This window comes from Diplotaxodon limnothrissa, linkage group LG17, assembly GCF_057381915.1.
Source record: "Diplotaxodon limnothrissa isolate DT_005_m linkage group LG17, D_limnothrissa_male_GT1.1, whole genome shotgun sequence".
In the NCBI taxonomy this organism is placed as follows: Eukaryota; Metazoa; Chordata; class Actinopteri; order Cichliformes; family Cichlidae; genus Diplotaxodon; species Diplotaxodon limnothrissa.
In genome coordinates, this window is record NC_140612.1 from 5,386,789 (window position 1) to 5,506,846 (window position 120,058).

Here is a 120,058-nt window from a genome sequence, read left to right on the forward strand (position 1 = left end):
TTTGCACTTTATCTATATTTATCGGCATTTCTACAATTCCATTTTGCCTGTGCATTTCTCTAATATTGATTTATTTTCTCTTAGAAGGAAGGTGTAACCTATGACGGTAATAAAAGAATATACTAATAAAATGAAAGAAACAATAGATAAAAGAAACATTAATAGACAGATTGAATTTAATTATAAGGGATCTGTCATTAGAAATAAACAAAAAAACTTCATGCTGACCAGTGTCAGGTACAGACATGGAGACTTTCTTACCACTATCCCCTAATTCCAACTATCCATCCATTCTCTTCCACTTATCCTTTCAGGGTCGCAGGGGAGTTGGAGCCTGTCCCAGCTGTCTTAGGGCGAGAGGCAGGGCATACCCTGACAGGTCACCAGTGTGTCGCAGGGCTAACACAGACAACCATTCACACCTATGGGCAATTTAGAGTTTCCAATTAGCCTTACCCCACTAACTGCATGTCTTTGGACTGTGGGAGGAAGCCAAAGTACCCAGAGAGGCCATGCAAACTCCACACAGAAAGACCCCGGCCTGATGGATTTGAACTCAGGACCTTCTTACTGTGATGCAACAGTGCTAACCACCGTGCCACCCCTAATTCCAACTAATGCTTTAAATGATGATTAAAAATAAAATAATAATGTATTGTTATAAATGATGCAGGGTTTTGTTTGTTGTTCACTTATAAAGGGTCCCTTAGAAGCAGAAGGGTACCTTTTTCTCTCATCTGGTAGCCTTGTCTGCTGTGCATGCTAACATAACAAAAGGGACACTTTCAGGTGTTTCATCATCGCTTGTCGGGCAGAGTAAGAATTTTCTTCATAATAAGTGATTGAAAGGGAAAAGACTTTAGACCAGAGGTCTTTTAGATTAAATGTAATTTCATTAGATTGTTCTGTTTTGAAAAATGATCTTATAAATAATGATTTTTGAATTTGTGGTAAATGAAAGTATTAGCATGATCAGCAGACCTACTCTTTTCTCCTCGTAATCTCAAATGTGCGCTCGTGTGATTTATTTTCTCTTTCATGCGCATTTTTGTGTGGATGTCTACATGAGCGACTCCAGGCTTTCTGCGATGTTGGTCTGGCCCAGCGGTACAGATCCGTTGGTCTCTGGATTCTGCAGAGCTCTCTGGTCCTCCTGACTGCTCACCAGGCTCAACACCGCTCTGTACAGATACTGGTACTGCTCCTGTAGGGAGTAAAGAGGCAGAACACTGGTAAAAGCTTGTACTTGTTACCTGTCTCATCCATTTATTACTTCTAGGCTGGACAGTTGTGATTCATTATTATCAGATTGTCCTAAATAAACAAAACAACCCCCCCGAAACCTTCAGTTGATCCAAAATGCTGCAGTAAGAGTACTGACAGGGACGGGAAAGAGAGAGCACACTTCCTGTTAACTCCAGAATCAAATTTGAATTCCTTCCCATCATATACAAACTCTTGAATAATTAGGTCCTCTCTTATTTTAAAGACCCCATAGCATCACATCACCCTAATAGAGCACTTAGCTCTCAGACTGTGGGCTTACTTGGGTATTTAAAAGTAGAATGGGAGGCAGAGTCTTCAGCTTTCAGGCCCCTGTTTCTGTGAACCAGCTTCCAGTTTGGCCAGACGAACACCCTCCCTACTTTTTTATTAGGCTTAAAACGTTCCTTTTTGATAATGCATATAGTTACGGCCTGGTCCGGTGACCGCAAGTTTCTTCCTGTTAAAAGTGTGTTTTTCCTTCCTGCTTTTGCCAAAGTGCTTACTCATAAGAGGTTCTCTGATTGTTGGAGTTTTCTCTGTATTACGGTAGAGTCTTTACCTCACAATATAAAGCACCTTGACAGGACTGTTGTTGTGATTTGGTGCAATGTATTTGATTTTATTTATTTTTTCTAAATTATGCTGGTAGATGAGAATTAAAAGGAAACATTCCAGTACTTACTATATCATTAAATACCCCAGGCCTCATGAGGTTGGTCATCCGTGCCACTTGGTAGACATCTACTGATCCCTCCTCCTCTAGCTGATTGGACAGGGTCGTGAGGGCACAAAACAGTCCTGACGTAGCACCTCCCAAACTACACATCCACAAAAAAACCATTAAGAACATTAGACGGATTTAAACAGTTTTATGTCCTTAAAAGGAGTCTGACTCATACTCACGGATCATGTACGATCACCGGTCCCTGTGTGTGCGTGCTCTGTTCTCTGACTCTGTTAATGAGATCAAAGCTGTTTCGGATCGGACTGTCTGGGTTGGGCCAGCAGGTGGTGCTGTACTGACGCACTTCCAGCACATAATTGTTCTAGATGCAAAAACAGTTTTAAAGTCTCAGACTGTATTAAAACATTTTGATTGATGTAAAATATTCTCTTTTATCGCGTGTTACCTGTGGAGACTGGACTGTGAAGTCCTGCACTAAAAGTCTCTCATCATTAGACAGACACATGTGCTCCTCCCTGGAGTATGACACAGTGAAGCCATCAATGCTCAGGGGCTGGTCTTTACTGGGCCAGTACGCACGACACTCTTCGTCTCTCTGAGATAAACAGGAAACATGTTTATGTGTGTGTAGTTTTATATAGATATATCTATATGTATAGGTATCTATAAGTTCTACATGGAGTATGTGTGTGTTTTATACCTGGCTGTTTGAGTCTGGCAGACAGACTACAATCTGTGCATTGTGTTCCCAGATCATTCTCCAGAAATCTGCCACCGTGCTGCTCAGAGGAGTCTGGCTCACTATGAACTCCTTAGTGTAGTGATGTCCCTGTGAAAATACGAGCAGCAATATTTATCCACCAGCTGATTTCGAGGTTTTCGAGACTGGAAAACATTTGCAATTTCCAGTGGTCTTACCATCACGTAGGATGCATTGATGTAGCCTGTGGAGTTTGATTCTGAAGCAGTCAGAGTGACTCTTGATCTCTCCACTTCACAGAGACATGAAGAACCAGGTTAGAGAGAAAATGCCCCCAAAATAAGACAAAAAACAATAATCCTGCATTTAAGTTCATCATTATAGTTAATTAAAGTAACCATAAGGGATTATTGAGCAAGCTGTGGAAGAAATGATGAGGCATCAGGTAACTTGTCGTCATAATCTTGAACCGAAATATCACATTTAACCTCTGACCTCTTCTTCTAGGTCAACGCATTGATCTAAAGGTCAAAGTCATAACTTTGTATAGAGCTATTCAAAACTCTTTCTTAATGCCACTGTTTGCACTGACAATACAGGCATACAGTGATTAACTATGGGGATTCTAAACATCACGTTATAATTTGCATCGAAATATCATGTCATATTTGAACTCTGAACTCTGCCTTTCTTTCTGGTTTATTGTGTGCTATGTATGGACTGAAATTTCCAGAAATTATCTGCAACATATTGCTGGGAGTTGCCGGTTTTGCCCAGTGAGTAATCCAGATCTGCTTACCAGGCATTAGAGCTCTGGCTCTGTTCCTCTCAGCGTTGCCATCTTTCAGGGCAGTGCTGTAGTCTGCGTGCTTCGCCTGACGCTGACTAATTAACTGAAACACAAAAATAAAAACATTTGGTTACATTCACATGGCAGGAACATCACAAATGATTCATTACAAGTTGGTGGGCGAAAAAGGAAGCATGCTGTACCTTGAATTGTTTATCCATACGTGTCCTGCCTGTGGCACCAGGGGTCAGCAGGTCAGAGACGTAATTGTGAAGGAGGTCAGAGGTCACCAAGGTGTCCCGGCTCAAAATAGCTTCAACCAGGGCATCGTGGATGAATATGTACTGCTCCTAGAAGACAGCAAAAAAATGACTTCCTGGTTTTAGTAAGGTATGTCTTTGTGAACACTAGTGAAACACTTTTAAATTCCACAAGTTACATTTTTACAAGAAAGAAATCTGATATGAATGTGTTTCCTCTGGCCCTTGCTGCTGTTTAGTCATCTAGACTGTCTTTATATAAGTGGCCTAGTTTGCCTGTGCTTGAATAAAATGGAACTAGTAATGACTTTGAGGCTTCGAGGCGCGAAAAGTACAAAAATTATACTGAAAAAGCTCAGCAGCAGAAATCAAGTCCCAGTTTGTCAAAAAATGTGCTGTAAGAGAATACGGCGTATTAATATAATAATAATAATAATGTGTGGGGCTATATTTTTCTCGTTCCGTCTTCATCCTCCAAAAGAAAAAGGAGCATGCAGTGAGCTTACACACAGATCGACAAATGCCTCCATCTGCACAGTGACGTGGTTGTTGAGTAAGTCCGTACAGACCTCATTACACCGGCTAAAATTACCCTTAATCTAGCCACTATTTCCTTCTTTGCAAATGTTTAAATTGATATTACATTTCTGGGATTGCCCCCACAAAAGGAAAGGTGAATTCCCACAGCTGTATCACCCTCTTACCTCTGTCTGAACAAGGAAATTCCTCTGTGTGCGGACATGTTTCAGGAAGCCAAGAACGTTCACTGTCCCTTGATCCTGGATCTGCTGCAGCATGCTGTCTATCACAATGTAGGTTCCTGTCCTTCCCACACCGGCGCTGTGACAGACACATGCATCACATGTTAGCAGTACACACACCATCAAATTGTGGTAAGTCTTAAAGAGCAATAAATCATTCCACACACACTCTACCTGCAATGTACCAACACAGGTCCCATCTCCTGCGTGCGGGCCCTGGAGGACGCTCTGATGAAGGAGAGGACGGGCAGAGTGTATTCTGGGACGCCCATGTCCGGCCACTGGGTGTAATGGTAATGGAGGACTGTGTGTTCAACTCTCCTTTGAGATACCTAGAGGATCGAAGTGGGTATGAGAAACCTAACCACAAAGCCACTTTGGACTATCGCTGCATAGAGAGAAGGGCTTACCTTATTTGCAGTATCCCTGACAGTGAACGTCCGGAGTGTGTAGTAAGCAAGTGTCTTGGTGTTTTTCAGTGTCACCTGATAAGACCCATACTCTTCCTGGTTCTCCTCTGGCCAGTACTGATCACATTTTGTCTGTAGAAAGGGAGAAAAATTCTGTGGATGTAGTTTAATTTTAGGCCTAATACATCTGAAACCGCAAGGAAAACATGTCAAAAGGAAAGTCCTCAAGTGTATAACAAAGCCAGATTGCACTAGTGTCCATTCTGCAGTTTTTCAGCTGTCAGACTGCAGTGAAACTAAATGAAATACCTGAAGTGAATCAGCTGGTGTCTGCTCATGACAAGAGATGGAAGACACAAACTAAAAAGAAATCAGCTGCCTGGGGTCAGTGTGAATGATATCAGATAAAACTGCACTTATGTCTGCGGTGAGGCTTGTGTTTGAGCTCCTACCCGTCCCTTCTCCTTCAGATTGGTGATCATGACAATAACTCCAATATTCTGCTGCCAGATCATCCTCCAAAAGTCCTCCCTGCCTGATTTTAGAGGCCCCTGAGCTGCAATGTATGCCCTCGTCCGCTCATAACCCTGCAAAAGGAAACATCAGTTGGTTTGCGGCAGCCTGGATGTAAGGTGTGTACACGTAAAAGGACCTTTACTTACATCAACAAAGTTAGCGTTGATGTAGTCCCCGCATGTCCCATCTCTGTCCAAACTGTTAGAGAGCTTAACTCTACTGTGGTCGTCTGAGACAAGTAAAAAGAGTCATTAGCAACATTCCTGCTGGCTTACACAGTTAAAAGTTGAACAGCAATGCAGTGAACAGTGAAGGATGACATACAGGCCAGTATGTTGATGTATCGGTTCTTGTTTTTGTTGTCAGGGTGGTTAGAGCTGTCTGTAGTAATGCCCATGTCCACTGTGCATGCCTGCACCTCCTGAAACACACAATCCAATACTAATAAGAATGACAGTAATTACTCAGATGAACACAATGAGGCTGTTTTTCTTACAAGCAGGGAGGTTTGCGTTCTCTTCATTTGCCACATTACAATGTGAAGGTCAGGTATATAGAGAAGCTACTATAGGAAATAACAAGAAATAAGCACAACTGAATCATATCAAATCAATTTCTGTCTCTCTACAGTGTGCCTTTTGTCCCGTCTCCCTCCCATCGCACCCAATAGCAGATGGCCGCCCCTCCCTGAGCCTGGTGTTGCTGGAGATTTCTTCTTATTAAAAGGGAGTTTTTCCTTCTCACTGCTTCCAAGTGCTTGCGCATACAGGGTCTTCTGATTGTTGGGGTTGCTGTAGGGTCTTATAATACAAAGCACCTTGAGCACCTCTTGTTGTGACTTGCTGCCATACAAATAAAATGTAATCAAATGAGAGGAGGAGCTGTGTATAGATTTAAGAGAACAAGAAATAAAATCACCCCATGGGATTGGACAAGTCGCCATAATACAAATGTTTTCATTCTGTGATGATGACCCCATATTTAAGCCTCATATTGCAAGCTCTGGGAGAGAAAGGCGACTATTAACAGCCAGTCCCAACAAGCAGCAACCTCGAAGAGCTTCCTGGAGTGGCCACTTAAAATTAAGCATGTTTACATCTTGGCAGACAAAATAATTTTGGTCTCTATAGCTGCTACACCTTTTATGACTTTATGAATTGTACTTTTACTTTATTTTTATTTATATAGCACATTTAATAAAAAAAAACAAAATGTTGGCCAAAGTAATTTACAATGATAAAAAAATATTACACAGTAACACATAACATCAATAACAAATAAAAAATACCTGGTAACCGATGAGTAAGTAGATAAACAGGTAACTCTCATGCGGTGTTAAAAGTGAGTAAAAACGTGTTGAAGATGGGATTTGTAAAGATTGACGGTCGGGGCCTCTCTAATGTGGAGAGGTAAATCATTCCACATTTTCGGCGCTACAACCACAAACGCCCGGTCACCTGTATTGAATTGTATGAAACTCTTGTATGAATTGTACCAGAATTAATTTGCAGTTCACCTTGTTAAACTTTTTCAAGGTTTAAACATAGGTGGCTATAGCCATTAGCCAACTGCTAGGCCACACCTTAGCTAGCTTGAGACATGGATGTAGCATTCCTTTCTGTGTTTGTGCCTTTGGAGTGATTGAATGCAGCCATCTAACAAACAACATGGATTACTGTCTGGTTAAGTGTGCTAGTAGTCCTTCGAACAAGTCTATCCTTCAGTTTTTGGTGAATATATTTTATTTGCCTGTTTCTTTCTCTGTGCATTGTACCCATACAGTCAAAGGACACAGGTTGCTAGAACTGGCGGATGGGTAATCAAAGTTACTCTTATATTTCTCTGTATTTCTGCCATTTTTACTGACTTCCATTGCTTTTATTAGAAGTGTGTTTAACTCGCACAGGCGACCATATTATTGTGTGTAAAACATGGCGAGTGCAGTAAAAGAAAAATACATTTTCTTCCCAATTAAAACATCAATATGGAACGCTAAATTTTAAAATGTAAATTTTAGATTTTTTACAGTTGCAGTTACACTTGTAAAAATCAGGCCAAGAAAACAACAACAGCTCTGCAACAGGAGAGGGATGGTTGGTGTCTTACCTCATAGGACTCTTTGACAATCTAATGGAGGGTGGTGAGGATGCAGAAAGCACGGCGATGGTGGAGATGAGAGGAGAGTGGGATAGGGGACCAAGATGATGGACAGACAGACAGACAGACAGGGAGTCAGTGCAGGTACAGGATATAGGGGTTCAGATACACACAGAGAGGTGTGTTTAAAGTCCACAGCTCCCATCTGAGCTGTGGACTTTAAACCTGCTACTATGTAAACCATGTTTTGTTATTTTACAAGTATAATTATAAATCAGGCTAGTTTTAATGTAATGATATAGAGAAAGTAAGCAAATGTAAGTCCCCCTGGCAGTAATAAGGGAGAAGTAAACTTTATCTAATCCTATCTGTGTGTGTTTCTTAGGAGGTTCATGCTAGGAAACAGGGGTGACTAATGCCATGCAAATGTACCTGTTGAAATTAATCCATGTGTTTCTCTCAAACCATTAACCAACATTCAGATATGTCAATACTCCACATAAGACTAATATCTCTTTCTTCACATTCTAAACAAGCTAAAATGGAGATTTTAAAAGCCTGAAAGTCAACAGGTAGTTTGCAAGTAGCTGGCCTAGCATTGACAACCTGTCTTTCAGTTGTAAAGTCCAGTTTTCAGGTCAACAGGTTTAAATTTAGAGTCTGGTGTGAGAAGAAAGCTGCACGGTCATGGTTAGTACCAAAACCTTCCTGCATGTTGATGTTGCACATGGGCGTTACACATCAACGCCATGCTAAATGATCTGCCTAAAGAACGTGATGTTAATAGAGATATGGAAGAGCATTAAGGGGCTATGACAAATGAAATACTTATACACATGGACCAGAGCTAGGTGATCTATTTATATGCTGGTTACGTTTTTGTACAAATCCAAAAACAAGAAAATTTTTGTAAGTCTCCTAAAAGCGCAAACATACTGTAACTCACTAGGTTTTTTTTAAAAACAAAAATATCTTCTTCTGAACTCAAACACTGTGACTGGAAATGTCACCGACCTCAAATTCCTTGGAGAAAGTGTTGGTGGTCTGGAGCTCCATGACATGCTTCACAAACTGCTTCACTGTCAGCGGCTCGTGACCATCTGGAACACAAGACTGAATATTAACTACATCCTGGTCACCTCAGCCTAACAGTTACAATAAGACTACTAGGGGATCCTTTGAGCATGTCACCTGTGGCCAACAGCAGGGGTGTAGATGGAGCAGATACAACTTTAGGCGATGTGTCATCTGGGTAGAAATTAGCTGCCTGGAAACAGTTTCTGTGACATACACACAGACATAAAATCTGAAGTAAAGTGCAAGGGTGCAAACTATACAGACAGGCACAGTATGTTTAAGTTGGCACGTACCTCCAGTAGATGAGTATTCCCACTAGTACCAGCAGACAAAGGATGGTGAGAGTGGATACGACAGCCAGAGGAATGACTGTCCTCTTCTCTCTGTCCACACCCTCAACAAGTCCGACCCGAGACTCGTGGCTGCTGTTGCTTCGCTCTGTAAGAGAGTAGAAGACAAGTTTGAAAGTCAAGAATGAACTATGAATTTAAATTGCTATTATTTACAACACAGAGCAACAGTTAAGAGCACAAAAAAACTTTACATAAGAATTTCAAACTGTTCCCCAAAGGTTCCTGTGAAAAACAACTGGTCTGGAATTAAGTGTGGATCTAATGCCCACTTTTGGACATAAGTAATCATACTTATAAAGGTGGGATTGACTATATTCCATTTAAGAGGAGCTGTTAACAAAGCTTGTCTCAAATCACCAGTGCTTTTCCTACCATCAGAAGTCTGTTATCATCTTCTAAGATGACATATCTAGCATGTTTTCAAACTGTTTCCTACCATGGATGTATTAAGAGAGCTGAATATACTATCAATCAGATTTCCTGTCTTGCCACAGAGAAGTGCAATTTTCTCCTCGAACTCCTGAGAAAAAGCTCTGGATCTTCACCTGCTAAAGATTCAGACCAAGCCAGAACCAGTTGTCAAACATTGTAATGTGCTGTCTGCAATCTTACCACATAACGCATAGTCAGTTGATCCAGATTTAACTGTCCGTGTCTCCACCAGTAATATTGCTTCTGTATTCTACTTGATTATTGACTCTGATCAAGGTTAAATTAAGAGAAGTCCACCACCTCAAACCTCAAACAATGGGCTGACCTCCCAGCCCATCGTTCCTTCAGTGGGCTGGTTTCAGTCATTATGCAAATATACTGTTTATAAGGTTGGGGAAACCTGCAGTCAGCTGAGACTGAAGAAGTTACTTGGATGAGTGACGAAACGTTTCTCCCACTGAAAACGCTACGTCCAGATGAATCAACTTTTGGAGACCTCAAACCTAGTTAGCTGAAATTGGACTTGTATGCATGTCACATTCCATAACAAACAGCCAGGGCTGTGTCAAATACTACAGTATTTACCTTCCAGTTGCTCCTCCGTTGCCTTGTCGGTGTCCGTCAGTCTGACCAGAGGAACAAGAGGTCCCAACTCAGGGTTACTTGCACCATCAAACAATAACCCATCTACACTGGAGAACTCGTGCACACTGTCTTCAGCTATGCCTTCTTTGTCCTCTTTAGTACCTCCTTTTAAGTATTCTTTATTCTCAAAAGTAGATTCAACCCCTAAAAATGGACCTATAAGGCTTTTGTTTTGATTGTGTTTATAAATTCTGTCACCATGGCCTTGTTCTTCACTGTGGTCAAATAGTATGGACTCTGCTTTTTCACTTTTTGAAAAATTGCCTTTAAGACCTTTGGCATTATTGTCACCTACAGTTCTAAAACCCTTTTTACTGTTATTAAGTACCTTTAGATTTTCTCTAAAGTCAAGCCCATCATGCTCCCCAGAGCCACTGACATCCTCAGCTCCACTTCCGCTATCACCATATATTGTCGTTCCTAATACACTTACCACTATCTTTTTTTCTTTCAGCATCTCCTCAATATTTCTTAAACTCTCATTTCTTACTCCCCTTTCTCTTATATTTTCTCCTTCCTTTCTGTTTAGCTCGCTTTCATTCTCCCGTATCTCATTCTTTGACTCTTTTTCATTCTCATAGTTTTTGCTTTTTGTTACATCTCTTTCATTGATCACTGATCTGTCATTATCAGTGACCATCTTAGTTACTGCTGATCTACTTTTGTCCTCGAAGCTAATAGTTGAAATGTCAAACACTGAAAATTCAGTTTTTACTGCAGCAGCTTCATTGATTTCCTCATTGAAGCCATTGCTGCCAAGGCCAGAGCCTGATCCACTGTCTTCTGCTGAACTTTCTGACAAATCCAGACTTTTGGAATTAAAGAAAAATGTTATTGCACTGACATTGTAGTTATCAATTTGTTTATCCGCCCTGGCTTCCATTTCTCCTATCTTGCTATCACTTTGAGAATGAGGAGACTTGTTTTTTTCTCCATCAGCAGTGTTTGTTTTTGATGGGTTTATGGTACTCCAACCAGAATTAGGAAGGGAATAAGTGGCAAATAATTGATCATGTGAAGACGTGGTAGAGAATTGAGGGTTTTCTACATCAGTCTGCAAAGGAACAAAAGTGGGCTCTTCAGAGGACTTGTCATTATGATGAACGATAACACCACTTTTCCTGTTTTCATGGAGGGCAGGAAAAAGATGGAAGATGGCAGGGTCTTTGCTGAAGGGTGTCTGTAATGGAGGGATTACACTGGATAAATCTCCTTCAGCAGAAAATGCCCATTCAGAGACTGTTGCAAGTGCAGGGTTGATGATAATTCCCTTTTGAGTGTTTTTGAAGCCAGACGAGGCATCAATGGTCGAGTCTTCAACCGTCGACGTGGCTGTATTTGCTGCAAAATATTGCAAAGTCAAAAAAAAAAAAAATCCAAGACAGAAAGCTTACAGAAATATCTCCTTTCATTTTGTGTTTCTCAAGCCAGCAAAGATGGAAGCAAAGGAAAGAACTGTTCTTCATTGAGTGTGCGAAAATTCTCCATAAAGGGTACTAGCAGATGAGGCACCCTGGAGATGAAGCAAAGCCTTCATTCTTTAAAGAGGACAGAGGAAAAGAACAACCACCAGAGTGCGCTGTTGAGGCGCAGAAAGAATTCAGACACAGAGAAGGAGTCCCAAAGCAGACGATAATCACCAAGCTCGAGTGGATTCAAGTAGATTACATTGAGCAAGGAAAAAACTTGACCTTCTTGAGGTATGTGCTGAAAGATTTGCAAGAGTCAAACATATTTAATTTCCGGACCAAAAACCAAAGCAAGAAAGGAAGCTGCTGATCATCACTCTAATCATCAAAGCCAACATAATTTTCCTGGCCATCATAATTACCACCACCACATTATCCACATCATGTCACTAAACAACTGATCAGAGAGCGCAGCAGTGATTAGCTACACAGCCACAGGCCATTAGAGGAGAAAAGCAAACAACCACCACACTTAAATCCAGCTTTCCACCACAGAAGAACTTAATCATGTTCCTATGCATTAAAATTCATCAATATGACAATTCACAACTGCTTTTATTAAGACCTGGAGATCAGTTTTGGTGTTTTATTTTGTCTAATGGTGTGTTTGATTGATTCCTAGAGAAGTTGTTACATCTCACCATTGAACATGGGCTGAGTCGTATGCATCAGCACTCTGAGGAGAGAGGAGGTAGTGAAGGACTTGTAAACTGAATCGGCAAGTGTGTTGCTGGGGGTCGCCGTCTTTTCTGTGATCCAGAGAGATGAGGAGGGTAGCGTTTTTGGCAGGGGCTCATTTACAGGGGCATCGTCATCTTCAGAGGGCGGCGGGAAGGCTTCGTCCACTATATAACGGACAAAATGATAAATAAGAAAAGATGGTGTAAACTGAACCTGTCTCATTCTCAATATGTCTCATAAGACACGTTGTGCCGAAACGATGTTCCAGAAGGTCTAAATGTTCTACAGTGATTATAATTTCAGGTTTAGTTCATTTTAAATGTAGACAAACAGTTTCAAACTGAAACTAAACAGTAAAAGATTTACACCACTTGGCAAGTGCCCAGCGGACTTCATCTTCTGTTTGTACCTGTTAGATTAAACTCCCTCCTCGCTCTGCGTGACAAGCTGCAATAGCAGAAACAAACAGAAAGAAACAAGAAAAGCACTTATTCTCTGATCTGACCTGGCACTGCAGAGGCAGGCGTCGTTGGAGGGGAGGTGATGATTTCCTGTGGAGAGTTGTTGACTGTGTCTTCATAGAAGACATCTGTGATGTGGATATCCTCCATAGGAGTTGTGTAGAGCTCTGGTGAAGCAGAAGGGAGGCTATTTCCACTGGCTTGCTGTGGTGGGCCTTGATCTCTTGTCTGCGAGCAAAAGATACAATGGATAAAAGAACAGATGAAGAACTGAATTAGGTTGAATGAAAAAAATTGTTGCTGCAAGTAACAGTGAGTCTTTATGTTTGTTCAAATTAAAAGTTTTAAAGTGAAAAAATCAAAGTAAATTGCGGTATGAGCAACTACCTCATGTGGCAGCACTGACAGCGATGCCTCTTCTGTGATTTGCCGGCGAATTGCTGGCAGAGAGGTTGTCCGAACAACTGGAAATAGGAAGCCTGGTTGTTCAGTTAGCTCAGTGGTAACCCATATTGCGCTATTGCCCTCAAAGCCTGCATTAGTGAAAGGCTGGTTCATCATCTGGTCACCTTCAATCCAGTTCTGATCCACATCATGTGATTTTTTACCCTGTTTCTTTCTGACATTCTGAGAAACTGGGGCCTCGGTGGGTGTCTTCGGGGTTGGAGTGGTGCCTTCTTGGACTGGAATGTTCTGGCTGGCTTGGGTTCGGTCTGTGGGCTGGTTCTCATGATATGAAGGTTGGTTCTGGTAAACTCTGGTCTGCTCCAGTGGAATCGCCTCCACTGGGCTGTTGTCCTCTGAAGCTAAATGCATCGGATTCTGCTTCACTGGCTTCTCCCATCTGACTATGGACGAAAGCTTAAAAGAGGAATAAAAAACAGGTATGTCATGTGTATACTGTGTTTATAGGAAATTAGAAACAAAAAAATGAAGGAGTTTTACAATTTCACCTCTTCCTCCTGAAAAGAGTGAAAAATTACAGTAGGATTACTGTTTTTTCTGGTAATCCCAACTCAACATGTCCCTCAAAAAGTCCCTCACAACCTTTTATAAAGCTCTCACAGCCTCTACAAACATAATTACATTAATCTGCATAATAATTAGATGCACTGATTTTATTGCCGACAGGTCAAAAGTCAGCACTGCAAAATAATTGCACAAAATTCAGCTCAATTATGTGGTCAAGTGAAAACACAGATAGCTCAGACAAGCTTACCTCCCTGTTTCCATCCAAATCCTTTGTGACAGCTTCAGGGTCAGAATCGCTTTCTAAAACAAGAAGGAAGGAAGGAAGAAAGGAAGGAAGGAAGGAAGGAAGGAAGGAGGGAAGGAGGAAAGAAAGAAAGAAAGAAAGAAAGAAAGAAAGAAAGAAAGAAAGAAAGAGTTAGCATGTAAAAATGTGCTCTCACCAGGAGCATGCTTGTGTGTCTTTGTACCTGGGTCTTCCAATGGCATGTCCACGATTATCTGGTCGCTCCATCGTCCTCTGAGTCCATTGGTGCAAACAGCCACCACCTGGACCACATAGCTGCTGTTGGCCAGCAGGTTGGAGATGATGGCACCCTGCAAATTTACATGTTAGACTTATGTTAGATCCTTTCAAATGGACCCTCATTACCAGGCCTCTGGAGAACTTCAAGACATGTTGGCTGTGTCCAAATTCAGGGGTAGCATGCTTCGAAGGACCCTACCCTACGTGGAGTGGATAGGTTGGGTCCTTCGAAGCATGCTACCCCTGAATTTGGACACAGCCTTTGAGGAGGTAATTTAGCCATTTAAATCAGCTGTATTGGATCAAGGACACATCTAATACCTGACACCGGCCCTTGAGGCCTGGAGTTCCCCCACCCCTGCTCTAAGTGAATTCAATGCGAATCCTCTTGAGTCGAACCGAATGTCTTTTTACAATGAATCTGCAGTCACAATGACACTTTTAGTATCTTAAAGATATACTTAACCCTCTTAACAGTTACTAAGTATCTATTTGCATTTATCTGCCTGTTCACTTGCTTCTTTCTACACACAGTCACTCATCTTTTTTCATGTACTCTCTCTCAGAATTACCCACATGGATGACACATGACTCCTGGATGTCTTTAAGTATAAGGAAGTTAAATTCACCACCACTATCACACTAAAACAAATATGAAACTACAAGTCGACAATAAAAAAAATAATAAAATAAAGACTGGAAATGAAAATCTCCGAAATCTGAAAATCTTGTACTCTGAAATACAAATACATGGATATTGTTAGTCACAATAAGGGATGTTCAGTGACTCACTGACAGGCAAAAACTGACTGTCACCACCAACAGCAGCAGCTGAACTATGTGAGAGATACATGGAGAGGAAGAGCAGATGGTAGGAATGCTTGATTTTCACCAAAAGTACAGGAAATTACTGTAATTTCTATCGGTTACCTATTTATCAGTTTAATATTGCTGTGTGGACAGTAGATAATAGTACAAAACAACATGAAATTACACATCCAGGCGCTGTTTTTCAGCATTTTGTGGAGAGATATAAAAAGATCTTGCATACCACATCCTGGTCTCCGTCGGTCCTGTACTCCTGCTTGCGCTGGTCTTGGCCCTGCAGCTTCTGGTATGTGACAGTGTACCAGTCGATGGTTGTGTCATACACTGCACGGGGACGCTCCCAGGTCACCATGATGGTGGTGTCGTTCTGAGCATCAGCCTGAACATTCTGTGGCTCAGAGCTGCAAGCTGGAGGCAGTGCACAGAAAGACAGGTTACTAACAATTTTTATGAATAGCATGCAAGAAACTTTTTTAAAAAAAGAATGAGAAATAAAGAGATGATAGCAGCAACTGCAAGTAAACATCAAGTATGAGCACACATAAACGTTCCCCACATTGAGTTCTGAGTTTCTGAGGCAACTTGATATTAATCAGCTGCTGAAACTGGGAGGCTGAGTGTATGCGTGTGTGCATGGGTGGATGAATTTGTTACAGGGACAAAAAAAAGCCTTTCTGAATTTCTGAAAACGTTATTTCAATTTCAAAAAGAGCTGCAAAATAAATTGCCTGCACTGAGAGAAGCAGGGCCACTGAATTACAAAGTCGAGCTGCTTGGCAACCCAAAAGACCCACTTTATTTCAAGGTCCCCTTTATGAAAATGGAGAGTGCGGTGAATTGTATCTTTTGATGATCATAATCAGGCTAGCCTTGAAGGACCACATTACAACCATAGTGGATGCAGAAGATGGGCAATATTTTTAGTGGAGTGAAAAAACATAAGATTAATAATGCAATACTTATACTGATCCCTGAGCGGTGATCCAATTTTCTCCTCCACGCACGCAAAATTTGGTATAAATTAGATTGGTGAAAAGCTTCAGAGACTCTGAGTCAAACTCTTTAAAACCTAATAAGGATGTTTTTTTTCACAATTTAAAATTATAGCATGCTGTATTGGGATGGGGGTGAATAGCATTGTATCTCAATGTCTTACTTTTGGAGACGCTGGTAAATGCGACTATTAGTGTGCACAGTAAATAATCATAAAAAAAACTTGTAAAAAGGTCAGTAAAAACACATATGATGGATAAATGGATGGCAAACTTTTCCTTTAGACTGTGATGACATACTGGGTGTGAGCACCTCCTCGACTCCAGTGTAAGAGGCAAACACCTGACCCATAAACTGCTGCTGCTGCTCTCTGAAGTTGTTCTGCAGGTAATCCGTCAGCATCACATAACCAGCCTGCTCCATAGTCATCACTTCACAAAACACCTCAAGCTGGTGGCAGACAGAAAACACACAGAGGTAAACAAAGAGAAAATGTTGCACATCTTCCTGCTAATCTCTATCAGGCTGCTGAAATAAACCAAAAGTGATGCTTCTGAGTGTTTCTCTGTGTGTGTTAAAGTGGCTTGTGTTGGTGCCAGGCTGAGGCAGAGAGGCAGCGCTGCTCTATTTTTGGTTAGCATGAATATGCCTGTGTCATGCCTTGCCACACTGTTTCAATCATGCATGCACTCACAAAACACACACAAATATTCATGTACAATACACACGCAACCATTCGCAAGGCCTCATTCCCTCTCCATTACTCTGCTGCAAAAGTGATGATTATTACACGGATCAATTCGTCAAGTCAGGGGTCCTTAAGCGTCGTCAGTCCAGAATCAAAATGTAGTAATGCTGCTGCGTCAGCCCGTGATGCCATGTTTACCGGATTACCCTGCTACAAAACCCTGCTCTGTGCAGTTTGACTTAATGTGTCACACTGCATCGCTTCAATGCAGCATTTTGTTTTATTTTGTGCAGAGATGTCAAAGACAATTGACCTGATGCCAACCTCACACAACAACCAGACACAACTGCAGGCAGTTCTGCTGTTTTGTTCATGCACATCATGTGCTGTGCATAGGGCACCAAGTGCTGGAGGGGACGCCAATACAAGATAATGAGATATATATATAAATGACAGGCTGACACAGACCTGTCTCTGTATGCGAATCTCAAACCTGATCAGGTGATAAAATAAATAACAGTAGCTGAATTTCTTGCTTGTAGCTGTTTGTAGGAGTCTTTACTTCTGACTTAATTAAATACCAAAGGTCCCGAAATTTAAACACGTAGAAGCATCAGCATTTTCATGATTATATAAATAATGCTGTAATGTATATTTGAATGGTTTTATTCTATGTAGTATTTTTTTTTCTTCTTTTGAATAAATAATTCAGTGTTACATTTGGCCAGTTTTGGGGGTAAGCGTGTGTGTGATTCAGTGTACTTACCTGTGTTTCCGATATGGGCACAACATGCTTAAAGACAATCCATTCCACCATTTCAGTGCATGGGGGGGAAGTCAGTGAGCCGTTGTAGATGTAGTATTTGTCTGTGTTATTTGGCAGCAAGGACCTCAAGGTGAATGCCTCCACTGACCCACTCTTACCTTGCAAAAAACAACAAATAGCAAATCTTTTCTACAAGCTGCAAGAACATCTTTAACATTTTAAAAATATCCCTAAATGTTGTTCTCTGGTCATTTATAGCACTCCTTCATAATTTTTCTCAGATTCATTCTGGTTGTCGTGCACTGTTTACCTCAGCTGTATGTATGACTGCAGTCATTCTGAGGCTGTGAAGGTTTGCAAAAGAAGTCCCATACGAGTCGATGAGTCAATGAAGCTCACTTCTGTTTAATAACAGCTGCACTAAGGTGAGTTGTTGATATTCTGAACTTTTCTGTTGGTAAGCACTGTTGTTTTTGCTGCTGTTAGCTGCTGTTAGCCTCGGTCAGTTGCTGTTATCAGTGAAACTTTCTTTAAAGCGGATCCAACATTGTTAGATTTGGACACTTAACAAATAAACTCTTATACAGTTTGAGAATGTAATTTACCTGGGGTTAATGTTTATCAGAGGGGAAGTGTGATTTTTATTATGCTCGAGCCTAATGCATAACTTTAGCTAATAACTAGTTGTTGTTACTGCTTATCTGGCTTGTTTTGAGTTGGTCTGGAGACGGAATGGAGTCTAAGCAGTCTCATAATTAATAGCAATAATACTGGGAGTAAATGAGCATTTCTATGCATGTTTTCATGTATTAGAGCCCTGACTTCAGCCTAGGAGGTGATGCTTCTGGTGAGGAGAAAGAAGATTGAGGTAGAAATTAAGAAATAAGAGGGGAAAAACAGCAGTGGTGGAGTAGGCAGATAAAGAAAGACATGATGAGAAAAAGATGATGAAAATATTGTAGGGTCTACCTTACAATATAAAGCGCCTTGAGGCGACTGTTGTTGTAATTTGGCGCTGTATAAATAAAATTTAATTGATTTGAAAATATGTTAAATGGTCACAAGAGTTTTGTGATCTTTAAATTTAATTTATAAGACATACTACATATGTGGACAGTCTCTAGTCACACATATAAAACATGATAAGGCAGAACAGTGATGTCTAGCAGCGCTGCTTCCTATGTACTTTTAATGGATTAATTCTTTTTGAGAACACAAAACTTGCTGTAAGAAGTAATTTCACACTATTTGATGTATATTGAGTACAACATTCTATCTGAGCTCAAAAGAAAATATTTACTGTACCTTTAAGTGAAAAATTGAAATTAGGCCTGCTTTCCCTGATTACGTGTTTTGGGTTATATTTGCTAAAACATACGCTTTTGTTTATCTCTCGATTTGATAGCTTGATATTTAATGTTCATTGTTCACAAGCTGCAATGCACTGTCCTGTAGCTTCAACCTACCAAACCTGCTGACAGTGTTAATGGCTTCCACAACAGGAATTAAGTTCTCATTATCATCCAAGCTAATCTGCAGACAAAAGCACAAGCTATTATTGAGGATCACATAGACAAACAATGACAATATTACATTTACAGTATCTGAGGAGAAACCGATTGGACCCTAATAATGACACTTTAGTTATCAGGTGATCAGGTCAGTTATCAGATCAGCCTACCTCAAATAGCACAGCTAAGGCAGCCACCCTTCCTTCTTTCTCTATAGCTTCATCCAGACTTTGGAACTCCTCTGAATTGTAACAATAGATCTGCATCTGATCCATAAGAGACACAAAAGTTATCACGGTGTAAGGTTATTGGTTAAAAAAGCCAAACTGATGCTGTGCACCACTGTCCTTTACCTCCAGAGGGTATTTCATTCCATTCAGACTGTGTTCAGACCCATCTGATGTTGCATTGCAGCGACCCCAGTGGAAGGTGATTCTGCCAACACGAAACCTGGACCTCAGCCCTCCGCCACTCACAAAGAACTCCCCATCCACATCGATTGCCACTAAAATGCACAATAGAACACAAGTTTAAAAGAGTTTCACAGAAGCCAAAAAGGCCGATCATCAATCTTGTTTAGGCAGGACTCATTACTTATATGTATTCAGTCTCTCCTAACTTCAAAGTATGTCTTTAATGTTTGACAGCCTAAGCAACAGATTAGACAGTAGTAACTTTTAATTCTGAAACATACTTCTCACCTCATAAAAATTAAAAACTTCATGTGATCAAATTTGGCACAATCACCCCTTCAAAATTATCTTCTAAAAAAATTAATTAATTAAAGAAACACTTTTTAATCCGAGTTTAGCATCAAGCCAGTTAAACCTCTAGCATATTGATCTGGTTAGTTAAGTGGGAGAGGGAATTGTTAATCAGTTTCAGCTGCGCTAGAGCAGCAACAATTTAAAAAAACAATAAAAAAATTTTTGTCATAAGCACCACAAGGCTGGGCTCGAACCTACTTAGTTACAGTGTTAGCATTAGCATTACGGTCTCAGAGAAGAATCAATATGCCAGTGTTATACTGGTTTAGGTGCTCACAAAGCATACTGCTACCAAGCAGAACAATCACAAGCACGGGCTTATGAGATCAAAATCTGATACATCTGAGGCTGATTGGTTAGGTTCCTGTCATGGCCCATCAGCTGAATACTGGTGATCACCAGATCAATTGGTATATCACTTTCTACTTTGCTGAAAAATATCTCACAACATAATAAAACATTTTAATGAGACTCTGTAGGCTATACATTTCTCTCATGAAAATCCTGCCAGCAATGGAATATCTGTTTAATATGCAATTTCCTCTCAGACAGAGCAAGAAAGGATTAATTTTGGAACCATTAACATATACAGAGCGCACACAGAAGCACACACTCCCACAGCCCAGGCAGTATTGGAAAGAGGGTGATGATAGCTCAGCCAGCTTTCATTTGTTTATCAGACCAGACATCACTCCACATGTTGCCTCTCCTGCCTGTCTCTTCACATCGTCCTCATTTCATGCCTTCCCTCTCTATACGTTTTCCCTTTGCTCTTTTGTCGCCTCTTTTCTTTTGCTCAGTTTCATCTCTGCCTCTTGGCATCGATCTTTCTTTCTCCACACGGTCTCCCTCTGCTGCTGTCCCTCTAGTTGCATCGCTCTCAATTACTAAGTCTCTTTCTCTTCATCTTCCTTTGACTTGTTCTCCTTTAAATCCTAGCTGCGCTCTCCTTCATTAACCTCAGAACTGTGAATCATTTTTTTTGTGGTATTTAGAAAGTTAAGCTTATTTCCACAGCCAGAGATTAAGATGTTGTAATTTCGAGCTCCACGAGTATGTCAAAATCATTGCCGTAAATTGAACTGACCATATATTGTATCTCTACCTCATGTGCTCGCTACTTTAATACTTTAATAAGCTGGTGAAATAGTTCAGTAGAGATGAACTGGCTTGTCGTTGGACAGGACAGAATATTTTTTTAAAGAAAATTAAGAAACAGCACTGGTTAAGGTAAAAAGATAGATGCTGGAAATTATACGTATTAGGGTCAAACACAAACAAAAGCACACAAGGGACAGTAGAGGGCTATCAACATACCAGTCTTCCCGTTGTTGTGAATGGTGGTAGACTCTGCTGTCAAGCTGTTCCAGCCCTCTAGCTGTAGATTCTGGTACTGCAGCCTAACCTGGGTAAATGTCTCGTCGATGTCCACAGGAGACTGTCTGGGACTGTTACAGGATGGATACTTCTTACCCCACTTGCGCTGGTTTAGGGTACCTGTATACAGTATGGAGAAAGTGGATTAGTGCTCATAAAAGCTATTAAAGTACAACTGTTACCACCAGACAATATTCACACGAAAGGCAAGGATTACACCTGTACATTGTGGTGTCACAAAACTAAAAGGTAAAAATACTCAACAAGGTCTCATATATCATAAAGGTAAAAAGTAATACTAAAAAAAGACAAAAAACAAATCATCTGATATCACCAACACGTTCTTATCCCATAACGTAACATACGACGCCATGTGACAAATGTCGATATGTTACACTTTCGGCCATCCAACCTGTCTGTATGTTACGTGTTCGGAAACACGAGAACCATTTGGAATGAATCTACAGATGTATATTTATTTTCTCATCAATAATCGCTTTGGAAAACACTATCTAATACGATTAAGATTGTGGTTAAGGTTAGGGATAAGGTTATGGTTGGGTTAGGGCTGGAATAAACAGCTGGAACATGTGTTACCGCCAGAAGTGTCATTCTGTTGGATTCCATCCACAATCCGGTGCTCCTCATAGGGATGCGACAGGTTACCTTTCACGTTTCTATGGGATGCCTCGAGACGTGACAAATCGTTGGTAATGTTATGCGTTGAGAATGAGAACGGTCTCATACCACTGTTAAAGGTATTATTTTTCATTTTTGGCTGATCATTACAATTTAAATGAGTGCTAGAATAACAACTGTACAAAAACAGTAGTTAATAACAGTTGTTACTAAATGTAACTCCTGTTCTGTGAGTAGGCACAAGGCCACTTACAAGTTTAATCACTGAATGTGTGGACCCAGAAGAAAGAAACCACTTCTGCTTTGTGCTAAAAAGAAATCTTCCCTTTAATGTACAGTTCAGTATATTGCACAGTAATGTAATGTGTACAGTACAGTTTAGTGGTCCATTCAATTAGAATGTATTGTGTCAGTTTCAATTTTTAGTCAGTTCAGAGCAGACGGTCAAACTCAACAGTAACCAATTGGCATCAGTCAAACTTTATGCTAGCATTTTAATTACTCTATATTTTAATATTGATGTGCTGTGGTTGAAGAGATGTCTTTTTTTAAACAAGACTGTATTTTTCACATATAAAGATTAAAAATAAAAACTAAACAAAAACACATTTGTAGTGAAAAATGCAACATGAATAATCCCAATGAGGTAAACCAAAAGCAGCATTCCTCTTTTTTGAGGGAAGGAGTTTTATGCTAATTTTCACCAGCTCAAATGTCTTTGTGCTGTGAATTATTATTTATGAGACCCTGTCAGAATGTACGTATATGATGATTTTCTGAATTTATCTACTGCATGACACATACTCCGCATTTAAATCCACCTGTATAATGACTGTTTTCTGCTTTGGCTACATTTGCTTCATATTCAACATTTATTTAATTTTGTTCATGTCTGAACTGCACCTTTGTATTTATTAACAAGATATATGTGCAAGTGGTTAAAACATTACTTGTTATGTGCAACTTATATATTACTAGTCATGCATTCAGGCACACACAAGTACATGTTTCTGCATAAATAAATGTTTTAATTTATTGTGCATCCAAATCCATGACATTTACTCAGTTCCTCCAGGCATATCTAGGGAAACGCTCGTTAAATGCATTTATTATGCTGACTAAACTTACTGAGCTTTCTGCAACGCTGATAAATACCATAAAAGATAGTACTGTAAATATCATATTTTACATAGGTTTTACAATAACAACTGGGACTTTACTTCATTCTTTTCAATCTGATCCATTTAAAAAAAAAAAAGATGAATGCATCAAATATGCATCTTTACCAATAACAATTGAGCAAAGACCTATTGTGAGAATTAACATTTCTGCATAATGAAATTGCATAACTAGACGCTTCTTTTCTAAAATATAATCATTAGCATGTGTATACTTAGTATAGTATAGTATACAGTAAAGACAATAAGTCTAACGAGGTCAGAGCAGATGGTTTAACTGTAACTTGTCACACATGACCAAACAGCTATTGGCTTTACATTCCTGCTTGCGTGTGTGAGCATGTGTGTGACGGAGAGAGCGTTGATCGAAATCGATCGCTGTGATCCTTGTTTCGCTGTGCCCTCTTTCAACAGCTGAATACGGAGGGTGAAGGCAGGTGCTTTTTTTCTATCCAAAGATGCCACATGTACGATAAGCAGTTGTGTTACTTTTTCCTCTAATGCTGTCGCCCGGGGACACAGCTGAAGCGACATTCACTCTGCTGTTTTCCAATATAATACAAAATTGAATTTTTCAAACCACTGAAGGGGATTCAGTCACCAATCAACAACCCATTTTTTACAAGCTGAGATTTGTGACCCAATTTGTTTGTGCACTGACCACTCAGAAACCCAACACACAACAGCATCTATCTCTGCATCAAGTATAGATTGACATATGACCTTCAGTATCCGAGTATAATGCTACACCAAGAGACTGTGGAGACTGAAAACCTCAGAGCTACCTCCAGCTCCACTGAGGAATTATCGCATTCTCCAGCCATTCTACCAGTGTATTAAAATCAGCTAAAGGGAGCGCACTTAGTGGCTGCCAGTGGTGTCACCTTATAACCTGGTTCACAGTCTTGGTGTGTGTGCTAATGGGTGTATGACAATCAAATTGTAAAGTGCTTGAATAACAAGCACAATATAAATGTATAGCTGTTTGCCAAGTTTAAACAAGCAGTAAATGGGATGATTTTTCAGTGTTTGCTGGTGAAGCTAAGATAAAACAGTGGTATCATTCTTTCCAAAAGAAATATTGGACTGTCCCTTAAAGACTCTTTAAAGTGCAACTGTGATTTAAGCATATTTTAAGCCTTTACATTGGCTAAGATTTGAACACACAGTATCTGTCACCAAAACCTCAAATCCTACTTTACTTCACTGACTGCAGGCAATCAAAGTGGAGTGCTCTAGTTAAAAGGTCAAAGCAGAGTGGCACAAGTCCTTATATTCCATTTAAATTGAAGCTCTAATAAGTTTCCTGTGCTCAGTAATACAGTGTTTTTATTATTTCTTACCGAGGTGTTGTAGAGCAAAAATATTTGACCTAAGTATTTATTCACTGATGGATTTTTTAAACAGGAATAAATATGACTAAACACGACTGAAAGCCAACAGTTTGTTTGACATGGACAGATCCTTGATCTTATATAAAAAAAAAAAAACTTTAGTTACCCATATTTTAAACCTCTGGGGCCTCATTCATATCGCCGGCATACACACATAACCAGGTCTGAAATATGTATAAAACAGTAGTGTTCTGTCAGGGTCTTTCTCCTTTCATCTCAGTATTGTGTCAGAAGTCTTCTCACACATCTATTTCCATCACAGGTGATGGATGGGAGACTAGCATAGTAGACAAGCTTACATTGCTTTCACTGCACTTGAGTTGAATGGAGTTTCTCCTGTTGACCATCACAGCCAACATGTGTAACATATGTAACTTGTTTACCATGTTAGTAAAGAAAGCTTCAATGAAGGAGAAGGTAACTCCTCCTGTGTCAAACAGATTCCACAAACGCTTTCAGATTAGCATCAAGTTTAACCAGCTGTTTTTCTAATACAAATCCTACTGTAGATATTGAAAGTCAAAGGCTCAAGCCTTTAATTCACCTGTTTTTAAATAAATATATTTAATATACTTCGGTAAATCAAAATGTAGGCCTGTGTTTCTGAGCTGATTGTAAGCAGAATGTAAAGTGTTTAAAATGAGCTCACAATAATGCTAATCCATGTAACGCTGAGGAGGAATATTTATTTTTGCTGCTTTGTCTGGAATTTGCCAATAATACAGTTTTATTTGTAGTGAAGTGTTTTACATCCAACCATTTTATTGCTTCTTCTACTAAAGCAATGTTTCCATCACCTCACACTATTTTCAGCTAATAGTAAATGGCAACACACACACACACACACACACACACACACACACACACACACACACACACACACACACACACACACACACAGTAGTGAACATGCTCCAGGTACAAAACATGTCCCAAATTCTAGCATCTTTAAAAACCAACCTGATGGATGCACAGCTGGTTGAAAACTCATGACCCATGACAAAACACAAAAATTATAATACTGTATAACTGTTGTTTTGCATTGTGTGGTACATTTTCCTTTTTAGTTTGTCGTTGTTGTTCATAAAGAGAACAACAGGTTTTAAGCTGCTAAAACTGATTCATTTGCTTCGAAATAAGCAATTTGTAATTAATTATTAGAATTGTCATTTAGTCATCTCTGAACTAAAGCACCACAAAAGACAGATAGAAAGGAAAGAAATCATAAATAAAAGTTATTTTTCAGCCAAAAGAGCAGTCAGCTGTTAAAGTGGTCAAGACAGAAACCATTTACACCTGATGCTGCTGCTCCTTTTTATCCCCAGTCATTTGAGCTCACCTTTCACTCAGGGGAGGAGAGAAAACACAGGAGAGGAGGAGAGTGGATAGATGGCAGAAAGAAGAAAAGGAGATACAGCAGCAGAGGGCAAGGAAGCTAAAGTAAGAACAGAAAGAGGAGCAGAGAGAGGATGATATGCAAGACAAGTGGGAGGAACAGAGAAGCACAGAATGAGACAAAATGAGGACAGCAGTGTGCACATAGACGTATGGCATGTTTGTGTAGTGTGTGTGTGTCTGTCTCCCCTCGCCCACGCTTACACCAATTAAGCTCCCATGGACAGCATAAACACACAGAGAGCTGATTTCACTGTCTGTCAAAGGTTCTGCACTGCCGAGTGAGCGAAGTGTTCGGAAAACATGCGGGATTATTACTCTGAATAATGTAGGGCTTGACTTTTTTAGTGAGTGTCTGCTCCTGTTTGCATCACTGGCGGCAAAGATAACTGGATATGTATCAAATATTAAATACCGAAAAACGGCCTCTGGTTTAGTTTAACTCGCACTGCCTATTTCGAATCTGCATTATCGTCTGGCTGACATAGATAAAACACCAGTTAAACAGCTTAACCTCATTTCATGCACTGAGAGCCCACTATTTCTCAAAGGCCCTGGATGTAACATTTTATGTACTTAAACACGTTCTTATTGCTTTCATTACCCGCTGGGTTGTTTATCTTTTTTGGCAGGGTTTTTTTTAATCATTCTCTCTAGAAAATGACAGAGATGAATGAGCAATTTTAACAAAAGCTGTAAAGCTGTGAAATCGATCTATTGTACTGTCAGTTTACTGTTTATTACCTCATATCAAACATGCCCAAAGTTTCTAACAATGAGGTCAGCATATGTGTTTTTTCTCTATGACCCCCATCCACCCTGCTGTTAAAATCTTCTGTTTGTAAGAGGCAACCAATGAGAAGAAAGTCGGATTAGATTAGTATGGGGGCAGGGAGTAGATAAAATGACTAAACCGAGGCCAAATAAAGATTATTTTGGACTGAGACTAATGTAAAACTATAACATGAAGCTGGAAATCAGCATAATTTTGGCAATGAAACTTCCCTACTTGATTAACTTACATTAATATTACTACGTTGTAGTCATCTGAGTTTTCCGTAACCCTCCCAATTCAATGCAAAATCCTAGCTACGTTAGCCACTGTAGGAAAAACAACTATGGTTGTTGTTTGTCTGTAGTGAGTGTAGGAAGTCTGTTGCTGTTTAGATGCTAGAGAAGATTAAAACTTGAAAGTAACCCAATGTGTTAAGTGATGTTCACTTATGTCAGATGACAACAATACTGAGGTCCGATGTTGAGGATGTCCTGAACTGTTTTTAACCTCCTAAGGCCCGAACTCTTCCACAGCATGCATTTTTAATTTCTCTTTGATATTTGAGCTAAGACCCTTATGAAAAGGACACCGAGGGAACAGTTTACCCTGCCCGGGACAGGGTTACCGGGGCCCCGCCCTGGAGCCAGGCCCGGGGAGGGTGCCCGAGGGCGAGCGTCTGGTGGCCGGGCCTTAGTCCATGGGGCCCGGCCGGGCACAGCCCGAAGAGGAGACATGGGCCCATCCTCCCGCAGGCCCACCACCCGCAGGAGGCGCCATAGGGGTCGGGTGCATTGTGTGCCGGGTGGCGGCCAGGAGCGGAGGCCCTGGCGGACTGACCCCCGGCTGCCAAGACTGGCAATAGGGACATGGAATGTCACCTCTCTGGTGGGGAAGGAGCCTGAGTTAGTGCGTGAGGTTGAGAGGTACCGGCTAGATATAGTCGGGCTCACCTCTACACATGGCTTGGGCTCTGGAACCAGTCTCCTGGAGAGGGGCTGGACTCTGTCTCAGTCTGGAGTTGCCCCTGGTGAGAGGCGGCGGGCTGGGGTGGGTATCCTAATATCCCCTCGGCTTGCTGCCGGTACGTTGGGGTTTTTCCCGGTGGACGAGAGGGTTTGTTCCCTGCGCCTTAGGGTCGGGGAACGGGTCCTGACTGTCATCTGCGCTTATGCGCCGAGTGGCAGTTCAGAGTACCCAGCCTTCTTAGAGTCCCTGGGGGGGGGGGGGGGGGGGGGGGGGGGGGGGGGTGCTGGAGGGTGCTCCACCTGGAGACTCTGTTGTCCTGCTGGGAGACTTCAATGCTCACGTGGGTAACGACAGCGAGACCTGGAGGGGCGTGATTGGGAGGAACGGCCTCCCTGATCTGAACCCGAGCGGTGCTCTGTTATTGGACTTCTGTGCTAATCACAGTTTGGCCATAACGAACACCCTGTTCGAACATAAGAGTGTCCATAAGTGCACGTGGCACCAGGACGCTCTAGGCCGTAGGTCGATGATCGATTTTGTAATCGTATCAGCAGACCTGCGACCATATGTTCTGGACACTCGGGTAAAGAGAGGGGCTGAGCTGTCAACTGATCACCACCTGGTGGTGAGTTGGATCAGGTGGCGGGGGAGGACGCTGGACAGACCTGGTGCACCTAAACGCGTAGTGAGGGTGTGCTGGGAACGTCTAGCAGAGGCCCCAGTCCGTGAGATCTTCAACGCACACCTCCGGCAGAGCTTCAACAGCATTCCGAGGGAGACTGGGGACATTGAGTCCGAATGGACCATGTTCAGCGTCTCCATTGCCAAAGCTGCTGCATTGAGCTGCGGCCGCAAGGTGGTTGGTGCCTGCCATGGTGGTAATCCCCGAACCAAATGGTGGACACCAGAGGTGAAGGGAGCCACCAGGCTGAAGAAGGAGTCCTATCGGGCTTGGTTAGCCTGTGGGACTCCGGAGGCAGCCGACAGGTATCGACAGGCCAAGCGGAATGCGGCTCGGGCAGTGGCTGAAGCAAAAACTCGGGTGTGGGAGGAGTTCGGAGAGGCCATTGAAAAAGACTTTCAGACTGCCTCGAAGAGATTCTGGCAAACCATCAGACGTCTCAGGAGGGGAAAGCGGTGCTCTACCTGCACTGTGTATAGTGCTGGCGGAGCGCTGCTGACGTCGACTGAGAAAATTGTCAGGCGGTGGAAGGAATACTTCGAGGACCTCCTTAATCCCACTGACACGTCTTCCGAGGAGGAAGCAGAGTCTGGGGATGAGGGGAATGACCCGCCAATTTCCGGGGGCGAGGTCACTAAGGCAGTTAAACAACTCCTTGGTGGCAGAGCCCCTGGTGTTGATGAGGTCCGCCCCGAGTTCCTGAAGGCTCTGGACGTTGTAGGGCTGTCCTGGTTGACACGCCTCTGCAATGTTGCGTGGAGATCAGGGGCAGTACCTGTGGACTGGCAGACCGGGGTGGTGGTCCCCATCTTTAAGAAAGGGGACCGGAGGGTGTGTTCCAACTACAGGGGGCTCACACTCCTCAGCCTCCCTGGGAAAGTCTATGCCAGGGTGCTGGAAAGGAGAGTTCGTCCATTAGTCGAACCTCGGATACAGGAGGAACAATGCGGTTTTCGTCCTGGTCGCGGAACACTGGACCAGCTCTTTATCCTCTCCAGGATACTTGAGGGTGCATGGGAGTTTGCCCAACCAGTCTACATGTGTTTTGTGGACTTGGAGAAGGCATTCGACCGTGTCCCTCGGGGTGTCCTGTGGGAGGTGTTGCGGGAATATGGGGTGTCTGGCCCATTGCTACGGGCCATTCGATCCCTATACAACCGTTGCAAGAGCTTGGTTCGCATTGCCGGCAATAAGTCGGACTCGTTCCCGGTGGGTGATGGGCTCCGCCAGGGCTGCCCTTTGTCTCCGGTTCTGTTCATAATTTTTATGGACAGGATTTCTAGGCACAGCCAAGTGGCGGAGGGCTTTCGCTTTGGTGGCCTCAGAATCTCATCTCTGATTTTTGCAGATGATGTGGTTCTGTTGGCTTCATCGGGTGAGGGCCTCCAGCTCGCACTGGAACGGTTCGCAGCCGAGTGTGAAGCAGCGGGAATGAGGATCAGCACCTCCAAATCTGAGGCCATGGTTCTCAGCCGGAAAAGGGTGGAGTGCCCACTCCGGGTCGGGGATGAGTTCCTGCCCCAAGTGGAGGAGTTCAAGTATCTCGGGGTCTTGTTCGCGAGTGATGGGAGAAGGGAGCCGGAGATCGACAGACGGATTGGGGCTGCAGCTGCAGTAATGCGGACGCTGCACCGGTCCGTCGTGGTGAAGAGGGAGCTGAGTGTAAAAGCGAAGCTCTCAATTTACCGGTCGATCTACGTCCCTACCCTCACCTATGGCCACGAGCTGTGGGTAGTGACCGAAAGAACGAGATCGCGGATACAAGCGGCAGAAATGAGCTTCCTCCGAAGGGTGGCTGGCCTCTCCCTTAGAGATAGGGTGAGAAGTTTGGCCATCCGGGAGGGGCTCAGAGTAGAGCAGCTGCTGCTCCACATCGAAAGGAGCCAGCTGAGGTGGTTCGGGCATCTGACAAGGATGCCCCCTGGGCGCCTCCTGGGTGAGGTGTTCCAGGCATGTCCCACCGGGAGGAGGCCCCGGGGCAGACCCAGGACACGCTGGAGAGATTATATCTCTCGGCTGGCCTGGGAACGCCTTGGTATTCCCCCGGATAAGCTGGAGGAGGTGGCTGGGGAGAGGGAGGTCTGGGCCTCTTTGCTTAGGCTGCTGCCCCCGCGACCCGGCCCCGGACAAAGCGGATGAAGATGGATGGATGGATGGATATTTGAGCTGATTGGGACCTGATGAATGTAAAAACAAAGAATTACCAGATTTTGTTTTTATCTAATTTTTGTTTCTAAGAAAAATAAGAGCCACATATGAGGATATTCATTTAAAATTTTGATAGAACAGTAGCAGTATTATGTCCTCGTAAGTGGATATCAGGCCCTTGTAGAGCAAAATTGAGTATTTTGGTCTAAATAACCCAAAATGTGATGTCCACATATGTGGACGCCAGGTCGTAGGAGGTTAAGGTAAGAACTTCTGTTTTTGCTGCTGTTAGCTGTTGTTAGTCAAACTTTCTTTGAAGTGGCAAATAGACTCTCATACACAAGAATGTATGCAAATTGTTTATCACATGTAAAGTCTATTTCTTTAGGACAAATGAGCCTAACAATACATGTCTGTATCTAGAAGTCATCAGAATCATCATCATTAGCTCAGGTCAGGTCATTATCAACCATCCTAGGGGGCGTGTCCCATTTAAAGCTTGGAACTGAATCGACACACTGGAATCTGGGAAATTCCTAATTATCATAAATGATTCCTACTGGGGACAAATAAGGTGAGTGTACGCTACCAGTAGTACCGTTGCCAGTATCCTAGCCAGCTAAATGTATCTATTTGTCCTGTGAGAGACTAATTAGTGATGAAGCTCCACACTCCACACATCTCTCTCTTTGATTAAGAGGTAAAACCTGTGAAGCTGGTTAATGACCTGCTGCATTTTTTATGTTTTTGGCCTTTTGTTTTGACAGAGCAGGCCCTTATCACAGGGATGCTAATGTAATCAAGCCACACACAAACGACAGAGGCTACTATTCCCGTTAATTAACCCTTCAATATGACATAGGTTATTCTGTATTACACTTTTTCTTTTCTTTTTTTCACTTAAATGACCTCGGACAAGAAAGCCAATTTTTTCTGTTGTTCAATACTGAAGAAATTTAAACTTTATATGCAGAACATTGTAGAATATTTTTAAGGTTATCTGCTATAAAAAGCCAGACCAGGGAAAATCTCCTTCATGTTTTTCTGTGTTTTATTCTCAGTTACTTTCACACAAAGGCATCTGCTGTGATTTTCACAATTCTGAAGAAGTCTCATGTGTATCAGTACTGATAAATGATCAGAATCATAATATTTCTGACTGTCTGAGGCTAAGTTGAATCGAATCGGGACTTTGAAAACCGGAATCGAATGGATTATAGAAATCAGTGATGATACCCAGCCCTAGTGAGCAGCCTAGGCACGACAGAAGTGGATGTAGCTGTAATAGGAAAAGAACTATTGCTAACTTTTCTGTTAAGTTAAGGCCTGATCCTTCTGAAATTCATAGCCAGTGCTCTGACACGGTGTCATCAATCTTTGAATGCTGAAAAAGCACAGTGTATCCAGAAAAACACATTAAATTATATAAATTATTAGAAAATAATTACGCCTAACTTTTTAAAGTTAGGCGTACCGGTACGCCCATGGCAAAAAGTTAGTCTAGAGCCCTGTATAAAGAGCAGATAACAGCGAGCACAGATCACTGCTATCGCACTGCAACTGTTATGTAGGGTTAACAGTTAAGCACTTTTATGCACTACAAATAAATAACCTTGTTCTCGTAAACCTCAATATTCAGTGGTGGATTTTACAATTAGAGAGCCATTCTTCTGTCTCAGCTGGAGTCAGGTGTTTCGATTAGCATCTCAGCTAGCAGTATCACTGATTAAAAGCTGAGCACACAAATAAGAATCATACCTTTGTGTGAGAGTAATTTTTATTCATTTGCGAGCACATACAGACTCACACAGACTGACTGACACAAAGAAGCGAGTCTGTAGCTGACAAGATCTGAGCCACTAAATGAATCCTTTCTGAATGACAGAGAATAGACTACACACACACACACACACACACACACACACACACAATCGCACATCACTCATTCAACAAGATCGACTACAAAGACAGATTGTCACACACATGAGCAGCCAGCATATCTGACAAACAGACCCGTCAGAAAATTCAAAAAGAAAGCAAGCGGGTGGGGGGAGTGAATCAGAGTTCCCATATGAACTTTACGTTATCTCGATGACTCGATAAAGTGGTGAACGTGAGAAAGTCTTCAAACCGCCGCTTGCATAAATATTAAACACCAACTGGTAGACTGGCTCTCTGAATGAATTTACTATTTATCTGAAGTTTTCAAATAAAAATATCTGTATTTCTTACAGAAAACGAGATTCACTTTGACCACTAAAATTATTCCTACTGCCGACACGAGCTTGTATCTTTTAGAATCCCACCTGTTGACCTGTGACTGCTAGGCAAAAAAGACTAGACTGGCCATGCGGGTACACATAAGCGTGAAGTGTGGCGTTTGAACATTTTTAAATGCTGAAGTCACCTCATAACATCTCCCGTCAAGGCTGTGTAGTGCTGCCAGTGCGCAGGGGGGGAAAACCCAAGCAAAGAACTCATTAACCCAACCACATACTGGTGAGAGCAAGTGAAAAGGAGAGAAAATAGGGAGTGCATATTGTGTATTTGTGAATAAAGAAGCACACCTCTGCATCATTACCTCATGTCTCCCACAAGGCTCCAAGAGCAGCCACACAGGCTGAGCAACAACTGGAGCAGAAGAGCAGCCGGCGTAAAGTATTTGGTGACTAAGAGAGCTGTTGAGAACATAGTGGGTGGTGAACACAAGCATGTAAAGGGAAAAAGAAACAACAAACGCATGAAGGAAGGGTGCAATGCACTGCTAGCTGCCTGAGAGATACTTAAATAACAAGGATTTAATGTTTTCTTCATGTCACAGTGGAAATGGCACAATGAGAGCTTTTAAACCGGGATCTGAAAGCTTGTTTCTAAAATTTTCACTCATCAGAAATAAAAGCGGTAAATAAGATGGCTGAGAATAATTAAAGCGACAAATCAGATCTCAGTGAGGAAACAAAATCATGCCTGATGTCTATACTGATGTGAACTGGGTCATGTGCTAGGAATGAAAGGATGCCACACCTTTTACTAGAAATATAAATGACCAACCTACAGAGGGCAGAATTCAAAGACACCTCAAAAATTAAAATGAAAAAATGATGTTCTGTGAAAAGCACAAGGTGCCAATGAGGAACCTGCCAGTTCTGATATTCTATGGCAGATGCCAATCGGGTTCCACGGTGCCAGGCAGCAAGCACACTAGAGGACCATCAGGCCTCCCTCATGAAGTGGCCAGGGGCCTGTTGAAGGTAATTTTGTAGCTCTGACGGGGCTCATTGTCTTCCTCCTTGAAAAAAATGAGCAGATATCAGTCCTGCAGATAGGTTGAGGACCTTCTATGGGTCTGTCTAGCTTTCCTAGAGTAGTGGTCTATTTCCTGGGAGACACAACAAACCTTCTGGCAATGACATATATTGATGTGCCACTCTGGAAGAGCTGGACTACCTGTACAACCTCTGTATGGTCCAGGTATCTCCTCATGCTACCAGTGCTACACTTACCCTAGCAGTCAGTGTCACTAGTGTCAGTGTAATAAGCAACAAATGATAAATAACTAATTAAAGACAATGTCGTTCAAAATAATTGCAAACGCAAAAGGAAGATAACTGGCACTTCTCACATTTAAATAACTACCACTGAAAGTATGGGATTAAAAAGTGTGTTCACAAATCACAAATACAGCAGTGGCCGTTTTAATCCCGAACAGTTTCAGTGTTGATTTGTCATCAGACAGTCAAAACGACTGAGTCTGGTGTGTCACAGAGTTACTTTTCTCCACTCTTACTAAGCACCTTGGGGAATAGGTTTCGCTCTACAATGCTAAAACATCTTCACCCCATTATGTAAGATACAAAGGAAAGACCTATGCTAGGTCTGGCACTTACGGAGCCCCTCTGATGACATGGTCCAAAAAATAAATAAATTGTGGCCACAAAATACTACTTTGTGCCCTCGAAATAGTATAACGTGCCCACAAAATACTTATTTGTGGCCGCGAAATACTATTTCGAGGGCAACGAATGTGGCAACGAATTACGCATTTGTGGCAACGAAATAGATAACGTGCACACATCATATTGATACAATTCCTGGACAGCTGCGTAGAGACATAAGCATAAGAGTAGGCTAAACCTATACACCATGGACAGAGACAGTATGATTGAGTTTTATTTTAGGCTGGGAAAGAGCTACAAATGCATTTTGAAAAGCCTGGCAATGCAAAGAACCATTTTTACGGAGAGACATTTAAACAGGATATTGAGAGCCCAGTTACTTTACAAACTAAAGCACGACCTGGATGCCAGGATAGATTTTATTGTCAACCAACTGCAAGGGCCTGGGAAGGATCACGGTTATCGGTCAAGTGTTTCATGCCCACTAATTAGCATTACACGTTATGCCTATTTCGTGCCCTCAAAATAGTATTTCGTGGGCACAAATAAGTATTTCGCGGGCACGTTATATCCATTTGGTGCCCACGAAGTAGTATTTTGTGGCCACAATTTATTTATTTTTTGGACCATGTCATCAGAGGGGCTCTGTAGTCACTATACAAGTCAAATAAATATGAAAACTGTCTAGCCCGTAGATTTAAAAACAAGATTTGTCTTAATTTGTGTTCCATTTAAAGAAGGCAGAAATAAGCAGAAGAAAACAATTACTAAACTATTTTCTGCTTAATATATTTATTTTATCTCTTTATAAGCTTAATGGAACAGCCTTGAAAATGAAATGATTTGCCCACCACTGCTTAAGGTCAATGGATCATGCAGATGACACAACAGTGACTATATCCAGGTAAGGTGGGGCCGAATAAGTCATCAAACATCCGATTAACACATCCAGCAGACACAGAGTCCAACATTCCCCTCTCTGCTTTAGTGGCCAAGAAATCCTGTAGCTGATAAACACTCACTGTTCTGGAAACAGCAGCAGAATCAGGCTGAGACATTGCACACAGCAGGGGATAGTTTGCATCAGGTACTAGTGGAAATCATGCTGCCTGACTAGAGCATTCGAGAGGGAGAGCACAGAGCAGTCGCTCACAAGCTGTGAGAGGACATGCGCTATCACATCAGCACAAATCGGTGCAATCGGACTTCAAACAGGCTTTGTGGCAGGGAGTTTGACGATTATGGGCAGAGTCTCACGTGCACCTCAGGTGATGTCGACAAAAGTTTAGAACTGCCTGCTGTTTACTGCAGACAGAGCGATGTAAAGTGTGATCCAGCTTTTGGTTTGCTTGTTTGCTTGTCATAGACTGCATCTGGAAACAGCATTGCAAAAAAGGACAAGTGTGAACTATGAAGGTAAAGCTTCAAGTTGTAAAACTAAAAGAATGACACAATAAAGTCCACATAAAACAAATTTCTGTCATTTCACATCCAGTAAACAGAAGAATAACGAATGCTGTCAAGATCTGCCGAGCTCTTATTCCTTCCTTTGTTTATTTGTTACATACCTGTGCTTGCTTCTCCTACTAAATACTGAACATGTATACACATACACACATGGACCAATCAGGCATGACTACCTGCCAAATGACTACCTCCCCCTTTTCCTGCCAAAACAGCAAACAACAACAACTGTGATGCACGGTGGATTCTGACACCTTTCTATCACAATGAGGCTGTAGTAAAAAAAAAATAATAATAAAATAGCACTTTGAGTGCTCTATAGCGACCAGTCGATTTATTTTCTCTAATGTGAACAACTAAGAACTCTGTTTGCATGATATGACTGGAAATGCAAAAATTTTGTTGGTGCCTCCTTTGTCTGAATTAACATTATGTGATATCATTGAAATGAATGAGTGATTGCATTTTTATTCATACTGTGCTCCTGTTCCTACATGAAGAACATTGTATAGCTGAACTACGTTGCCTTCCCATTATGCACCTCTCTATTTCATTGGTTGAAATAAATACTTTAGCTTCAATGCAACTTTCTTCGGATTGGCTGCCCCTCATAAACAAAAGATTGTAACAGCGGGTGGGTGGATTTTCCGTGCTCTCATCATAAAATGAGTGTTTAGCGCAGTCTGAAGCCTGAGCCTTTGGCTAAGAGGAATTAATGGTGACCTCATTACTTGGAAATTTTGGCCATGCGTAATATGAGAATCAAATATGATCATTTTCTTTATTCTGTAGAATGTTTTCGACCAATTCTTCTAAAGAGATTTGGGTTAGGTTTTTGTTTATATAAAAGAAGATAATTCAACAAGCACGGATGCTCTCAGGCATTCTCTACCATTATAAAATACACGTACAGAGTCCTAAATTTTCTCATAAATTATTCACTGCTTTTCTCATTTAATATTCTCCCAACTGAATCAACCTGCAGTCATGATTTACTCTTTGGTCCTGGTTTTAGATGAGTGTAACCAGACAGTTCAACATGATATCAAGTCACTTTTGCATCTTTTGTTTCGGGATGTAACCTCTTTAGATGTGCATGTGTTAACTGCAAACTTCTAAGATGAAAATGAGTTAGCTTAATTTGTTTCAACTTGTCGGATTGAAAAATGTCAGACCTCGTCTTTCTTTTTCCTTCTGCCTCATCCATGGATATCAATCAGCCTGTGTGTACAATGGATCAGAGGAGAAGCTGTGCAGCTGCTAACTGAGATCACAATACTGTGACTGTCCACAAAATAGTGCTATGGTTAAAATTAAGATTTCTGAGTCAGAGACATTCCTCACTTCCTCACTCGCCTAATAGTACAAGTGCAATATTTCCCCTCCATCCATGCCGAAATCCACACTGTCTGAATATTCACAGACTATAAACCCACACACAGAGCAAATCACAAACTCCTCTGAGATTTGCCAAAATTAAGCTATTACGCAGTCTCTCTTTTTAGTCCTAATGATTCTGCTGCATGAAGAGCAGCGCTCTGTTCAACTGCAGCGTAGATACAGGATGTTTTCTTGGAAACCACTGCACAGTTTAACCAAATGTGTGATCTGAATCTAAATGTGAAAATATATGGGTTGATTCATAGTCTGCTTCTCCTTCCAATCAGATAAAATGAAAACTTTAGGGGGGAATTTTACAAATGCATAAGGACAGAGGTATTCATATTTAAAATCTGCAAATGCATGCATGTACATGTGTGTGCGTTTGTGTGTGTCTTCCCCAGACAATGAGGGGAGTATTGAAGCCTGCATTGCCTTCGGCTATGACTTAGTTGGATCAAGAAGAGGGAAGAGGCAGAGAGACACACAGAGAAGCTCAGATACAGATACTGGGGGGGGGAGGACAAAAAACATTCAGCATTTCCATTCAATTAAATTCTTTTTGTCTTTGTCATAAGGCCAAAGCATCATGTTGTTACTGCTTCAGTGAAAATACTGTCTTATATAACAGTGATCACATCTATTACGAGGGCTCATTTTTATGTGGTTCTGAGGTAAGTAACTTAAAGCAAATAGAAACCACTGACTTATTTTTGATATCCATTAATAAATAGTGCTATTGTATGTCTATTTCCTCTATAAGGATATGAATATAACAGGCAAAAGCAGGGGAAACTCTGGGTTATCAGGCCACTCTTACATCCACACATACACATAACAGATGGGGCCCTAAGGGGTGTCTTCCAGGCAGAAGGATCCAATGGACACCCTGAAGGCAAAGCACAGTAATGATGAGGACAACACAGAGGAGAAGGCGATGAGGAGGAAGAGGAGGAAGGACTAACACTGATACACTTTGCACACAAATATGGCCTCATGTATGAGTATGCCAGAGTGTGCAGGCAGTTTCTGGAGGACGAAGGAACTGATACCACTAAATGGCCCCACAGTTACCTGATCCAATGAAATCCATCAAAAGTGTGACATCGTTCCATTCCTCACACATTACCGAGTCTATATCAGTATACATATCCACATGTTTTTTTCTTATTGAGATTCGATGTGTTTTTAAAGTGTTCCTTTAACTCTTTTGAGCAGTCTAATTTATTTCTCAAGTAGATGAATCAGCAACTTAAAAAAAACAAACAAAAAAACAAACTGTGAATGGTGCAGCCACATGCTGTATGTAATACATTTAATCAAATCAAATCAAATCAAATCACTTTTATTGTCACATCACATGTGCAGGTACATTGGTACAGCACATGTGAGTGAAATTCTTGTGTGCGAGCTTCACAAGCAACAGAGTTGTGCAAAATACAATAATGTAAACAAGCAAAATACAAGAATGGCTACATCTGAAACTAATAAATATATGTACAATATATAATAGTATATGCATTTCTGGATGTGTATACTAAATATTTTTCTACGTGTGTGTGTGTGTGTGTGTGTGTGTGTGTGTGTGTGTGTGTGTGTGTGTGTGTGTGTGTGTGTGTACACATACAGTGGGGCAAAAAAGTATTTAGTCAGCCACCGGTTGTGCAAGTTCCCCCACTTAAAATGATGACAGAGGTCAGTAATTTGCACCAGAGGTACACTGCAACTGTGAGAGACAGAATGTGAAAAAAAAATTCTTGACTTCACATGGTAGGATTTGTAAAGAATTTATTCGTAAATCAGGGTGGAAAATAAGTATTTGGTCACCTCAAACAAGGAAAATCTCTGGCTCTCACAGACCTGTAACGTCTTCTGTAAGAAGCTTTTCTGTCCCCCACTCGTTACCTGTATGAATGGCACCTGTTTGAACTCATCATCTGTATAAAAGACACCTGTCCACAGCCTCAAACAGTCAGACTCCAAACTCCGCCATGGCCAAGACCAAAGAGCTTTCGAAGGACACCAGGAAAAGTATTGTAGACCTGCACCAGACTGGGAAGAGTGAATCTACAATAGGCAAGCAGCTTGGTGTGAAAAAATCAACTGTGGGAGCAATCATCAGAAAATGGAAGACATACAAGACCACTGATAATCTCCCTCGATCTGGGGCTCCACGCAAGATCTCATCCCGTGGGGTCAAAATGATCATGAGAACGGTGAGCAAAGATCCCAGAACCACACGGGGGGACCTGGTGAATGACCTGCAGAGAGCTGGGACCAAAGTAACAAAGGTCACCATCAGTAACACACTACAACGGCAGGGAATCAAATCCCGCAGTGCCAGACGTGTTCCGCTGCTGAAGCCAGTGCATGTCCAGGCCCGTCTGAAGTTTGCCAGAGAGCACATGGATGATACAGCAGAGGATTGGGAGAATGTCATGTGGTCAGATGAAACCAAAGTAGAACTTTTTGGTATAAACTCAACTCGTCGTGTTTGGAGGAAGAAGAATACTGAGTTGCATCCCAAGAACACCATACCTACTGTGAAGCATGGGGGTGGAAACATCATGCTATAGGGCTGTTTTTCTGCCAAGGGGACAGGACGACTGATCCGTGTTAAGGACAGAATGAATGGGGCCATGTATCGTGAGATTTTGAGCCAAAACCTCCTTCCATCAGTGAGAACTTTGAAGATGAAACGAGGCTGGGTCTTCCAACATGACAATGATCCAAAACACAACGCCCGGGCAACAAAGGAGTGGCTCCGTAAGAAGCATTTGAAAGTCCTGGAGTGGCCTAGCCAGTCTCCAGACCTCAACCCCATAGAAAATCTGTGGCGGGAGTTGAAAGTCCATGTTGCTCGGCGACAGCCCCAAAACATCACTGCTCTCGAGAAGATCTGCATGGAGGAATGGGCCAAAATACCAGCTACTGTGTGTGCAAACCTGGTAAAGACCTATAGTAAACGTTTGACCTCTGTTATTGCCAACAAAGGTTATGTTACAAAGTATTGAGTTGTATTTTTGTTATTGACCAAATACTTGTTTTCCACCCTGATTTACGAATAAATTCTTTACAAATCCTACCATGTGGATTCATGGATTTTTTTTTTCACATTCTGTCTCTCACAGTTGAAGTGTACCTCTGGTGCAAATTACTGACCTCTGTCATCATTTTAAGTGGGGGAACTTGCACAATCGGTGGCTGACTAAATACTTTTTTGCCCCACTGTATTTTACAAATTAAATAGAGTAAACAATAAATAAAATATATAAAAATATACAGAGTTGAGACATGTGCAAAACAGTGGCATTACTGTACAGTATGGAGTGCATAATGTTAAAGTTCCAGTAGTGAAGCTGAGGTGTCTATGACGTGTTCATCAGTCTGATGGCCTGATGGAAAAAGCTGTCTCTCAGTCTGCTGGTTCGGGACCGGATGCTGCAGAACCTCCTTCCTGATGGAAGTAGTCTGAACAGTTTATGGCTGGGGTGACTGGAGTCCTATCCAGGTGTCTTAGTGACAGTAACAAGAGGCCCAATAATATGCCTGTCCAGCCATAAACTAAACAGATAACAACATGACAAGGGATTTATACTGACTTCATATTATAGCTCACTATCTGATATACAGTATCAAATCAAATCAAATCAAATCACTTTTTATTGTCACATCACATGTGCAGGCACACTGGCACAGCACATGCGAGTGAAATTCTTGTGTGCGAGCCCCACAAGCAACAGAGATGTGCAAACACAACAACACAAACGAGCAAAATACAAGAATGGCCAACCTGAAACTAATAAATATATGTACAATATATAATAGTGTATGCATTTCTGGATGTGTATACTAAATATTTTCCTACGTGTGTGTGTGTGTGTGTGTGTGTGTGTGTGTGTGTGTGTGTGTGTGTGTATACACATTTTTACAAATTAAATAGTAAAAAAATAAAATAAAATAATAATAATAATAATAATAATAATAATAAAATATATAAAATATACAGAGTTGAATATGTGCAAAACAAGTGGCATTTATATACAGTGTGGAGTGCATAATGTTGAAGTTCCAGTAGTGAAGCTGAGGTGTCTATGACGTGTTCAGCAGTCTGATGGCCTGATGGAAAAAGCTGTCTCTCAGTCTGCTGGTTCGGGACCGGATGCTGCAGAACCTCCTTCCTGATGGAAGCAGTCTGAACAGTTTATGGCTGGGGTGACTGGAGTCCTTGATGATCCTCCCCGCTTTCCTCAGGCACCGCTTCCTGTAGATGTCTTGGAGGGAGGGAAGCTCACCTCCAATTATCCGTTCAGAGCACCGCACTACTCGCTGGAGAGCTTTGCAGTTGTAGGCGGTGCTGTTGCCATACCAGGTGGTGATGCATCCAGTGAGGATGCTCTCAATGGCACAGCGATAGAAGGTCCTGAGGATGCGGGGGCTCATGCCGAATCTTTTCAGTCTCCTGAGTATCTCTCACTATTTACTTTCTCAAGCTTTTCCGAGCTTTTGCCAACGATGATGACGATGATTTGAAAAACTATCCCTTGTACAGACGACAAAACACAGACCAACCACTCTTGCTTTGGACTAAAACGTATAAACTATCACTTCTTTAAAAAGGCAGGCCGCCACAAATTCCTAAGCAGGAATTGTGTTTCAGTTCTTTACTTTTAAACATTATTAGGACTCAAACCATAGTACGTCTGAGGTAAGCATCTCAAAAAGGGTATTGTGATCTGGATGTAACCTAATTTGAAACCTTCTCCAACTCTCTAACACCCCCCCCCCCACACACACACACACACACACACACTTTCTTTTATTTCCTTTTGAGCCCGCACCCCCCACCCCCACTCCTGACCTAACTAAAACACAGTGCACAGTGCTTCACAATGAAGTGTATTTCTTTCACATGTTAATGCTTTTACTCATGGCTCAGTGCACAGCACAAGGCAAGAAACAGAGCTGGTCAGGAAAACAAGACTGCGCGCACACACACAGATAGAATGAATCTAAATGAACTGCCACTGACTTACCTTTATTTGTGATAATGACATTTGAATGAATGAAAGAATGAAAGAAAGAACCATGTCTATTGTAGACATTTGTCATTGTTTCTAACCATTTACACAAAAAACCCTTTTCCACATTGACAAAGAGGGCGTATGTGTGTGTCTGTCGAGGAATTGATTGTACAGATTTGACAAGGGGGAGGAAGAAAAAAACAGAGATGAAAATACATATGAATATGTTGACATTCATGCTGTTTGACAAATAGAACTACAGCGAGTCTCGGAAACAAAAAATAACATAGCTGTATGCGAATTTTGTGTGTGTGCGCATGTATGTAACTCCTCCTTCAAAAATGCACGAGAAGTGATTTATCGGTTCATTAATTAATTAAATTCTTCTGTGACGGCCGATTCGATCCCGTTTTATCCTTTTTGCTTCATTGTTTTTAACATGTTTCATATTTCACCCAGTTAGCAAGGACGTGGATGAATTGTACTTTGGAACAAAGAGCCGCGACATTTCATTTTCACAGGCTAACGATATCTGTTTCGGGAATACGGTGACAATTCATCCACCGGTAAAGCAGATTGCGAATGATTACTTTCACATGCTAAATTGTGTGAGAGCTGGAGACACTGTCATGGTAATTTGCAGAAATTCAGGTAAAGGAATGAAGACCAAGAGGAACATTAATCTTTTGCTTTGCGGTGACGTTAACTGCGAATCTCTGCAATGGTAAGCTTCCCTTTTAAGGAGCTGAAACACAGGGATTCAAAGAACAGAAACCCAAACAGTGGATTTGGTGTGCAGGAGAACAGCATTGCCATCTGTCTTCTACAGAAAAAATGTTTCTGTCTGCTCAGTATGCCCATCAATAAACATTTCTAACAAATACTCATAGCTGCACATTATATTCTGTGTACTCATCAGGAGTCGGATCAATAAACCAGACAGAATATGTTGCTGATTTGCCAGTTATTGATTTATACTGTCTATGATCCCTGTAAGCCTAAAACTAACCATTTCTCTTGTATGAGCTTCAAATGACGTGCTTATTATCACCAACATGCTACTTAGAAGTGCAGGTTAATAAGTCTAATAGCTCTGCATTTAACCCCCTGATGGCCTGCTAAGCCTGTTCGCTCCTCCCGGTTCCCCTTGAACAGCTAATCTCTCCCTCTGGGACCATCGCTGTCTGTCTGCGTCCACTCTTCGTTTCTGTTAGACCCACGGCTTAGCTCGGGAGGAGCTTCGTGCTGAGTTAGCCTTTATCATCCAACCATATGGTCTGAGGTAGATCAAGGCTCTCTCGTGGGAGATAGTAACACATAATTCCTTTGCTTGATGTGATGTTCAGACGGTCCAGACTGACATTGACCAGTCTGGTGTAGCTGTCTGTTTCAGGAAGCGTCTGAGTGATTTTGAAATCCTCTGGGATTTCTGGCTGAAACCTTCTGTCACTGTTTGCAAGTTTGCAGTGCGCTCTCCTTCTTTTCCTGCTTGTCTTTCACTTCTCCTTTATCGTTCTTCATATTAGCGATGTAAAATATATTTCAAAGATATTACAACACTGCCTTAAAAATAGACCAGAGATTTGATTTGCCATTTATTGCGCCGTGTAACTGACAGCAGATCAGATTTCTGATGATTCTCATCTGAAATTTCCTCTTAATGCCAAAAAAGGTCAGAAAAGGAAATAAGAAAAGCCACAAAAAGCTCACACAGACCTGAGTATGACCAGTCGACATCTTCGGTGAGCCTCCTCAAGCCTTGGGCCAATGGTTCAGCTTCCACAACTATCAGGGACAGAGAGAGATTATTAAGTATGACGTGATCAATGACTTTTTCTTGGGTTCACTTCAGTTCATTCACCAAGCTGCCTATTAGAAAAAAACTAGTTTCATTTAAGCACACGGCAAAGGTAAGATTCTCTAAGTAACACTGAAACAGCCACAACTTTGAATTATTCCATTTTTCCAACTGGTGTTATATACTGATTTATTCAGTGGCCCTATACATTTATAGGGCCACTGAAAAAAATTGGGGTGTGTTTTGGATTTTATTTTCCCAGAATTCTGACACTGACAGAAATGTTTTCTCTTCCGCAGAGCTATGTCAATATATGAAATGACTATTTTTCACTTTTGAAGGGCAAAATAAAATCTTGGTCAAGGTGTTTGAAATGCCACTCACACCAGAAACTACCTTTTAAGGCCCACACGTGACAGATTTCATCATTACAAATTTGCAATGTATTGAACGTAATGTAATATATAGTTCTGGGGCGATCGTGGCTCAAGAGTTGGGAGTTTGCCTTGTAATCGGAAGGTTGCCGGTTCGAGCCCCGGCTTGGACAGTCTCGGTTGTTGTGTCCTTGGGCAAGACACTTCACCCGTTGCCTACTGGTGGTGGTCAGAGGGCCCGGTGGCGCCAGTGTCCGGCAGCCTCGCCTCTGTCAGTGCGCCCCAGGGTGGCTGTGGCTATAATGTAGCTGCCATCACCAGTGTGTGAATGGGTGGATGACTGGTTGTGTAAAGGACTTTGGGGTCCTTAGGGACTAGAAAAGCGCTATACAGATCATTTACCATTTTTTCCAAAGTGACAACATCCCACCTCACACTGTACTTCCCATGAAATACAATAGTTTCAAAGTTACAATTCATAACCAGGAATATAAATAGACATGTTTTTAATTTATGTTTGCAATGAATGCAGGTTAGGTGGTTTACAATAAACATATTCTATATCCTGGGTAGTCCAGTCCAGAGCCTTTTGATGTCTTAATTAAACAAACCAACAAATGAATTCTATACTGAATCAAAACATCTCTATTTTTCATCAAAATGACCTGTGTGTAGCCTTGAGTAACAATCTGTCTTTGCTGGATGGGTTTAATTAATGAAATAATTCCTTCTTCCCATTTTCTGCCACTTGAGCTCATCATGCTCCTCTGACTGTTAAACTATTCTCTGACACAGGGATCAGCAACCTGACAACAATAATTTATGATAATTTGGATGTTTATTATGATTATGATACGATTGCACAATAACACCATGCTTTGGTAGTATTTATGAAATTATTAAACTAAAATAATAAAATTCAATCACTTCTTTTATAATTTTTGTTAAAATCTAAACAGAATAATCATGGCACGGTGAGAAATATATATTCGCATGTACAGGCCGACTTTAGTTACCTGTGTTTTTGCAAATGAATCCGTGTAAATTTGCCTGCTTTGATGATGAATGAAACATTGTAAGTTGTAATAACTGAAAATTAAACAGTTCAGTTTCCGCACCAGCTAAAATTGAATTGTCGCCGTAAAGAAACAGTCTTGGCAGTAAAAGTAAATCTGTCTTTCTTAACAGCCGTTCTTCATTTGGACTCTGTTGGTTGCCATTTATGTGTATACACCCATGTTAAACACAGCTTTACAAGTCCAACAAAGATAAAAGAAAAGGGTGCAGGTGATAAATTGCAACAATGTACATATTACAACTTTTCTTGGCAAATGTAACGAATGATAGCAAATCTAAATAACATTTTCCATCTTTTTAACTAAGTATGTGATGCAAATGAAATAAAAGAGTATCACTAAACAAGAGATGACTTTGTAGAGCGCAGGAAGTAACTGTAATTCTGTTAGCATACACGCACACACAAACACACATTCATAGAGCTATCTATCACGGCAGTAACTTTCACTCTGGGACAGATGAGGACACGATGATGAATGGTGTCGCAGCTTCAGTGTATCTGTGGAAGTGCTGCTTGCATAGCTAATAATTCCACTAGCTGTACATTTGCTAACAGCTTTGTGCCCTTCCATAACCACCCTCTCTTCTATTATCACAGTGTAACAACATAAAAACGCACAACGCTCTCTTCCTTGTGCTAAATCTAGTTCAGACTCTTGCTTTCTATTTTCACATTCTGCATACCAATCTTTTTCTCTGCTTTAGTTTTCCTTCCTACTTCAAACAGGGTTCGGTAATGAAAGGTATTTAATGAAAGAATCGACTGCATGTGAATTTATTTTCTTAACTTGGTTGGTTGGTTTTTAGGAGAGCTGAGTGAGTACTATCAAGTGTATTTCCTAATCATTTCTATTCATGGCACAAGGGTAATCTCAGCTGGATAATAATGTCAACAACATTATAAAAAAAAATCTTCGCATTTCTGTTAATCAAAACTGCAAAGATGTCTATCTTTACGTGTGGTCCAACAAGCCTGTTGCTACACTGAACCCCACAAAGAGAGCAGCAGGGGGCTCCATGACAGTCCAGACTGCAACATAGAATCTGAAAGGTTTGTGTCAAAAACAACATGAATAAATAAAAAATAAGAGGACTATAAGAAACCATCTTCTCTTTCTTTGATCTTTTACTGTGTGCAAAAATACAGAAAACCTGTCCTCCAGGAAGATGAAAGCCCTGCGCAGAGTCAGATTTAGGTCACGGACAACAACCATCATATCCACAACGTTAAATCTGTCCGTGCGGCTCAAGAATAATCCCATTGTTTACTGCATAAAGCAGCAGGATAGAAACACTGGGTAAATTACTGCACATGTGACATATGCACTTGTGTTGTTCAAACACCAAATATATTTAATGCAACGCTGCCACAAATCCTTTCTGTATCATCTGTTAAAACTCCTTCCTAATGAATATTCAACAAATGCTGACAGAGAATCAGCCACAGGGGGATGTAATGTATTTTACACTTGTCTGACTCATTGTTGCTTCTTCCGCGTTTTTACCCCATAAGTGAATTAAGGGGAAAAAATAAAAGAATCGTTGCTTTCTTCTCTCTCTTTTTGGAGTTTACAGACAGCTCACTGCTAACTAGCTGGCTGAAGAGTTAAAAACAGAAAACATTTTGAGGGAAAAAGGGTTCTGGAAATATCTGAACAGTGACTTATGCTTCAATCCACAAAAACAAACAAAAAAACATGAATCCGCACTTCCTTTACTGTGCTTCATCGCTTTTACATGAATCCAGTCCCACAGTCACCGATGAATCCACTACATTTGGAAATGTATGTAGTTAATGCGTGTATTACCCTGCATATTGCCTGTACTGCAAGAATGAGAAATGATGTGTATTTAGGTGTATGGTCAAGTGAAGAAAACTACAACCAGATCTGTATCTGTGAATTATTATGGTCCATGTAGTCACAATAACTTTAGATGTGTATTATGTGTCTACAAGGAGCGAAGAAAAGCACTGAGGAGAAATGAATGGAGTCAGCTGGAGCTTTAATAATGACTTCATTAACGTCACACTATGCGCAATCTAATTTGGTAATGCTCTTTGGTAAACTTGGATTTTCAAGGTTTTTTTTTCTAGAATTAAATTTCCATCTGAAAAGGGATTTGAAGTATTTCTTTGGAGAAAAACAGGAGAACCGGAGAACTGCCATGGGCAATGCGTGGAAAACAAATATTCAGAATTGAATGAAAATGCAGAATAAATGCATCTCAGCAGTATTTCCTTCCCATGTGATCACTGAGACGACACTTGATTAGACATCCATGACCCGCTGTGCAGTTATGAATTCATGTCCTTTCTCACAATAAAAACGGTTTTCTGCTTAATCAAAAGACAAAACCTTAGTTTACTATGGGACAGAAAATACAGCAACTTTCAGGAGAAACTTAATAATAACTGTATCAAGTCTTCTCTAACTCAAGTGACAGGAATTCACGAATGAACACAGCAAACTTAGCACGTTTTTCACTTCATAATACAGCCTGTGACTAAGAGTGTAATTCCCAAGTAATTAAAGGAAATTTCTGTATGTATTTTATTTAAAATTACAGTATCTACTAATACTTAAAGGTAGGCATACTGGAATAATGGGTAACAAATCAAGTTTTTTAAAGAAACCAAAAAAATAACTTGATTGTAACAAATTTTGAATAATGCCTAAGTAGTTTAGGTAGATTATGAGTACGTTTAAGTACTGCAAAAGTTCAGGTATTTTCCATAAAGGGATCCACAAATTATATTTGCGTAAGTACTGTGAGTGCTGAGTACTTTCTTGGTAATTTGATGAAAAATCACAATCTTACAATGTAAGTGCACTGTACTTTTCTGGACACTGGCTGTATTGTGGAGCGGCTTAATCTTGGCTAAATTCATATATTTTGCAGGAAAAGAGACACTGATGGAGCTTTAGAGGTTCTGCAAAGACAAAAGGGAGAAGCTGCCCGAAAATAGGTGTGCCAAGCTTGTGGTACCATACTCAAAATGTCTCGAGGCAGTGATTGCTGCCAAGAGTGCTTCAACAAAGTCTAAAGCAAAGACTGTGAATGCTTACGTTACATTTTTGTTTTGTTTTTTGTTTTTTTTATATATAGTTGTAAGAATTTCAAGCAAACTTTTTTTATTTTGACATTATGGGGTATTGTATGTAGAATTTTGAGGTGAAATTTTCATATAAAATTCATTTTGGAATAAGACTGAAAAAATGACAAAATGTGGAACAAGTGAAGCGCTGTGATTACTTTGTGGATGCACGTTATGCTGGCAGTGCCCTGCATGTGAAATGATGCTGGTAAAGCAGGAAAAGATTTCTCAAAATTAGACAATGAAAAGGTTCTCACAGGTGCTTTTCCAGAGTGCTGCCCTTTAAGAGAATACTGCTCAGCAGGACAAATGTAGATGGAAGACCAGAAGGAGGAAACCAAGACAAGCATTCTCTTAAAAGAGCTGGCAGAGAAAGAGACAAAACTCTCCATGAACAGGAACCAGCAGCTTCAGGTATATTGCCTGAGCTCATGATGTTCCTTTACAACAGTGGCTTGTTGAATCCTAAGAGATTTTTTCAAAAGTGTTTCTCAGTTTAGTGAAGAATCCTTAAAAATAAACTTTTTTTCTGTTCAGCAACTCCAACTTTTACGTCCTTAAATACTTGAAAAAACTAACTGTCTAAACCTACCTACCTAAAAATGTTCTTAGTTTCCTTAGAAGAGATAATGGTATAATAAATAGTTTTAAAGTGTTTTGCTGATATTTTATTGACTCCTTTTACATATAGAGGATTTTCATACTTACTTACTTCACTGAAGAGGTATGTGCCACCCTGCCTAGACCTCTTGCCCCTCCTTTCCCCCCTCATGTAAAGTTTACAAAACACCATTTACACACAAGTCCCAACTCTCTGCACAACATGCACATATTGTCCAGGGTTACTACTGTCTTCACTGCAAGTTATAAGTACACATGCAGCACTGCTAACGAAAATACCTTTTGTTATCAGTAATGAATACGTTATGCTGAAATGCACACATGTGGAAACTTTTGGGGGTTTTTCCAGTGCAAAAACTGTAAAGTTGAAGCTTTTAGCAGATAAGATAAGGCATATATTGGGGGGTTTGTGGACATTTTGGATCACACAGATAGGTTTCATAGCTACAGCAGGAGCTAGCCACAAGAGCCACAAAGCCACATTTGGTCTGTGGCTGTCAGTCAGTTTTTAGACACTACTTGAGGGAAGAGATGACGAGACAGTGAAAAGCCAGGAGCAAAAAGACACTGGTGCTCTCTGCTTTAAGAGCATAGCGGAGACTGATGGGCTTTCACTGCTACAGGCTGGCCATGCATAAAGCTCACAGCTGAATCACTGTATTATTCCACCCATCTGCACTTTATCTGCTTTATCAGATTTCCTGATATTAAAATTTTAAGAGACTGCTGCAGAAAGAAGACTTTCTATGAACGGTGTTTTATTTAGACAGGAAAGTCAAAGGACATGCAGCGCTCCAACAATGTTTCACTGTCAAACAATCACACGGCTACTATCTGATACCTGCATCAAGGGCATCCAGAAGTAACTGATGTCCTGTGATAAATGAAAGTAATTAAGATGAATGAAATCCTGACTGAAAGGCGTGGAACAGGCACTTGACACTGACGACACTGACTACACTGACGTGTCAGTCAGTGAGGATAATTTGTTATCAGAGCAACACTCATGCATATAAGCACAAAAGATCCTTCGTTTTCACATGTGTATCAGCTGGTTGGGAAAAACTATTTTCCTTAAAAAAAAATAATAATAAAATAGCATCACACAACCACGTTTCTTAAATTAAATAGCAGGTATTAGTAGTAGGTGCATTTTTAATTTACAGTGCCACTTTTCTTGTAGACAAAATTTAAAAAACAACTTTTAAATGGAAAAGGGGACAAAGATCACAAAGGCAAAGGTCATGAAACTGTTACCTCCTGCTCCCATCACCCTGACGGGTTAGTGCTACCTCTCGAATTTCATTACATCAACACTGATTCATTCCAGACGTGATTTGGTGATGAAGTGCTGAAATTTACTGTTTCAGTCTACATATTTGACCGTGACCTTTTCTCCTTCTTTAGTTACCAATCCCCCTCTGCCCAGAGCAGGGACGTGAACTTACCAAATTAAATCAAGAATTGATGTTTAGGCAAAGAATTTTAGTGTTGCAGTTTGTGAACCTGCATTAGTTTTGGATCACTGGATTTCTCATTCACTGAATTAAACTGATATGTCACTTGTTTTTTGGTTGTTTTTATTAGATTTATACAGCAATAGCATTGGTTTTCTTCTGGTGAAGGCTGCGGTGGGGGGATGGAGATGCTGCGGGAATGATTCATTGAAACCTTCTCACTGTTATTAGATTAAGGAAAAGCGAAGCTGTCCCAGCTGAACACTAATGAATAGCACCGTGTTGGATTACATGACTCCTGGGGGAGATTTAGCCCGACTCCTGAGATGAGGGAATAGGCTGCTATGTTTACACCAACACACACTGATTTTTAATGGTAGATGTTATTACTGTTGTCCTCTTAAATGAGTCTCAGCACTCCAACAGGAAGCCCACATGTGTTCACCCACAGAGGGAAAGGTGTCTGTGAGGTCCTGTGAATGTATTCATTTATAAGGGGTTTACTTTGAAGCCTGGTAAAAATCATATGTGAATTCAATTGTATGTACGATGTTACAATGTTACAATGTTAATAATACATGTAAATGGATCTAATTTGTACAGAGACCATTTTCAAGCAGAAATCTATGATACTTAGATTGTTAGTTTTTCTGAAATGATTCCAACAAAGGCTTACAGTAAGCAGACAGGGAGCTTTTAGGAAAGGGGACCCTAAAGAGACATCCACTAAAATAGATTTTTTTTCAGACCATTGCTTATCTAACTAGGGTTACAGAGGGCTGAAGCTCATCCCAGCTGACATTGTGAAAGAGATGGGGTACACCCTGGACAGGTCATCAAACCATAACAGGACTAACACAAGGAGACAGCCTGCTATTGCTCACATCCACCGCTGCAGCCAATTTAGGCTCCACAAATAGGCTGGCATGTACTGGCACAGCGAGAACATGCAAACTTCACACAGAAAGAAAACTCAAAACCTTCAAGCTGCGAGGCATCATATTTGTCTGCTGTAAGATAAATGAAGACTTTTTTAAATAAACATCCAAAGCTTTAGTGAACAACAAAACATGATGAATTCCACTGTGTCACTATTTATCTAACAAAAACTAAATCAAAATGCAGAAATAGACTGTTAAAAAAATGCAGTAGCTTGTAGAACTGCCTGGAAATAAAAACTCAAAATAATCATTCTCACGTGGCTTTGTCAGGCTCTCTCGCTTCAGTTTAAGCATAGCTTTGTTAAGTCAGGTCAAAGTCTGGACTTTGATTGGGTCATTGCAACATTTTATTCTTTTATTTTTCAGCCATTCTGTTGTAAATTTACTGCTTCAGATTATTGTTCTCGTGCATGACCCCAAGCAAGGTTTAGCTGTTGACAGATAACCTCACATTTAACTCATAGAAAAGTTTATGATTGACTCAATGACTGTGAGATGTCCAGGTCCTGTAGCTGCACGACATGCCCAAATCATCACACATCCACCCCCGTGCTTGACAGTTGTTATGAAGTGTTTCTGCAGATATGCTGTGTTTGGTGTTAGCCATTATGGCCAAACATATTAACTCTGGCCCTTTGTGTCCAAACCTCATTATTCCAAAGGTCTTGTGGTTTCTCTAGATACATCCTTACAAACCATAAGCCGCGCTTTTATGTTTTTGAAGAGAAGAGGCTTTCTCCTGGCAACCCTTCCAAACACGCTTTAATTTTTTCATCTTTTTCTAATTGTTCTGTCAAGAACTTTAACATTTAGGATGTTAACAGAGGCCTGTAGAGTCTGAGATGTAACTGTTGGCTCATTTAATAAACTACATCATACTGAACAACTCTAAGAAGAAGGACACAATAGTAGATTTGCAAAAATTCAGAGCTCGTCTCCACCCTGTGAAAGTTTGTGGGTTGGACATAGAAGTGGTAACAAAATCTAAATATCTAGTTTTACCACTAGATAGCAAACTAGACTGGCCCCTGAATACAGACAAACTATACAAAAAGGGGGAGAGTCGCCTCTTTTTGTTAATCTTACATTCATCTTAAATTTGACCTGAGTGTCAAACCAACATCCAAAGCCAAATTGAGGCATTCAACCATAAACTGAACACTGCTAAGTGAAAGGACGCAGTGACAAAAACTGCCCTGACGGATCTCTGATGAACACACTACATCCGCGTCACATAAAACGTGACACCTGTTGACCTCAGCGTCAGAAACACAAGCCCAAACACACACACAAACGCACACAGGCACATACCACCAGGGGCCATCTTGTAACTTATATAGCACTCAGCTGTGTTAGCCATCAGCTGGTTAAATTAGTATGCATGTCATCTCTCACCGTCTCACTATGTCTGTTTCCTTATCGTACTCTATCAGCCTCGGTCTGATTTCCTGTGTGTCATACTGGAAACTATGCACAGGTCCATTAGCAGGATGGTTAAACAGAACGAAGATTTAAACAAGAGACAGCTTAAATGTTGGTTGTACCACAAGCACCCTGTTATTTACAAGTCTAATTAAATATCCATTAAATGGTTCAATGAACATCATTTATTAAACTGTCCATCTAATAAAATCCCAGTAATTTAATTACTTATAGATAAAATGCAGATTTTGCCCAGTTTTGCCTAGTTCTGGGACCTTTTCTGGTCTTTCTGTGTGTTGCTGTGTTTAAGATGTCTCACATATATCTATGTCCACCTGAAAGAATGAAACCTCAGAATAAAGTCCACCAGTGCAGGTTATGAGTTTAAGAGATTAGGCTCCATATAAAATGGAGGATATTGTTTCTGTGTGCTAAACAAACCAAACATTGTTCCGCAGAGAGTCAACGACATTAAAAGCGCAATATAAAACCTTATCACAAAAGCCTATCATTGCACTCTGTGTGTGTGTGTAACAGAGCATGTGGACTGTCTTGCACTCCAGCTGTTCTGAAAGAGGCAAAGAAATAAGCTTTGTGAGAAAGTGTGTGTATGCGTGTGCATGTGACTGGTTTAGAGGTGACCATGAAAATATGGGGCCCTGTCTTGAACAGCTGGGAAAGGGAGGGTTAAAAGACACATATGCAGACACACATACACACACACACAGAGCGTTGACACCCGACTATGTCCAGCCAGATGAGGTATCACATATTCCTTTCCTGCCATTTGGCTCCATGAAAATCTAATAAAACCAAGCTTGTTCTGTAATTTAAAACTCTTCTCAGCTTTAACCAGTTTCATCTACACACCGCCTGACAACTCAAAAGTGGCTGCTGGGTCTCCATGGGACAAAAGCTTTAGTGTGTTTCAGGGTGCGGACTGTACTATAAGGGAATCCCCACACTGGCAGCAGGAGTTAGTAATGTAATCAGAGTTGCATTGAGTTAAACATTTTCTTTCGCCTGTGCAATATTCTTGTTTACTGCACACAATAAATTGAATGACAATATCATACGTAGGCAGTGTCCAGAGAGCAGCAATTACCACAACAGTAAAAATTAATGAGCAGGTGTCCTCTTGCTGTATTTTTCTGTTATTCTGTTAAGATTTTTTGTAAACAATTCCTGGAATATTTTAGATGTAGGCTCAGATGGCCCCGCCCCTCCCTGAGCCTGGTTCTGCCGGAGGTTTCTTCCTGTTAAAAGGCAGTTTTTCCTTCCCACTGTCGCCAAAGTGCTTCCTCATAGGGCGTCATATGATTGTTGGGTTTTTCTCTGTATGTATTATTGTAGGGTCTACCTTACAATATAAAGCGCCTTGAGGTGACCGTTGTTGTGATTTGGCGATATATAGTGAATTGAATTGAATTGAAGATGGGCACAGGAGGAGTGTAGCCAATTTGATCGACAGGTGGATGCTTTCTAATCCTTTTTGGCGTTTAGTTGTAGCTGCTGAAAAACACTGTAAGGAGTCAACTATACGATATTCCCAAAAATAAAATTCTTTTTTTAAAACTTATTATTGTGCATCCAATTAAATATCACTATTGCTAACTAAGCCAGGCTAGCATTAGCTAATAACCCCCCCAGCACTACTGTCTCAGACATATATGATCATATCTAGTTAAAAAAATAATAATCTAATGACCTCAATGGCAAACTTGAGATTAAGAGAAATAGCTTTCAAATCAGCGGGGATCACCACTCTGGCTGGATCCATCTTTGATATACAGTATATTTATTTATATACAGTACTTTATTATCTTCCTGTTCTATTAAATTAGGATTGAGAGAGCTCTTGTCTTGTTCATTGGGCTTCAGTATAATCTTCTAAGTTAAATGAGGTAAGCTCATAAAGCTATAGTGTTAAACTCTGAAAAAAAGATCCCAGCCTTGGGTTAAAGCCAGATGTTAAGAAGATGAATGAGCATGTTCTCTCCACTTTTAGCCTGCAGCTGGGATATTTCTGATGAACTGTGAGTAGCAGAGGCCCTGCAGGGGACTGACCTCAAATTTTTTCTCCTAGATAAAAATCAAACTAGCAGGTCAGACAGGAGCCTTCTTATCCAAAGCCTATGAATAAATGCAGCACATGAAAGCATATGCTCTCTCTCTCTGGCACACATACACATGTGAGTACGTGTCAGATCATTTTCTTAGTCAAATGAGGTGAACACACAATTATCAAAGGAGATTAAATAAGCCATGACACACATATTACCAGTAACGAATGAGTGATGTGAGGCGACATCTAGGACACACATATGTATGCAGGAAGGAGCGCAGTGGACTGAAGGAAAGCAGCCAGTTGGCACGCACAACTGTTTATCTGTGTGTGTGTGTGTGTGTGTGTGTGTGTGTGTGTGTGTGTGTGTGTGTGTGTGTGTGTGTGTGTGTGTGTGTGTGTGTGTGTGTGTGTGCATGTCCGTGCTTAATGTTTCAACCCAATTCCCGTGTTCCCACTGGTTATGTGTTGTGGTTACTGTTGTGTACATGTCCACCTTAGTCATCAGCGAGCTTTGTGCGTCCATGTGTGTGTGTCTCACTAATCTGCCCGTTAGAGCAGTGAGATGTACCATTTCCATCTGCTTGGCACAAACTGAGAAAATACCACACAGCATCTTTGGTGTGTGTGTGTGTGTGTGTTTGGAATATGCGATTAGTAGTCTGTAGTTTAGTGGGGCCAGGTTGCACACTGATACATCTGTTTGTGGTTTTAAACAAAGATCATCTTGAAGATTTCCTAGGATCTGCAAGATTTGTTTACTCGAGGAAAGCTAACAAATCTGAATGCACAAAAAGGACACAAGGAAAAAAACATATGGCTTCTTGAAGGCTGTTTTGTTTTCTCTGAGAATTTTCTGCTCTAGGTTGGTTAAATCTTACGTTATGTTACGACACAGACCAACAACATCGCACAGTCTTGTTCATCTGGTGATTCCTTAAAGCGTAATTGTGGAAAAACTTCCCTATCAACAAGTGTCGAGACTCATTGTAGAGTCTATTCAGCATGCTTTCCATAAGCATTCAGCCTCAATCAGCAGAGTTCCCATGACAACAGTTCACAGCGTCATGACAACGGAAGAGCCCCTGATGGCGTGCTGAACACCCTGACTTCCTGTCGGCTTCCTACTCTGACTCTCTCTATCTCCATGGATACAAAACCATCCCCTCTCCTCTCTATTTTTCAGGGCAGGATCACGCCCCCAATTCTTCTCCTGTTTAGCAGAAAGCGCTCACACACAAACACACATAGGCTGGAATAGCAACACAAAAACACATGGATACACTTACAGACTTCAAAAACAATCCCTACACATATACATTTGTATTTATGCACGTATACAAAGGTATTCAAGGGCTGTTGAAAAAGTGTTCAAGCACACAAATATAGGGGAGACTGCTCCAAGAGCTCACCCAAATCTTTCGATTCAAGAATCTCTATGTGCACGCAAGCATGTGTGACTAATGGGGTGGCTGGCTGGTGGGGGTTAATCAACTTTCAAAAAACTCATTGGTCACAGCAGCAGCAACTTAATGAACGTTCCCACTGGAGAAAAAAAAACTTAATGCTCTGCTCAAATTCACTCAACCTCTACTCTTCCCCTCTCTGAATTTTGTGCTTGAAAAAGTAAAAGCTAAATCTCCTTTAACTTTCAATACAACCACTTTTTTGCTCAGTGCCAGGGCCCTGGGGTGCCCCGACTTCCTTAAGGCTCTGGATGTTGTAGGTCTGTCCTGGTTGTCACCTTTCTGCATTATTCAATTCAATTCAATTTTATTTTTACGGCGCCAAATCAAATTAACAGTCGGCTCAAATTGGATTTGGATGTTGCATAGAGGTCTGGGGCAGTGCCTCTGGACTGGCTGACTGGCAGTGGCTCCCCTATTTAAGAAGGGGGAACAGAGGGTGTGCTCCAGCTATAGGTGGAACTGGAGGTGTCTATCGGGAGAGTGGTTGTCTGGCCCCCATTACTGCTCATTCTGTCCCATACAATCATAGTCAGAGCTTGGTCTATATTGCCATAAACTGTCGATTTCCTTTCCCAGGACAGTCCCAGGACTCGCTGGAGAGATTATATCTCTTGGTATGTTTGGGAAAGACTGTTTCCCCCCAGGTGAACTGGAAAAGGTGGCTGGGGTAAGGGAAGTCTGGGCTTCTCTGCTTAGCATGTGACACAAATCTGGATAAGTAGTAGAAAATCAATGAATGGATGGACATTAAGATAAGATGGGGCCTGATTATTTAAGACCTTGTATGTTCCAAATCATATAGCTCAAATTAAAGCAACTGAGGAATAAAGGGGTGCAACAAACAATTAATATACTGATTAATTTCAGTGTCACATATTATTTTATCCATTATTCCATTTTCTTTACATCTGAAATTTTTGTTGTCAATAAAAAAAAAACAATACTGTGCTGTCATGGTCAGTCTAACCTCTGATATAGGTCTAAGATGCCAAACAAAAGTATTTGCAGTTATAGGTCTATCAGCAGCACACATAACTAAAGATATAAATTGGTATTTAAATAAAAGTCAAGTCTGAATTACACTTTAGCATAAAGCTTAACTTTATTCAATTATCTAACTAAGAACTGTCCTAAAAGTGTGATTGTGTGAGTTCAGAAGTACAGAAACATACTAGAAAGGTACTCCCTCTCCAGAAGCCTTGGTCCTTGTGCCAGCCTCTTAAAAAAACCAAAAAAAAACAACAACAGTAGCTTTTGTATGTGGGCAGAGACAGAGACAGACGGCCATTGTCAGCTGCTGTAACTTCAGACAGACTTTCTCAACTGGAGAGACCACAGAGAGAGCATTGGCATTGGCATTGTATATCTGAGCACTGGTTTCACTGGCTTAGTTACTCTCTTCCTCTCCTTTTCACCTTTTGTCCCCTCTTATCCAGACATTGGCCTTTTTAGATGCAAACTCCTCTGATCCTTATCTTCATCCTCTTATCAGCTCCTGGACATTTTCAGACTTAAAGCACTAAATGGTGAAGACAAATTTACCACCATTTCAAGTCTGTGACGGCCAGTTGCTGTGAAGTGACAAAGTAACATGGGTTTGAACTTCTCTTACTCTCCAAGTCACCTAGCATCTAGATACCACACAAGAAAGCCGGGCATCTTATTTCTCAGAGAAACATTTAACCACACATTGCTGGGCCAGTGCAAGGCAGCTGGATGGTTGTATTTCAGGCATGATGAATCCAATCCCAGGTTCTAAAGAGGTAGTGCTGATGTTGCCAGTATCAGTTGTAGCAAAAGAGGAGATCATTGAAAAACTGAAGAGCACTGAAGGCTTTTCTAGTTGGTAACCAGAACTCGTCTTATGTTATCAGCATTGTGTTGCATGGTTTTCAGAGAATTCATAGAAACATTAATGAAATGTTGATCCTCCACCACGTTACAAACACTGCCAAAGCCACGGAGAAATGTAGCATTACTAGCTGAGGTCAGAGTTGCCATAACACCAGACAACTGAAGATATCTGGTGAAAGAAGACTTTCACCTCTGCATAGAGTCACTTCCCCAGCAAACTAAGTTTCACTAAGGTCGCTACAGGTCATACTTCTTGGAAGGGGCTGGAGTTTATTAGTGAAGCCGGTCAGCTACAAATCAGAAGGTTGGTGACTTCCCAGCTACAGTGGGGCAAAAAAGTATTTAGTCAGCCACCGATTGTGCAAGTTCCCCCACTTAAAATGATGACAGAGGTCAGTAATTTGCACCAGAGGTACACTTCAACTGTGAGAGACAGAATGTGAAAAGAAAATCCATGAATTCACATGGTAGGATTTGTAAAGAATTTATTCGTAAATTAGGGTGGAAAATAAGTATTTGGTCACCTCAAACAAGGAAAATCTCTGGCTCTCACAGACCTGTAACGTCTTCTGTAAGAAGCTTTTCTGTCCCCCACTCGTTACCTGTATGAATGGCACCTGTTTGAACTCATCATCTGTATAAAAGACACCTGTCCACAGCCTCAAACAGTCAGACTCCAAACTCCGCCATGGCCAAGACCAAAGAGCTTTCGAAGGACACCAGGAAAAGTATTGTAGACCTGCACCAGACTGGGAAGAGTGAATCTACAATAGGCAAGCAGCTTGGTGTGAAAAAATCAACTGTGGGAGCAATCATCAGAAAATGGAAGACATACAAGACCACTGATAATCTCCCTCGATCTGGGGCTCCACGCAAGATCTCATCCCGTGGGGTCAAAATGATCATGAAAACGGTGAGCAAAGATCCCAGAACCACACGGGGGGACCTGGTGAATGACCTGCAGAGAGCTGGGACCAAAGTAACAAAGGTCACCATCAGTAACACACTACAACGGCAGGGAATCAAATCCCGCAGTGCCAGACGTGTTCCGCTGCTGAAGCCAGTGCATGTCCAGGCCCGTCTGAAGTTTGCCAGAGAGCACATGGATGATACAGCAGAGGATTGGGAGAATGTCATGTGGTCAGATGAAACCAAAGTAGAACTTTTTGGTATAAACTCAACTCGTCGTGTTTGGAGGAAGAAGAATACTGAGTTGCATCCCAAGAACACCATACCTACTGTGAAGCATGGGGGTGGAAACATCATGCTATGGGGCTGTTTTTCTGCCAAGGGGACAGGACGACTGATCCGTGTTAAGGACAGAATGAATGGGGCCATGTATCGTGAGATTTTGAGCCAAAACCTCCTTCCATCAGTGAGAACTTTGAAGATGAAACGAGGCTGGGTCTTCCAACATGACAATGATCCAAAACACACCGCCCGGGCAACAAAGGAGTGGCTCCGTAAGAAGCATTTGAAAGTCCTGGAGTGGCCTAGCCAGTCTCCAGACCTCAACTCCATAGAAAATCTGTGGCGGGAGTTGAAAGTCCATGTTGCTCGGCGACAGCCCCAAAACATCACTGCTCTCGAGAAGATCTGCATGGAGGAATGGGCCAAAATACCAGCTACTGTGTGTGCAAACCTGGTAAAGACCTATAGTAAACGTTTGACCTCTGTTATTGCCAACAAAGGTTATGTTACAAAGTATTGAGTTGTATTTTTGTTATTGACCAAATACTTATTTTCCACCCTGATTTACGAATAAATTCTTTACAAATCCTACCATGTGGATTCATGGATTTTCTTTTTCACATTCTGTCTCTCACAGTTGAAGTGTACCTCTGGTGCAAATTACTGACCTCTGTCATCATTTTAGGTGGGGGAACTTGCACAATCGGTGGCTGACTAAATACTTTTTTGCCCCACTGTATATGTTTGCCGCCACAGATGCATTTAAGCCTAAACCATGACCTTATTAGGAACATAACCAACTGAAACAGTGAATCGGAATGAGACAACTGAAAATTAAACACTGATTAAAAACGAAACTAAACTGCGAGAGAAAACTGACTACAGTTTATTTTTAAAATATAGAAACTAAGTTGGTTTTTTTTGTTTTTTTTAAATCCTCAATCATTCCCACTACCTCTTTGTGCAGGTTTTGATGCCCTTTTATCTTTGACACTTTATGCATTTTTAAATCACAACTGACAACAGCAACCAAAGTAATTTGTGAAAAAAAAAAGAAAGCTCTGACTGACATAAGCAATTCATTGAGCTGAGTTTCCTGTTCAGGCAGACCAGCTCTAAAATAGCCATGACCAAACGCTGTCACAGTCGCAGCAGAATGCGTCTGAGTGGATTAAAGAATAAGAGCACTTACGAGTATAATGCTTTAGATGGAGGGGCCAGACAGAAAAGTAGCTGCGTGAGTGGGGAAAAACAGAGGGCAGGAAGAAAAATTATCAAAGTAGAAAGCAGCCAATCATTTATTCAGTGCAACAGCTGTGGTTTTTAGCAACACCAACCCAGCAGTGGCTACGGACAGTTCTTCCTACCTCTGCATGTATACTCAACATTCAAGTTTGGCTTTCAATACGATTTGCTGTACAAAGTCTGCAGAACACAGAAATGTTAATAGATTCCTCAACTTTCAGAATGAATCTTTTTTTTTTAATGCAATATCATCCTCTCCCCAGTGTGTTGTCAAGAAAAAAAGAAATCAGATTTTATATATATATACACTTTTTTTTAAATCCCAAATGCCAGACAGTTAAGAAGGCTTTGGAAAATCTTTCTAACAAGATTTATTTCCCTCAGTGAAGATTTTTATTTCGTTGGTTGACCAAGCTTGACTCCACCAGCCTGCACACGTGTGTATGAATGTGTGTGTGCATGTGTGTAAATTAGTGCGCACATAATCTCATCTTAAGTATGGAGTTAAAGGTAGATGGAGACTGACAAACAGACTTTATCTTAAATGCAATCCTATGTACAAACCAGCAGGGCTCCGAAATAGAAATATGTAGTACTTCTATGTTATGTTGATGCTGACACCAACTAAAACGCTCAGAGGGTTCTGGATTTTTAAATTAGGCAGTGACCTGATTTTTCTATGAGGTATCCTTTAACATTGCCTCAAATAGATACATTGGATATCCAAGTTCATTTTTAATTTTCAGTTTGATTCAATTTCATTTATGTAGCACCACATTATATTAACATTATTTTGTCAGGTGAAGACCCTACAATGGCTCTGTAATCAGTGACAACAGAGCAATCTAAGAGGTCGATCTGCTCAATTCAGTTCAGTTTTGCCCACTATTGACATCACTGCACAAGCAGTGAACCTGAAAGTAAAATCAGGCAGAGCTTATAGTATAGTATGTGCAAATAAATGAAATTATCAACATAAATACATTTATTAGTTTAAATTTTTATTCATTTAGGTCTGTAAGTTGTTGGACAGTGAAATTTCTTTTTTTTTTTTGAATGTGTGTAATTATTTCTTTGTTCATCACCACAGTGAATTTTAAATCAAACATTCAAGATTTGATTTGGGTGCAGCTTTAATTCAAGGGTTTTACAAAAGCACTGTAGTAGTTGTATTAGTTGACTCGAAGTGCTGAACCTGCATTCAGTAACTGTTTGCTGGAACAATGAAGTTCAAAGATATGTCCATGTGAGTGAGGGAGGCCATCATTAGGCTGAAAAAAACAAAATAAACCTACCAAAGAGAGAGCAGAAAATAAAAATGTAGAAGTTGGCTAATGTATTCTATATTCTTAAAAAGAAGGCATGTACGGGCAACACCAAAAGGCCTAATGCCACAGAGGACAAAGTGGATGATCACAGAGTTATTTCCAATGTCACATTGTCAAGAACAGAAGGGAAGTATCTCATTGTAATTGGTTCGTTGGAGAGATAAAATTAAGACTTGTAACTTAAACCAGTATGTTTGGAAGAGAAAGGTATGAAGGAAGGAAAGGAACAGCTCATGATCCAAAGCAGTATTATGGCACGTGCAGGAATGGCTCGGCTAATGTGTATATGATATGACTACTGATAGGAGCAGAAGGATGGCCTGTGAAGTGTACAGGGTGTACTTTCTGTTCAGATTTAGTCAAAACTGATCTCCAAAACTAACCAGACAATGTTTCACAGTGAAAATGGATACTGACCCAAAACATAATGCAAAAGCAACCCAGAAACTTTTCATGCCAAAGAAATGGGATATTCTTGAATGACCACAGCAGTCACCTGATCTTGACCCAAGGGAGCATGCTTCAGTTACTGAAGACAAAACTAAAGGCAGAGAGACCCACAAAAAAAACAGCAACTGAAGGCAGCTGTAGTAAAGACACAGCAGAGCATCTCAAGGGAAGCATGTTATGTGTATGTGACTTCAGGCAGTCACTCACTGCATAGAATTTAGGCCCAGGTATTAAAAATAATCTTTATATTTAAAATTATGTTTGCTTGTCCAATTACTGTTGAGCCTCTGCAAATGGCTCTCTGTGTACAAGAATGGCTGCAATCCTTAACAATGAATCCATTACTTTTGTAAAACCCTTCAAATTAAAGCTGAAAACGTGCACTGTCTGTCATGATTTAATTTAAGGCTGGGCCATATCATACCATTCACGGTATAATGTTGGGCAACGATAAGAAAATGAAATATCGTGATATGGGTAAATGCGCAGTGCCTTTGTTTTCATACGCACATGGTGGAAAAAGCATGGCGGCGACGGAGAATGAGAAGGGCGAAAGCGGATCGTTGAGTGAAACGGATGAACCAGAATTGGTTTGTAAAAATGCTGCAACTTCAGTGGTGTGGAACTGGTTTGGCTTTCGTCCGTCAGATACACAACAAAGCACTATTTTTGGTAGAACATGCTAGCGGGCCGTCGTTATTGCCGTGTTTTTTGGAAAATACGGCACACTTAAAATCAATCCTTTGATTTTTCTGAAAATCGACAGTGCAGCTTATAATCCCGTGTGCCTTATGTATGAATTCTGGTTGTGTTTACTGACCTCGAAACGATTTATGTGCTACACGGCGCTGGAAAATCTGTCAAATGTTTTAGTACGACTTTGCTAAGCTACGAACCTGCACAGCTTATCGTGGTGTTCAATTTGCCTACGAAGATTGATAAAGTAACAGATTTAATGTCAATATGGTTGATTTTAAAGTTCGCTTAAAGAACTAATTTTCATTCATTCTTAATTCTTAGACTTGTCACAGAGCCCAAGAGAATGATCACAACCCCTTGGCAAACTCCGGTCACCAGCGAAAAATGGGCATTGTCCTGCTGGTTAGCAATTGGTTGTTGCACCTTCTGAAACGTGTTGGTTGCACTGATAAGGCACAGCTTTTACATTGAAGGAAAACATTCTCCGTTTCTGGTTTGGATCTCACTTTTTCAAGTTTCCTTATGGCTCAGTGAGCAGTTGGCAACAGTTTGGAGACAAGGTGGTGTCTTCATTCAAACTGAGGGGACACAGGGACAGTCGTATGCACTGTATGTATCAGTTTATGTATTATATTCTCTATAAACCTCTTATTAGAGTCTTCGACCATATCTAATATGAGCATCAACCACCATAGCAATAAATATTCTATAATGTATATTAAAAAAAAAGGAAAAAAGGCAATAGATCTCATTTAAAAGTAAAAATTTTAAATCTAACTGTTACAGAAGAGACACGTCTATTGTGCATTACCATCTATTTGACTGATTCGACTGCTTCTTTTATATAATTGATGTGTTTACACATGGAGCATGCTCAGTTCACTAGGGGTGCCAGGATGTACGTGCCAATATTTTGTAGCCAATTACTATTACACCATCAGGCATCCTATCCTTATGTCACCGGATGCAACCCCTTTGGTTCAAATTCCCAGAGTGCACTGGCCAGCCAGATGGTATCTCACAAGCACACCGTACAATTCGCTGAACACTTCAGAGATGACAGTGCATGGTGCTGTAATGCTCAGATTTTCTGCACAGGGGGCTTCATGAAATTCATCTGATGATCAGAGGAATTTTGATGAGATTAGTACACACTACACTCACAGATCAAACACACACACACACACACTGATCAATAGCATGCAGCCTGTTGCTGTCTCACTCCATCTAACTATCTGTCATGCACTGCCAAATCTATTACAGCCACAGTGCCTTTGCTACTATTTCCAAGCTCAACACTAGAGCTAAACTCAATACAAAATGATTGGTGGTACCGCACAACCAACTGCAGAACCAAGCTGGGGAAAAAAGCATCAGCTACAAGGTGTTGTGTTTGGAAAGCTGAGTTTAACGTGTGAGCTGAGCGAAGCCCAGAGTGCTGTGAAGTGGTAAGAGCACCAGAGGAGACAACCACCATGCTGAGCTGAATCAGATTAGGTTTAAATCTCTAACCAGCAGGATCACAGGATACTAAAACTCCATGTTATGGGGGTTTCCAAACACTTGGTTCTTCATATGTACAAAGCCAAAATGTTGTATCCAAAAGGGAACACAAGCTCACATCCTCTCCTTCCTGCTAAACTGCAGATAGAGCATGAAAGGCAGCAGGTGTGATACACACTGAGAAGTCAGATGTACGCTGTATGGAGACTGTGCTGTTAAAAAGCATAAGGCGCAGCAAAAAGGACTGTGTTCACTGCTATTTGTATGTGTGTGTGTTTGCACGGAGGAGTGTGACAGCAAGGCTGAGCAAGAAAATGTGTGTGATGTTGTGTGGTGTCCAGGCATATTGGGAGACAGATGGTGGGGGGAGACGCTGTGCTTCCTCGAGAGAGGGGAGACAATATTTCTCTCACTATGTATCTGAAAACATAAGCTTTCACATAAACATTCAAAAAGCAATGGACCAAACTGCATCAGATAATTGCAAAGAGAATCAACAACAAGTGGACGCCAACAACTTCATCTCAAACTTTGACCGTGCAAAGGCTTTTCTTAGAAAGGAACTCCTCTAAAGTTCAGTAGAAAATGATCTCAGCCGATCACACCAAATCTCAGATGCACAGATCTCTTTATTCCGAGCATCTCCATTTAATTAAGATATGGCCTTTACCCTGTGGTGACAGCAGGTGGTGGAAGGAGTTAAAGGCCGGTGGAATTTATGCAGATTCTGATCCTCTTCTTCTTCTTTTTTTCTTGACATGAGAGCAATAGCAATTGCACTGCTATTATTGAATTCAACCATCCAACCAATCAACCATGTAGTAGAGGAAGATTTCAGGTATCTTCCCTCCCTCGTACCATCTATCATGATGCATCTATTTCTGTACAAATTTAGAGTTTATCAAATTAAAAGAAGGAAAAAAAAGAAAGGATGTCATCAGAGAAAATCTCATCAAATGGGAGCAGACAGGTTTGTGTTTCGGGACGTGAAAACGTTTGAAACCGTCTGATCTCGGCTTAATAACTGGACCGTCATGGGATTCTGCCTTTTGAACAGCCGATTTAATAAAAATCAGTTGGATAACCTCATTAAGACTCAACCTTGAACAACTGACTGTTTGTTATGAGGTCAAAATCAACGTTTTTCAACCAGCTTCAGACAGAAGCTAGTTGAGATTGGCAGGCGTCCCTCTAAGTAGTTCAAAGAGCACCTCAGCAAATTTAGAAACGTCTTCATTTCATTCTTCACTTTTGAACTCTTGTTGAAAAATTCCTGACTCTGTGCCAGGAAAATCCCTCCTGGGGCCACTTCAATTTTACTGTTTGCCTCAGGTTTTATGATAACACTTAGATATGCCATATTGGTTATATTTCAGCATCAATTTACTACTATAATATATTTCACAGTGAACGAAAGTTACCATCTAAAGCTACACTGTTCGCTTTAATTCATGTAACTTGGCTTTGCTCCATGAGGGGGCTAGATCTTGGAACTGCCACTAATCTGGTTTTGATGAAATCTGAACAGATCGGATGCTTATGTATTCCAGTTATTAGTCGTTGGTAATGTGTTTGCAGTCAGGATACACAGAATTCACAGTTTCTTCCCCACCTGTTACGCAAATCTGTACCAATTTCAATACACGAATGAGTATCTGTGATTTGGCATCAACAAGCTATTAAGGTGAGGTTAAAATGAGCCAACAAGGTCAAAAAATAATAACTGAGGTGAGTAAATGTTAAAGGCGTGAATTCAGCAGCCAAACCAAAAAGTACTTTCAAACATTATATAGAACCGTACTTAAACCACAATGTGCTAAACATTAAGCTTTCATATGGATTCCCGCGTCTTCCAATTTAAATGAAAATGTAGATTGTATCTACATGTTTGTGATTCAGAGAAAGCCCAGTGGAATCCCGTCATGTCACTGAAAATGTTGATTAATATTTATCTTCTCAGATGCGTTTAGAAGACCGCGAGCGTTCACCAAATAAAACATCAAACACCGAGCGCGCTCACAGCGAGCATCACATTTCATTCACTCTTCAACTTGTCTTTGAAAACGCTTCAACACGTCTAAAGCATGATCAGGGAAACCGCTGCATGCACTGCGCACGCTTCCTCTGAAACAACAATCCTGAAACCCCGAGAAGCCAGCGGCAACATGTGTAATCCTTCTGTCTTTTCCACCGATTGCACATTTGGAAACACGGGCTGAAAGTGTGCCGAATATTCCGGGGGAATAACACGGACCCACCGCTCGGTCTTTAAACGGCGTTCAGAAACATTCACGGCATCACTTGTCAGCCACCACAATCACTTAAATTGGGATTCTTATCATTTTCCTCCTCAGTTTCTTACCTATTTGGATGAAAAGGAGAAGCAGAGAGAAGATAATATGGGTCCTTAGAAGTGCTGTGTCCATGATCTCAGCACGCGAATCAAGCGCAAACAGGCGGAATGTGAGCTTTTAAGGGACGGACAGCGGGTCGAGTGCGTAAAAGATGCGTTAAGAGGTCATCATTCCGTCTCTCCAGCCTTGGACTGCGCTGGCGGGGATGTCGATTCGGATCGTTGTAGTTCGGCTCGGGTTGGTTCGGCTGGGTCTGATTTGAGGAGTGCGGGCTCGCTTGCTGGTTGGACGATTACGGACGCGCATGTACATCGCAGTAAGAGACGAGCTGTGCGCGCGCGCCGCCCACTGCCATTAATGGAAATCACTGTTTCGCTCCTGCGAAATTCCTTATGGTAGTAGGGACATTATGTGTGTGTGTGTGTGTGTGTGTGTGTGTGTGTGTGTGTGTGTGTGTGTGTGTGTGTGTGTGGCATGCGACTGTGATCAGGCTCTTATATCCCAGGGCGGCAGTACAACACATAATACAGTATTCCTCCTATCTACCCAATGAGATCTTGGTAATATGTGGCACTGTGGGAATGACAAGGATATGCAGTAACTGTACCTGTGCTCTCTAATGTTACAGTGCTGTATAGTGACACACTCATTTCTCACTGCATAGCTCACTTTATTGATTTTTTTCATCCCTTACACAATATTGTGCAAAATTCTTGAGCCTCATTTCTTCATATTTGGCTAAAAATGGAAATAGCTGCAGTGATTTACTGAAATATTCAGTCAAATACTGCATATATAACAAAAACCGAGTTTGTACAATTCTCACAAGCTCAAAAGTCAATATTTGGTGACACAGCCTCGACTCTCTTATGCGAACTTTCTTATAATTTTCAGGTACGGTTCATGTCCTCCACACGTCAAGAAATTTTGTAATGACACACTGCACACCATGCCATGTTAAACCAAGTTTTTGGCTAATATCTCTTTAGGAATCACCTTGTTCATGCAAAAATAATACTTTATCCCTGTCAAACTCTGTCATCTTTGTTATTTTTCATAGATTTGGTGAAAGAAATGGAAAATTGGTTCTTTACTATGTGTCTAATTTGTGCAGACACAAAAGTTGTTCATCCCTTCAGTTACGACCCTTTCAATGCATTACTGATTCATAGGTAAGTGTTAAGTAGTTTAACAAACAAGAAAGAAATTATACTAAAAATGGTCACATACAAGACTGCAGTGAATGAAAAAGCAGACAATGTCCAAAGAAAATCTTTGAAAGTTCTTTAGAAATCTGAAAAACTGCCACTCAAGGCTGCTTTAAAAAATTCCAAGACAGTCTGGATCCTTGGAAGCAAAATATAAAGAAATTAGGGATGGCGGCTTTTGCACAGTTTTTGTGACCCAATGAAACCTGGAGATGTGGGCTACATCTGGGCTTTAGCCACTGGTACACAGTATGGGTATTTGGGCTGCATCCAGCCTTCTTTTCTCCAGGATCAAACCTATATGATTTACACAACATACCACGAGTGCCAAAAGTTTTCCTGGCCCACAGATTTTGTGGTGTTTTGGAACTGTATTTATTATTAAGTCTAGATTTCTGTTTGGGTGATTGAATGTTGTGAGGTTTCCTGTCTCGGTTTGGTTTATCTGTGCATGCTCCCTTGTGTGCTGAACATCATTCCTTTAGGATTCATCCCTTTGCTCCATTCTGTTTACTTTTTGGATTTATGGTTTCTTCAGTTATTAGACTTTGTTGCTCCTGGATGTTTCTCACAGCCATTAAAGGCTCATTTTTATTTCAATCCTTTTTGTTCTCGTGTCTGTTTGTGGGACTTCCCTCCAGCCTTCATTATTACAAAAATAGTCGAAAGGTTGTGGTGTGTGTTTGTGATAGGAAACCCATTGATAGGAAATGAGCATGGCTTTTCATGGGCTAAGCGTCCCCACAGGCAATTTAGACAGCTGTGATGTCACAGAAATATCAACCAAAAACAAAAGCAGGTTACTTCAAATAGCTCTAATGTCACAGACGGACATCAGGTGGTGACCTTTAAAAAAACAACAACAACAAAAAACCAACTTGAATTTGCGCAGCTAAGCAGAGAAATGACGACAGTCTGCTGAGCTGAAGCAGAAACAAATAACAAAAACAAGAATGTGGAAGCAGCCGAGCCAGCGCAGTCCCACAGAGGAAACAGGGTGATGGTAGAGAGTTTTGGCTGTAGTTGGTTGTGGACTGATGGATTCAGGAGTTTTTGTGTGTCTGTGAGACACAATAACACACAGCTCTTGTTGCTCTGTGTGCATTCATTAGCATAAATTAAGAGAGCTAATCCCCCCCTTAACTCAGGCCGGAGCCTCATCTCACTTGTTGGACCAACATTTTTTCGGATGCTTGTTACAATATCCCCTCTGGCGTCCGTGCTGCCGGCACATAAGAGTAAAGGTGCATGCATGTTTGTGAAAGAACGGGAGTGTTGTCTGTGGAAAACATGCTGATTGGACCCTCAGTTTGTGTAATTACTCACACGAATAGAAAAGTTAAGCTTCGGAGGGAATCTTCTCTCACCGAGTCTCATTCAAACCGCACAAACATTACCTTTTATAGTCAAAGCCTGTAACATGAGTGTAAGAAAAGAGGGGTAAATGAATCAAATCATCTGATAACAAACATGTCAGACCCACACACGGTCTCCTCTGACAGTTGCAGCCTGATGAAGGCCTCCTGCAAAAGCATCCAGAGCTTTCTCACATCCTGTTACTGAGTAAAGCTGATTCTGTTTCCAGTGCACACAGGCAGCTATGGATTATGGATTACGTGTTTGCTCTCTTTCCTCACTCTCACTGTGCATTCACATCACGACTGGAACAAGGTCAATAACCTGACAGGAGCTCATTTAGGTTACCCACAGAGAAGATTTGCGCCACGTTATCAGCGGCGCCTCTAATCACTGATTTAATGACACTTTAAGAAAAGATTCACGCCGCAGCTGCCCTCCATTCATCTTTGCCTCATATACTTCTAACTGTGGATGACTACTCAAGTAGTTTTTAACATAAATAAACCAGTTTGACAAAAACCCTTGTACCCTGTTCTGAATTTTCATGCACTGATACACCAGTACTCTTCTTGCCAGCTGCTGTCCAGGACAGTGGACTGCATGGAGAGGCAGCTGACTGAGTGTTTTAAAACACATAGAAATAAAAAAATCTTTGCAGCGTTCATGTGGCTTCTTTCACATTTACACATGTGCATATAGTGTCAACAAATGTTATTTAAATGAGTGTGGAAATGCTAAAACTTCTGTTACCATGACAGTGGATGTCATTTCCAGACTGACAATGATATTGACTGGTTGACTGGTGGCAACGGGAGGTCAGCATCCTGGACACCACTGGTTTGGCAAATACTGCTCGATGTGTTCGTTTGTGTTTGTGGGTGAAAGAAAGAGATGCCTCCGCCGTGGAGTGAGTGATGTAATGCTTACTGTAAGTGCTGAAAACATTGGGCTGCACATTATACAGTAGGTGGTTGCTCAAACACTGTACAGTACATTGTGTTGAGAATTCGTGAGCCAAGCTTCCGTGTTCTCTGCGATTAAAAGGCAAGCTGACCTATCAGTCAGTGTCAGGAGAGAAAGGGGTTTCTTTTTCTTTTCTTTCCACGGTCATCGATTTATATTAGCAGCACCTGAGTGTAAGTGTTTTCATCTGAGAGTGAAACTGAATGCGAGCAAGTGTGTGACTGTGATCTGACATTTACCGTCCTGGAATACTAAAGTTTCCACTAACAATCTTGAAGTCAAATGACTCATCTCTCACTCTATTTATCACGTGAGCGGGGAGAAAAAGGACTTACTTATCTGTAATTCTGTTTTTACAATATTCAGACCTCATTATCGGCTCCTTCATTTCTTATTTGTCTCTGGGGAATAGATGCCATCTCACAACACTCATAAATATTCTGATATGATGGCCCCTAGCACATGTTGATAAATGGACTAGCTGAACAAATCCAGACGTGCAGATCATTTATATCACACAAATTCATGTTAACATCATAGTCTCATTAACCTTGCTTGAATGAAGTGTTTACATGACAGTTTCTATGAGTCACAGAAAGATAGAGGCACACAGTGAGAGCAGGAGAACAAGAATCAGACTGGTAGCTGAAAGATTCATTAAGGATATTTGGACAGATTAATGGCCTAGAGACAAAATCACATCTGCCCAATCATAAAATCTATCATAGAAGAATACAGTGAAAAAATAGAAAGTACAGTATAAAGACTCTCCTTTAACGTCAATAGATTGATCTGAGCGTTAAAGTGATAATAATGCTAAATAGGACTATTTAAAACAGAAAGAACAAAGAGAAAACAGCTTTAGTGAAATGTCTCTGTAGGTTTCTCAGTCATCCAAGTCCTGCTAGTCTAAAGAGCTTTGAAAGAAAGCGACTGGACATTTTTAAGTTCTTGAAGGTGTTTCAACTCTCATCCAAGAGGCTTCTTCTGTTGCAAGATGTATTTCATTGCAATATTTAAAAATCACAAGCAAGGATAAAATTTTTAAAGTTTAGCTTACAGACAGCGTGCACATTATATATCTGATAATCCCTTTTAAACTGCTCTTAGAACTGACTTTAAACCTAACTGTCTTGTCACAAGTACTGTAAACCTCTTCTTGACATACAGGCCGAAGTGACACTGACTGACAGGTGACAGCAGACTGATGGTCACCCCAAAGGAACAGGTGCTCATACAATTTAAAGCATGCATTAAAAATATAGAAAAAGTACTTCTTCCACTGGTGCAGCTTTTTTTAAATTCTATTTGTGGCATTATTCCTGACAACTGTGAATGGATAATACATCACACTGCTCCAATCTAACGGTCGCTGCTCACATTTCTGGTTCTCTCCGCAAAGAATCTGTTGCCAGATCAGATGGTGCTTCTGCTGCTGACAACATTGCAGTAGGAGGAAGAGGAAATGCTTTAGTGCTTTTAATAGCTTTGAAATGACACAATGGATCAACCACCTCACCAGTTCATTTAAAAAAAAAAATGAAAGCAAGACTTTCAAACAGAATGAGAAAATAACTTTGAGATCTATCAGAGTCAAATGAAAGTGGTGAGAGCCTACATTACCCAAGTGGTTGATCCCATAGAATTAAGCTTCAAATTCCAGAGATGACCCACATTGTATGTGGAGTGTGCACACACACACACACACACACACACACACACACACACACACACACACACACACACACACACACACACAAAATGATACAACTGTCAAAAACAGCCAGGTCATTTAAGAGCAAAAAAGAGGAGGAAATGAATATTCATGATAGCACAAACCTTCCAAACCTCTGAGCTCTGCTTTATTTCTCTTTTAAACATTTTAAAACTTTCATAATAGCCCGATGTATTTTTGATGTGTAGTCACATCTCTTAATTGTGGGGTAGGAGAGATTCTTCTGGAAACAAAAACTTCATATGGACAGATCACGATCACAGCAATGTGCCTGCTCCATTTAATCTTTATTCAGTGGTTCATAACATTTTGTCTTCTTTTTGCTTATTATCACAATTTGTAACAAATAAATAAATAAAATATGAAGCGCTTTTTCAAAAACATACACACGTTTCAGGAATGGCGCTTCATTTAGTTTATTGCAGACCCAGCCCTCCGTGTTGGATCTAAAAGCAGCTCTGCTCCTTCACAGAATGCAGTTACTAAGCCTTGGCTTTATAACCCACTTCCATTTAAGGTTATTTGGTTTGAAGCAGCACATAATGTGGCAGACCTTCCATGAGAATGAGAGTGAGAGTTTGCAGGGAGAGGGTATATAGGGGGCAGATTATAATTGGGCCGAGAGGTACAGTATACTTCATTTGGAGTTCCTGATTTTGCAGAAAGCAGTGGTTTTTAAGTGCAAAGGGTCACTGTGAATGAGGTTTAGTTTTTAACATGGCATGAAGTGTGGCGTCATCAGATGTGTGGACCTCTGTTCTTCAGCCTGCACTCATTATTGAAACAAAGTTTTCTCAAGAAGCCAGTCTGAACTCTAATGCTGCCTGTGACTGCACTGCAAATTAAAATTCACTTCAGTTCAATTCAGTTTTATTATATAGCACCAAATCACAACAACATTTGTCTCTTTATACTATATGTAAAGATCCTACAATAATACAGAGAAACCCCAACAATCAGACAACCCCCTATGAGAAAGCACGTGGCAGCAGTGGGAAGGAAAAACTCCCTTTTAACAGAAAGAAACCTCCAGCAGACCCAACGCTCAGGGAAGGACGGCTATCTGCCGTGGCTCTGCTTTGATTCTGCTTTATCAAAAAAGAAAACAAATTAAAAAGCAGACAGGGTGCCAGTCTCAGCCTCAAATCCAAAGTGAAAGCTGGTTCCACAGAAGAGGAGCCAAAATGCTCTGCCTCCCATTCTACTTTTAAAACAAGATGTGTTCCTGAATGTTTGTGTTTTTCTGTTTTGCCTCCATATTTGTTGCTCTGTGTTGTGTATTAGTTTCAGATCTTAATCCAACAGTGCTTTCCATGGCTGTGGCTTTGCACTGTCACAGTCCGGCGAGGGCAGACTGTATGTGTTGACAAAAGGACCCAAAACGCAGACTCCAAAAACTGAACGTGGCGTGGAGTTAACAAAAAACAAGCCGTTTATTGAGGCTAGCAAAAAAGGGTACAAACAAAAGGGCATTGGTGAAACTAAACAATAACCTAAACTGGGTGAACTAAAACTAAACATGAAAAAACCTTAAACATGGTGAACTGACATAGATTCCTGAAGTTGTGACGTGGATGAGCAGACGACCTGAGAAAGAATGACTGAAAGCACACGGACTAAATACACACAGGAGGATAATGAGGGAAGTGGGAACACATGGAGAAACAGCTGACACACATGAACACAACGACGTCACAAGGAGAGAGTAACACTAAAAACATTGAACATAGGAACACAGGACCCCTTCAAAATAAAACAGGAAATATAATGAGACGCAGACCTGACAACATAAGACACACAGACATGAAACACACGAAGGGCAAGGGAGACTTCACAGGGGTTGAAAACACAAGGGGGAACTAATAAGCAAATGCACATAGGAAACCTAATGAGCTTAAACATACACTATAAACATCAAAAGAACTAAAACTCAAAACACTGGGTCATAAGACCCAGGATCGTGACATGCACTCCCTGTTTCTCACCGTGTGAAGTCTAAACTTCAACTCGTGTGAAGTTTAGAGCTCAAAGACTCATTCAATAATTAAGCTCTTGCAGTGTGTATACAGTACAACATGGTTCTTAATTCTCCACCACATTGTTCAATACAACCAAGCGGCAGAAATCTTATGGTATTCAATTTCAATTCAATTTGATATATACAGTGCCAAATAACAACAACAGTTGCCTAAAGCCACTTTATATTGCATGGTAGACCCTACACAATACATACAGAGAAAAACCCAACAGTCATATGGTCCCCTCTGAGCAAGCACTTTGGCGACAGTGGGAAGGAAAAACTCCCTTTTAACAGGAAGAAACCTCCGGCAGAACCAGGCTCCCTGTTGGTATTGTCAACAATATTTTAAACTTAAACCTAGTTTTTTTTAAATTCTTTAATTAACCCTCTGTCTCATCCACTACCATCTTTCAAATTGCAAGTCAGACTAATTTAACCCTTTATTCATCATGGGTTCACCAGCAGGCCCATTTTGTAAGCACTCTTAAAATAACTGCAATTCTGTTACAATTTTTGCTAAAAGTCAGAAATTTCCTGAAAGATGAGATTGATTTCTTTAATTCTATAGCTAAAATGACAAAATAAGTCCATTAGGTCTGTATGGATCCTGCTTGGGTTGAGGGGTTGAGCCTCATGTATGGTTTGCTTCCAGCAATCTCAGCTGCCTGAACCACTCTGCTGCACTCAACTGCCTCTGATTCTCAAATAAAATCTATTGAACTATTTAGCTCTAATCTCTGAATCCAGCTTTTGATTCTTAAATCCTTTAGTTCTTAATAAGTGTGTGTCCCAGATGAAACGAGTCATCGTAAGTCCACAGTCAACTGAAATAAGGATGCAAAACTGCGAGTCACAAATTACAGACATGAGGGAGACACTCATTATTCATCACTCAGAGATTTACAACGCATCTTCAAAACTTTGCAGCTTGCCTTGGAGCCTAATGCATTTTTTAAGCTGAGTTACTTTTGCACAGGAGCTACATAAGCCGACAAGCATGTTTACCATAAGATTTGGCGGAGGGTTAGAGCCTGGTGGGATAAAGCTCATGGCAAATGCATAGGATTCCTCCCACATGAAACAGGCTCTCTTTTTAGATATTAGGACTTTATCTTACAGCACTGGTTCAATGTGAGTCAATGTGAGTTGTTGATGTTTCTATGATAGCATGAAATATGCATCTTGTGTGTCAACAAAAATCCAATCAATGAACTCATCACACTGTAATGGAACAATTTTAGTAGTGTAGTGTAATTGCAGACAATTTTAGCCACTTTAAGACTTTTTTGAATATCACAGCCCCTCGTTTATTTATTGGCTTTCCACGCACTTCCAGAGAGCTGCTCTATACCTGCTGAAATCTGTGTAATGAAGTAAGCTCAAATGAAAACCCCTCATTAACAGAGGAAGTAACACACCAGACGTGAGGTCAGTAAATGGTTTGTGCCATAAATAGTGAATGAAGTTCTGTCTCTGAAGAAACGCACTCAAGACACGCACAAACACTTACTTTCCCCAGAACAGGGTGAGCCTCTCACCCTTGCATCGGGGGTGCTTGTGTTTTTCATTCCCTTCAGTCTACACACCAACTAGGGTGGATTTCTGCTGGGCGCCATGGCAACCAGTGGGGCTATTCTCCATCACAGTGGCTGAGGGAGGAAAGAAAAAGGAGAGTTAATCAACAACACGCATTTCCCACTAAGACACACATGCACACACATACACAAAAAATCATTACATTCACTTAGCGTTTGCTGAGGCTTCCACGGATAATATGGAGGTATGACTAAATTCATGACCTCCCATACAAACAGACTCAAAGTTTTAGCAAAATTACCCACGGTCACAGCTGGGGTTTCCTGTGGTCCTGTGTTTACTGACATTAAACTATTCCAAACCAAGTTGCAACTAGCAGCATTCCTACCTTTGCCAAGGAGGTTTTGTTGTCTCGCTCAGTCTGTTTGTTATCAGGATTACTCACACTTATGGCTTTAACACTTAAAATGTTTAAGTTTTGAAGTTAATCTGGATCTGGATCCAGGAAACAGAATTTTTTGGAGGGATTTTTTTTTTTTTTTTGCCATTATGAGACAGAGTCTTTTTCCCCTCATATCTTTACAAATGCATAAGAAAATGAAAAAAAAATGAAATTGAGAGAAATCATCTACAGTTTGAAAAATCCCAAACCGATCAACAGGTTCTCCCTGTGTCTGTGTGGGTTTTATCTGGCATGGCAGCTTCATAAAACTAGACTGGAGGTACTTTCTTCCCTGAGGACTGACTTGTCAATAACAATACTAAAAGACTTATCTGGCAAATAAGAATAAAACCACCTTAAAACCTAAACTAGAAATGCCAACCCACTGTTGGAGACAACTCAAAAAGAAAATCTAGCGATCCAAGAGTGTCAAATACAGCGCTTATAATTCATCAGCTGTCTCTGTCCTGTGGTTTTCTCTAAAACCCAAGTGGCCTGTTTCAAAGAGTCCACTTCTCTTTAACGATTTTCTAGTCCAATGATTTCTTCTGTCCAGACACCACTGTAACACCTCACTGCATTTGGCACATATTACCATTTGGACAGTGTAATAAATAAATAAATAAATAAATAAATAAAAATATAAAAAAGATGTGAACGTTTTACAGTGGGTAGAATAGAAAAATAAATGCTGTCAGTGGAAAATTTGCTATCAATCACTCACATGTTGCTTCCTTTAGGAAATACCGTCCTGTAATATACATATATAGAGAGAGAGATGTCATACCACCCAGACAAAACCTGCCTCACAAGCAACACAGTTTAAAAATACAATTTAATTAAACGGATGAATTACTTAATATTACATTAATATACAAAAAAAACAAAACTTCAAAACCTGTCGTCCTCGCGCTTCTTTGGTTTAACAATGGCGCCATCACCTGGTACATTTCAGTAGCTACGTCCGAACGTCATCACGGCGCGACAAGGAAGCGCCTCTGTGAGCGTCCTTCACTTTGCTCTACGCTACAAACACCCGAGCAGGTTACAAAAGTCTGTCTGTCGTTTGTGGAGTACAAGTAGCTCTGTGCGGGTGGTCGGGCTTTATGGAGTGAACGCGGGAGACTGAAGGGAGACGTGCTCTGAGAGGTTTCCGCGTTTTTATTCAGTGAGTGACGTTTAGCTAAGTTTATACAGGTGAAGTTGGTTTGGCAGCTACCGGTGTGGTGCCACAAAAGTCATTTCTAATATTTCTCTGCTTTTTTAGTGCCCAATATGTTTGCTTATATTGGTAAATAAACTGTATTCAAGAGGATTTATAAAGGTGTTATATATAAAAAATAATGATTATTTTGCAAGTATTTTTATGACTCTTTGTATTTGCACCCACATTATATCCAATCAGTTAGTCCAGTCATTTACAACAGATGAAATATAGTCATTTTTGGCAAATACCGGAAATGAATTGTTGTCTGACTTTTTGCCACAGCACCTGTTGTTGTGTAAGGTTGCAGTCTGGTATTAAAGCAGGCTTAGAAGATGTGCAAGTTCTTTTTGAGGCTGTTTTTTCAGTGTGAACACAGAAAGTTGTGAAAACCTGGACAATATGTGAAGGTAAAGTTTACCCAACTGTATATACAAAGCTTAGATTAACTGTTATATGGATGAGGGGACTTTCCTGACTAGAATAGATTTCTGTGGTAGAGAAACTGTTATATTTTAACAGTTTACCTGTGCTAAGTCATTAGCTATTAAAATTTCTGTTTTATTGATGATTAATTTTCTCTTTGTGTTTGGGGCAGTGATGACAGCTCCAAACTCAGCAGAAAGGAAGACCTGCTGGGATGCCAGGGATCATCTCTGGAAGTGTTTGGATGATAATGATGACAATGTTGCATCGTGCCAGAGGTTCCAGAGCGAATTTGAGGCCAAATGCCCGGCCCAGTGGGTAAAATATCCCATCTTTTTTATTAATGGTTGAAGTTAGGGTTGCAGATAGTGTCGATAGCAGTGTCACAGATGAGCAGCCGACAGTGTTTATTGGACAATTTTGGAAACTTTAAGTTAAATGTAGACATTTAGAGAACATTTTAAAGAACCTAAGCAGCAACAAGATTGTCAGCCTTCAGTAGCTTCTTGCTCCTTTTCATTCTCCCCTGCAGGTGAAGTATTTTACCAAAAGGAGAGACTTCCTGAAATACAAGGAGAAGATGCAGACAGAGGGATTCACACCTGCTGAAGGCCCCCAGGGGGCATCCTAATCACCTAGAAACCATCAAGAGCTGCAAGTTGGCCTGGGTTTGCTGAGGTGCAGGACTTGGACAGGAGCTTGTGGCTTTGTTGCGGACAGAGTGCGTGAAGATCAAACTAATAATGTTATTTATTTTTAAAAATAAAGGCTGCTTTAGGAAATACAAGTGGCAGCACAAGGGACCTGTTTGAAAATCCTCATATCTTCCATCCCCAGAAATGCTAAAGAGTCCAGAGTTATGGAGTCCAGTAGGATTTCACCTCAAAGTAACGTGTCATTTTGGACAGATTTTACTATCATTACCTCCTGCTGGAATTCTGAAGTCTCACATTCAACCTGTTGCCATTAGTTCTCACAACACTGTCCAATATTAATGTTTCTGTGGTTCTCTTCAAGCAAAACAATTTTTTTCCCTAACACGTATTTCTCTCAGCAGAACAGAGAATCTGTTCTGCTTTTGCGTCTGCCTGGTGTTTTTCTTAAAAATATGTGATTTGCAAATAAGAGCTGATCTGATAGTGGAGATTTAAACTCTTTACTCTCATTTTTTGAAAATCTTGAAAGCTTGAATGACTTGTGTCGTTCAAGAATAAATCAAAACAACAGAGTGGTTTTAGTGGTTTTATTGTTGCACATGAAGTAATATTGGATCATCTTGACTCCTAGGTTGTGTTGTGGCTGGATATGAATGCACTATCAGGGTCAAACAAAACTTAAGAATGTTACAGCTCATTTGAAACAGGCAAGGACATAGTATGCTTATATTACAAGTCTTTAAAGTATTTACAGAAGAGCGTGGCCCCTGGGTCAAAGGTCACTGCTGTAACACGACTGAGATGTACGAAACCTTCAGGAGAAGTCAATAAATTACACAAGAAAAAGACATGCTTCTGATTGAGGCTACGCTAAAGGCCCATACTGTACTTACAATGCCGTGATATAAAAAAAAAAAAAAGTGACTAATGACACTTAAAATCTGTGTACAAATATATAAAGGCATATATTTTACATTTTTGCACAGTACAGTGAGTGTTCTGTGCAAACCTTTTTTGTGATTTGACAGTTGATTGAACAAACTACTACACCCTTCCACTCCTTGCTTGCACAGTCTTTTCCTTAAATGCTTTCTTTGCGTGCTGCATTAAAGAACCAGTACCCAGAGGGAGTCTGCGGCCTCCCACAGTGGCATTTCATTTTTTTTCTTTACATGCCAGGAGAAATGTTGCTCCTCCCAGGAGACAATGAAAAAGTACAAAAAGCAGTCACGCTATGGTGCGACAAGTGAACGATTTCGTGAAACCAATTTTTCTGCAGTTACTAAAAAAGCTTTCTGTATTTCATAAAGATCCTTTGTTAATGTTTGACTAACATGAGCGCCACAGTTAAAGCTCATACTTCAATAAGTAGGTAAATTATCTTGTTCGACTTGATCTACCTTTAAAAATTTCCAGATCCTTTCAACATGTGACATGAATGCAAATCAGGAGCGCAGAGACAAAGACAAACACCCTGCTGGGTTCACTGGGTAATGACCAGAGTTGGTCTATAAGCTTCTGCAATTAGGAAAAGAAAGTTCTGGCATAGGTCGAGCAAAAAGTAACTGAAGGCAGCTCAAGTCTTTAGCGTAAATACATCTTTTCTAAACTTCGTTATGTTATGTGATTGAAGGAGAAAGGTAAAAAGGCTGGTTGCAGTCGAGTAGTCACAAAAACCCCAACTTTTATGCCTTTCTGATCATTTTTCCTTGGCCTTCATGGAAGTAAAAGAACCGTGGTCCTGTGCTTCCAGCTGGTCTTCTGAGGTAACATTAAAACTGACACACTTTTAAAGGGCACATTAACCTGATTTTTTGAAAATGGACTTTATTGAACCTTCTGACAATTATTGTTAATTAATAAAATAATCATTTGAATATCTGAGATTTAAATTGTGCCATATTTGCTACATCAGATTTTTCTTTTTTTGCTTAAAAATGTACTGTGCAATTTCTTTACAATTTGGGGGGGGGGGGAGGTCACACTGATGATGTAAGACATTTCAGAAACTCACGTATCATGTCTGTGATACACTAGGAGTCACACTTTTATTTGCCAGATGGCTGGTGGAGTCAGGGAATATTTTTCCTAGCGGTGGGTCCCAGGGGGTTGCCGACTGGTCACCACCAGGGCATCTCTAGATATGCTAAAGGAAGCCCCCTTATTTAGTATTTACCATTTAAGCTGCTCTTGTTATGGCTGCCAGGTGCACATCATTCATTTTATGAATCTTCCTAAGCAAAACTGACTAAAACTACCGCAACCAGGGTGAGGATGAGGGTGGAGTGTGCTTTGACATCACAGGAAGACATGAACACTGTTGGGATAAGAAGTTTGATAGTAGGTCATGTTAAAGTAGCGTGTAAATTCATTAACACAAGGCACTGTAAAAGGCACTGCAGTGTTCGAGTAACATGTAGCAACAAGAATTGTAACGTTCACAGCATTTTAGGACACAAAAGCAGCTTCAGAAACTTTGGTAAGAATGTGCATGAAATGTGTAAGGAAGGCCCACGGTGTTCAACGTAAAAAGTACAGTAGCTCTACATATACAGTACACTGGCAGCCACGGTAGATTTCTCTTTTCATGCTCTTTTCTCGCTTTAATCCAGCAACCACTTCTTCCCTCTTACACGAAAGACAAGACCGATTTTTTCCAGAAATGCTGAAATGTGTTCAATTTAGTTGTAAAAAGTATATTTCATTGGAAATGTTTAAGTTCAGCAAACATGCAATAAAAAGAGACTTGTCTACAGTGGCCTTATGTAGCTTATTTCTATCTAAAAACAGTGAAATGAAAGGATGTTGTAGATCTGAAAATGTATTTCAGGTTTACTGTAAAACTGTAACTTATCATTTTTCTTCTACTACAAATCAAAAAAACTAAATCAGTTCTTGATTTTTTAAGGTTTCAGTTGGAGTTTAATGTCCTCCAGTGGCCAAAGGCGTTTAACATTCCTTGTAACACACCAGTATGGCCAGTATATAATAGTATATCTAAGCAGCTGGTGAGGGTTGTTTCTCCACTTCTTCTCCTTCTCACCACATCCATGTTCTTCTTTTAAGGTCTGTTTAATCAGTATAATTCTGAGCAATCGCAACACTTGCCCAGTCTCTTCCTCATCTGTTTTTGAGTTCATCCCCGCTTTGTACCACCAGCACCTGCCCACTGTTAGTTATAAGCTCCCAGTGACATTCCTGGCCAGTGCCCAGGCTGGGAACTCAGTCAGATTGAAGAGTGGAACCCCCCAGGTGGTGATGGCCAACATTACCACCGCCACGCCAATCAGATTCACCCCAAAACCTGCTTTGACCTGGAGATGAGGAGGAGAAAAATTACTTCAGTAAGCATCAAGAGTTTCTGTTTGCCACATAGTACGAAATAAAAAGAGCCTCGAATTGGATACGCTGTTCCCGGAAGTCTTTTGATTCCGCAGGTGCAAGAAGATTGTGGGACAGTGAGTGTGTGTTTGTGTGTCGTACCATGTCCCTGATCTGCACGTGGCCGTAACTGAAGACGATGGCGTTGGGGGGGTTCCCCACTGGAAGCATGACCCCAAATGACACGCACATGGTGGAAGGGATCAAAGTGTGGAGGGGGTTGATGTGCAGAGTCTCCGACTGGACAGAGAAGTACGCAATGAAGAAGAACAAAGGGAGTAAAGAGAGAGTAATGAAGAAAAAAGACAAGTGCGAAGAGGAGAGGTGAAATGGTTGGGAGTACAGAGGTTATAGATAACTCGGAAAAATGTAGAAGGAGGGAAGAGAAAAGAAAAAAGGATGATAAAGAAAAATTTAACAAATGGGAGAAAGAGAAGGTCAGAGTTACCAACTGCTACAAAAGTTGATATGACACTTAAAAACATTTTCACATAATATAATCATAAAAATGTTTGTCTAGAATTAACGTCACAACTGACCCATCCTGTCGCTATGATGTCATACTTTTGCAATGTGGGGAAAAATAAAAAAAAAAATTGCACATGTACAATTTTATCTGCTGTTACAATGGTAAGCATTTTAAGGTTGTTTTTTTTTTTTTGTTTTTTTTTTAAACTGAACTTTAAAACATGCAACAAGAGTGGTAATAAAAACCCACAGAAGCCGACAGACATCACTGACTATATTTTAAGGGCCGGTTGAGATTACATAGAACAAGACAAAAATCATTAAAACATGTTAAAAAAAAAGACTTTAGCCTTAATGAATGCAGTGTAGTTTGGAGCCGGAAGCAGGGTTCATACATCATCAGTTAACAACTGGACAGAGGTGAAGTATTATGGCACCTGCTGTGAAATAAAAAGAGCCTTGATGTGCACTTTATGAGTAAGTGCATGAGGAACAGGCGCCATTCTGCAATAAAATGGCTTGTGACGTACTGGTGAGAAAACGTCACCACTGACAGCTAAAATGGATTATTGCCAGTACAGCAGTTTTTGGGGGGGGTTCTGAGTAAAAGGGTCATAATGTGCAGATGCACAAATATTTTTCCCCTACTCTTACATGTGTTTGTGCTGCTATCCCAGTATAGTATAAGAGTATAAATAACAGGTTGTTTTTATGGAAGCCCGTTTCCGCCAATAAAAAAAAAAAAAAAAAAAGGATCCATAACTCAAAATTCCAAGTTATTTTCTCGAAATTTCGATTTATTAACTCAAAATTTTGAGAAAAGTAACTCGAAATTTCGAGTTAGCGCTGCCAATCAGTAATCTACGTGAATGACGTCATTTCCTTGTTACCCGGAAGCTGAAGCCCTCAGCTACAAATGCTACAGCTAAGCTACCAGTATTACATCCAGTCGTGAATGCACAGATTGCTGAGTGTTTTCAGCCTGGCTTCACAAATGATGAAATCCCTGTGTTATTGGCTGAATCACATGGTGTTACTATCAGCAAACATACTCGCGAAAGCGCCAATTTGTTGGGATCCGTTTTTGAGTGTGCGGTCCTCTGCGCCATATGCTTCCGGGTAACAAGAAAGTGACCTCATTCACGTATATTTTTGATTGGCAGAGCTAACTCGAAATTTTGAGAAAAGTAACTCGAAATTTTGAGAAAAGTAACTCGAAATTTCGAGTTATGGATACTAGCTTCTTTGTTTTTATTTAGTGGCAGAAACGGGCTTCCATATGTTTTAGATATCTATATGTATATAAAAAGAGAACTCGGCCTCACAATCAGTGCCACTTGCCTCAAGCTTTACATTGTTTGCACTGTTACACGCACGCACTTATGTAATGGTTATGTAACCAGTACTATTTAGACCACCTGGTAAAGATTATTCAAATTCGTGGCCCACATCAGAAGTAATTAGCACAGTTTAAAAATGAAAAAGTATTTTCAAGCAGCACATTAGTGCAGACCTGTTAGACTGAATATCCTCCAGGTCATTTATGTGAGTGTTTTTAATGATTTATGACATTTTTATGATCATTAATGAGGAACAGGTGTTGCGATATGAAAGAGAATATGTCGTACCAGCGCAGACAGGATGGGCAGGAAGACGGTGAGAGTTGCTGGGTTGGAGGCGAACTCGGTGACCGCAGAAACCAGCAGGCAGGCTAGCAGGGTGACCGCCCAGGGAGGAAGACCACTCATGGGCTCCAGCTGTCTGCCAATCCACACTGACAGGCCGGACACCTACACACACACGCAACATTAATCAGCTTTCTACATGCTGTTCATATCCCCACCATTACCTAATGTAATAATATGTGAAATGATTCTTCTCTTTTATAGCTACAGTCTCTTGTAGATACGTGTTGAAATCACATTAACTCCATCAAAGTAATCAAGAAATTTATAATGGTGAAAATGGATCGCAGATTCAGATTACCCAGATGCTATGATGCCAGAGCAGTAGAGTAATACAAGAACACACAGACATATATTCGTAGTACCTTGCAGCCCGCTGCCAGTGCATAGCCTCCACCAACCAGGATGACGATCTCCCACGGCATGAGTCTCTGGAAGTCCTTCCAGGTGATCATGGGAGCCAGTGGGTCAGACTCTGAATCATCATCTAATATTTTAAATTGACAGAAAAAAATGTCAATAGAGCAGGATCTGGGGGAATAATATCATGTAATACTTGTGGTTGACAAACACTTGAAAAGTCATTTATTTTACCAAATCTCAAATGAATGGCTCACAACATCTGTAATGTGCTGTTAAAATAATCTGAGGTAGTATACGAATGTTAACGAAGCTAGCTGAACAACATCACTGAGCCCTTTTTTATTATTCAATATGTTTTAAAGCCACCAAATGGAGCCCTGATGAGACAACCCAAAGGTGCTCGAGTGCTGACCTGAGTTTTTACAGCAAGAGGAGGAAGAGAAGGGCCGCCTGGCAGGGATGAGGAAGAGGAGGAAGCCCAGAAGAACAGACACCGTTGCATCAGTCCTGTAGCCTTTCCTGAGAGAGAAATTAAGAATACACAGATATAAAACAGATAATGCAAAAGTACTCTAACAGAGGCCAAAAATCAAAAATATGGTGTATGAAAAGAGCATAAGCACTCCTTACTAAGTGTCTATTATACCTACTCTATGTGACAGGGTGTGTATTTGTTACGGAGAACCAGTGCTTCCCTAAAGTGTCTGACCACTAACACTTCTGAACGTTTGTGGTGATCCGGCGCGACATTATCAGTACTTACTTTTCAAAGAGCGACGTCCAGCCGGGCACAAAGCCAGGCTCTCTGGTGAACCACAGCAGTGTCATCAGGATGAAGAAAACACCTGTCACCACCTCTGGGTAGCTGCACACACAATCCACAAAAGCGCGTCAGCAACAATTACATGAGTGACAACACGATGGGGACAAAATGTCACGTCTAGGCTCGTGAGTAAGATGCAAATGCATAGCTTATATTTACACACAGGTGAATTTAGTCCTTTAAATATACATAAAAAGTGGAAGAGTTGACATCAGAGTTGGAATTTCGGGAAATTATTTTGCATCGTTTCAGCTCTGGCACACACCTGATGGGTCCCAGCTTTGCGTACTCCTCGTGGATCCTCCTCTCTGACAGCATCTCTCTCCTGGTTTTGCGTTTCTTACTGAGTGAGCAGGTTTCTCTGAAGCTGAACACACAGACAGCAACAACAAGATCAACCACACGGTGACCTGATACGGTCGCTTTGTGCTTTTCAAGCTGTAGCCTCAACAACATACAGGCAGCAGGATTACCATGAGTCCATAATGACAACATGGAGATGTGGGCAAGTAGGAGACCCACCTCTGTAATCACACCCCTGCCTGTGACCATTAGCACAGCAACTAGCAACACAGCACACACACAAAGATCCTCGAACGGGCACTCACTTGCAGCCGAGGAAAAGGAAGTGCAGCCACAGCCAGGTGAGAACCAGCATGATGATGGCGATGGGGAAGCTGAAGATGAACCATGTGCCAAAGTTGATCACCTTTGCGTCTGGATAACGGCTGGAAAGACAGTTGGAAACAGCAGCTTTAAACCACACTCATCGGTATTCATTTCACTTTAATGTGTAATATACACATTGCTACACACTGGCTCTTTAGGGGCTGAGCCTCATGACTTGTGACGGCATGTGTCACGGCCGATAAAAATGGAACCTTATCACGTTTAAAAATAGCCGATTAACTCACATCAGCTACACACATTGACCCAGCCTCGGTCACGTGTGTTTGCTTTGACTGACAGATGTTGTCATTCTCATTTACTTATCTGTGCAGCATTACAGCTGACTGTCCACACTGATAAGACTGTGACTATCACAGCTCAGAGAGCTATACTACACTACTGGACAGAAGCCATAATGGGTCACCGAAATTCTCTTAAGAAACACTTAAGAAGCTTCTATAGAGCAGAACGCAGTTACAGAGTAAAGCAGCAGCATCTATCTATTTTAAAAGAAGAGAACCAACATGACATGCCAGAAAGGATGCCACTTTCTAATATTCAGCCTTATATATAAAGCTTTGTAATATCTTTACACATTCACCTAACAAGTGGAAGATATTAGTTCAATCCCGGGAAGAGACACAAATCCCTTTGGGGCTGCATCAGGAAGGTATCTGGCGTAACATTTGCTATAACAAAAAATGTGTGGAGGGACTTGTGTAGCGCCCCCTTGTGGATAAGAGAGCAGCCAAAAAGTATCCATTAATGCCCTACATCTAAGTTCACATTCACACTCATATGAGGAGTAACTCAGGGATACTTTAGCATGCAGCCTGGAGCATCCAGGTGGGAATCAAACTACCAACCTTCCCCTTACTGTAGTAGACGACCTGCTCTAACCACACGGTTGCTACACACTTCTGCAATATACTATTAATATTTACAACCCTTTATTGATAACCTATTGAAAGGTAAGTTTATCACCTAATTAAATGTATTCATGTTTAAAGAGTAGTGCTGTTCATACATCTAGAACAGTGGTTTCAAACATAAGGCCCGGGGGCCGGAATTAGCCCAGCAACTCCTCCAATCCTAGAAGGTTTTGGAAAATGTGTATAAATTAGGAACTTCTGACTGTATTTTGAGAAGTTTTCCAGGTTTCCCTACTGACAAAACCTTCTCCATTGCCATTCATACTGCAAGAAACTAACAGATACACAGGAAAATGACAAAAATGTTCCTGTTTTTCAAGATTTACTATATTTTCTGTGATTAACTAGAACGTCTATTTAATTTAACACATTTGTCATGTAGAAAAGTTGAAATGTACTGTTGAAACTGGACTTCTTTTTCTGATATTAAGAGTTATCAGGGATTAAATGTTGAGTGAAATGTCTTTATTCTGACAGAAAGGGTTGATTCGCTGATACGATTGATACGATCAAAGTGGCCCACCGTGTAGTTTGACGTCCCTGATGTGGAATGTTTAGGTGTTAGTTGCTCAGATTTGGAGATACTTTGAATCTAGAATCCACTGGAACTAAATGACATTCACTGTTGCTTTCTAAGCTCATAAATGGTTTCAGTTGTTTGTTTTTTCAAAGATTAAGTTTTTATTCTTATTTTAGCTAATTAAAATGTTGTTGTTTTTTCAGTTAACTATGTATCCTTGGTGATCTCTGTACCCTAATTCCACCCAGTGACAGCTGGGATAGGTGAGGATAACCTCCCCCTTTTTTCCACAGAGAAAAAGAAATCTGAGAAAACTGTGAGGAGACCATATCATCAACATTAATAGCCCTCTGTGTAGTGTATCAGTAGTTTATGATTAGTGCACTTTAAGCTATAAGACAAGTTGTTGGTCTCCACTGTTGTTTCATTTAAAGCTATATAGGTAATAAAGTGTGTTTGCTCTGATATGCTTCACTGCTCTGTAACGACGCTAAGCAGAGTAAAGGTGACATGCAAATACGGTGATCACGTATCTGCTGCACAAACAACTCTGCCATGCCTTCTCTGACCTCCGGGCATTCTCATCGTGGATGGAAAAGTGAAAGCGAGCCAATAAAAAGTATGGGAAAATGACTGGGCTGCTTGTCATCCTCTGAGGATCATAGATATCTGCATCAAATTTTACAGATCCCATCACCTAGATAATATGAGGGGAAAACCCCATCAACCTCATAGCTCGACAGAAAGAATCAGGGAAAACAGACCTCTGGGAACCATGAGTTTCTATATAAAATAACAGCAGAGAGAAAAAAATGAGATATTTCAGGCAAATAGAAAGTTTCATTTATGAAAAACAAGAACACAATAAATTAAATAAAAGTATGAAACTATTCTAGAGCTTTTAAGATTTCATCTTAACACCAAATTGCATTTTAAAAAGAACTAAAGTAATAAAAATCATAATATGTTGACAACATCAGTGTCAGTGTCCATCAGGATTTCCTGTGCTGGGTTAAATTTTATGATCCGTACTAAAGAGACACATTTAAAAACGCTGACAGTCTGCTGGTGGGGCTCTGGAGCCATGAAACACTGGATTCGTTGCACAGTTTAAATAGTTGAAACCCAGTTTACACGAGTATCTTTAATAAGAGCAGAACTTTCACCACTGAAACACAAAATCCAGCTTCTATTACCGCAAAATTATGTACAAATGGAGACAGAGAACAATTAAGCGTACAGTGGAGGGGGTAATAATTCAAAGATGCAGTCCTGTCAGAAAAAAACAGAACTAAATTTTTAAAGTATCTCACTTAAAAAAAAATTTAAAAAAAAAAAAAAAAAACAGCCTTTCATCAGCAGACAAAAGTGGAAGAAAGTTATAAGATGTGAGGCTTCAGCACAGACGTACATAAAAGATGGATGTTGCTAGCAGGATTTTTTTAACCTAGATCTCGTATGGGTATTATTTGTCATTATGGTAACCAGCCTCTACTTGTCTTTATAGTCCTTTTTAACTCTAATGGGGACCATAATGTATCAAATGAGCATTACAGTGTATTCAATGAGAATTAAGATAGCGACTGGAGACCATAAACTCATCAGGAAAATGTTTACTGAGATTATAGATCAAGCCAACGTTGGCAATTAGTCAGAGACTTCAACATAAACTGACTTTAAAAATAAAACCAAATATCCTGATTTCAGTTTTAGGATACTACATTTCTGAATCATCAGTTAAAAATAAAAAGAGTTGATTCAGAAAGCTATGAGTAATGATATGTTTGCAGTTCCATTCAATCCTATTTTATTCATATAGCACCAAACCATAGTTGGCTCAAGGTGCTTTATATTGTAAGGTAAAGACCCTACAATAACAGAGAAAACCTAGCAGCCTAAGTCTACAGCAGGTTAACTAAGGAAGGATTCAGGGATACCTGATCTAGACCCAACTATAAGCTTTACTAAAAAGGAAAGTTTTAAGCGTTCTTTTAAAAGGAGACAGATTATCTCCTGAATCAGAACTTCCATAGAAGAGGGGCCTGAAAGCTGAAGATTCTCCCTCCCATTCCATTTTCAATATTATAGGAACCACAAGTAAGCCAGCAGTCTGAGAGCAAAGTGCTCTACTGAGGTGATACAGTACTATGAGTTTCACAGATAAGACAGAGCCTGATTGTATGTGAGGATAAAGATTTTAAACTCAATTCTGGATTTAACAGCTAGAGCCAATGAAGAGAAGCCAGTGTGGAAGAAATCTGCTCTCTCTTTCTAGTCCTTCCCAGTACTCTTTCTGCAGCATTTAGGATCAACTGATCAATCCGTTGGGCATCTTTCCATCCGTTGGGCATCTTTCTTTGCCTTTAGACAACAATTCTGATGGCAAAAGAGCCAAACGGGACAGGCCAAACAAAAAAAAAAAAAAAAAAAAAAAAAAAGGATCAACTGAAAGCTTTTCAGGAATATTTACAGTAGTCCACCCTAGAAGTAATAAATGCATGGAATAGTTTTCCAGCATCACTCTGAGACAGGATGTTTCTAATTTTAGAGATTTTATGCAAATGCAGGAAAGTAGTCATTACACTGGAGGCCAAGGTAATGCCATCCAGAGTAAATATCTGGTTACATACAATGTTTCTAAGATATTTAAGGGCCAAGTACAATAATCTCACAATTGGAGGTCTTCTAGGTCATTATGTCTTTAAGAAATCCCTGCACTTTAATTAATTGGAGTGTGTTATCTGGCTTAATGGATATATAAAGCTGGGTATCATCTGCATAGCAATGAAAATGTACACAGAATACTGCCTAAGTGATGAATGAATAATTTGAATAGAACTGGTCCCAGGCAGAACCCTATGGAACTCCACAAGTAGCTAGCTAAGAGAAACCTGCAAACAAACAGCTCATTTTCAGCTTCTAAAAGTTAGCCGGGTACTAAAATAACCCTCCGATAAATCTAACATTGCTTTGTTAGCGTCTCTGCCCTCATTCACATATCATGGGACTGACAGTGACAAGTCCTCCACTTCGTGTAGACACATACTAATGTGTCAAAAGCACATAGCATAGATAAAAAGGCTTTTTTGTTTAATTTGTCTGTATGTTTGAATTTATTTTTATAAGTTTGGTTGTATTTGTGCAGCACTGACTAAAATCACATCCACAATCTGTACAAATATGCTTGTCAAAGCAACTGATGTCAAGTTTATCACTTGTTGTACGAGCATGGACTCCAGTTTTGGATCAACTAAACTGAATAAGTACACACAATCAACAAATTTCAAGCTTAAATCTCTAATCTATGAGATTTTACTTTACACTGCTTAGATTTGTTGCTGTCCCTGTTAGCATCACAACTACTAGCACACACGCAATCCCACACAGATCAAAACCTGACCTTTGTCCACAAGCTGTGACATGAAGGAGGCCATTCTGTCAGGCAGTGGCCAGATGAAATCATCTCTGTGAGCACTGTAGAGGCTGATTAGTTTGATCTCTTGTGGCCCCAGACACTCAGCTAACATAAACTTTTTCAAAATAGAGAACACAGCAGCCAAGAAATCAACCAAGCTGTAAACATGTCTGAGAACTGAGGAGATGTCTGCAGTCATCCAAAGCCATTACAGACCAGCATCTCTCTCTGATTCTGAACGGTTTGTAAAGTAGATTTAATATTACTGTCAACAGATTTTGGAAGCTTATTTAAATCATTACATAAGCAAGCGTTTGTGTAGATACCACATACGTGAGCATACTTACGTGTTAAACTGTTCAGCAAAGATGAGGTTGGTTGACGTGCCGGTGATGGTGATGAGTCCTCCGATGGTCGCTGCATACGTGATGCTTAGTGAAAGGCATTTACAGATCATGTGATCCCTTTTGGTGGGATACTGGGAGTCTCTTCTCATCTTCACCCTCTTTACATTTGGGATTTCAATCTCAACCTAGAGTGATGAAAATGTTGTAAACGAAGAGCAAACATGAGAAGCAATCAGGAAGATTGCTTCTAGCTCTTGTTTCCAGCAACATGGCTCTGGCCCACCCTCTTCACTGACACACTGCTCACCTGTGGCAGGTGGCCGTTGGTGTTTTTTATGAATTCCTGGTTTGAGATGGGCTTGAGACCCAAACCGTTGACCTCAGCGGTTTTTGTCTGAAAACAACAGAATACCGAATCAGTGAAAGCATATAGATTTTTCTGTGGCTAATTTCCACATTCTGTGTACTTCACGCACGCGCGCGCACACACACACACACACACACACACACACACACACACACACACACACACACACACACACACACACACACACACACACACACACACACACACACACACGTCACTTACGTCACTTAGTGTGGAGAGCTCCTGCTTATTGTTGTCATTGCTGAAATAAGAAGAGAAGAAAGAAAATCAGTATGGTTGTGTGAGAGAAAATTGACTTTACTTTGGTTAAAATGAGTGAGACTGAAGGAAAACAGTCATTTGATGTAACTTATTAGCACAGATAAAGAGGTAAAATCCTTGCAGAAATACCACAGAACCCTGTGTAGACAACTTAAACAGACATTCACATATCATCGAGTGTACACTGCATAAATAAAGACCCAAAATGTCCACAGACACATACCAGTTGTTGCGGTAGAGCAGCTCTAGCTGGTTCTTGTCCAGGTTCTCCTCTTTGTCTGGCACAGCTGCAGAGAAACACGGGCATCGTCAAGTCAATGACAGAAGTAGTTTGAAAAGTTTGACTGTTTGCCTGTTAACAGGAGACCCTCTCTGCTACAGCACCTTCTAGCTAATGTCCACACTGGTGCAAGCACTGTTGTTATATTTGCAGAAATGTAGTGACAGACCCAGACATACCACTGTCCTCTTCAGGCACCTCTGCTGTTTCAGAGTCGACATGACTGTCTGCCAGACCGGTGCAGATCAGCTGCTGCAGGACGGCCTCAGCTATGGGCATCACCATGGCTGTGGTGGATGTGTTGCTGAGCCACATGGAGAGAAATACGGTGCAGCACATGAAGCCCAGTACCAACCTGCACAAGAAGGAGGTCATTTTATACTTTTGTGTGTGTGTGTGTGGGGGGGGGGGGCACGCACATTATGACTACATTTACCATCATTATAGTGTTTAAATGTACAAAAGTGTGATGCTCACATGCCAGGCTTGGCCCCTGCAATCATCACCATCCTCAAAGCAATCCGTTTATGAAGGTTCCACTTCTCTATGGAGGCCGCCAGGCAAATGACTCCCATCAGCAGCAGAGTTGTGTCTTTGCAGTACTCTGCTGCTACCTGAACATGCACAGAGGTACAAAAATTATCACTTCAAATGATAAGTCTACATCATTTCAAACCAATTCAACAGATGCTGGGAAAATAAACAAAATGAGATGTTGTAGGCAGGAAGAAGTTCCGAGACCCTCCTTTCACCCGGTCCACCCTCCCTCGTACAGGATCAGCACTTATGGTTTGTTGTTCTTAATTTGCTCTACTTCCCATCAGCAGCGTTCACAGGTCTGCAGCGTTACATAATCCCAGGTGCACTCACCTCTCACCTAAAATCTTTTAATTTTCCTTAATAATAATACATTTTATTTAAAAATAGCGCCTTTCAAAGCACCCAAGGACACTGTACAACAGATAAAAACACAGAAACTGGAAATATACACAATAATAAGAATAACAGATAAAAGTTAGAGCATACAGAGGTTTAAACATAAGCAATTTTAAACAGATGAGTTTTGAGGGTGGACTTAAAAAGAGGGAATGAACTAATATTTCTGAGGTCAGGGGGTAAGGAATTCCAAAGTCGAGGGGCAGAGCAACTAAAAGTCCTGCCCCCCATTGTAATCAGACGAGCGGAAGGAACAGAGAGAGAAAGAGAAGATGAAGATCTGAGGCACCGGGATGGGAAGTTCATCTGTACTAAATCGGAGAGGTATGGTGGAGAGAGAGAATGAATAGCCTTAAATGTATAGAGGATTATTTTTAAATGGATGCGAAATTTAACCGGGAGCCAGTGAAGCTGCTTCAGGATTGGGGAGATGTGGTGGGTAGAGGAAGTCCTAGTAATAATACAGGCAGCTGAACGTTTACACTTTGGTCTTCTTGGGAACAAAAGTACACAGGGTAGGCCCTATAAAATGTCTCTCCACACTGTTTGTTGTCATATAAGATGTCAAAATCCCATAAATGAACTTTTAAAAACAAGAAACCAACTTTTAGCCTGAATGGGAATCAGACAGATGCTGGAATGCATCCAAGCCTATCAGCTGCTTCACAGTAACAATAACAGCTGTTATTAAGCTGTTTATTAAGTTAAAGGGATGACTAAAATAGCTAAAATCTCAGTGTTAGCTAATGCAAAGCTTAGTAGTGACAGCTCCAGGTTTAACAGACACATAATCATTGCTACAGTATTCACATACAGTGTACAGATTATCCTCCACAGCTGTTTAGCACTGAAACTCGGCTAATCGGTTTTCATTTCAATTTGCAGGTACAAATCCAAGTCATAGTCCTTTCCAATCACTTTAAATACTAGCTTTTTTATGGAACACTTATGACCGCAGAAAACTTTAACTGTTAACTGGATGAGATAAGATCCTGTGCATTGTTGATGCTCTTATATTCCACTCTTGAGTGGCAGCAGATGAAGATGGAATCTAATCTCTAAATTAGCAGCATTAAAGCAGCAGAAAATGAGGAGATTACAAAAAAATGAAAGTGCTATAATAGACTGGAAATGTTGCATAAAGCTCTCTGCTGGCATATTTATGGAACACCATCACAAGCGGCTTACAGCAGTGTTAACAGGCAGCTTTTGTCACTGTTTGTCAAGGCGCTTTGGTCACGACTCAGTTTTTATGTAATGCAGATAACAAAGGTAAAGATGATGAAGGTGAGTTTAATTGAGAGGAAACTGTTACTGGTATTTTTTTTTTTTTAAAGAAAAAAAAAGGGAACTGACGCCAATGGCCACCACTATCAGTAACGCCAATCGTACTGTATTAAGGATCGGCAGTGGTGTTAATGGTCGTAAAGAGGCTGGGTGTGGCCATGTGAAGAACATCAGTGGGTACTGATGATGAGTGCTGGGTTAACGGGTTCATCTGCACTCTCCACTCAGTCATGTCTAATGAAACCTTCACAGTTGACTGACCATGCCTCTGGTTTACACTGGAGTGTAATAGGATAAGCAACAGAGAACTGTAAATCAAAAAACTGATGTATGTCTGAGGAGCACACACGTGGACCAAATTTCTTTAAGCATACATAGCACAGTCCAGAACACAAAAACCATGCACCGTCTGATCTGCACGTATATTTTTACTACCACCTTTTTCTTTCTTTTCTTGCTTTAATGTTGCTTTAGAAAAAAAGTAGCAAACCCCCAATAAAGTAAGACAATGCAGTTTCTAAGGAGAATATTCTTAATTATTCAATAACCTCTTCCTATTAACATGGACATAACTCTACTTAAACAGATATATAGAGATCTGTACAGCAGATTTTTACTTTATAAAAACTGTAAACACTAAAAATTGATGAAGTTTGTAAAAAAAAAAAAAAAACCTACTGGGGACTCCTGTGCCTCATACTGTACAGTTACAAGAACACTTATAATAATGTATACTTTATTGATCCCCATAGGGGAATTACTCTCTCTGCATTGGACCCATTCAATCAGTGGGCAGCCACTAAGCAGGCGCAGCATGTAGGGACAGTACTTTGCTCAGGGGTATCTCAGGGTAGCCTTTCAGTGGATTCGAACCCCAGACCTTCCGACGATGGGGAACCCACTCTACCTACTGAGCTATCCCTGCCCCACTTGTTTAATTAGCAAAAAGCAAAAACCTTAACAAGAATCTGACCAAGACTTTTGTACTGCTACAGGAGTCTCAGTCCTGGTGCCTTTTCAAACTGAAAGAACGGAGGAGGATATTTGCATAATAAGGCAAAGTTTTAACAAAAGACATCCAGAATTAGGATGTAATAAATTAAAGAATAATTGTTATCGTTTAGATTTACTGCACTGTGTCAAAGCTGTAATTTGCCTTGAAAATATTTAGCTACGCATGGTGCTGTAGCAGGATTTGCAGCACATGGCTGTGTGGGAATTATATCATTTTTATATTATGTTTATTCTTCTATATCCTTTTTATTAAGCTTTGAGTAGTGGCATTTGATGAGAACATTTATTCAATTTATTGAACATATAGTTTTAATCATGTTATTACACACATTGCATATGTGCTCATGAAAGAGTTAAGCACTCAGTCCTGTGAAGGTCAGAAGCTTCGTTCAGCGTGACTGTCTATCCTATTTTACAGTGCTTTTCAATGTTCAAACGGGCATTTTAATCACAAGACACATTGAAAACCCGAGAAACATGATGTGAAAATCTCCATACAAAGACAGAAAAGTGGAATCAGCACACACAGCATTCACTGGTGCACAGAATGACACTAAGATTAAGATATTGTCTTTTCAGAAATTGAGAGCAGGCGATGCTAAAACTTCCTCCAATTTTCAAACATGCAAGCAAAATTTTAGGTATTTTGTGGGACACTGAACTGTCTTTTAGCACCTTGTACCAATCAGTTTAAGATTTCACTTATAACGCATTAAAGCATGAGGTCATAGTCATAGTGTCTCTGCTCTGCATGTTCTAACCCGACTATGTGAAACTGCCACAATCGGTCGCGTTCATTCTGAAAAACGGGATCTTTGTTTTTCTTTGCTCTCCTTCTCTGCCAGGCTCTGCAGTTATGAAAAATCAAAACTTTTAGCTCACAATAGATGCTACAATTTTCAATATACAACTCACTCTTAATTTGGCATCTCAAATAGAGTTTATAAGACAGGTTTCAGAGAACTGAAGCTCAAACCAGACAATCAGCTGGAAAGAAGGACTCACCTCACTGGACTTGAGTACACCAAAGAGCGGGTAGAGGAAGGCTGGGACCAGAGCAGCAGCACCCAAGGGAACAGCTTCAGACACCCAGTAGACGGCCGTCACCATCAACACATAAGCACAACACGCCTCCTGCAACCCCCAAAAAAGTCTGTCTATATCATCCACACAATAAGCAATACAGAAAAAAAGACACAGGTCTCTATAGCAATTGCATTATTATTTTAGATTGGTAGCAACATTGTCCACACACACACATCCATGTGTGGATGTGCTCACATGGATGTGTGTGTGTGGATGTGCTCACATGGATGCGCACAGTCTTTTAGAATACATTACAAGTACAAGTACAAATATTGTGTGAGTTTATTGTTGTGGCAGCAGTGGGGAGTGTTGTTTGTACTTAATATCCAACTGGGACACACACTAACACTCTTTCTGACAAAACTCTAGCACACACACACACACTGATATTACATTAATCTTGTTATTGGTTATATAATGTCAGCATGCCAGCCTCTCATACCGCTCTGTCGCAACACCAATGGGCTTAGTGACACGCTCTCCAATCTTCAAAACTAAAGTTGAATCTCGTGACATTTGTTAAGACCTTTTATAGCTGACACTCGCTTCGCAGAAAAATACAGTTTGTTCACAAATGAATTATGCTTAATGCTTAATAAGCTTAATTTAGGTCAGAATGAATGTGTCATAGACAGGGTGCACATAGTGCTATTATATATGCAGGTTATCACTATGTTATAATATGAGACTTGGATAGTCTTTTGTTGAACACAGATTTCATATTAGCTTCTATCAAACGCTGCTGGAGTCTGTACTGAAGAATGCTTAGTATAGCATTTCGCTTGTAGCAGGTCACTTAATCTCAAGTTAATAAACCCACAGGGAGGAGAATTAGCCACAGGACTTCAGCGTGAACCATGTCCAGACCTGCTTGAACTCCCATTTAAAAAAAAAAAAAAAAAAAAACCTTTTCAGAAGTCAAGCTTATCCATGCCTGCTGTTTACATTATGTTGCAAGAAAACCCATGTACATTATTACAATTCAAAGACATTGTAGAAGAACCCTGAAACTTTGAAGTTTCAAAATATCCACAGGTAAGCACAGATGCCTCAGTGCATGTGACAACAACCACAAAGAGACTGTACAAATGTGGCCAGTGTGCAAAAGAAAAAAAATGGTGTTCAAAAGGAACACAATAACGAAAATCTACAGTTTGACGATCAACATATCAATGAAGACAAGAAATATGAGAGAATGCTTGTTGGTAATCTGCTGCTCGCAGACCATTTTTAAGGCGGCTCAGTATGTTTGAATATGCATATTGATCTTCAGTGTGTTTATCATGTGTTTGTATTCAAACTGTGAACCACTTTGCAACTCTGTGTTTTGAAACGTGCTATGCAACTAATGTTATTATAAAGCTACAATAAGCCATTTTAATAGCTATATTAAAAGTTTTAATAGCTGTAGAAGTAGTATAGAAACAGTAACAAGCAAGCAAGTATTATTATTTTCAACTACCACATTTATTTATTTAAAAAACTACCTTACAGTACTATTGATGGGTCTGATTATTCAAGATATTTTATGTGACATGAAGGATTTTAAATTTATTTTGGATTTAACAGCAAGCCAATGAAGAGGCAGTATGGGAGAAATATGCTTTCTGTTTGTAGTCTATGTCAGCTTGTCTGTTGCTGTGTTTTGGATCAAATGAAAACTTCTCAGGCAGTTTTAGGACAGCCTGATAAAAATGAATTACAGTAGTTGAGTCTAGAAGTAATAAATGTTGCAGAGTGATGGTAAAATAGTTTTTCAGCATAACTCCGAGACAGGCTGTTTCTAATTTTAGACATATTGCACAGATGGAGTAAGGTCTTTATGTCTATAAGACGTTCCTGCAGTTAAATTTACTGGTCATCTAGCTTTGTGAGTAGATAAAACTGGGTATCCTCTGCACAGCAATGGAAATGTATGCTATGCCTTCTAATAATACCGCCTAAAGGAAGTATCTATAATGTAAACGGAAGTGGTCCTAGCACGAAACCCTGTGGAACTCCACATCTTAACCTTAACCCCAGTGTGTGAAGACGACTCCCTATTTCTGCTCTAACTGATATCACAGACAGCCAAAAATGTTAAAATGTCTCAAAAGGGGCATTTAGAGCATTTTAAAGCCGGAGCTGTTGGCTCACAGGGATTACTTGCACATACAAAGCTCTCATTATATGAAGCACTGGCCATATTTAACAAGCATCTACCACTCTAACAGAAAATAAGCAGAAGCATAAAATGTGCTCTGACGTTGCTCTGTTTTTGATTTGCTGTTGACAACACAGGTTTTTACTCTAAAGACAGGTGCTTACTTTTTGGAAACGCTCCTAAAGATTTAAGAGGCATTTCCAGGCATTAGGTGCAGCTGCCTGATTAGACCAAATGAGATGTTTGGGGTTCATAATCAAAGAGAACTTCGCCACTGAAAAGATTACAACAATTTAAATCCACTAAGAAAACATTCCAGTATTATAAAGAGAGACATTGTGTCCAAATAATGAGTTTTTGCACTTTAACAGCTAGCTTTACAGCTCCTGCCTGTGTCGGACACAACACCACACCGAGGACGTGCTGGAAGTCTGCCAGATCAGAATCAGAATGCTTTATTAATCCTGGGGGGGATAGGATTAAAGCCATGCCAAAGGTCTGACTACTGGTTTGCGGGGGGGAAAGCACACTGATGAGAATGTAAAGAGAAAAAGAAATGTGACCTTCGGAAAGAACAAACAAATGGACAGATAAACAAAAAAGACAAATCAGCAGTAATCCATGATTGATTATTGGTCACTATTTATCAGAGCACAGTTGCCCCACAGAAACTGCAGCTTCAGTTAGATCCTCAAATCCTACTCTTTGGCTTCCTTGTTTGGCTTGTTTTTAAAGCCATTGTACTTCAACCTTTGTGCTGAAAAGACTTCACGCTAAGACGTGTCGAGGTTCCGAAGTCATCACATGAAAGATAACCTGTGCTTGTGCTGATTTAAGGCAGGCTTCTCTGAAGGTTATGTAACCAGTTATTAATCTTAAAAATCATTTCAACTACAAAATTAGCAACTCTCTGTGGTGACAAAATTAAAATCAGCCTACATATATTTTATGAAAGTGCCACCTGCAGGGCCATTTTTGAGGGAAAGTGGACAACTGACCGGCCACCCCGGCTGTGACAGGCATGAAAGTGTGAGATGCTGTTTTTTGTATTCCATCTAGGTGAGAGTTCACTTGATTTCTGCTTCTGTTGTAAAATGTGATATTGGAGAACCAGAGGGAAAATGTTAAACGGCTTAACAAACTGTAATGGACCCTTCAGGCACAATCGTATCTTTCCTCAAGCAAGATGCTGCAGAGAAGAAAAATATAAGTTTTTATATTCTGGGTATTTAGCTGCAGTTTGTCATAAGAAACATCCATAAGTGACAGTGCATCCTATTACTCTCTTTGTGCTAATGAAAACAGTGAAATAGATCATGCTTTAGACCATTTAAATGCATTTAACAATCAGGACACCAAAAGGACTCATAATTTGTTTGTAACAATGCCCTGGACTTGTTGTTTCCTACTTTCCTGTGAGATCTGTGAGGAAGAAAGAGGAATGCAAAAGTTTTCTCTTTACAGCTATTCACTAGACACTTCTTGAGTCTTTTGCATCGGAGCCCGGTGTGGTTTTAGAAGCTTTGAGCAAAGCGATTACTGTGAGCTTACTGGGATGAGAAAAGATGTTTTTCTTTGAAATCTCAGTGTTTTACAGCTGATAGGTCAGCTTTTCTCTAAACAGAAGCCCACTGATTGCCTCGTCAACTAACTGTTATCCGTGATCAGCTTGGGAAATGAACAGGAATATTATTCAGTTTAGAAAAAGAAGAGACAGTTACCTAAGGATGTCTGATAGGCAGATTAGATCACAGCTCAAACGTTTTTCACTGAGTCAATCAGCAGAAGGCTAAACGGCTCAATAGATAACATGCACACGGTTCACTCCTGTGCCCATTTGTATGGAAAAATACTCACATGAAAACTGACTTGATACTGACAACACTGATGAAACTTCCTTTTCTAAGACTGGAGTTTGACCTGTCCAAGGTGTACCTCGGCTATCTCATCAGTTATAGAGTGCACACCTACAGACCCCACTACCCTGAACTGGGTAACAAATGGATGACATATCAGTCAAACAAATTAATTATCCAAATTGCTCTGACAATAAAAGCATTTTTAAAAGAACATCAGTACACATCACAGCTAAAAAGACCATCTTAGGTGAGTCATACACATATTTGTCCTGATCACCACAGTTATCGTCCTACAGGGTACATTCATTGGCAATCCATCCACATGACAAGACAGCTAAAAACCACAAATGCCAGATTTCTGCTAAAGGAAAATTCAGAGGCTCACCAAATATAAATCGTAATTAACTGCCAGTTTTTTAACAGTAGCAGCAATTTTTCAGTGTGTGCATCACAGCAGCCAAGCCAAAGGCCAGGGAACATCTCTTTGCGTGTGTGTATACGTAGCTGTCTGGACTCAGCAAAAATTCTGGAAAGTTGTGAAACTGCACACGTGCGCCTCTGATAAGCACTGTGCTTATCTGCCACTGACTCTGCTTCTTTGTTCCTGTCCTCAGTCTCTCTGACCTGGCCTGACTGCATCCTACAGATGTCCTGTTCAGCTGCAGCTGGACACAGGACCTCTCCAAACACACACACAATGTTTCTCTGAACCCGTCACATTCCCGACACAGTCTGGGGTCCCTGGTGTCGTAAGGAAGCCACGTGGGGGCTCAAATCCAGCGTGGTTGTGGGTTGATTATATAACTTAATTGCTTGGGTTGTTTCTTTCTTTTTCTTTGTAGTCAAGTTTTTGTTCTTTTGTTCTTTCTTGGCCTCATCCTGCACCACTTACTCATGCCAAACATCCACCACCACTGACATAACAGCAGGGCTCCTTGGCGATCGCTCTTATTGGCTGACGGTCAACTTGTGGAGCATAACACTTTCTTTGAATATGAATGACATTAAAATAAACACAGAGAAACACCTGTAGTTACAATTGATATATGTGTAGAAAACACTATGGCCATGTCCCAGAATATGATCTAAAGCGCATCGCCTCTCTTACGACTGTTTTATCACAGAACACCTTGAGGATTTTGAAAATGCATTGCGCATGCCGTGAGTTTTGAAATGACGTGGGCCTTTCAAACCAACACATTCTCACTCCCTTTAAATTGATTGTTACCTCTGTGACTCAGATTGTAATACATTAAAGTCACAAACTGGAGCTAATGTGTACCATTTGCATCATAAATACAGTGACGTGCTCTGATAGGGTGTTTTAAAGCTTCAATTTTGGTTTGCTGATTGCTACTGTCTTTCACTGGTCACGGGAGAAAAAGAATCCTAATCCCAATTGAGGTGTTCTCAGTATGACCTACACTAGAGGGAAAAAAGTGCTTTCTACTGGATATCATGGAATCTGACAGGTGACCACGTTAACCAGAGAGGCTCTGCAAATCAGAGAAATGCACTGGTCTGAGCCTCGGTAAATATGAGACCACACCACAATCAGAAAGTCTGAAACAAACAAAACAAATATTCAAATATTTTTTAAAAAATACATGAAACTCACTCCCCAGCAGCAAAAGTTTAAGGTTTTAGTCTCAGAATGGCGAATGCTTGCACATGGCTCATGTAATTTTGTGCTTTTCATTACGATTTCACTAATCCGAGGACACTGAAAACAGAGCTATCCCAGATTCGGAGGGAAGACACGCAAAAGAGGAACGGACCTCTCTCCTTTTATTCCCATCTTTTCCCTCTTCACTTTTTTATTTTTCAGGAGCACGATGATGTTTAGGTCATTAACAAGTCGCGACATCTCCTCTCCACACACGGCTCAGCTGATGATCGGGGGAGCTCGAGACAAGCGATTATCAAAACGGAGGACAGTGCGCCTTTCTCTCTCTCCCTCACACACACACACACACACACACACACACACACACACACACACACACACACACACACACACACACCAAGATCCCATCAGGACACTGAGGCCAAGAGCAGCAGCATCACCACCCACAGATCAACTGGATATCTTGTTTACTGCTGTGCCGGATGGTTGCTAGGTATTTATTAAGAGTAAATTATTGGCGCATGATGTTTGATTTAACCTAAGTTCGCATATACTGATTATTTTTAACATACATCTTTAATTTATTTCTTATAGGCACTGGTATATCCATCACATTTAATGCTTTGAAGAGATTTTCTGGTGCTTTAAAAGTAGTTTCTCGTCATTTCGTCTTTAAATGTTTCACATCTGTGCATTTAAAAAAAAGTGTATCTGTCGAACTACGAATTAACTTCAATAAATTTGACGCATTTATATGTCAATAATTTCCAATAGAATATTAATACCTTTATATTCTATCCATCAAATACATTGATAGTGAAAATTATACAGTTAAACTCTACCGTGCTCTTATTTTGAAACCCATTTGGTTATGGTAAGCGTTCTGTTGCGTGTATATGCTGCGTGTAATGATAAAAAACTTCACATTTTTTCACACTCTCTCTCTCGTACTCACACTGGTAGGGTGGATGAGCGGTAAGGGAAGCAGGGACAGCGGAATGAACACCACAAGGATCAGCTTCCTCGCTCTCCACAGCTTCCTGAACAGATCCATCCTGGCTGCGGCCTCCAGCCTCATGGGTGACCCAGGGCTCTGGGTGGAACCGGCCACAACTCAGCAGAACCGGGCGTAAGAGTCAGAAGTGGCCTACCAAAAGCCTCAAGGCACAGTCAAGCAGGGAGAGCCGGAGGAAAGAGGAGGGGGTGGTACGATCCTCCAGGGAGAGCGTAAAGTTCTCAGTTTGGGCTGTGCGCCTTAACGCACAGACGGCGGAGCCTGATCGGGTTCTCGGTGAGGTGAGAGAGCTTGGCTGAGCTTTACTTCCACGGTGACTTTCACTCGCACCGTACACTACACACGAAGGTCCCCCTCTTCCTCTCTGTGTGTGACGCTCTCCGAAGCATCAGGTGAGCGTGCCGGCGCATTTATCGGACTGCACAGGTATGCTAATTAATCCCAAGGTTTCCCCACCCTCTGTGGCTGTGAGGCCACCAATCAGGGCGGGTGAAAAAAGTTTGCGCAAGGGTGAGAGTGTGCGTGTGTGTGTGTGTGCAAAGCACACATACACACACACAAAAACGTGTTCAAGGGATGAGAAGGAAATACTTCTTAATCAATTATGTAAAAAAAAAAAAAACAGTGGCTCGTACACAAAAACTGTTTGTCTTATAAAGTGAATCATAGCAATTATCAGAAGGTTTCTAAAGTCATAAAACAAAGCGCCTCATAGAAGCAACAAATCAATCAGGTCAAACAATCACGAAACAGTGATCCAATGATGACGATCAAATAAAACAAACAAGAACGCAGCAAGAGGACAAAACATTATTCTGTTATAATTATACAATTATTCTAAGTAATCGGCCTGTCTGTCTGTTTGTCAGCAGTCTATTGTCCACAGTTGTTGAGATATCATTTTCAAACTTTGAGTGACGGTAGATACCAACAATAGCTCGAGCTGATTTAATTTAGCTGAAACATCAAGGTCACACCAAATGTGAAAACCAGTAGAAACGTTTTTTATAGATCATCTTCAAACTTCACAGCAATATACTGGCCTTGTGCGACATGAGTACCCAGGCTGAAGAAGCATTTGACCTTGACCTTCATGTTAATGGCCAAGATCAAAGTTGACCTTGAAGAAAAAATTCAGGGAACCATATCGCGTAATATGTCATACAAAAGGCCATCAAGACAGCTGCACAACACTTGTGCAGAGAAGTGACACAGTGTATTTGATTAGATCTTTTCAATATGACATCACAAAAAAATCACACATTGCATTAATATCTTAAAATATCAAGTTTTTAGAGCTTATAGAAGCCAAAGATTTCAGAAAGTTCTGCTCAAGTCATATGGTTAAAGATAATAGCATACAAGGTCAAAGGTCAGTGTCACACAAATTAGGGAAAAAATCTGTGGCTCATATATTAGTATGAATTAGTCATCGGGGGACATAAGCAACAGGCTAATGTCATGTTATATTAAAAGCATCATAAAGCATCAAAGTGTTAGCATAGCTCTTGACCTTCTGTGGAAATGTCACTGTTGTTCTTTAATGTTTCAAAATGCAAAGTTGGGAGTTTTGCTTTGAAATTGTTTTTGGACAGTGGGTGTGCATAGTCCTAACTTTTGGAACTGCAACATAAATGAGGGGTTAATGGAGAAAAATGTATTTATATAGGTTTAAACTATGTTATTCTGTATGTAACAGAAATCCCTACCACACCAGCAGGTATAAAAACATAACACAGGAGGCCAGTATGGAAACCATTGACGTGTGGCCGCATTCATACACTGCCATCTAGAGGATTCACAGAGTTAATGGCATCAAGTGAAGTTTCTAAACAGCTTTCCTCCACCAGACTCCTGCTGGCCCTGACAATGATGTTAGTGTTTAGCCTATTGCTAATCCAGGTAGAGAAAAACTATATATATGTTTTTTATTTTTGCTGAAAATTTTGACTCTGTTGGGATTAATACAACCTTTATCTTTAAACAGTTATCAAAAGGTAACTGTTATTGTATCTTCTAATATATGAAGAAATAATGAAATGTAATTCATAAAGTAACTTCTATTATAGACAGATAATAACAGTTTAATTTTTTTTAGTTCTTTGCAACAGTAAAAACAATATTTCTATGAATGTTAAGAATTTAGTACTAAGGGTTCCCAAATCATTTTTCTCTTTTAACAGAAAGGATTTTTAAATCTCTGTTTTAGTAACGCTACAGAGAACAAAAGCTTTTTCTCAGTGAATATGTTTAATCCCAACATGGCAGTTTTCCATCCATTTTCAGTCCTTTAGTATTTTTCTAAGACTGACGCTGTTATTAAGGGTGCTGATGTTTATTAATAGCCTTCGAAAATGTCATGATTTTGTTGAAATCATCCTATTGTTAGGAATATGATCTTAAAACAACAGAAATTGTCTTTGTGGATCCATCTCCATTGCTTGCACCAAACAGTTCACATCTGTGATTTATTGTCATATATATATATATCTTATTGTAGAGTCTAGAGCACGCTGTCGATATTGAAAGTTTTGCCCTGCTGTTGTTTCAATCACATCTTTCTAATAGAATCCAATTTATTCATGTAAACAGGAGTCTTCTTCACACAAAAAGGTTCATTATGTAGTTCCACAGGGCTCCATGTTAGAACCAGTTCTGTTTACATTATGCACGCTTCCCTTAGGCAGTATCATTCAGAGGCATAGCATACATTTTCATGGGTATGTTGATGATACCCAACTCTAGCTATCCATGAAGTCAGATAACACACACCAATTATTTAAACTGCAGGAATGTCTTAAAGACATAAAGACCTGGATGGCCTCTAATTTCCTGCTTCTAAATTCAGATAAAACTGAGGTAAGTGTATTTGGCCCTGAAAATGTTAGAACAATGGTATCTAACTAGATTCCAGTTCTGGGTGGCATTACCTTGGCCTCCAGTAACACTGAGGAACCTTGGAGTCATTTCTGACCAGGATATGTCCTTCAATGCACATTAAACAAATATGTAAGACTGCTTACTTGCATTGACACAATATCTCTAAAATTAGAAACATCCTGTCTCAGAGTGATGCTGATCACTCAGAGTGATTACTTCTAGGCTACACTATTATAATTCTTTATGATCAGACTATCCTATAATATAAATATAAATAAAATATATAAATAAAATAGATTTGAATTAAAATTAAAATTATCCTCATAACAAATCATTCAACAGAAAATATGATAGTAAGGAAACAGTTGCACATCAACAGGCTTTGTATACTCTGAGACCTCTCAGTTGTTCACACCTGCTGCATGTTTATATCACTTTACTTATTAGATATAATAAAGTTTTATGCGGAGCTTCTCTGAAATCCTGCTTATCCAGAGAAGGGGAGCTGTCCACCCTTCTGTGGTGCTGAAGGCTGCTCATTAGCAGCAGTTTGCTTTCAACACATCATTAGTTCGAGGCATGATCAGTACACAACTGTGCTGACTACAGGTTAAATGTTGTGTTTCTATGTATTTATGATAAAATAATAGAATGTTTAAAAAGTAAAGAATATTTCTAATTAAAATAGGAGTAGAGACAGTATATGAAATGTTTAAAATGGATTTAAAAAAATAGGAGGTCTGGTTGAATTTGAATTCATTAAAAAAAAGCCAGGGGCAATTTAAAAAAAAACTGGAAAACTTCTTCTATGCTGAAAAACCAACTGGTGGACCATCTCACCGCTAATTAGTTTAATTAGTAACATGACTGGGTTTCAGAAGTAACGGTAAAGGAGAAGGGTTCAGGGAATCCACAGAAATCTCTGTACACTCTTCAGTGCAAGAGAAAATTGTAGCATGCAAAGAAAATATACATATGTACACAAGATCCAGAAACAATGCTATCTTCTCTGGGCCTGAGCTCATTTTAGGATGAAGTGAAGATAGAAGTGAAGATTACATGAACACAGGTTTCCACCCAGATGTCTTTTTGATGTCAAAGACATTCTACACATTCGGCATCAGCACAGATTTGTGGTTTTTTTAAAAAAAGGTCAAGTGCTACACTAGTCCTTAACTAGTAAGCCACTTAAAGCAAGACATTTTATCAAAAACAAATGCAACACATAAGACTCCAGCATGTAGAATATCTTAAGTAGTAGCGAGGGAATGAGAAGATTAACAAAAGGTGAGGTTATCGCAGGATCAATGGGCAGGAAGCGCGGAGATATCTTGCCCTTGAAACACAAAGGTGTGGTCAAATACTGTTCACCTGCTGTAGATATTTGTTTTTAGGTCTGCCACTTCTTCCTTTGTCATCCATTTGTCCAGTTTCCCCAGATATCTTCAAGGACACGCTGCAAAACATGCTGAAATATGTCAGTAGTGCTTTGTGATTAACGTTTTTGGTGTAAAAATACTATTTTATGCCAGTGAAACTGTCATCTTTGGCATTTTTCATAGATTTTGCTAAAGATATGGGAACAAGTTGATTTCTGTGATAGGCTACAAGTAACAAGCAGCCCAAAGATATCATTTAAAATTGGTTCTCTGTTATGTGTATGGTTCATACCTTGGGTCGCATGCTTGAATGCTTGAATGTTTTGGTGTTTAGTGGTTTAACAAGAATTTTAAAAAAAATTCTTATGATAATGGTCAGATACAAGGACTGGACTGAAAGAAACTCCAAAGAAAATCTTTTAAAAGTTCAGAAAACTGGAAAACTATAGCTCAAGAGCACTTTAAACATTACAAAAAAGCCTGGAGGATATCAAGAAATGAGGGGTAGCTCAAGACTTTCGTATAGCACTGAAGAAGAAGTAGAAAAACACTGCTTCATAATCTCTAACAAGCATAGAGGTAGTGTTTAAGTGACACACCCGTGTCCAATGTTTAATGAGGGAGGCATCAGCTTTAAAAGTAAATTATATACACTTTAAAAAAAAATGTAAAAAAGTTCTACATTTAAAACGTTGTGTTTGTACTGTTTTCAGCAAAATATAGGTTTCAATTCTTTGCCAATTGTCGCTTTGTGCTCTCTGATTTCCACCGTTGAACTGCATTAACCTCTGATTGCTACAAGATGGTGCTGTATACCTCCCCAAGGTATGTTTTTGGAGCATTTGGCATGGTTTGTTTTATAGATGGCACTCTTATAGATACACATCCACTGTAAAATAAAAGGTAAACAGAAATGGAATCTAGATTAAGGCTGAACATTTTAATTAATTTATTATTAGAAACAGTTGATATTATATTATGATAATCGAAACTGAGAGCCAAATCCACCTCAGTTCACATGAAATAGTTTGTAGTTTTCACTCAATTCTTTTAAAACGATAAACGTAGTTTTAAAGACATTTATATCAATTTGTGCTCCTATTCATTTTTTATAAATTAAAATGCCTCACTGTCATTAACTCTTCTTAAAACAGCAGCGTCTAATCACTTTTTGTACCAGTTATTACTGGACTCTTACTGCACCCTGTGGTGTAGATCAGACAGGAGTTCAGACACTCTACAGGACTCCAGTCCCCCAGCCTCTCGACGTGTCACTGCAAGTTCACATGTTTATCTGACTGCTTATTTTTAATCTGCCACTGTTACTTCCCTCCCAAATTAACGTCAACGCTGTGGGGAGTCACCCAAAGCTCAGATCTTCCCTTAAATCCTCATCCTACAGATTAGGAAGTGGTTAAGTGTTCCAATCCTGAGAACTAAATTGAGTGTCCAGGTGTGGAAACCAGAGAAGAATCAAAGTGGAAGCATTAACTTTTAACTTCTGATTACAGTGTACATTTAATCATTACATTACATTTAATCTCAGTGTTTTCTCCTCCCTCGTGTATCATGTTTGTCTTTCCCTTCTATTTTACACTCCTTTGGTCTTCAGATGCTGTGATGGTGCAGTTTCCCCCACAGAGATCAATGACTTCTCATCTCATGTGTCACAGTTACCTCAGTGATGGCAAAGCAGAATTTTCAGGCTACACTCCAGCTCTCAACAAGTCAATCAACCAGTGTGGGCAGTACATTTTCCCCCCATTAAATATTAATAAAAAATAACAAATAAAACTAAAAGCACTTCTGTTTAGTCCAAACAAATAAGCCCAATCTTGTGTCACACACGACAATACTTCAGTAACCGCTCAAGGAACCTCTTGTGGGAACTTATTCCCCAGCTGGGCCACAGTTTCTGAACAGTCTATGAACCAGCAGCTTTGCCCTTCAAATCCCCTCTGTCGTGTTTGACTGCTTCCTTCCTCTGGGGTCAAATGTGGTTTGTCTCAGCAGGAACAGATGCTTCAAGATACAACTGGTTCTCATCAGAAAAAAAAAAAAGAAACTAAAAAAAGAAACACATCATTAATGCCGTAGAAAGATGAATCCAATCAGGGCAGATCTTTTTTTAATCTACAGTTTCCCACTGTGCTGCAGTAAGACCCTGTAAGCTGTTTATCGCTGGGTATGATGATGTTGTGTCTGCGTTATATGCAGTGCAGATAGACTGAAAGTAATGAGGCAGCTTCATTTGGAAGCAGACAGGTCTAGAGCAATATATATATATATACAATATCATTCTTAATCATAACAAAATCAGTATAAAATATGAACGAAGCCTTTGGTGACATAGATCCACAATCTTGCAACAGTTGGCGACACCTGACTCCTAATCTTATTGCAAGAGTGTTTACAATCTGTCTAAGCTAGGAACCAAATAAAAGACACGAGTCAGGCAGTCTGAGCAATAAGACTTTTTTTCATCTTCAATTAGATTTAATGTCAAAGAAAAGGCACTGAGTAATACTTTAGAGAAGTGATGTCTAAAAAAAATGTTAAACATAAGGAACTGAAGAGCACAGAGGACAGGAATGCAAACAGACATCAGACAGGGAGACGGGACCATAAACAGACAGGGAACTAATAGGGAACGAATGAATAGGAAAACAAAAAGAAGGCAGGCGGTGAATCATAAAGGAGGCAACAACAAAAAACAAAACACACATGCAGGAAGTAAAAACACAATAAGATGCGTGAGCAAATTACTTGTCAAAATAAAACAGGAAGTAAGGAAAAGAGAGGGAATAACTCACACAAAAAAATATGAAGACAAGAAATGAGGGAGAGAAGTCAGAAGGAAACATACTAGGAAACTAGCATGGATTGAGAAAACAGCAGTCAAATATAGCAAACAAAGACCCTCTGTTTTCTATTCACGGCATCCCAGCTTCACTTTCCCATACCAATGGTGAAAGCACATAAGCATGCTGGCCAATATACAAAACTTTCAGTGCTGCAAAGGATGATTTTGGCTTCTTGAGGTCAGCTGAAAAAAATGTTCAGTATAGGAGCTGATAGCAGCTAAACTTTGAGAAAATAGTGCCTGCTTTTATATCCCTACATCAAATTTGTACCTGGATTTCATTTTTTGAAATGAAAACAGAAAATGAAAAAATCTGATCGGTCGGTCTGGTTTCAATGAAAATGGAAGAAAAACAGTCACAACAAAATGACATAACTGCAGGAAAACCTAAATGATAGTATAAGGTCAAATATAGTGTGTAAACAGTGTCTGTCACTTTCAGGAAGGTCCGCTTCCTTTCCGGGTGCTGCTTTATTGTAGGTTTTTATGAATACTCTGCAAATATTAAAATTTACTTCTCTCTTGAGATCTTTTAGCTCTAGTTTGGTCTCCACCTTCTTCCACCTTGGAAGAATTTGAGGCTCATTATCTGTTAAATCCTTTGATAAGACCACAAACACCACAAACAAGTTCCAAGACTCAGATTATCTGAGGTGACGCTAAGCTAAACTAAGCTAAGCTAAGGCAACCAGTGGTTATAGTTCTGTGGTTATACAGGGTGGGCCATTTATATGGATACACCGTAATAACATGGGAATGGTTGGTGATATTAAAGTCCTGTTTGTGGCACGTTAGTATATGTGAGGGGGCAAACTCCTCAAGATGGGTGGTGACCATGGTGGCCATTTAGAAGTCGGCCATCTTGGATACAACTTTTGTTTTTTCAATAGGCAGAGGGCCATGTGACACATCAAACTTATTGGTAATGTCACAAGAAAAACAATGGTGTGCTTGGTTTCAATGTAACTTTATTCTTTCATGAGTTATTTACAAGTTTCTGACCGCTTATAAAATGTGTTCAATGTGCTGCCCATTGTGTGGAATTGTCAATGCAACCCTCTTCTCCCACTCTTCACACACTGATTGTCATGGTCCTGGGTCCTTTTGACCCAGGGTTTTGTGTTTTCTATTAGTGTGATTTTTGGTTCTGTTCTTCCTCTGTTTAGTGTTTACTCTGTTCTGCCCGTGTGTTCCTCTATCTAGTCCGCGTTTCTTAGTCTGTGTCCTTGCATGTGTAAGTTCCTGTTTTATTGTGAAGGTCTGCGTCTTAGTGTTTTCAGTTCGCCTCCCTAGTCTCGTCACGTTAATCCCTCCCAGCTGTGTCCCCCACCTGTGTGTAATCTCCCTGTGTTCTCTGTTGTTTAAGTTCTAGTTTTTCCCATTTTAGAGTATTTTCAGTTCTGTTTCTCGCCACCCCTGCTTTGTGTTGTACTCCACCCCTTTGGTTATTAAAGCTCGCTCACAACTACGCAGTCTGCATCTTGGGTCCGTTTATATTTTCACACGGCCTGCCTCGGCACCCCGTGACACTGATAGCAACACCGCAGGAGAAAGGCCAGCACAGGGATCCAGTATCCGTAGTTTCAGGTGCTGCACATCTCGTATCTTGACACCATAGACAATTGCCTTCAGACGACCCCAAAGATAAAAGTCTAAGGGGGTCAGATCGGGAGACCTTGGGGGCCATTCAACTGGCCCACAACAACCAATCCACTTTCCAGGAAACTGTTCATCTAGGAATGCTCGGACCTGGCACCCATAATGTGGTGCTGCACCATCTTGCTGGAAAAACTCAGGGAACGTGCCAGCTTCAGTGCATAAAGAGGGAAACACATCATCATGTAGTAATTTCAAATATCCAGTGGCCTTGAGGTTTCCATTAATGAAGAATGGACCCACTATCATTGTACCCCATATACCACACCAAACCATCACTTTTGTTGTTCCAACAGTCTTGGAGGGATCCATCCAATGTGGGTTAGTGTCAGACCAATACTGGTGGTTTTGTTTGTTAACTTCACCATTCACATAAAAGTTTGCCTCATCACTGAACAAAATCTTCTGCGTGAACTGAGGGTCCTGTTCCAATTTTTGTTTTCATTGAGATCCTCCGAAGGGATGTTCGACTAATGTCAGTCTCCAGTGACATGCGGCGAGTGCTATGCTGTGGGCTCTTGCTGAATGAAGCTAGGACAGCCACTGATGTTTCTTCATTAGTGACAGTTTTCTTGCGTCCACATTTTGGCAAATCCAACACTGAACCAGCTTCACGAAACTTAGCAAGCAGTTTGCTAACTGTAGCATGGGAGATGGGTGGTCTCGTTGGGTGTCTTGCATTGAGATCTGCTGCAATAACCCAGTTACTGTGTTCACCAGATATCAACACAATTTTGATCCGCTCACGTGTTAACCTCTTCGACATGTCAATGGCTGTGAACAAAGAGAAACTTGTAAATAACTCATGAAAGAATAAAGTTATGTTGAAACCAAGCACACCATTGTTTTTCTTGTGACATTACCAATAAGTTTGATGTGTCACATGGCCCTCTTCCTGTTGAAAAAAAAAATTGTATCCAAGATGGCCGACGTCTAAATGGCCACCACCCATCTTGAGGAGTTTGCCCCCTCACATATACTAATGTGCCACAAACAGGACTTTAATATCACCAACCATTCCCATGTTATTACGGTGTATCCATATAAATGGCCCACCCTGTAGTTTTGTGTAAGCACCCCTGACATTCAAAGCAGGCATTAATAATTTAAACCTTGGGTGCTAATTCAATTTCAACACTATATAGTAATTCGCCTCCTGTACTGTTGTCATGAACTGAGACATTAGCTATAGCCACCCTTAAAAACCTTTTTTTCTGCTTTTTAACCTGCTTTTGGAGAGTCCTACATTTGAAGAGCTTTAGCTTCATTTTTTAGCACTTTAAATGTAGATTTTAATCATTTTGAGTTTCTGCAATCTACAATGTGTTTGTTTTTGTACAAGCAGCTGGGTATACTAATCTGCTCCTTTCATTGGAAATAATGAGCTGAATGAATTCACTCGTGGGTGCTGCCAGCATACACTGTTTGAAAGTTAGAACTTTTTTGCAGTCTAATCTTTAACAGTATTATCAGAAGCTGTGACAATTAAGACAAACTTTACATATGAAGGCTTTAATATTAAGTTTAAAAAATACAAAAACCGTTAAAAAAAAGACTCAAACAAGAAACAGTGTTGCACATTAGATCTGAACGATTCGATTAACATGGAGTAATATGTGTAATTCAAACCACTAAGTCCTTTATTAAACAGAAAGAGTCAAGTCCAAATCTAACTGTTACTTTTGGTTCGAAATCTATTTTAATGCGTGGCCATAAAACCAAAACAATGAGCAAAAATGCTCTGCACTGTGGGAGAAAGCTGCAAAATTGGGTGGCTCTTAAGATGATGTCATAACATTCCCACATAAAGCTATTTGACATTTAAATTCAAAATAAAATATAAACTATCAGACGCTGACGTTTTTATAAATATATATATCCATGTGATGCAGTGACAGAATACATAAGAATGTATACAACTGCTTGAACATAACAGCTACAGACAGACAGAAATGAAAACACACAGAGAAACACGAAAACGTGAGTGTTCTGTTTCTCTATTATATAACAGTATTTAATGTGCTCTAAGATGTCGCATTAGGGATTAGGCTGATAGTGACTGTGCTGCAGATTGTCTCCGCCTCAGTGTATACGCACACAGACAGACTTCTAATGTTTAATATTCCTCATACTAACCACACTGTACATGCAGGCAGCTTTATTATTCATCAGAGCAAAATGAGGCTTCTCTCTCTGGTTGATAAGCTGGAGTTTTTATGTTGTGATGTTCCACGCTCTCCCAGACATCAAAACTTAAGACTGATGTTCGCAAAAACTGGGAAATCTGGTGTTAATATTCTAGCTTTTTAAGAAAAACAGCCAGTGCGAGGAGGATGAATGCTTTAAAATTAGTATGCTGCTTTTTAGCTATTTCTATAGCTACTTTTTGGTTTGTTTGTTTTTGATTTTGATTTTGATTTAAATAAAAACTGTGATCACAAAACTCCCCAAAATTAGTTATTATGTACTAAATCAGAGAGTCAAACGCTGCTGTTCTGTCAAATGCCCTTGGTGTTGCAACTTATATACATAAACTGTCCTTTTGCATCAGTGCTTTTAGTGCATCAGTACCAATATTAGATCATGGCAGATTATCTTCCTCTTTTGAGGTGTGATATAGTTCACAGTTGGTGATACGGTGGCAGCAGAGTAAAGTCAGCCAGTAAAGTGTGGTTCTTTTGGAAGCCTTGTGTTTTTTGCATGTTTTTATCTAAGTTTTTCCATTCATTTTCACTCACACATTGGTAAGATTTTAATGCAAGGAATTACTTCCTTAGATTGTTGTTTGATTATAATAGTATAACTGTGCATGTTTAAAAATGCCAAGTTGTTTTTTTGTAATCTTCTATATGTGACAACGTAGCAGCAAGATCCTACTGATGACTCTGCTCCAATTTACTGCTCTCACTACTGAGACATAGCCAGGTGATGCCAAGGGATAGCTTGTGTCATGAGACACAGCTTTGACAAAACACCAGCATTTGACGCCCTGGGAATGAGAAAGAGCTGGGTAGTAACAGTGTCCTACCCTGTGTTTTATGGCAGATGGCAAACAGTGTTAACTTGCAATACCTCCAGCCACTGTGTTGGAGTGTTAAATAGTTACTGACACTGGATTATTTTTGACATTATTATATTTGTATGAAGGCACATTAAACTTTGTCATCAAAAATCCTAAACTGATTATTGTCTTAGTCAGTAGGCGAATAGTAGTGATTTTATTCAACCGTATCAAAGGTGTCACTGAATCTTACTATACCGCTGAAAGAAGACATGTCAATAAACATGTTTGGCTTAAAAGTGTGAACATGTCGTGAACATCTGTCACCTCCCCTTGCTATCCATGTCTGTCGCTTCTTAACCCAGCTGACTTTCAGTTTCCTCTTTGTGCTTTTCTCCTCTTTTTAAAGCAATCCAGCTGATTGCATTCAACATCCAACCTCCTCACTCACAGTGTAACATGCTGAGTAAATGCTGATAGTCTGTTCAGGCTGTTGGCATGAGATATACAGTGCTGTGAAAAAGTATTTGCCCCCCTTCCTGATTTCTTAGTTTTTTGTATATATATCACACTTGTTTCAGATCGTCAAACACATTTTAATATTAACCAAACTAAAATAACCAAACAAGTGATTGATTGATTGATTGATTGATTGATTGATTGATTGATTGATTGATTGATTGATTGATTGATTGATTGATTGATTAGACAGCCTGGTGATTATTAGGTTTGGGTGTGGCTAGTACAATTGGACTCCTTTTACTCAAGCTGTGGTTAAGTTAAGTCGTGATTTAACATGGCAGTAAGTATTTTTTCACTTAGGGCCTGGCAGGTTTAAGCTTGTTTCCTGACATAAATTAGATAATTGTTTAAAAAATGCACATTGTATTTGTTTGGGTTATGAGTCACTTATATTAGAACATGTTTGATGTTCTGAAGCATTTAACTGTGAGCAAAACAAGAAATCAGGAGAGGGAATGCAGAGTACTAAAAAATACTTTCTCATTGCACTTATTATTGAATTTGTTAAGCATTAATGTGGTAATTATTTATAGATGTTCAAAAAACACAGCAAGGAGCACATTATACATAATCTGATCAAACTGTGCTTAAGTCAGTGAGAGTAGAAACCTGAGTGTGAACTTTTTAAACAAACCATACTTGTTTGGAAGGGTTTACATACTGCTTCACTGAATTTTGTCTTCTTTTTTGTTAAATAAATAATGAGCTGGCATGCTATGCAGTTTTGCTCGTAGTTTTATTTATGTAATTTTATGACTGGATGTTTTTCAAGTATTTTATTAGCCTGTTACTTAGCATATCAGCATATCCTCATTGCACCAGTGCAGTTTATCAATGCATCTTGCAAGCTAGCAGAGGCTAGCTAGCATCCAGACGCGTTACTGTAATCCGATTACTTTTTTCAAGTAACGAGTAAAGTAAGGGATTACTATTGCAAAAACGGTAATTAGATTACCGTTACTTTCCCGTAGGAACGCTGCATTACTGCGTTACAAAAACCGTGATTTTTTTGCGAGAAGGTCTCATGACAGTGACGTAAGCAAGTGCGTCGTTTGTGACAACAGCTGTGTGCAGATCAACAATATCCAGTGCGGGATAGAGTATGAGCGTGCAGCGTTTAAAGCGTGGAAGTACTGACCTTACTAAAAACATTAGCGTCCGTTGTGCGTGGGAAGGAAACTTTTTAAAGCGAAAAACCCCCCTAAACTTCCAAGCAAGCACCGAGTGCGCAACGACGTAATGGGAAATTCACAGAGAAACTCGCGGATTCTTCAACTGACCGCTGCGGCACACCTGCACCAGGGTAAACCTCCGCCTACGCCACTCCTGCTTTACAGGTGAAAATAGAGCAAAAGGACCGCTAGTCTTTGACTTTATTTATTTTCTGCTGTGTTTTACTTGCATCTATTTGAAAGAGTGAGTGTAAACACAAAAAAATTTTTTGCTTGATGCATGAAGTGAAAAGATTAAAACTAATAAAACAAGTTTAAAAAAAGAGACTTTTCCATTTGATTACATTTTGTATGATGGATTATGTAAAAAAAAGTAGAATTGGGCTGAAAGATCTATCGCTTTATCACCTATTCAGGTTGTAAATCGTGTTTTTAAAAAGTAACTAAGTAATTAATTACTTTTGAAAATAAGTAATCAGTAAAGTAACGGGATTACTTTTTGGGGGAAGTAATCAGTAATTAGTTACTGATTACTTTTTTCAAGTAAGTTGACCAACACTGATACAGACAAAGGAACTTCTCAGTCCAAAAGGCCAACACGGTAGTGGCCAAAACGCTAATGTTGAAGCTTCAAAATATACAATCTAGGATCAGTGGGTGACTCCATCAGTTTTTTTTATTGTCTATGTTCTTAACTTGTAAAACTTAAGGGTTTTCCAGCTAGCAGTTAATTTTTGGTTCGGTGCTGAGCATGTGGTATATAGTGGGCTCCCAAGAGCTTTTCAAGCCTCAAAATTAGGTAAATGAAATGAGCTGTGTGTCTAAATACCACAACAGCCCCTTTTCCATTATTACCTACTTGAATCGACTCGCCATGGTTTGCCACGGTTTTCTGGGTTTATCATTAGGTCATAGTACCTGGTACTGTCATGGGTGTATACTAGAAGGGAAACTGGACGAGCAGCAAGGGATGATCACGGAAGCAGAAAGACAAAAAACCCGGTTAAAATAGTTAAATAAAAATAAATACACTTTATTTACAGCATAAAAATACCCTGACCAGGGAAGAGAATTTTTTTTAAAACATAAAACTCAGCACAATAAAAGTCCAAAAGGTCCTCAGTCAGTGAGCTAAAGTCCCAAGGGTCCCAATCAGGCTCTGCAACACTTCTTGGCCGTTAAGGGTCCGCCGAGTCCACCAGTGGGAGCCAGGCTGACAGCGTCCTCCGTCGTCTCCTCGCCATTCCACACCACCTTCCACCCGCGAGGGCAAAGCTCCAAACTCTGCCTGCCACTGCTCCGTGCCTTTAGTGTTTAGCTGCCATCAACTGGACCCTCTCTCTTCTCCTGCTGTCGCGCCCTTCCGCCAATTGCCACCCCACGGCTCTCACTGCCTTTGCCAGCTATGTTTCCCTTTTCCGACCAACAACAAGGGAGGCCTGATTGATTGCCGTCCTCTATGCCCTCCAGGTGTATCTAATTAGTTAGGGAAAGCAGGGGGGAGGAGTCTCTCCAGAAGAAGTCCCAATAAATACAGTAAAAGCATGCAAAAAAAGAAAAATACTCTTATCATCAAACACAACAAAGCATGCAACAACCAGTAAAGAAAAATCCTTCTGCCCTAGATGGCAGTACCAGGTACTAAGATAGTACCTGCTCAGCCAGAGTTCCTAGCAGGTACTAACATGTGACGTTCTCAGACTGCATGCCACAGACTGACTGGTCAGTAGTTTCACTCGATTGTGAGAGCATCTCATTCAGGAAAATCAAAACCGCCTGGTATATCTTTGCCACGAAGTCCACTTTTGTTGTATCGTTCATTAATTACATCGTGGGATGCTAGGACGTTTCTATGACAATGACCACGCACATTAGGAGGTACTCAATTGTAATGGAAAACCAGTCGATCCGAGTAGCTAATATTGGAAAAGGGGCTTAAGGCGCTCCTTATAGCTAAGGGGAAACTACAATGAGAGCTCAGTGTCCCTTCCTATGAAAAACCTCTTTAATGTTACACATAAAGTATTTGTTTTTGCTTTTATTGACATTTATTTGAAAAGAGACCATGTACATTATTAACACAAATGCCCCCCATTGGATGCATTGTACCAGAGTTAGCTTAAAGCTAACTCTGCTTTAAGAGTTAGCTTAAAGCTAACTCTGCCATCCCTTGGTGGGTTACATGAAGATGATAACAAAAATGTCAAATCAAAAGTATATTGCTGACTACATTTTTAAAGTAGAAATTCACATATCACATATGATATAACATGCTGCTATTGAGAAGAATTTAAACATTCACTGTGTTTGAGTTTTCTGCCAGCATTTTAGTTCACACTTGCATTAGAGGTTAAAGCTCAAACCTGAAGCCACCTTTTCTCTGTTCTAGCCACATTTTGTGATTTATGCCAGCAGCACTTTTCCCATAAAAACCTGGTCTTGTTCAGCTATAATTTGATGGCTTAAAATAAAACCTTGGATCAGTCCTTTGAAGCCATCCCTGTGTCCATTTTGGCAAAGCTGTAGCTGTAAATAATGTAGTTTGCAGCAGCGGAGCCTAGTGAGCCCCCATTTACTGGCCGAACATTTGATAGATGGCAGTTTTCGCAGGCTAAAAGGGCCAGATCACTCCATCGTTCTTTCTTTTTCAATCTCTTGCCGTCTTTCTCTCTCCCACTGCTTTCCTCCTCACTCTCATGTCATCGCTCACTCTGTCCGCTCCTCTCTTGCTTTTTGATCCTCTCAGACTCTACCTCCTTTCCTTGCTCTACACATCTTGTTCTCTCTCTGTCTCATTCTCCTATTTTTGGTCCCAGCTGCATCAATAATTCATATCTTTGCATGGACTTTCTGACTTGAGAGCTATCAACAAGAGCTATCAGGGTCATCATGTTACACCTGTGACATACGCTGTCCCACATGAGGATGCATGCACACACACACACACACACACACACACACACACACACACACACACACACACACACACAGTTAAACACAAATGGACGATAGTGCACACATTTAGTGACGCAAGAGAAGGCAGTCAGGTACTCAAGTCACGTTTTTGATCACATGAATGCAGCAAAAAAGATAATCAGATGATGATAAATTAATGAGCAGAGAAACTCAGTTTTGGACTAAGGCATCAAACTCACCTCACAGGCTTCAGTGTCTTATTGAAATAAAGCCTTGTGCACTGTGTCACCAAAACACATCCTCCTTGTTGTGATTTGAACATGCCTGATGCTCACTGTTCATTTCTGTGAAAGAGTCAACAACTGGTGAGTTATTGGGGAACGGTGACATATTGTAAGATAGTCACAGGCTGACCTGGGAGTATAATGCCAAACAAGTGTGTACTTTCTCAAACTTTGCTTGAAGATAGCAAGACACAGTGCATGCTAGATAATTTCTTACACTGCTGTCACCAAAGCTTCAAATCTGCCTCACAGGGTAATCTAGGGCTACTATTTTTGGATTGACAGACAGTTTTCACGGCTGGATGCTGGGCTGAGTTCCTGACTTCAGTGAACACAAGAAAAGGCTTATCTTATCTTGCAAGGCTACAAACATGTGATAAAATGTCTCTTTAATATTTTGAATAAAATCCATCAAATAGGGTG

At 40.4% G+C, this 120,058-nt stretch overlaps 3 protein-coding genes across 3 annotated transcripts; 1 reads left to right on the top strand and 2 right to left on the bottom strand.

Moving 5' to 3' along the window:
* Positions 1-1,060: 1,060 nt before the first annotated feature.
* ptprz1b (protein tyrosine phosphatase receptor type Z1b) lies at positions 1,061-67,226 on the bottom strand. Its single transcript, XM_085376614.1, has 32 exons — positions 67,100-67,226; positions 43,686-43,805; positions 20,969-21,148; positions 19,238-19,389; positions 19,055-19,150; positions 18,840-18,906; positions 17,374-17,531; positions 16,219-16,369; positions 15,150-15,334; positions 14,043-14,169; positions 13,823-13,875; positions 12,991-13,464; positions 12,648-12,831; positions 12,103-12,306; positions 8,856-9,000; positions 8,677-8,765; positions 8,500-8,585; positions 7,495-7,515; positions 5,713-5,809; positions 5,535-5,617; positions 5,325-5,459; positions 4,873-5,004; positions 4,637-4,794; positions 4,406-4,541; positions 3,645-3,791; positions 3,451-3,544; positions 2,870-2,943; positions 2,652-2,780; positions 2,397-2,546; positions 2,170-2,312; positions 1,949-2,084; positions 1,061-1,204 (listed from the first exon to the last, which is right to left on the bottom strand). Exons 1-32 carry the CDS (start codon positions 67,224-67,226, stop codon positions 1,061-1,063), a joined length of 4,377 nt encoding a protein of 1,458 aa, XP_085232740.1.
* Positions 67,227-77,178: 9,952 nt separating this feature from the next.
* On the top strand, positions 77,179-79,682 carry coa6 (cytochrome c oxidase assembly factor 6). The gene is made up of 3 exons (XM_085376266.1): positions 77,179-77,345; positions 77,980-78,125; positions 78,340-79,682. Coding segments are annotated over exons 1-3 (246 nt in total). The 5' UTR covers positions 77,179-77,344; the 3' UTR covers positions 78,439-79,682.
* A 1,957-nt stretch (positions 79,683-81,639) lies between these two features.
* Positions 81,640-103,025, bottom strand: slc13a4 (solute carrier family 13 member 4). The gene is made up of 16 exons (XM_085375430.1): positions 102,903-103,025; positions 96,238-96,366; positions 92,473-92,609; positions 92,175-92,350; positions 91,939-92,002; positions 91,656-91,695; positions 91,374-91,460; positions 91,067-91,251; positions 85,792-85,911; positions 85,449-85,550; positions 85,124-85,225; positions 84,773-84,879; positions 84,363-84,484; positions 83,941-84,102; positions 81,947-82,084; positions 81,640-81,777 (listed from the first exon to the last, which is right to left on the bottom strand). The coding sequence occupies exons 1-16, from the start codon at positions 103,023-103,025 to the stop codon at positions 81,640-81,642; spliced, it is 1,932 nt and encodes a 643-aa protein (XP_085231556.1).
* Positions 103,026-120,058: the final 17,033 nt, after the last annotated feature.

What these genes read in the sequence shown, in the direction of transcription:
- ptprz1b (XM_085376614.1), bottom strand. Translation starts at nt 67,226, where the DNA reads ATGTACATGCGCGTCCGTAATCGTCCAACCAGCAAGCGAGCCCGCACT. An exon ending in CCTTAGCTGTGCTATTTGAG is followed by an intron (nt 18,907 to 19,054) that starts GTAGGCTGATCT and finishes TTTTGTCTGCAG; the next exon opens with ATTAGCTTGGATGATAATGA. An exon ending in TGCCCATATCGGAAACACAG is followed by an intron (nt 16,370 to 17,373) that starts GTAAGTACACTG and finishes GTCTGCCACCAG; the next exon opens with CTTGAGGTGTTTTGTGAAGT.
- coa6 (XM_085376266.1), top strand. An exon ending in CCAAATGCCCGGCCCAGTGG is followed by an intron (nt 78,126 to 78,339) that starts GTAAAATATCCC and finishes TCTCCCCTGCAG; the next exon opens with GTGAAGTATTTTACCAAAAG.
- slc13a4 (XM_085375430.1), bottom strand. Translation starts at nt 103,025, where the DNA reads ATGAGGCTGGAGGCCGCAGCCAGGATGGATCTGTTCAGGAAGCTGTGG. An exon ending in CTGCTCTACCGCAACAACTG is followed by an intron (nt 91,696 to 91,938) that starts GTATGTGTCTGT and finishes TTCTTATTTCAG; the next exon opens with CAATGACAACAATAAGCAGG. An exon ending in CTCTTGCTGTAAAAACTCAG is followed by an intron (nt 84,485 to 84,772) that starts GTCAGCACTCGA and finishes TTAAAATATTAG; the next exon opens with ATGATGATTCAGAGTCTGAC.